Source organism: Corapipo altera, unplaced genomic scaffold (assembly GCF_003945725.1).
Source record: "Corapipo altera isolate COAL_440 unplaced genomic scaffold, ASM394572v1 78, whole genome shotgun sequence".
Lineage (NCBI taxonomy): Eukaryota > Metazoa > Chordata > Aves > Passeriformes > Pipridae > Corapipo > Corapipo altera.
The window spans coordinates 1,595,796-1,739,974 of NW_020884904.1; the positions used below are offsets into that span (position 1 = coordinate 1,595,796).

Sequence of the window (144,179 nt, forward strand, 5' to 3'; positions counted from 1 at the left end):
ACCATGTACCATTGCCATCTAGTGGAAAGGTAAGTAAGAACACAGGTTTTCTTCACTTTAATAGCTATCCATGATGATCATCTAAGATTATTTTAGCTAATTTGGACAACCTCTAGAAATCATACTGTTAGAGTCCACACATCTCTCAGTGCCTGCCCTGCTCTCAGGGAAATCAATAGCTTCCTGTTTAACTCATCTTTTGGTATGATAAAGAGAGGTGTTTTGACTGCTGTTAGCAATCTACTGAAAAGAGGTTTTTTTCTGAAACAGAGGAAATTTAGCTTGTTCTCTTACCTTTGATTAAATGTAACATTAAATAACTTAACATAAATACAGCATGTTAGTGGATACCCGTGGTCAATAAGGACGTATTTCAGAGACAACTGCTGTGAAAGGGGAGGTGGTGATACAACAGAAATAGAAATAACACTGCAGCAATGCAGCTTCCCCTTGGCTTGTCTAAAAGAATGAAATTACCACAGCTCTTTGCAATTAAAAGCCTACGGAAGTTTTGGGAAGGCTGGCGGATTAAGCATTAAATTGAGGAGCTTCTATACAAAAACTCTAGTCAGGCTAAAAGACTTATTTTTTGTAGCCGTTTGTTTAATGAGTTTACATCTGCTGTAACATTCAAAGAAGTCAGCAGAGCTCAAGTGTTTGACAGCTGCTCTTGAAAAACCCAAGGAGGGTGCACTTTGCTCTTCTTCCTCACAGGCTTTAGATAAGGATGAGAAATGTTACAGAGATCCACTGGAAAGCCTCAAAGGCAAAATACATGATATCTAGTTTTACTAGATTCTTATCATTTACAGTTCACCCTAAAACTCCCACACATTTGGTTCTTAATGTCCCTCATGCTCCGTTAAACCTCACTACAGCAATGTTCCCATAGGAATGTGGCCACTTGCCAGACTCTCTCATGAACATTTCATTAATCTTCTTGGCTCTCATACAAACTACAAAACATTATTTGTTAGCAATTTAACTGTTTTGCTCCCAAATGTGCCAGAAATGTGATCTTTGCTATGCTTTCATTCAAGAATACACAAGGATAATTATATAGTAAATTAAAAGAGTTTTTTTTACATTTAGCAAGATACAGTGCCAAGAAAGGTAAACTGATTATATCTTGTCTCTGGAATTAATTCTCATGCTATCCTAAATGCCAAATCACTCTCAAATGTTAAGATCTAACCAAAACTTAGCAAAGTACATCTTTAGATACAGTTTTATTTCATTACACTACACAAATATCTCTGAGTTTTTTAATAATTCAGACCATACCATATAATCTACTTCCTTCACAGGATAACTCAACAGAAAATATTATTTCTATTTTCAGGAAGCTTGGCCTGACCCGTGTCCAGTGATGCTGAGAAAGGACAATCACTGGCTTTGCAATAAGGATGAAGAGTCTGTTACCCTGCAAGGCTTTCAAAGCACACGACTTGCTAGTGAGAGGGAAAATGATTTAGAGAAAAGCAGATTCATCTTCTGCTTCCGCAGAGCAGGGGAAATTAATTCCACATATACAAATACACAACTTTTATTTCATAAAATGGGAAGCTTCGGAGTGGTATCAGTGGATAAAGCTGTCCTCGAGTGCACAGAACACTAATAGTAAAGAAGCAAGTTTTATAACTCAGTTTCACCTCGGCTTAAAACCCAACAGTATCACACAGAAAGATATGCAGATGCAACTTACCTTCATGTGAGAAGCGTAATATCTTCATTTCCTAACTTGCAAACCCTCATATGTGTCAACTCCATGCATTTTGGGTTTGTTTGTTTCTTTCTTTTTTTTAAGCTAATATATATGAAATTCCTCAAATCCCATGTTCCCTTTGCAATGTGGCTGTTTTCAACAATTTGCTTCCACGGCACTGTATGCAAAGTAGTGCAACATCAGCAATGGAGGGGTGAAGGGTAAAGAGTGAATAAAGACTGCAGCCACTTAAAAGGACGGGGTCAGAGAATTAAAGGGAAGGGAATGAACAATAGCACATTTATAGGTCTTTCTGTTTTCTCTTCTGACTTCTGTAAGTGCATGCAAGAAACCAAAACATTTGGGTTGTATCCAAACTCAGGCACTTTTGAGGTTTTCCCGGCACATTTCTGGCTTAATATTCCTCTGCAAGGTAATGGGCAGAGACATGGAGCCATTCTCTTCATATTGTGCAGTCACTAAACTGCAGTCTATATGAGCAGACACCTATTTGACCAGCCATGAAAGAAGCAATGACCACAGGCTGTTTGCTGTGTCAGAATTTGGATTTTTTTTTTTCTTAGAATAATCCTTAGGAGAAAAGAAGAAGGTATTGCAAATTATGTTGCAGAATGTGCTGGGTTATGGCAGGAAGTGATTGGTACAGTTCTTTCAATCCTACCTTTTAAAATTATAGCAGGAGGATGAGTGAGAGATTGTTTCGAGTGTACCCATAGAACATGAGAGATTAATAATAGAAAGAAGAAGCTCCATCAGTTGTTACACAGAGTCAGATAAAGAAACCATTCAAAGCCTTTAATGTGGCTTGGAGAAAAGAAACAGGAATTACATAGTTTTTAAAAACAGTTTGGAAATAATGGGGTTTTGGTAAAACAATGGCATGGACAGCTGCATGATTTTGATGGCTTAAACAGCTGCCTTAACCAGGGAGAAGGGACAGCTTGAAGATGAGGTAGGTCATAAGGTACAATCAGATGAAGGGGGATTTGGGAGCTGAGAATTTTTGAAGGGCTACAGTAGTTAAGAAAAATTTGGTACAAAGGCTACAAGACTTCAGGAGAGTCAGTCAAGGAGGAAATAACCAACGGAGGGGACAAGGCACTCAGTAAAGTATCTGTTGTTCTTAAATGGTGATGGGAGAGCTGATGCAGCTCTTTTAGCACTGGACCGAGAGCACTCCCCTGCAGTGCTGCAGGGATTAAAACCAGAGGCAAGTCCATATGACTTATGTCCACATGTGCCAGTCCAGAGACAAGCACAAATTTAATTTGCCATTTGGAATGAGCACTCCCAGTTTAACTTTCAAGTGGTGGCAAAGCCTACTCATGGCACTGAGATGCCAAATATAAACTGAGGCAAAACTATGCTGCTATATACTCTTGAAAGCTGTATGACTAGAAATCAATAGAGTATAACTGACCTAATTTCTTATTTTTATTTCATAACTAAAAACAACTCAAGGGAGTCCTGAACACAGAGTCTTGCTCAACCCACAATAATTGGACTGGCTGATTGAACTGGCTGGTTGGCTAAAATTGTATTCTGATTAAATTGTAAGACCTTTTCTCCAAATGGCAAAGCTCTCCTCCCTGTAAATCCTGAGAGACCCATCCGAGAATTACAATGTAAAGAAGAGAGTGCACAGTGTCAGGCAGCCTCTGTTGTTCCCCTCAACAAGTTATAAATAAATATAGAATATTTACAGCGCTCTGTAATAGAGAAAGCCAAGATCAAGGCCAAGTGTCACAGTCCTCCCTGAAAATAATTGCAGCATGCAATATAATCCTGCATACTCTAGCAATATGTGGTCTAAATAGAAACCAACAGGATAGAACTGGATTGCGGGTGGTGGAATTGTACCAGACCCTGGGAATTTTATGTTAATTAAGAAATGCTGATTAATAGAGAATGGTAAGTTTTAATAAGCCAGTAATAAAGGAGAAATTGTGTTTAAATAATAGGCGTGTCTTGATTCCTTGGAACAAATCTTGTGATTTTTAATTGGGGGAATTCACCTAGTGGAAAATTTTGTCTGACTTAAGACAGCAGTTTTCTGTTGGTGTTACTCACTGCGGTTTCATTCCCTACCCCAGAGGTCTCCCTGGGTAGCTGAGCAATTGGGAAAGAAGCCTTAGAAGCAGCAAAAGTTAACGGTCTTGACACCAAAATTACTGGGTGAGGTTGTGTCATACTAGAGGAGAGGACAGAAGCATCACGAGACTTCTGGGGTTCAAGTGTTGAGGTGCATACAAAAGTCCCAGCAGCACAAGATGGTTCAGCTGATTTCCTGAAAGTGCTCAGAATGCAAGTTACAGGTTTGTTAGGAAAGATTTTAATAAAGGTGCTCGAGCTGTACTGCCCAGCAAGATCCATTCTCTGTCTCATATCAAATGCTTCTTTTCCCTTCTAGTAGTGTAACTACACGTAACTTCCTTAACCACAAAGCAAAGGAGAGCCCTGGATCTTTTCCTTTTCTGAGCACACATGGTGACAGGTACATCCTGAGGTTTGATGCAGGTTTCCTTGTACGTATATATTCCCAAAGGAGAATAGCTGACTCAGAGAAACTTGCCCATTAGTATCCTACCTTCACATCATCCTCTGAACCTCTACAATGCTTGCAGATGATTATACAAAGGAGCTCTGTCCAATGGAGGGACATTACTGTAAGCATAAAACAGGAATCCAGACAGATTTGGTAGTCCAACCTCAACCAATGAAGACATAAAAAAATCCACTGTGGCAAAGGAAAAATAAAAAGCAAGGTCTAGTTATCAGCAATGGAATTTCAGAAGTTAACGCTCAAAACTTCCAAGTGAGGAGTACACACGTTCCTGAAAAGCAGAGTAACTGTTCAAAATATCAGCAGATAAACCTGTGCCCTAAATTGGCTTCCTACCAACTGGATAAGTTTCTACAGTGATTGGGAAGCGTGTATTGTAAATTTATTGTCACGCTACCTTTCTCGCATGTGAGGACAGTGTCCCTCTAAGACAGAAATATCTCTGAATCTGGACACGGAGCTCTGGTTAAATGAAGCTGAGTCTGCTACGTGCCTTTAATTTCTTTGCCCTGATGAAAGTCCTAATGTCACCACTTAGGCAATGAGGAGGTGAGTTAGGGCTTTATCAGGACTAACTGGCAGCAGGCAGAGCTGAAGGCAGATCTCGATTAAGTGCTTTGAGCCACTGGAATTAAACTGTGGGACTGCAGAGTCTAGGAAGTAGTGGTCCATATGCAAGTTTTCATTTCAGAGCCCCTCGAACTAAGCCTCTTTTAAACCTGACCTTTATCCTCCAGCTCTCCTCTCCATGCTGCAAGTAACCTGGAACCTGCCAAAGGAGCAAACTAACTTATTAGTCATCGGACAGTTGGTGGCACACAGAATGTACTCCTCATTAATTTATCAGTCTGGCCCACCCTCCTTGTGTTATATGAGCATGCTGCAAAGTGTTCACAGAAAGACACATTTCTCTTTCTTCCCCTCACCCTCTCTGCTTTTATTCTGTGCTTGTTTCTTTAGAGATCCTGGTGTTGTGGGAAGGCTCCGTGGAGTGTCTGAATGCCTGCTTCTCATTTGCATCAAGAGCCCCTAAGGTGCCATGAAGAAAGTTTAGTTTTAAGTAAGATTCAGGCTTTGATTTCTGTGAGGGTCAGAGAGGGGTGTTTTTGTTTTCTTGTTTTTCTTTTGATTCTTTTAAAATTGTGTAAATACAATTAGTATTGCTTCTGTTTTGACAGGCTACCCTGAGTAGTGGCTCAGATTACCCCCTCTGTAGTTTGTATTTGTGGAGGTTTTTTTTAATTTTAGTATTGCTTTATTAAGAGAAGGCACAATTACTACTACTACAACTACTACAACTACTACTACTACTACTAGAAATACTGATCGGGGTCCTTATAAATTCATTCTTTACATTTTCCAGAAAGAGAAGAGAGAAAAGAGAAAACAGAAGAGAGAAAAGAGAAAAGAGAAAAGAGAAAAAAGAGAAAAGAGAAAAGAGAAAAGAGAAAAGAGAAAAGAGAAAAGAGAAAAGAGAAAAGAGAAAAGAGAAAAGAGAAGAGAGAAGAGAAGAGAAGAGAAGAGAAGAGAAGAGAAGAGAAGAGAAGAGAAGAGAAGAGAAGAGAAGAGAAGAGAAGAGAAGAGAAGAGAAGAGAGAAAAGAAGAAAAAAGGAGTTCCCAGATAGCAAAATTATGAGAATTGCAATGGGAAGTGCCACCTTAAGACTGTACTTCTATTGAAATTCTAACCCCATAAACTTGTTTTCCATTTATCTGAATCAAGACTGGGACTATTTTCCCAATGTATTAGAATTGGGCATTTCTTTTTTTTTTTCCCCTTTTATAATTTGCAAGTCAAACAAACCAACCAGATTAATTACGATACTTTAACAGCCTGTCAAATAAGGCAATCCAGTTGCTTACCTTTTAAACTAGTGCATTTATAGAAATCTTTTTTTTTTGGTAGCATTATCTTATAAAAATACACATGTAAGTATAGTGCAAACCATAAAAATACGTTGTAGACTTTAGCTAATCTAGTATCTTTCATTTCTAAGGAGGATTTGGGTGGAGGCCAAGTTAATTAAAACCAGAATAGAGAAATGTGCTCTATTCATATGAGTCATATACCTCTGACTCACAATAGAGTCTGTGCAGCTAATGGGTTAATTTGTCCTGATAACACAGAAAAAATGGAGCTGGAGGTTATGACACTGTTTGAACTGAGTGCTGGTTTTAGACAGTGGATGTACAAGGTTTTTATGCAATTAAGAATAGAGATCTGCTCTAATGATGTCCTTTCTGTCTATTCAAGTGCCGTTACAAACAGTTCAGAAAGATCTGGAGGTACAGAAGGCTTAGAAATCCAGGACTGACACCTTCAATACTCTATCATTGTAACAATATGCACATAAAAGCGTTTAAGCTACTGTCACAAAGAGGAAAGTCTAAATCACATGCACGTAACTTGTAATGCTGGTAATTTCCCCCAAGCTGGTGGCCCTGCAGTACTTCAACGGGAAGAATTCCTCCCTCAGCCACCTAACAAAAGCCCATACCTACTTGCCTTAGTGGCCTGATGCTGAGCACCTACATCTTTACCACAGGAAGTGTGGAAATATTTAAAGCCAACGGCCTTTGTAACTCCCCTGGTCCCTTTGCCCCGGGGGATTGGCACCCACACCAGGCTCATTGGTAACTATTTAGCTCCTTGTTTTACACCACAACTTAAAGGCACAGATAGGGTACAGAAAGGGGAACTTGGTTCCTAGTCCATACTATTGTTCCCAATCCATAACTATCATGAAGTTCCATGCAAAGGAACTGAAGGACCATGAGGAAGACAAGGACTGTATCACAGCATGGATTCATGGAAGCACTAGTGCAACAAAACCTGTAGGCATGGGTATAAACCAAACAGCAATAATAAGCACCCCTCAGCTACATCTGCCTAAAACTTAGTGCAAGGTTGAAAGCAGACACCAGAATTCTGCTGCTCTGCAGTTGATTTAGCTGTCTGATCTCCAAGAGCCTCACAAGAGAAGATATAAACCATCCCTGTTTTGCAATGCTTCAGCCAGGTGAAACTCTTACTGAATGCCACAGAGGACAAGAACTGCAGGGATTTTGTGAGCTATTTTGCAAAGGGAGCTATTTTGTAAGGGATCCTTTGAGGAAAGCAGGCCTTAAAAGTAATGATTTCGTGGGTGTAATTATATAGGATTGTGCTGGGATGTGAAGGCAATGCAACACAGGCCTCAGTGTAAATGTGACTGAGGCTTCCCACGGTGATAGGAATATTTATCCGTGTCTAGGTAAAACAGATTTAAAGAAACCACAAGGACTTTTCTGACATATTTAAAGCTAAATCAGTGTTTTGCTGGATTGAGGCTACAGTCCTCAGCATTTTGCTACTTTCAGACTGCCCGGGGGGGTTGCCCCCTCACGTAAGTACTGCCACCCAACAACAACAAAAAAACCCCAACCAAATAAAATATGAAATTCTGGTCACGACAATGTCCCTTCAGCCCCTCTGCATGTAATTTAATAGCCCTCATCTGTTCATCTAATATAACAGTTATAAATTTGGCATGTGATCCAATGGACTAATCACTCAGAGACATGACTGCAGTCAGCACCATTCATTCCTCCCAGCATCAAAAGCCCTGAGAAGTGGAAGGTGCTGATTAGTCACAGCCGAAGACTGGAGAGCCTCAACATGCTAGTTTAGTATTAATTTTCACCTAACTGGAACAGTGCAAACATCCAGGAGAAGGAGGAACAGTTAAAACATGTTTTCAGGCTAATTCCCAATAAAATTAAACTGAGCCAAGTAGAAAACAGCCTGTGCAGCCTGCCACATCACGGAGATGTCAGAAGAAGAAGATGCTCTTCCTGTCTTCCCTTCCCAGCCCATGTGAGGAATACGGCCCCAGGCAGATTTTCTGCTCTTTGCACAGAAAGCAGGCACCAAGGATGCACCACCTCCCCCTGAAGCAATCAAAATTTCACCCTTGATTTTCAGTTGTAAAGTCCCTCGCATGTTATGCCTGCACATGTTCGAGGCTGACCCAGTCTCAACGGGACTGAGTAGTTCTAGCTGTAATCTGGCTGGAATCCAAAAGTGAGATGTGGCACTCAATCCAGTACTTGTGCTCAGAGAGGTCCCAACAAACCTCAGCCGGCTTTACAAACAAAATGCAGTGGTGTCTGTAATTTTCCTAAAACACAGCTTGTAGATCATATGGTGCTCACCTTCCCATGGGAGCTCACCTAATGGCTGGAGAACAGGTAGGAAGCAGGGGAGGAAACTATTATCTGCTCTGCCTGAGGAAATGTAAACCTAACTCAGGCTGCAGGCTGTGTGGGGTAGGAATACCTTCTCTTGGGGCAGTTTTGAGTCCTTGGAGAGAGGAGTGAAAGTGACCCAAGTTCAGCAGGAACTTCACATTGAAACAGAGGTGATGTTACTCCATTTCCTCTTCAAAATGTGTTTTGGAATTTTGATTGACTAAAATATAGAAGCTGTCCTTACAGGAGGCCCAGAAGACAGGTTCTTCCCCCAAATCCCCTTCTACCTTTTCAACAGCTCAATCACCAGCTATGCTCCCTCTTCTGCTCTATTTTTCTCTCAGTTAATGTGGAACTACTTTATACACAGAGTTACAACTTCAGTATAGGTGGCAACGGTGCCCCTAAAAATACACTAAAATACACTAAAAAAAGCATATCACCTTAAATTCATACTGCAGGTTTCTAAAAAGGCAGAGCAGTCACTCCCACAGGTGCAGAAGGGCATTAAACCCAAATCTTTTACTTTCTGTGTGAATAGCGATGAAAAAATCGAGGAAGCCAGACCGTGACCTTTTTGTTGTACTGCAATGTTTGAAGAAGAGCAAGTCTACTTGCTCTTCAGGACAAAATCCATTAAATTCAGGACAAAAGCTGTAAGGGCATATGGTGGGGGTTATGAACGTGGATCCTAAGCAGACAGAGGTACTTCTTTCCAGCCCTGAGTAATAGACTGGGATTGAAGACTGTCATTAAAACTCACCCTGTCTTTAGTGTTCCCTGTTGATTAGGCAGCTCTGCTTGGTGGTTTCAGCTTTACAAGTAGACCTAAAGATCAAACACCTGCTTCTGGATTCATTCCAGTAATTCAGGGGCTAAAAATGTTGATCTGTAGCACTTCAGATGCCTAAATTTTGGACTGGTTCCAAGTTCTGCATTGAAGCTCCTGCATTAAAGGGTCAAAACAAAAATAAGTTTATAAAGAAACAGATCTCAAAATCTTCCTAAATGCAGTTATTTTCTGAAATGGGCGGTTTAATTTCAATCATTTTAACGTTTCACTAACGTTTTGTTAGATTTCAAATTAACAACATTACTCTGCAGAAAATTGCATTATGCCCAGCTGCAGTATCACCACAGAAGTTTTCGGCACAGTAATGTTAAAACAAAGGTATACTTTGCTATTTTGAGTCAAAGACATCATTTTCCTGACCTGCTGCTGTTAATCATTTCAAGTGTATGTTTACATGACTGTTTTTGCCAACCCACTTCCAGCTGTCACCAGCCCCCACAGAACATAATAATAAACACCTTGTACACCCATAAAGAGCTAACTGGAAATGGGTTAGATACACAGAGAGGTCTGGAAGCTCTGAGAACATAAACCATACAACTTCCCTAATTTTTTGTTGAACATCTCATTCTTTGACCCAAGGACAACATGCAGTGTTGATTTTCAGGTGCAAATTTTATTGTGGATCATAACAAAGGTTTCAGAAAAAGTACAGGGAAAAAGTCATCAAAAGAGTGTGTCTTTTACTTAGAGAGTATATATATTCCGTGAAAGCCACTAACTCTGCAGCTGAAAGCAAGGCAGCTTCATTTAAACTAATAATTATTTTTCAGATACGTGTTAAGCAAATTTCGCAAATATTCTTTTTTCTCAATTAGTTTGATATTGAAGTTGAGAACCAAATATTTCAAGGACTTGTTGCAGGGCACATAGTATTAAATTGTTAGACAAAAAAGAAAATCTCACTATTGAAGAAAAAAAGTCACACAAAATATTGTCAAAATACACAAAATTAGCCCTTGTAAATGTTAAATGACTCAAAACCTCTTTGGAAAATCTGTGGATGCTGAGGTATGCCTAATTTTAGAATTTTGATGATGCAATCTCAATTTTTCATGTGATAAATCAAAATAAAATATCTAAATTCAAACTAATAATAACTTTTAACAAAGGATTTCTTCAGTCTGTCATTGTACTTTGACTATAAAGACGAAACTCATACTAATTCTTAAAGTAAAAGGGCAAAAATCTATTAGGTAACAGTGTAAATAATCTTGCAAGAGGTCTTCAAGGCACTGTTTCCTGTTTGAGTGCTTGGCCATTTATGAAGGTTGTTTCGATAGGAAGACAAGAATAACAAAAACTAGACCTGAAGCTGGTACCTACTATATTAAATATCATATATATCTTTCTCTAATGAAATAAAACCCATTACTTCTAAAAGCCATTCTGCTTTACAACACTGCTGCTTGCAGTAAGGTGTCTGCTAAATTGATCTGAAACATGAATTTAAAAACACACTGGCAGAAAAGAATTAAGAACAAAAGTCATCCAAGTAGCGTTTACCTCAATCAACACAGTCTGCCCGAATGTAAACCATTTCCAAGTACTGTTACCCTCTGTAAATCAGAGGCTCTGTTGGTTTAATGCCACTGGTTTACACAGGATACACCAGTCAGCAACTTGGTCCACAGTTAATTGAAGCAGATAAGGACCTTACCCAGCTCTTGCTGGTCCACTTGAATTCCTGAGCTATGTAGCTGCAAGGGCTGCTACCCCCTGTAACAGGAAGATACCTACTGATTAAGAAATGCAAAGGACTAGATATTCTGCAGTCAGCTCATTTAATGAGAAACTCAGCGTGTCTGTATTCCATCAGAAATACAGAGCAATCCAATTCTGGACTTTATGAGTGTGTCTTCGGTAAAATTATGCAAAAGTTCCTTCAATACCTTTTTTATAGGGCCTGTTCTTTACGGCAACTCAATGTCAGTCAGCTGGGAGAGAAATCTGAAAGGAGCTGACTTCAACATATTAGGATTTTAGGTAATTGTCTTGACAACATCTTATGGACACACTATGAAAAACCTGTAGCTCCTCTTCAAAAGAAAAGGAAGTTTTGTGTCGTTGGAAGAGCATGTCAGGATCCATCAATGGGAAAAGATGCTATCTCTAACCACAAAACAAAACTGGATACCATATTGCTGGATGCAGTGGACGAATTAGAAGTCGGAGGAGCACAGAAAGCTGTTCTTATGGCAGTTTCGTGCTGCCCCAGCAGCAGAAATGTTTACTGTTTGTTACTCAAGGCAGGCTTATAGTCTGCCAGGTTTTGGTGGACTCAGCTTCTGTGGGCCTTCGTGTGATAGAGCACAACAGACAAGCACATTGGTCTGGTGGATGAGATCCAAATACCACCACGAGATCTTCAGGCAGTGGCTTAGATTCACACTGCCTGGCTTTAGAAATCCAGCTGAAGTGCTGAGATGGCAGCCCTGAGAACAGGGGCCCTCTCTGGGACCAGCAGAGAAACTGGCCTCTCCAGGTGGCTGCTCATGTCTTACACGAGCTAAATCAATTGACTTGGGTCCATTTAATCATTTAAAGTAATTATAAATAAACCCGGGATCGACCTAAAATTTAAACAACTTCTATCTTAATATAAACAGTGAGGAAAATTCTGCATCCAGCAGTATATCAGTACACACTGCTGTGTATCAAGAATAAAAGCAATGAAGGCATTGGCAGAATTCGGCCCAGCTAACTTAACACTTCCCTTTCCTGAAGGAAGGGGCTGACCCACACCAATGGCTGAAGAGCAAACTGTCTACAGTAGTATTCTATATTTCTGTAATATTCTGTATCAAAGCAATAAATATTAGATATAATCTGTATATTAGATTTCATATTTATCTGATAGCTATTTAAATCTACACTGTCAAAAATATAAGCAGTGACCCACTCCTACATGGCAGCATACACTATTTGTGTGAATGTGTTAAAACTATCACATGGATCTATATTTACATAGGACACTCTCGAATATATAGTGGATTTTAATTTACATAAATTGTTACCATAGGATAGGTAATTGTGTAAAGGTTGGATGTTGTTTAAATGTTTCTCTGGTTCTGCGTAATTGCATTTCAGCATGAGGATTTCATCACTCTGTCTCAGTATTATGTTTTTAAGGATGAAAAATGAAGTCTGATAAGCTTCAAAATCTCAAAAATGTTATAGCAATATAGCACAAGAAATACTTATTTTCAAGTCCAGGCAAAAAACCAGTTTCACTGTTCACCTTACATATATAAATCCCTTCTTTAAAGAAAGTGCACTCCCGAAATCAAAGGCAATCAAAATGGTTTGTCACTGTTGATATGTAAAAGTGTTTTAGCTGAGCATGATCTGCAGAAAAACATATGTTTTTTAATTAACTATTACAATTACTAAAATCTAGGTGTGCAAATAAAAAACTTACATGTTAAACATTAAAATAAACTGAAATGGCTGTTGGTATGTACATGAGAAGTTCTGTCTCAGTTTGCTCAGAAAATATTTGGTTAATTCTTATTTTTTAGCTTCTCAGATATTAAAGCTGTGATGAAAACATGTTCATTTTCACTGAGGTCAAAATGTCCAGTCATTTCTCTCTGTAAAAGGTAAATAATTGTTATTTTCTGTACCTCTAGTTTCAGAAACTCAGTTAAAAATACAGAGGCAAGAAAATATTCTAACAAAGATATTTAGAATGGTTATAACAATCAGACAACAATTTCTGAATTCATAGAACATCCAGGCATTGTCCTTTAAACTGAACACTGACTTTCCCTTGAAAAAGTTGATATTTACTTCTCAGAAGAATAATTTTGTAGCCCCGCAGCAGAAGCCCATATCACCTTATTACGAAACATCAGTCGGTGTTCATCAAAGACAGAAAGCAATTGCTTGAGTTCCCTTTTTGCTAATGTTCTACTGGAAAGCTCTACATAAAAAAAAAAAAAAAAAAAAGAAGCCCTGGAAAATTGAAAAATATGTCATGCTTTACATAATAAGTAACATATAACTGTTAATGACTGCTCTTGCCAGCACTGCCTTTCTTCCGAGGAACTGACTCAGGAGTCAACAGATCACTTTTCCTTTTACCGAAACAAGTTCTACCAGACCTGGATGACTATTAACAAGTCTCCTTCCTGCACTAAGCAGCCCAAAGATTTCTGAACAGTTGTCTAGGAATTTCAGCTTAAGGATTTTTTTTTTCCTTACTGTGTAACCCAGGATTCCAAGAACCTGTGGTTGCAATGGAACACTTTGTTTAGAAAGTGATTCAGGCAGCCTCTATCGGCTTCTTTACGGAAAAATAACTGGTGCTTGGTATCAGTCAAAGGGAAAAATCAACTCCCATTACTCCTTTGTGTCTTTGTTAAAGCTAAAAACAAACAGAAAACAGCTTATACTTGGTGATTATTAGATAAAAGAAACATTTATAGGCATGTAAAATCACCAAAGAATTTTACAGTGTAACAGAATCTTTGCAGGTGGCAGTAATTTTGACCAAAAAGTAGTGCTTTTCTATCTGAAACACTATGGGAATATTTCTAGAAAATTAATCTTTTTTTGTGTGTGTGTGTGTGCTGGACATTATGCAGCAAAATACATTCATCATAAAATCAACCAAAGGACAATTCTAAATCCTATTTAGCAATAAATCTAAACCTGATAATCCTGTGATTAAACTACCAAAACAAAAACAAGACATTCTTCTACTTTCTAATATTACGTAATAATACAAATATTATAGGAAAAACTGTATTATACAGGTGTGTCTTCCTGAAATGTGTTCTTTGCAAAAAAGATCTCTGCCTTGAACAAAACCAAGTGACAAGCTGCAAAGTGTGCTGCTGTGGAATGCTCAATAACACAGATTTAAAGCAGAGTATCACATTATAATAAGTCTGAATGAATGACTACCCACTTCAGTTTGTACCCATAAAATTAAAACCTTAGAATAGCACTGGAAATACATATTAATCAGGTAAAGTCTCTTCTTTTTAGCTGTCATGTGAACGAGTGTATTTAACTGTTTCCCTCCATTCCATTCTAATTTCTCACAATTAGAATGGAACTGTCTTATCATGGATAGAAAATATTCTTCCCCTTCCCAGATTCAAAAAAGATATATGTAAAAGATATTAAAGTAGTCAGTACAGAATCTTCCTATGATTGGCTTCAAAGGCTGATTTGAATCAAATTTACCAAATTGGTTTGTTTCATTGTTGTTTGACCTACTAAAAACAGCACAAAGACAATTATTATTGAGATATGAATACTCCCAGAATATACTCAAATATTTTCATCCAACCCTTTTTTCTTTTTAAGTTATATAGTTTTAAATCTACTATGAAAATAGTAGTGCAACAATAATCAATTAAAAGTTCTTCAGATAAATGGTTTAGTTCCTTTCAGGATAAAGATGCAGAGGAATATGGATGAAAGATACACTAATTACAATGCTTTCTTTGTTAACACTCCTTTACAATCCAAAACAGTTCTTCACTCCACGTTCCTGTATTTGGTAAACAAATTGTACAGTACTCTCAGTGTAGACTTCAAGTCACAATTTACAATATCTAGAAAAAAGACAAGGAAAAACAAAAATTAGTAACTTCATTAGCTCAAAATATTTTTCAGAAAAAAAAGCACCTATTCTCTACTCCCATCCCTCGTTTGGATCAATATCCATGAACACTGGATCACAACGATAGTAAGAAAGGGCAGAAATATCAATAAAGCACAATTTTCAAACTGGCAACTCAAAAATTGGTGTTTTAACCACTTTTAGTTAGGGATACAAATAGCTAATGCTACTGATGTTGAAATGCAACCAAGGTTTAGATACCCCTGAGACAAAGTGTGTCCAGGATTACATATATTTATATGACTTAATCTTCAGTCAGCTGTGGCTGAAAAGAAACAATTTTGAAAAAACCATCAGGCAGGAAACAATGGAACTCTCTTCTTATGTAAGAACTGTAGGAGTTAGCACATTCTGGGCTGCAGCATCCTTTATTAGGCCTAATTTCAGCAAGATAGCTAGAGGCAAGTTTAAATTTTCCAAAGGATCTAAGGAAGCTAGGTATACAAGTGCTCCTTGAAGACAATTCTGAAAATTCTTTGAGCCAGCTGACATACACGGCTGAATCAGTCCTCAGAAACTCAACATCTAAAGTAAGGGATTTATATGAAACAAAAAGCTAATGAATACCTTCTGTTTCAAAGAGAAGTTCTTCAGAAAGTCAATATTATTTCACAAGAAATCTATAAAACAAACTGACAAGTACTACTGCAGCAGTCTACGCTAGTGCTGCAAGGAACATTTAGTCTCAAACAGGGATTTAGAACTGCCCTCAGAAAGAACTGAGTAGAATTAGAATTGTCCTATCTCTTTCTGTTGACCACATAGGAACTAAAATTCCTGACTTTGGTCTTGGAATTGGCCACGAAGGTGTATAGCAGATGGTGTGGATACTCCCCATTACCTTCAAAACTTCCACGTAAGCCTGGTAAATGGTGTAGGTAATCATTAGAGAGTTTTGCTGTTGTATGTATCTACAGTCCTGTTTCTCATGGAATGTAAAGGGCTCATCCTTTGAAGAATTAATCCAATCAAACTTACACATGGTGTCCCAAAGTATGCAAACTTTGAAGGGCCAAAGATATCGGCTACGTGGCAAACTGACATCCATGGACAAAGGGTGAAAACACTCAAGCCTAGATTGATGCATGGCCATGAAACCACATCCATGATGGTTTTGTGGCTCTCAAAAAAATCAGATCAGAAATGCTTGGTTATAACAGGAAGAGGAAATGCCAAAAGCTACAGGAAAGGTACATTGCTCCCACAACATCTTGTTATAATCTGCAATACCATTTGCATGTAACATGGAAGTTTCCTCTTTCAGGCCAGGAGCAAGGTGCATAACACCTTTTTTTCCTAATACACCTCCAAATTAATAAAGAGATAACTTTGTTAGGTCTTTGCAAAGATACCAGGAGACTCCACCACCATGACAGAATCGCACGGGAAGGCCCAAACTGAAAGAAGCACGCTCCCAAAGAAAGATGAGTTATTTCCATTGCTTCGTGTGTTTGACTGGCATGTACAACATTTTACTGGTTGCAAGTTTCAAAAAGAGAAACTCAAGTTTGGCTTTGATGTACACATTTCAAGAACTAATCTGAAAAAGCTCAGACTGCAAATGAATTCATTATAGACTCAGTAGATTAATGTTCCAGCCATTTTTAAAGTAAAAGGTCACAGAAAGCTTTTTAATACCTTTTCAATTATATTGCAAATAACCCAAATAAACTGTTGACCCCATAAAAAATCGTTGGGTTTTATACTAATTTATTTAACTGCATTCTTTTTTCCACTAAATATGTTTTTCATATTCTAAAGCACTTTTCAGCATATTTTTTCCTCAAGAACCTCAAAGAAACAGTGTAGGAATTTAAAGAGAATTTAGTGTACACATTTAGGGTAAGATCCTTTTCAATACTCTTTTGCTCACTGGAAATTTTAAGTACAGGCATTGTGCCCAATGTAACAACACATAAAACAGATGTGTTTTTCCATTCACATTGGGCAGGAAGTTTCATATTAAGCATTTCAATAATTGCACAAGAAATGTCTTATATATGCTGAAATATCCTTATGGCTTGATTTATACTGGAAAAATTAGCTGTCCCCTAGAGCAATAAATACCTGAAAAATTAAATGCCATAAGAATTTTAAACCTCCATGGGGAGTAAGGGGTCACAGATACTCTCTGTTTTACTTGGATCCCTAGATTTCACTGTTTCCCCCTTCTCTCTTTTGACTATTTCAAACATAAAGGTTTGTGATATACTCACCAGTCATTCAGTTAAGCGTGATTGTGGATAACAGTCCAGACAACCAAAAGAAGTAAAAAAACAGGCTGGGTAGGTCCAGATTTAATGCACAGGTAGCATAGGCTTGACACTGAGATGTATCATTTTGTGTGTGTGCATATGCCTGCTGCTCCCAGAAGTTGGGAGGGATAGAAAATAAGTAGAATGGAGCAGAACCTGATTCGGCAACGTTTGCCTGAATCTCCAGGGAGTTCTTACTATTAGAAGCAACCAATCATATCAGCTCCTTGGGGAATGACAATCCAGTATTACAGCAGGAAAAGACTGTGAGCACCATATAATGTGAATCTGCAACTGGTCTTGAAAACACATGTTTATGTATTGATTATTATGGTGGGCAACCAGCAGAAACCCAGCTATCATCCCTGTTAGGAAGAGTGGAACAGAAGCTGCACGTCCAGCTCCTTGTATGCTAAGAAGTGGTAACTGCTTATGGGAGTAGCCACAAGAACATGGTGAATCAACACCATGGTGAATCAAGGGCCCTATATCCAGACCAAAAAGCTGGATTTAAATACTGTAACTATATGAGCAAAGAAGAGTGGAACGCTGGTACTGCTAAAGCCAGTAGCAAAACCTTTATCCTCCCTGAAGATGTTTTACTTTCAGTCTCCAACTCTGTACCTAATTTAAATATGCATGATTAGGTTCTGCATTCAAAGGCAGTTATGTGAACATCTTCTTCCACATCTCCCTCTCTTGTGAAAATCTTGTAAATTACATTGGAATACTTGAGGTTCAGTATGAAGATATGGTATGGGGGGAAATGAAGCAATTGTAGCAATTCATATCTGACAGTGACACCATTCACACCTTTTCCTTTTAGTGAATATCTGAATATTACTGCATATATGTGGTCATACAAATTTTACCCAGGCCACCAAAGAAAGGAACTGCTGCAAAATTTGAAAAAGTGTATCTATCAGCCATTTAAAATACAGAGTTACTTGAGCAGCTCAAAACGTATCTTGCCTTTTGCTCTTTGATTAATCTTTTAACCTTTACTTAGCCATCCCATAACCCTATAGGTTCTGGACCCAATGCAAATTTTTAAGGACATACAAAAAAGGTAGAATAGATACCTTCTGGTCTTGGCTTTGGTTTTTCCAATCCACCATCTTGCATTAGCTCAAATGCAAAGGATACGTTGATTACCTAGTAATATAATGAAGGTAGTCACTATTGTGAACTTTATATTTTATAGTACAAATGTTCAAAACAAGAGCTATTTAAAGGTGCAAAGGGAAAAAAACAGTCAGGGCTTCATTTATGAACAGAAGATTTGGTTCATGGAATCCAGACAATCCATTGTTTTGCTGTTTTAGGCTGATGGTGATTTCAGAAATATAAAATTAATTGAAAGATAACATACAAACTAACATTACCCATAGAAAAATTACTTACAAGTAAGAATAGCCCACCTCCCTCAAGTATAAAAATTGGAACATGATGGCCCATGAAGTGCTCTTGTCTTGAACAGACAGCTGAACTGCCTGGATAGCAACAGACACTGAGGTAATGGTTGGTCTCAAATTGACACATTGTACATATATGCCTTTATGCTTCCAAAACCCATTAAACTTTTCAAATGTTAAATGTGTCTTGGATTTTGGACGTAAAAAAAAAAAAAAATCAGTTCTGTCATCAATTCTTTATGTAACCCTATATGCACTTAATGAACAGTAAGTCTCGTTCAATGACAGCATCACACAGTGGCTGCCAAAATCTGTTAGTACTTGCTAACCACACCATCATTAATATAATTTTCTGTTTTATTCCAGATAAGTATTTATACCGAAATTTTTTAAACGCTTGGAAATGGTTACGAGTACAGTCCTTTCTTTCAACTATTAACATCAAACTTATATGGAAAAATTTATGTCATCCTTGTAAAGCTAGACATGTTTATATGTTTGTTTGTTTTTAACAGAAAAATACAATCTAATTACCTTTTGTTCAAAACTATCAGGAGTCAAGAAAAAGCTGTGCAGGGGAACAAAATAGCCTTCTAGGAGACCCATTAGGAGGACTAAGTACACACCATCTGCAAACTGTAAAAGAGACATTTCTCAGTACATTTCCTGGAAAAACATCTCATTGCTCTTCTTAATGAACAAGATATATATTGTCTAATGCAGAACCGTCAACAAACTACTAAAACAAATATTTTAAATTGCATCTAAAAGATGTCATCTCACTTCTTTGATTCTATTTAATTAGTTAGTTCTGTTATGTCTAATTTTAAGTGTCTGTAATTACAGTGGAAGATATCTAATTGCTATGATATATGTTCACTTCTATCTAAAAAAATAGCAACATCCATAAGAAGGACATGGACCTGTTGGAGCGAGTCCAGAGGAGGCCACGAAGATGATCAGAGGGCTGGAGCACCTCTCCTGTGAAGACAGGCTGAGAGACCTGGGATTGTTCAGCCTGGAGAAGAGAAAGCTCCAGGGAGGCCTTTGTAGCACCTTCCAGTGCCTAAAGGGACTACAAGAGAGTTGGAGAGGGACTTTTCACAAGGGCATGTAGTGACAGGACAAGGGGGGAATGGCTTTAAGCTGAGGGAGAGCAGGTTTAGATTAGATATTAGGAAGAAATTCTTTACTGTGAGAGCAGTGAGGCATTGGAACAGGTTGCCCTAAGAAGTCATGGATGCCCCATCCCTGGAACTGATCAAGGCTGGATGGAGCCTGGAGAAACCTGGTCTCGTGGAATGTGTTCCTTCCAACCTAAAACATTTTATGTCTCATGGTTTTGTCAAAGGCCTCTCAATTCTACCCCTGTGACATCAGATCTATTACTGCACTGAGGTATCTCCACATTCAGAGTTATCTGAAGCAACCCATCACTTTCCCAAGGTAAGTAAATTTTCTTCCAACTGATAGAAATACAGTCTCTCATCTTAGGGAATACTGTACTGCATAAATGCCTAAGGAGTTTCTAGGTACATTTGAATAATACATTTTTCCCCAAAGTAAACGATAATAATAAGCAGGTATAGGGAATGCCCTTTTGAAAGCCTTTACACATTATTTCCATCTCAATCTTGATTTTACCTTTGAAAAAATCTCTATCAGATTGATAGCTATTTAAATAAAGCGGAGATTGTTAATAACATGAATCAAGACATAAAATAAAGCCTGACCAGAAGACGCCTGGGCTTTTTTGATAGTGCAGATACCACCCCTTCCTGCCTGACCCCCTAATTTTCTTATGATAACTGCTGCAATTGGGGAGGTATTAATACAGCAGGATTAAGCTTTTCTTTTAGCTCCTTTTCAGCCAATTTAGCAGCTGAGGACAAGAAAGAAGAGCACGCACCACATTATTTCTGTGGTGCAATCAAGCCTGCAGCCCAGCTGTACAGCTGCCTGTACACTTGAGTAGCTTTGCTCTGGAGAATGTATCTCACTGAATAGAGCCATTGTAATCCCATGTGACCACGTGTTTGTGGAAAGGTAGGCAGGAAACAACTGCTCAGCCTGACGTTGGATCAAACCAAGCGGACAGAGTTCTCTCCTGACCAAAACAAGCAGGTTCTCCTTACAGCACTTGGCAGCACCCAGAGGGTAGCATTTGTTAATTAATTTTTAAGCTAGTGAAAGTACAAAATTGGTTTAGGTGCTTAATTGGTGAGGGTCTTCCTCATATAAGCGTATTTAGAAATGAAGGGTTTTGTGCTGAAATAACAACTTAGAGCTCAATCAATAACAATTCAATGAAATTTCTGGATGAAGTTGGGGGCATAGAGCAACTATCATAGTGCAACTATTTCTTCCCTTTAAGAAAGGCTATAAAATTCTACCTGCGTGTCCAGTTCAGTAACCTCCAAATTCAACTTATTCAGATGCTTGTTCACAAAGGTGATGAGAGTCTGAAATATGAAAACAGTGTAGTGAAGGCCTATTCAGTAAGGCAGCAGTCCAATGCAAGCAGTATGAACTCCACTCAGAAGAGAGTGCACGAGTGAGGAGACTGCAACACAGCCTCTAAGATTTAAAACTGAAATGTGACACTAAAAAAAAATAAAATTCTTTTTCCAAGAATGAAGAACAGAAATAAAACAAGTGTGATAATGTAAAAAAAATATACTGTTAAAACATAGAAAACAAACACTTGCAGCAGACTACAGAGAAGTAGGTAATTGGACTCCACTCAAATCTGACAGCAGCCAAAATACTCTAGGTCTGGCCTCTAGTAGTTGTAAACTGGGTATCTCTTTGGCATCAGTACAGTCAATGTACCAGTTGGGTTCTACTCAACATACACTTTGTGAGAACTTTTTTGAAGGAACCTTTGATAAGTATATGCTGTTGTGTGTTCCAAAGTTAAGTTCATGCTGCTAAACATTAAATAAAAAGTAATATCATAATCATGAATTTGTATATTTAAGTATAAAACTTAATTCTATTTAATGTATGCAAACTATGCCACTTACACATTCTATCCACAGACACTCACTACAGACATACAGAGACACACAAGAATGCACATGCACACATTATGTATTTCAAAAATAAAAACCTTCCAACCTTTTTCACTACATTGAGCTTGTCTGGAGCATGGTCAAATAAAGTGTCGAATGCATCTCTTTCTGAAAAACATTCAGTGATATTAATATACTGAGCAGCACTTGTTCCAGTGCAGAATAAACACTTACTGAGACACAAACTCATTTGAGACAATACAGCCAGCAAAATGTTTCAATATAGTCTCTGTATTGCAAGTACCATGTATTTTTCATACTGCTCTCTTGCTATAAGCTGCTAGTAACTTATTCTCTATTATTTAAAAATATATAATTTTCAAGTAGGATTTGGATTACCTAATGACCCTGTTTCTCAAAAATGAACAAAGAATAGTATCTTTATGCATAAAACCTTTAACAGCCAGATACAGGTAGTTAAGCAACCAAATCATTTTGTGCAGAACAACATGAGTTTACATTAGAGCCACTACATCTACAGATGAAGATTTTTCCCCATGGGCCACTGACTGCATTGTGGTATTAAGCAACTCAAGCAGGCCTGTGATTACTCATCTGCAGTACAATCCTTTGTATAGATGTTTTGGGCCGTTCAGATATGCAATTTAGGACATTATCAGCAGTACAGGTAACCCAAGGTAGCATGACAGGTACATGCTACTGTAGTGACCTTCTGAAGACAACAGAAAAAATAATTAAAAAAAAAAAAGCCACCAGAGCCTTTTCTGAGTATTTTTCATTTTGACAATCACCTGAATGATAGCAAATGACTCCATAAACAGTTACATTCATATTCCTCAATTTAAAAAAAAGCTAAAGTAGATCCAAAGGCATTTATAGAAGGCAGGCTTTATACAAAGTAAGACTGCTCAGGGATATCATTGGGAAAAGAAGTAATTCATGAAGCCTTTTAAATCAGCTCCAAGGCAGCCATTGAAATAATACAAGAAGCAAAAGCTAAATCCTTGGTGGCAAAAAATAAAGAAGGAAAAGTTAAATTCTCCACCTAAGCTGCTCAGGTGAGTGTTTTCTGCTGGCCAGGCATCTGGCCAGTCTTGGTCCTGGCAGTAAGACCTGCCAGGAACAGGACCATGCATGGTGTGTAGGGCTGCTGAATGATGACTCCAAGTCTTTAAAGTGTAAGTAGGTAATGGATGCAAGAATATCATTATGTTCAGCAGCTGGTTCATGATAAGCCACCATTTTACATTATGCTGGGAACTTATAACAATCAGTACTATTACAGTAACGTTCTGGAGGTTAAACCACAAAGCACCTGCAAATTAACATGTGCTGAAATGCAGTAAAATGTGTTTTAAAGATGGTCAGACCGATTTTGATGCTTTTTTTCCCCTTTTGCTAACTGCCACAATAGCCTGTGGTGCATATTTTTGCCAGGGCAACTTGAAATCCTCTACTTCCTTGCAGGTTGATCAAAGTGACCACCCACTGCAGAACTAATGTATACTTTGGCTGCCTCAAGGAAAAGATAATAATCAAATGAACTTACCATGCCTTCCTGATAAAGCCCTATAGGAAAAAAAAAAAAAAAGAAAAAGAACAAAACACTGTTATATATAATTCACTTGCAGATATTGTGCTGCAAAAGAAAACAGTATAGATGGTCAGATCTTCAACTTAGTGGATACTGGAGTGGATCCATGGAACTAAGAAAACCTTCATTAAGTTACTCCAACTGAGAATCTGGATTAATCTGGAGTCTATCAGCTATCTCTTGGCTTTGCTAAAGTCTCACAGGAGGCCAGATTTCACATTTTCTACTTTGAACCAAATCAACACACCTTGCCAGAGTGAAGAAGGTTTTTTCATGTCGATTTTGTGAAAACTTGCCCCTCTCCTTAAAAGCTGAATTTAACACACCAACTATAATACAATTGCAGCCAAAGCAAGGCTTGGGTTGGGTTCTTAAGGACTGAAGCATTTTTCTTCAGTTAATCCCTCATATAAATATCACACATAAACAAATCCATACAGATAATAATAAATCAATAGTACAGCTTCTCTCCATTCAGTTAGAAACCAGAATATTCTACTATTGTTCTCTGTTGGTTTGGAATAACTTTTGTGTTATAAATTGTTCAGTGAGATGACACATACAGGGCTTACTACTGTCATTTCACATTCCCAAAGTCAAAACCACGTAAAAATAGTCATATTTTTGAACAAATCTCATTCTTTATCAAGTAAAAACCAACAGAAAAGAACGAGGCATGTCTTTCTTGTTTGTTTGAAGGACTATTTAATAAAATAAAAATAAATAGAATAAAAATATAAATAAATTAATAGTAGATAAAGACACAGTAGAGATTTTGTATATCTTCACTCTGTCTTCTCTTCTACCCTGATCTTCTGTTTTCAGTTCCCCTCCTCTCTATTTCCTCCCCCTTTTGTATTTTTAGATGCATGTTTGCAGCTCTTGAAAAGGCTAAAATGCAGTCACTGGCTGATGCATCATCTTCCCTGGAACCCCAATACTGAAATCTAAATATCAGCAAATGTTCAAGTTTCTGAGACGCATCTGTGTTCAATTACTGAACTGCTGGCAAAAGTGGTGTTGACATACTCAGTGTTACCAGTTATTTCCTCTTGGATTTGTCGAGACTGGAGGATTCCTTCTCGTTTCTGGAAAAAATAAAAAAGTGACATTTTTCTCAGTAAAGTTTAATGCTTAGGGTACGGTAAAAATTTATTTGTGATCCACAAAAGTAATTAGATAAAAAGCCTGCAAAATAAGAACTTTTTTTAAACAAGCTTACAGTAATATATTATTTTACCTTGCAAGTATTTCAGAAAACTCTTTTGTACATTAACGAGAAACTTGAAACTCCACCTGCAGAAGGAAGTATTTCTTTTCCTTTCTCCATTGTTCCTAATTCACTTTTCTTTTAAAGGCCCCAATTCAGCAAGACATTCGAAACACCTAAACCCATATGTAAGTATTTTAGTAGAGGTATGCCTAGGTGAGCTGAATTAAACCTTGTATTTCAATGAACAGCTTTGGCAGATGGTGCCCGTGCTTCTCTTTCGCAAGAATCTTGCTCCCAGGCTATTTGTTCTTTCTGCCCTGCTCACGCTCTTTCCTTTTTTCACCTCAGTGTTTCCCTTTCCTGACTCCTCTCCAGACAAAGAGCTCTATTTGCCTCTGACGGAAAACCAAAACGGAGCTTCCAATCACACTCACAGCCTGTTCCAGACCCCAGTTGCCTTTGTGTTAATACAAGCATTGACTCCAACGTTGAGATGTGAGAAGCCCTTCGTACGTGGTGCTGAGTGGGCTTTGTCCAGAGGCTGCACACAACAAACATGGCAGAACCCAACTCAAATGGTTGCTGTTTGAGTCAGTCGGAAAACGAAGAAGCTGAAAAGTTTTGACGTTGTTTCCAGCGTGCTGATGATCGCAGTCATCTGGCGGCGGCGTAAATACCGCACATATGTTCTGCCTCTCTTTTTGTTCTCTCTGTTAATTCTGTTCACTGGTTATTACTAAAATTTTGCAATAAAGCAAAAAAAAAAAAAAAGTCAGGCGGATGCTGACGGCTGCATGTAAAGTCTAGACGTTAGGCAATTAGTCACGATTCTTCGCTCCCTGTCATAAAAGGAAATGAGAAAAATAAATTTATGCTGGTCCTAGACTTGCCTTCTACATAGAAAAGGAGAATAATGTTTTGGAAAAGTCCTTCCCGGCATGTGAACTGGGGCTGCTGTTCTTCCTTGCCTTGGAGAAGATAGCACATCCCTACCTGAGGCAGTCCTCAGTGTATGACGTGCTGAGGATTTAGCCAGCCTTGAGTCTGTTATTTCTATAAAGCATTACTAAAATATATGAAGAAATATCTTTCTTTCTGCAAGAAAGCTGAACACAGCACCCTCTGGATCACTCCAGACTGGGACCTGGGGTAACATAACTGTCCTTTTAGCTAGATGATAGTTTCAGGGGGTTTCCACAATATTTTTTAAAGTTCTGTTACTAAGTATCTTGAACACAGTAAAAAATGCATTCAAGAAGGACCTTGGAATATTAAAAAGACAGAGTGGAGTCCAGCATGTTATATACTGAAAGAGGGGGCACAGAACAGCTGCTGAGATATCTTCTGTCACATATCTTGAAAATCTGAAGAAAAATGATATAATTTAGGGCTATCTTCACTTCCAGCTTGTGCAGACAGCAGTAAGTGCTTGTACTTCAAGTTACAATCCAGTTCATGCTAATTCCAGTTAGAATTCCTCTCTGAGATTTTTGTTTATTTTTCCCTTTGCTGCAGGGTGAAAGGAAACTTTTATTTCCTCCTCATGATGACTCTGACATGCCAATGATGCCTTCTGCAGCAAAAGTTCTATTGCTCTCATCTCGTAGAAGAGCTGAGCATCACAGCAATGGTATCTGTACTTTTCAGTGACCAGGCTGGTACTATGAGAGCAGAAAAAGGTCCTTTGGAGGACTGAAAGACTGTCCAGCATGTTCCTTAAAGGCAACAGTGGCTACAACTGAAATAGCAAACTATAAAAATCAACATTAGTATTTGAAAGTCACTGAGAAATGAAGCATGAATCAAGACTCCCCATTAAAAAAAAAAAGCTGGGTGCACTTTCCAGTGACAACAGGAGACTTTAGTGGACAAGCTTGGCATTTTCTTCCTTCACACCTGAAAGACTCCACAAAAAGCCATGAAGATCTTCTTAACCACTTACCATTTTAAATTGTTAACTACCAGTAGAACTAAAAAACACATGTGAAATCTGCGTAGGACGTCTGGAGATGGAAAAGGTCTTTTCTTCATCTCCCTTTGTGTCAGCAGTTCCCAGAAAAAAATCACACTTTGAAAACCTTCCCACTACTTAGATGGCTTTTTGCCTATGTATTGTTGCTATCCATTCATCTGGAGGATCATGTTTTATAATTGCCCCAAATGAAATGCAGAATTATTCTGGAGCTTGAAAGAAGAAACACATTCGTCACAGGTTCAGAAAAAGACTTCTTGGGAACATGGAGCCAATGCTGGTCTCAAACATTTCAGACCTTCCCAGCTAGTGGGACCAATGATGTCCAATTAAGCTTGTGATGTACACCTTCATCTAATCTCACTAATTTCCTAGCTTTGCCTGAGAGTAGTTTATGCACCCAAGAATTGCTGTCCCAGAATATACTGCAGCCATTCTGGCTGCTCTGCCAGTGCATTCTTATGCTCTCTGACTTACATCTCTTGCACACAAACAATCTGTCATCTAATCATTCATGGACGGCATAAATAAATAATTTTTAAAAAGAGGCAACTTGATGACAAGATCCAGCTCTCCAAAAAAGCTCTCCCTTGTTTCAGTAGATACAATCAGACAAAGCCTGGGTTTTGTTCAAAGTTATTCATTCCGTTAGTATGGAAGGAAAAGAAAATAATATAACAGAATAGCTACAGAAGGTCCAACTATCACATTTTTTCCCAAATCAGCTCATAACACAGATTTCATATTACTCTCATTGCTAACAGCTTTTGTACAAAACAGCCAAAGGAAACAAGCTTTCATAAGAACCTGTTGGGCACAAGCACATTTTTTTTGTTTCACAAATATCTTTGTTTCTATTTCAATGAACTACACCCAGCCAACATGGCAACCCTCAGATTTTATGTGTTCCTACACCTAGAAAAATCATGAAATGAATTAAGTTAGTCCTTCTTGAAGACTTCATAAAAGTACTTTGTTCTTTTAATTTCCCTCTCTCTACTGTTCTCTTCATCGAACCATATACAGCAGAATTTAAAACCAGTTATCACATAGTTTGTTAAGCTTCCCTAGGCTTGATCTTACTTTACAGAATGTATGAGAGTTTAGAACTTGAGGTGTGCAAGTCTGACCACTAAATTAGGCTTTAGGATCTGCTGATTGTTGATTAAAACCTCCATTGAGTTCGAATGGTACATGATGCATTACACAGAATCAGTCCCACAGGACATGAAAGACAGATTTAAAAAATAAGCATAAAAAACTCACTCACCATAAAATAAAAATGATAAATGTCTCAAACAATTCGTAAGTATACTGGCCCCCACCCTCTGTTAATAGGAATCAGCACAGCTTTGGAGTTCCAGTGAGTGGCTTTCACCCAGCTCGGGGTCTGCAGGACAAAATCTTCTTCAACATTACTTGGACTTTATTCTGCTGCAAATGCTTTCTCCACAATTCACTGGCGCCTGAGCTACAGCTGTGCAACTAAGAGGCAAAGCAGTGAGCCAGATCCTCTCACTACTTATTGTTTTTAAATTGGTTTATCTGTACTGACTTCAGTGGATTTGCTGTTGAACAACATTAGCCTATTAAACAAGAGGACAATTATATCCACTGATTTCAATGGGAATTTTGTTTGGATGTGTGGAGCAACAGCAGAAGATCTGCTTCTCTACTGTAAGACTGTGTTCTTTTTCTTGTTTAGTTTCTCAGCATAAAGATGCCCTGCTCACTGTACTCCCAATTTCTTAAGTTGGTTTTGGTGGAACTTGGACATAAAGCAGTGTAAATAATACCTCCACAATACCCAAAGGAAAGTGCTTGAAAACTATGTTCCTCTGAAGCCTAAATGCAGATTTCTGGGGTTCCCCTGTCTCTAGAGAAATCCATGAAGCAGAATCTGAGAGTCAATGAGTCATTACTAGGCACCAGTGAGACATTTACCAGACTCTCCTTCAGATTTCTCCCCAAATTACAAATCTTGTCCTGTTTGAATGCTGGAAAAAAAGCAGTTACTTTCTCAGATCTGTCTCACAGATTTTTCCTTCTCAAAAAACTTAAGCAATAGCTCTTTCCAGCAGTTACTTCAGGGTAACATCAGCTAAAAGGCATAAATAAAGACAGTTACAGTGTGAAAAATAAAGGCAAAGTTAATTGGAGAGAAAGAAAAGCAGATTAAATGGGAAGAGGCCAAATAAGATAGGGCAAGCACAAGCCCAACTGAAAGAAAAATGATGAACAGAATAACATAGAGTTTGAATGGATGAGGCTCTAATAAGGAGACCGACTGACAAAAAAGATTTAGTTGATGGGGAGTTTTTTGCGTGCTTATGAGAAAACCAACACTGTAATCAGACTGAATTAGTATGCACAAGGCTGAAAAAGAATATTTAGTCACCTAACATGCATCTGAATGTAATAAACAGCGACAATTCATCATTCAGTGCCAAGAGTGATTTGAATCTCTACACGAGTGAGAAGACCGTCAAAAAATGGGAAAAATAATAACTCTAGAGATCACACTGAGTGATAAACACATTCCAACAATAATAATGCTTCATATATTTTTAATGTCACAGTCTGGCCACTTCACAATCAAAATAAGGTATTCTGAGACCCAGCTCAACCTGGGAAAGCACTTCTGCCTTTTTCTGGTTGAAGCACTGTCAGCAGGGAAGATGCACACGTGATTCTCGCCAGCCAAAGAGACACACACATGCCCATCCAAACAGAAACTCCAGATGCATTTCTCAAGAAACCCCTCAGCCATTTTCACAACACTACCAAGAGCTGTTTAACACCCCTCTTACCTGCACAACAACCACCTGAATGGACACATGATCAGGGAGTCTGATTGGCGCTCGAAAATACTGAGATAATGCAACCAGAAGATGAAGTATTGCTACGAGACTTTTAGCATGAACAGCTGAAATAGATATCAAAAGCACAAGTTACAAACTGCAAAGTAACTGGGGCACGTATTTTTTTTACTTCTTAGGATGTAGGGATTATGGGACTCTTTTCCTCTCGCCACCTGGAGCCGGGGGCACTTTTAAGGCACCTTGTCTCTACTGACTTCCTCCTGCTCGACAGGCTGTGAGAATGAGACCCAGTCAGCAACCTGTGTCAGCACTGAAGGGCTACTCTTTGCAACACGTCTGGATGCCATAGGCTTATGTAGATGGAAATCTAAAGCTAATCCAAAAGCCAGATTTCACGTACGGCAGTTTAAGTGCCGTCTCTGCATTCTCCTTGCCTCTCCTTTATTCCTTTTATTTCAATAAGGATTTATGGACTATCAGAAAGATATTTTTGTACTCATAACATGCACTTATTCATTTTTAAGTGTCACAATGTCTGCAGGATGATAAATGAGCCTATTTTGGCAGAAACCTTAAGCAATAACTTACTAAACTCAATGACTCAAACATTCCTCATGAAGTTGTTATAGTTCTGTTATTGAAGCTTTTCACAGCAGGTTTCATAGGGGTAGTTAACACTAACACAACTTACAAGATATCAAAAGCCATGCTGTAGGAAATCCTTAATCAAGTATCAAGCCATTGGCATGAAAGTGAATAATTTCTGATTCTTATTAGTACCTTTCTTCTTCTTCTATTTTGTTTTTTGCATTCCTCAGAGCAGTATTCCTAAACGATCTTTCATAGCTACAGTACAGTGCACTTACAGTTTCTTGTCTTGAACTAACCAATAACTCCTACCTTACTTCACTGGTAAAGCACTAAAATATGTTTCTTCATTATCTTCCAATGCAAGTCTCAGCTATACCATGGAGATACCAATTCATATAAAATGTGGCATTGCTGTCAAATTTTGGTGGTGTGCCAGTGGTCATGCATGAGGTGCTTTAAGAGAGCACTACAAAGATGTCTGTCTGCCTGGCACTGGTGTGTGCCACAGCTGGGTCCAGCTGCTGCTGTCTATCTCTACTTCAGCTCTAAAACACATGTAAAACATTAAATTAAAACTAGAAGTTAAATTGTTGGGCCACTCCACACACCCTGCCTCCAGCTGCAAAACAGAGAATGGAAAAAACCTGGGGGGAGACTGAAAAGAGAAGGGGACAGAAAATTCAGCGGGACCACACAAAGGGGCAAGTCAGAATGCCTAATGTTCACTCTTCATCCCTTGAGATATTTCTCTCCCTCTCACTAATTTGTTGTGAATAGAACAGGACACAAAACCACTCAGCTCAAAACAGGTACAGGAGACCAGAAAACTGCTGTGTACTGGTCAAGGTATTCACCAGCACAAAATGATTCCGAAACCCAATCTTAAAACAGATTAAGAGGCCTAATTTTCTGAAGCTGGTAACCTGCTTTCTGCAACATGTGTGCACCAAAATGTCTCGTGTTGGGCCACTGAAGGCATCTCTGTTAGATATTACTATGTTCATTTTTAATACATAAAAAAGGAAGGACTCAGAACTAACCTTGATGAGAGTTTTGTAGTCAAAACTAGTGGTTCAGATTCAGTCTTAAATGATCAGGAAATATTATTCCCATCTATGTTGCAAATTTTACACAAACAAAGAATTCTAGGACCCAACCCTCCTTCTGCCTATTTACTGTATTTATGCAGGTACTTGCCTGTTTCAACAAACCTATTTGGTAACAGAAAACTTAAGCTGGTATGCACATGGTCTTCAGAGCAAAACCACCATACTTTGACAGACTCTGAGAGGACAGGTCATTTAAACTGAAGGTTGAGCACCAGTAAAGGGTGTACCATATCTGGAAATGCCCTTCAGAGCAGTTCCTGCCGTAAATAACAGATTTCAGCCTTCCCTTATCATTGGATATTTCAGAATTCCAGGTAGCACCTATAAACTCCCAGCTGCCAACAAATGAGAGCAGCACAGCAAACACAACTTACAGTCAACGTTCCATTTAATGCTTCTTGGGGGGAGTTTAAGGGTTTCATTGATCTTTTCAAGCACTGTCTGTAGCTTCTGTTTCTGAGCAATTTCAGACTGAGTAACTTCCGCAACATTCAGCTTCTCACTTTCAAGCTTCTCTGAAGTGATAGAAGAAAAAACAGGAAAATCAGTTGTCAGCTCCATGAAGAACACAAAGACATTCCATACACCCAGAGGTACATTTAAGAGGTACCAGATTTCCTAGTTTTAAAATTATCTTAAGTTTTCTTCCAGGGCCACTTTCCCCCACCCTACTGAGCACCTAAAGATAAGATCATATTTCCCCTTTAGTTAAACATTGCCAAGGGGAAGGCCAAGTATTATCCTATGCCACACTACTGGCTAACAAATATTTGCTGAAACTCCCTTCAGGGAGCACCAGATTCGGAGGTATGGCCCATTACTTCTACTGCTACTGGATGAGAGAGTATCACTCTGCAGGAGAGTGGCTTTAACAACAGATCATCAAACCTAGGAAATCAACTTTCAGATTCGTTCCATCAGCCTCAGCCTCCCAGCTTCTACCTCAGATGCAGGAGATTAAAAATTTTACTTGGCCCATTTGTGATAAAAGTGAAGTGATTCCATATTCATAGTGGTGGAGGATGCACCAAAGAAATGCAAACAAGTTTTTCTGGAGGCATGAAAACAACTAAAATCTCAGGCAATTTCTTTCTATGAAACCACAGCCCTTTTCTGCACTCAAAATTTGCAGTAGAATTTAAAATACTTTATGAATTGGTGTGTTACTGATTAGTACAGACTGCTATGTATATCATACACAGTTTAGTGTTTACACTTAAACAGTAAGCAAAGAAAATTTAGCAGTAAGATGACAACATCAGAAACGAAACGCTTGGTCATCTATCAATTTACTTCTATGAAAGAATATCTCATTAAGAGATATCTTATTTGGTAAGAGCTGATCTTGTTCTCATCAAAAGGAACTGAGTATCTTCCCAAAGGGAGTGAGCCTGAGCTACCAGTTTAAGAGACTGCTGTCTCCTAATCCTGCTATATACCCTAATCCTGCCTGAGAGTCTGGGTTTCTTGTGCCTCCTCAGGATCAGTCTCACAACAAGACCAAAATCTTCAGTTAGCATAGACCTGATCCACAAGGAATTGAGGGTAACGGAAAAGATTCCACTGAAATCTATAAATGCTGGATCATTATACGGACATTTAAGAGTCAGGCTGCATCTGATATGCATTTTTTGGATTTTGGGTGAGGTCACTGGAGGTCTGCCCATGAGAATCAAATTGCTCAGTCTGGGGCATATCCAGTCCATCACAGTATATTCAATAGATCAACCATTCATAGAAGGGAATAGTCTGTGTAGTCTTTATTGTAAGTGCTCACATGATGTTTCAAGATTCATTTAAGATACTGAAAAGAAATTTACTGGAGACTTTATGAGCTGTAATAACTATGAAAATGGCTTCCAAGCCAGTACTGTAAAAAGCACATGCCAGCTCTGCATTAGCAGTTTCTTTTCTCTATCTGTTTCTCAGCTGAAGCTCAGTTTGTAGTCCACTGGGCACCATTACCTCAGCAACGTTAAAAGCCAGACATCAAATCAGAGAGAAATTCCAACTTTCCAGAGGAACTTCACAATGTGAATAAACTACAGTACGGAATGAGCAGAGATTAAAAACATCCACCGTTGTACTGAAAATACCCTTTCCTTCAAACTTACTTTCCACTTGTAACACGGTTAAGTTTGTGCAGCACATATGCAGATAATAAATTTAATTGGACTGAACACTGTTGCCAAGACAAGAACCTTCCCTCTCTAGCACCCCAGGTAGGCTTTATGCTGTTCTCATCAACTGCAGAGCACCACACATGGCACTGCAGCTCTGAGGACTGTGCGTGCAGCCTATTGCTCAAGGGCCTCATAATACAATGCTATTTTTATATCACTTAGTGGCATAAATGTAAGATGATACCAAGGCTCCTAAGTAGGAATAAGAGATCCACTTATTGACAAAAGTGCCTTAACAGCGTGCACGTATATTTTTTCTTACCAAATAATTTCTGCAAAACTTGTCCATCATACAGGTCTTCAGCCAAGTCTTTCACAATAATCCTCTCTCCTACCAACACATCATTAATCCAGTCAATTAATACCTATATGGGAAACACAAATTTGGCAGTATTATAGACTATTCATTTGCAATTTAAAACACATGTCATTTTGTACGATGATGAAAATAGAAAATAGAAAGAATACCAAATTGCAATGGCTCAAAATACAGCCTGAAATACCATGAGAAGCAAACAGGAAAGGCTCGGGGAAGACTCTTCTAAGGTGGCTGTGTCAACGCACCACGAGGTCTAGACAAATACCAATTGATTCAGTGCCTCCTGGAGTGAAATGTTTCCCTTGCTTTCAGTCGCATTTTAACATTTTATTGTGAAGCGAAAGGTTCTGAAGTTGATTCTGATGAAGCAGCCTGCTAAAGTTCTAACCTCAAGAATCAAAAAGATGAGGGAAGGTCCATGTGATCTTATGTTGGTGGTGGGATGGCACTGAGAATCTAGACTCAGGATTTTAATTGAAATTCTTAAGTCTCTCTGTGCCACATGTAGAGAAAGATGCTGCAGCAAATGACCTGCCCATTTCACTGGGATGTGCACACCAGATGGTTTCATTTAATTAATATCTAACCAGTGCTTTGAAGTGTTCAAATGAAACAGGCAGCGGTAGCATTAAAAAATAGTTTCACTTTCCTGAGAGTGTTTACATGCTTTTCATTACCTTCATTAGTTCTTGTAATTTTGGGTCATTTCTTGAATTTGGATCAACCATTGTTCGGACTTCATTTTCCTCTGGAAGGTTTAAAAGAAAGATATTAGTAGCTATTACAGCATGACACTTTATTTTACATCAAGCTTTTATGTTGAGATGTAAAATTGTCATGAATTACCTAGCATAGTGTCCTCAGGGTCTAGTTCGAATGGAATTGGACTGAGAGGCAAGTTAATGGCATTCATTCCTTCTTCCTGTAATTCAGATACTAGGAAATAAAAAAGAAGAGCTTGGTCAAATTTCAGTTTGATTTTACTTACTATTTCACTCTTGCTAAAAGTAGCATTAGTTGTCTTAATTTCCTTATAAGAACATGACTCTATTAGATAAGCCACTAGGTGTAATTACAGCAATAAAGGATAGCTAACAAAAATTGGAGGTCCAGCCAATAAACCTTTACTTGTATGAGTAGATTTTTCGTGGGTAATGGTTCTGGAATTCATGCAATTGCCTCAAATCTTTTCCAGGATAAGGCCCATTGTCCTCAAATTTTAAAAGGCTCACTTGCATTTTAATGGTCCTGATATTTTAACACTAATGAATCATTTTAGCTGAGGGAAATGATTATTGCTCTCAGCTATGTCACCCTTGCTCTGGAAATGCTTCAAGTTCAGCTGCTTGAGCAGAGCTGGGCCTGGCTATATATCCATGGAGGAGCTGCCACATCGAGAAACTACTCAGGACTGAAGGTGCAGCTGCAGCTCACAGCTACCTCCTTTGCTCAGGTCAGAGGCAGCCCAGCTAGAGCAAGCTATGGGATGCTTCTAGCCTGTGTCCTTGGCCTTTCCTTAGCAGAAATCACGGCAGCAAGACACAGGTGTAAGATGATGAACCCTCAAAAGTACTGCCTGAGTGTGGAGTCCAGCAACAGGTTGAGAAAGAGCTCGAACGCAGGAGAAGGGGGAGTAATTCAAGATCCCATAGTTGGAAGATACCTGAAGCTATCAGGAAATACAGATGAGTTCTTACTCAGCCAAAGCCCCTAAATACTACAAAAATTAATCTTCTTGTAATACATGCTCTGAGAACATAAGAACAGAAAGATCCAGAGAAGTGGTGTAAAAGGAGGGCTGCCACTAGTTCTGCACCTGGTACAGTTCAGAGCAACTTCATTCATTCCTCTGGGTGACCCAAAACTTCAGTAGGTTGCAAAGACAAAACCTCTACTTTCCTGCCCAAACATGCCTCCTTAACAGACAAGAATAAACACAAAGAAGCCAATACACTAATCCTGCTGCTATGGAAGAACTCACAGCACTGCACAGGGAGGGAACCCACAAGTTTGTATCTTGCTTTGTAACCAAGAAATCAGTGCAAACCTGGCTTATCAAACCAGGAAGGAGGCTTGCTGTCTGCTGTCTTATGAATGGCAAGTAAAAAATGTTGTTTTGATCACTCAGTTTCCAGAGTACAGACCTTTAAAAGGTGTTGTTAGCACATCTGTTCCAGTCATAGTTTAAACTTAAACAACTTAATTCAATGATCCAACATATGTCCTGTAGATTCAAATAGTTGTCTGCACCTTCTGATGTGAACTAAAGCATCTGATTTATGTGCAGATCCAGATTCACCATCCAATATTTCAGATTTACTGGCTGATGCTTTCCTCAGTTTATTCTGAAAATTACAGAAACAATTTAGGTTGGGAGAAAACAGAAAAGTACTTTAGAGATCTTGTGTTTTGTGTCTGACTCATAGGTTAGCTTTTGGATGTTTTGCCTCTCTGCTTTAGCTTCCTGTGTGCAGTAAGTGTAGCTAAATTTCACATGAACACTGTGATAATCAGTCAGTTGGTGTGATAACAGGACTTAAAACTTCCCAAATATTTTCTACGCTGTGTGAAATGTTGATGAAATGCCTGTGCATGTTTCAAGAATCTGTGTAGCTGTATTCAGGCATCTATGTAAGATTCACAGCAATCACGGCTGCTGGAATCCTTATTACTTTTAACTGAACAAAAATATCTTTGAAAAATCCACTGCCTTCAATACTGAACCCGTAACTTCACTCCACGCACTCACTCTGCTTGTGTATCTGTAAAATACAAATATTGAGCAGCTCTAAAGAGTCATAAAATAATGTTGACAATAATAGTTCCCTCGGTTGTTGTGTATTCTCTAAAACTGGTGGCTGAGAGTAACAGACCAAATTAATCTCTTATGTAACTCCACTGAGTTCTGAGGAGTTACAGCAAAGATGAATTTGGTCTAGCATGTACAATCCCAGGAACTGTTTACACTTAATGGCAGTTGTTGGAATGGTTAGCACTCCTTGGAGAAAATAACTGTTGGTTTTATTAACCTCTTTGATATTTTTTTAAAATTATTTTTATTTTGGTTCAAAATGGTTATGGACATAAAAATGACAGTGGGTAGACCATGTGGAGGTCTTTCTGGTTTGACACCTTCAGTTCTTGGAGGACTTCTGCACAAAGGTTCCTAGGCAGAAAACATGGGGGGTTTTCACATCAATCCCAAGAGGGAGCATAGTAACTAAAATCTGTTCAAGCCAACTGTCTCCACTGAGCTCCCCTCTCCCATAGGGCTTAAAGCTCTGCTTGGGCAAGACTCACTGGATAAAGCAGTCAGCTCATTTTCCTAGTGAAGGACAATAATGAAAGCTTTTGGTTCCTCTCTCCAGGGAGCAAATCGCTGGCAGAGCTGGCTGACATTTCTCCGAGGAGACTGAGCAGACCTTTCAAGGTTGAATGTTATGTAAGGAATTCTTTACAAGGCCCACTGAACCTCCCCACATTTGTCCTCCAGTGTGCACAACTATTACATTCTACTTTTAATAACATGACCCTCATCATATTACCAGAGTTTCTGAAAATAAGAGAAAGCAAACAAAACCCTGCCACTATCTTAGCATGGAAAGGGAACATAAAATACAAGGAAAATTATAAGAAACACACAGAGGGAACTAATACATTCTAGAATTCAAGTATTATACTTGTTGTACAGCAGGGGCTAAGCCCTGTTTTCTGCAGGCTGCTGTAAGCAGCTCACCCAAACTGCAAATACACTGTGCACACCTGCCAGAGCCATATGCAGAACCTACCCAACACACCATCAGATGATCCACAGATCCCAGATGGATCCAGTTTGCAGAGAGGACAGTTCCTCCTCAGCCACTGCATTCTGCAGGGCACAACCCCTGCCCCAGGCTGGTATTAATCCCATAATAAAGACTCTTCCTGCTCTCCTGTTCCCTACAAGCAGAAAACATGATGGAGAAACCCTGAGCCTTATAGCATCTTTTCAATTCTTTCCCAATACTGAAGAGCAAAGATTTTACTACAGATTAGTAATACTACTAAATGGAGCAGATAAGCACATGCATTACATCAAGCTCTATGTAAAGTGAGTGAAAATGTACTATGTAGTACAGACTCACTTTCTAAGAATTGTCATAAAAAAACCCAAACGTGACAAATCACTGCTATACACTTAGGTGTTTATAGAGGAACCACAAATATGTGATTGAGGTTGAGTTTGCATACCACAGTTTCAGCAGAGGAATCAATTTTTCAGCTGCCTTTCACTAATTTGTTTTAATTAATTTTCATGAAAATCACTTCAGCAACTTAGTGTTTTAATAAAAACAAAGAACACAGTAGTAGGGCAATTTTTGCAGCAGCTGAAATTAAAATAAAATACTCTAATTTTTTTAAATACTTTGAGGAATTACTTTGGAGCATCAGTAAAACCTCCACTCCAAGTCTTAATAGTGTAAAGCCCCAAGAAGGGAGGAGGGGATGCACCTGCAGCAGTTCATCGATACCACACCAGTTGCCAGACCAGGGCACTGGGACCTGTGGCAGTTCCTCTGAAGGAGAGTATCCACAGAGTTGTCTGTTTGACTTGGGGCATGCTTGGCCACTGGATAACCCCAGTAATTAGAGTTAAGACCACCTTTCTGTTCTCACCCTCTGCTGTGACCCAGACACAGCCCAGTTCATCAGCTACCATGGGACTTATGCTCGTCACGCTTATATTGGTAGGATTAGAGACTTTATCCTTTTGGACACGAGAGTAAAATCCAGTCCTTCATGGCTTTTTTTTTTCAGTCACCATGCTGAGTGGAACTGGGGGCTGAATGTACTTTTAGAGCAAGACCCTTAAAAGCAACAGTTACACACGGGCCACACAAATCTCTGTGGATTGGCAATGTGCAAGTCCCAGTTTTAACGCTGGACAAAGAATGGACATTTCTGCTCAGACTCCTGATTCAGCTCCACGTGCCAAATTTCTTGTGATGTAATCAAGTTTAACTCCACTGCTATCAGCTGTCAACAGACTTCCTCCCACCATGCCAGCACCAAATTTGGCCCCAGAGCCGGGGAGCCCGCAGGCCTGTATCAACAGCAGCTACAGCAGCTATTTTAAGCTGGATGGAATTCTTACTGGTTTAGATGCTCTAGGATTACAAGGTCATAAACCTATGCTATCAAATCCACGCTGGTGCTCTGAGCCAGGCTCTGCCCTTTGATGCGTGCATCCAACTGCCATTGGAACTGCTGGAGGCTGAGCACATCTGAAAGTGGAGCACTGCCCATACGGTTTAAATTGGCTTAATTCCTCTAGTGCATGCAGCCTGTTGCTCCACATTGTATTTATTAGACAGTTTCATTTGGGTTTTTTACTTGTTTATTTTGTGTGCTGAAGGCTTTTTGCTGCCCTATTTAGTATTCAGGGCTTAACATTATTCTGATTTGAATGAAACACATCTCATTATTTAACCGAGCTCAGAAATGCCACATCACCCAATGCACTCTCTGTGGTTTAGACATATTTTAGTATATCTATCCAAAGAATCATAAAATAAATACAGCAAGATGCAGTGTTAAATAGTCTCTCCTCTGAGTGCTACAGCCGTATCTTCCCATGTAATTGATCCCATACTTACAAAACTAAAATTACTCAAGTGCTACAGAAGTAACGGATCGATTCTGGAAGTGTGTGACTAACTAGAACTGAGCCCTAATGCTGGAGGAGCACAATGCCACAATGCCTCTGACCTCAATTTTTCAAAACCAGGAGATTTAAATATATGCACATACACCTACATAAATGTATATAACATTTCTGAAGTTCTTTAACTGCTTTCTTTCTCCAGTCTAAGAGTTTTCCATTCAAGGTCTTCTCTTTTGAAGGTTGCATGTGCTTTGGTTGGGTTTGTTGGTTTTTAGGGTTTTTTTGTTTGTTTTTTTTTTTTTTTTTTAGAAGCTGAGTTATTCACATGACTCCAAGAGTTCAAGCTTTCTATAAAAAGTCAAAAAATATCTGATATTTTAAACTGCTTTGGTAGGCAGTAGCTTTACATGTCATGCCTCTATCTTAAGCTTATTCTTTGGACCATTTGGAAGGCTAGCTGCATTCATATTGCCAGAATAACACTGGGTATTTGTATATATGCCCACATTCAAACATGCATGCCTATGCTCCATACATTTATATATGTAGCCAGAAGCCATAGCCAGTTCAGAAGAATGCTGATTTTCTTCAAGAACTGTCTTTACTGCTCTTGTGTAAGACATACACTCAATTGCAATTGAGCCAAATTTAGAAGAATTGCTTTTTGGTTTCATATTCTCTTTACTGAGTGCAAATTTCTGGTAAATGACCATGACCTTGATGGTTTGCTTTTGTAACCACTCCTGCACAAGAGCAGCTTTACTTCTTCTACCAACTTGATGGCCTGCAATGCAGGCTTGAGTGTAAATGAGTGTATCTGCACAGACTTCAGTGGATTTAATGCTGATTTATACCAGATCACTAACTCAGTATGATTCCTGTTCCCTCTCACATACTCCAGTTCTATAAGCTGATATAATTCCAGTGGAGTAATTCTGGATTTGTACTGGTAAATATGAAAACTGATCACAATTACCTAAGATAGTAGAGAATGAGAAAAAAAAACCCAGCAAAAACATTTTCGAAAAGTCCTAGTTTAAGCTTTTACAGAATGATACTATTTAGTCAAGCAAACTTATGCAATTGCTTTCTGGGCAATCCATCCAAAATGTTAATTTCAAATACTTGTGTGTGTGCATCTCGCAAGTCCACAAAGAGAAAAGAAAATATTAATCTAAAATGGTACTGCCTAATTTTCTGGAATACATAATTCATCCAGCATGGATTCTGGCAGCTCAGCTTTAACTCCGAAACAAAAGAAATCCACACAAAAGACAATAAATCTGCATTACACATGGTACTAAAATGATCCAATGGATTTATAGATGTTTACAAGTTTGCAGAGTGTGACACAGCGTCCACCAGAAATTTGATATTCACAGCACAAAACATCATAAACATATGTCTGCAACTACAAAAGGGCCTTTTTATGTGGGGATCATTGTTAAAATTGTCTTCAGAACATAAACCTTGAGTTGTAAATGCTACTCCCCATTTATTCTCCAAGACATAACAAATGAGGGAAGAAAAGCAGAGATATGTTTGTAATTGAAAATGTTTCTCAGGAAATGATCTGTACAGGAACATCATTCTCATTCCATTAACTGCTGACTCCAAGCCAACCATTTGTAAAAGTAAATAAATATGCAAACTGGCTGACAACAATGTGCCTGTCTGTAATGTTTCTACATTAGTACTCAGTCTCCAAAAAAGAATCTATTTTCTTTTCTCATTTCTCCATTAAACCAAACATGGCAAGCACACAAAAAGAACAGGGGTAATGCTGTTCACAAAAAAGATGGGAGAAACGCTATGATTTGATTTTCATGTATCCAGTAGAAATTAAATCCTTATTGCCTTGAGCTTTCTTTAAAGTCCGAAGCCACTCTGAAGTACCTCAGTGACTAGTTTGCTGTTCCTTTCTTTTTTGCAATTAACAGGGGAAAAAAAAAACCTCCATAGACTGACAAACGTCTGGTCTGGGTCTGAGTAGGTAAAAAACAACAAATCAGGGAGCAAACTCAGTCCTTCTTTCTCAGAATTTTCCTATAGTTTCTAAGAGGTAATAAGTGGTGCAGTGTCAAGCTAACACAGATGCCAGTCATTCCATTCATTCCTTCAACACATCCTCTTAACACATCTTTTAAAATACATAAGCAGTGCCTGCAGATGTTTTGAGAAGCTTGTCACCCTCCAGGAGTGTTTAAAACCCTACTGAAAAAAAAAAATCAAACAAACAAAACCCAAAAGGCGGTTTTGAGAACAAATACAGACAAGAGTTCAATTGACACTGATTTTTACTCCCACTGAAGAATAAATCACGCATATGAGAAATGCTGTGACCATTCCAAGTTGTTATCAAAATGTGCTGTGCTGAATCTGATCCCAGCCTGCAAGCTCCAAACAGCCTCAGATGTTTACACAGGGTCTTTGTGCAACAGACACACGCAGGTTGTTTGCTGGTGTGCACATGGTATCTCTATATTCAAAGTGTTTTATTGAAACAAATCCTTCGACAGCTGAGATTTCCAACTTATTGAGGTAAGTATTGAGAGATCTCTAAAGCCATTTATCGAGGCACATCACAATTACACAGAGCACTCGGGGCTACACGGAGACAGAAAGAGGAAGCATTTTTATCCTTCTCACTGATATTTTGATGTTTCTCGAGTTACAACAAATCTGCAGAGGAGAGGCAGACAGACCTCTTGCTGCAGTCCTAACCCAAAGCAAGTGGAGGCAATTGTTCATCCTATATGCACAACAGCTTACTGCTACAGTTTTTTTCCAAACGTTGTGGAGTGGAGAAGCTTATTTTGTAGGGCTGACTTGCCTCATTTTGTGAATCACCAACCAGCTAATAGTAGCTATTCCAACATCAACATGAGGCACTCATGCAGAGAAGACAAAACCAAGGATCTGTTCCAAGAAGTCTTTCCCAGCTCAACAAGTTCTAGCTATTCCTAAGAGAAAACCCAAAAATAGTTCTTAGGAATGTGAGGGCACACCAGTAGCAAGCTGAGGATTTCCTGAATTTCTTGCTCTTTTCTTCTTGTGTATATAAGCCTTGCTTTTGAAGGAGAAAAAGTTAAGTGTCAGACCTACTGCATCTCAGTCATCTAGATGATTGCTTTTTCTTGAAAGAAATAGAAAAATTACTACATTTACTGGAAAGTTGAAGTTCCTTCTCAGAGACTGCAAATTAGTTTATGTATCACACTCTTTTCAAACTGTAGTTCCTAGAGCTATTTGTGTTTTAAGATAAGCATCTTGTCATCTTCAAGGAATGACTTTGTGACAAAGGATCAAAAGATTTGTAGTAAATGGCCAAGCATTTCTACATCCCAGAAGGAAAAAAAACCAAAGCCCAAACCACCTTAATATCTTACAGAAGTTCCTTACTCTTCCAGAATTTACTTTGGTGTCGAAGTCAACCAAGATGAAGTTTGGGGGTGACACAGAGGCTGGACAATTAGCAAACACATGAAAGATGGGATAAGAGTCACCCAAAGAAATTAAAATAATAATGAATACAAATATGTAGATATATTACTAATTTACATAAATGGTAGTTTGCAGCCCATTTTTTGCTACCTTCTGCATCAATCCTGGGCATCCAATCATGGTTCTCAGATTCAGTACAACAAAGGAGAATTAACTTGCAACATCTAATTCTGTTTTTCCCCTCCACTTTAAAGATTTTCAGTTTCTTGCTATGTTTATTATTTGTGCCTACCACACAGATGGTTTCTAAAAATCTCTGCAACATGTCCTAGGGAATTGAAGTTTTTTGTCAAGGACAGAATCAGGATCTAATTTGGGAATTGGGATCTAAAGACAGGCCTTCAACATGGGAAAACTAGGCTGTGGCTTTGGCTGGATCAACAGAAACCCAGCTACATTCTTAACAAAAATGGTCCAGATTTGGTGAAAGGCAAAAAAATGAAACCTTAAAATGGCAGAAATATATTTTCTAGCATACTGAAGAGTAAGCTGCCCTTTGGGGTTCTCTAACCAACGTGGAGGTTAACAGGTATTTGACAGCAGAAAAGCTTCAGGCTTTGACTGTGACAGCAAGGACTACAGAAGAGGTAAACTTGCTTCCCCATCCTTATCTCACAGGAGTGTGCACCAGCAGGATGCACATCTGATGTATGGAAGTCCTTCTGCTTTTTCCCAGCCATACAGCTTGAAAGGCCATTTCAGGGACAGAAATATTAGGGCTGTGGCAATCCCTGGCTAGAGGGAGGACTTCGGTCAGCTGGCATAAATCACAGTGTGGTGTGATCAGTAGTATGGCTGTGCTATTCTCCTAAAACATATTTACACAAAAGTGTAAGATGATGATGCAAGACAGGACTTTGGTAGCACAAATTGGAAACTATGTGGCCTAGGAAAGCAGAGTTAGTTCTCAATTCGCACAGGAAATAAATGAACATTTTCCAGTCTAGGTTCTCAAATTCCTTAATCAGAATTAATTCATTTAACATCCCACCAACAGGAAAAAATAGCATTATCCCCATTCTGCAGCATAGAAAGAGATGCAATTTCAGATGAAGGAATACATCTACATGTTTCCTTTCTGGAGACATAAATTGCACTTGTAAAATGGAACCTTGGCACTTGATAATACAGCCTTACCTGTCTGCAATGTTACACTTAGCCTGACACAGAGTGGACAAGAATACTCTTGCTTTCCAAACCCATATCATAGTAAAGAGAACACCCTTCTTTCCGTATAACCACTAGTGATGATTTTCATCCAGCCCTGTGCCTTGCCCTTCACAGGCCCTGACTGGTACCCTCCTGTGCATTCCTAATCTTCCTTATTTCCTTGTAAAACTCAAACAGCTGCTCCAATTTCCAAATGCCCTAAAATAAAGTACTTTATTGAACAGTTCATCTGATTATGGTGTTCACATGTTATTGTGAGGACCAGCTCTGAGCTGCACATGCATTAAAACTGTCTTTTCCAAGAAATCCCAAACAAGCTGTAAGTTCGGAGCAGCACTTGCTACCACCTGTCAAGAGCTGCCAGACAAGGGAAACACCACTGGGTAAACTCCTACCTGTTAAATGCATTTCATGGGTTGCTGTCATTACTAATGTATCTATTTCAGCAAGAAGAGCAATCATATCAATAGTAGCTGCGGCTGTATTTCCTACCTTGCAGGTGAATGTACCAAAACCTGCAACTCAATAATCTAAGTAGGTAACCTTAAATGGGTTTTACTTCATAGCACTGACACATTTGTTGTTTCTCAGAAATAATCTGCAGCTTTCTGTTGCTGATGTCATAAATGAGTTTATGCTGTTCTTCTTATTAGAAAGTATATAGTATCACAAAATTTTCCTTTTAATAAGTATGAGTATTAAAACTCACCTACTGCATAACACATAGCTCATCTGAAAACTTCTATCCCAAGAATGCTTTCAACTACAGCTTGCTCTGAGGGGAAATTCAGCTGATAAAAATCACTGTTTTCACACTGGAGCCAGTGTTACTTAAGGACTGAATTTGTACCAAACTGAAGCTAACAGAAACACATATTCTTATGAAATACCACTAGGATGAAATAGCTAATTCTATCTCACTAATATTGCAGAAATATTTTCATGGAATAGCATTCAAAATTAACTGCTATATTTTTCTCCTTTTTTACCCAAGAAAAGCGAAGTCTGACAAGGGTAAGAAGAAAATATACTCCCCTTCTTATCTCCAAAATATTACAAACCAAAAATAACTGCCATTGAAATACACAAGGTCAGGAAACAATGCTCCTAAAGCATGACAGACACCGAGTCAGTCTAGTCTCCTACCTTTAGGGCAAAACGCTCCACAGCCCATCGTGGGGTCCCTGGGCCACCCTCATAGTGCATCACAGGGGGGACTGCAGTCCTTAAGGTGTTTGAAGCCCCTCGCAGGCCCCTTTGCTGCTGCTCTTCAGAGAAGCTGTATTAGCCTTAGAGCCTGTTTTCCAACAGAATGGTCCAAGCACATCACAACTCTCGGCTCGGAGCATCGCTTCAGAACAAGCGACTGACTGCCTTTATAATTTAATATGATGCCACATGAGACTCATAGACCATCTGCAAAAGAAACCAAATCTGCTTTTTGCAGCTTGGTGAGTTGTGTTCTGAAGGCTGTGATGCAGTTTTGATTGTGTGCCTTTGTTATCAGTCATATAACTAAACAAAGTGCTCAAAGGGCAAGTGTAAAACACACGTTTTTAGTAATCGCAGTCTGTTTCTGCTCTAGGTAATTTGTACCTTTTCCCCTTATAACTGAATAAAGTCACAATTCCCCTCAAAGTGTAAGAAAGGTCTGTGCACAGACATGGCAATATTTTTGTTTGGTTTTTTGTTTGTGAAACAGAATCTGATCAACAGGAGTTACAGAATCCTTGAAGCTTGTTTCCAGAATTGAGGTGCACGTGTGATATTACCAAATTCAGGTCCTGGTCACAGTACTCTTTTCTCTAAAAATACTTCCCAACTGAAATAATTAGCAAAACTCACATGGAATGAGGATAAAGCTCTGAAACAGTAAAAGGTATATAAAAAGCTAAACAGCAAAGGAAAGGAGAGGTATGAGCCATCAAAAGAATAATAAACTACTGGTAAGAAATAAACTAGTTTTATGGTCTATAGGTCCTTCCAAAGAGGGACAGTAATGAAAATATAATCTAAAGCAATTACTTGCTTGGACTAAAAATCAAATTCCTATGAAGTTTTCTACAGACTAAAACTTTTCAGAAGCTGTAAAATGTTTAAGTGTCTGTTTCAACTTGGAGCTGGATGAGGGAAGTGACACATCCCTGGCTCATTTCTAAGTAGTGGAAAGTAGTTACCTATCTAGTTTCCAATTGAACTTCATTTAAAGTACCAGTGCCAAAAGACAAGTATGGAGAACTAAGCAGTATTTATTCTTTAGTGTCATTCAGCTGTGCTACACAACATTCATTCCGCAGGTTTCATGTCAGATGCGATTCCTTGCAGAAAAAGACATGGAGCCCTCATCACAGTTCTGAAACCACATTCTTCTCCAGTTCTAAAGAGTCGCTGATACACATTGGTCTGTGGCTACTGGGTCACTCCTAAAAGCAGCTTTCTCCTGCCAACATTTCCATTTCATGCTGTACTCACAAGTAGTAATGGGGCTCCCCATTCTGACTCCTGGAGTCCCATTGCCTTCTGGCACTGGAAAACTGGATTGCTGAACTGCTGAATAACAGCATTCAGTTACAGGACAATACTGAGCTGGCAGTTCTTTACCAAGCTTTCCTTTTCTTAAATTCTGAATAGGACTGTAAGTGTCCCAGATACTTTACTGGGGCAATCCCATTTGGGAGATAAGTACAGCTAAAGGGAAACCATGCTTCACTTGAAACATCACGGAGGATGCTGAACATGATTATATATAATGAAAATTCCCAAAGTCTGAAGCCACAGCAACCTGCATCATCAATTCAAGCTGTTTTGCAAGTGATTATTTATACTTGTGTACAAAGCAGCACTTTTTTGCATGCACAACAAGAGCTATTTTACAAAAATAGTAAATGAAATTTTTTTCATTTATATACCTACAGTACTAAACAAAAGATCATGTCCAGGTAATAGGTGAGGTTACAGCAGAATAAGAAAGCTGTAAATTGGCTAAAGCAGAGCTGCTTTCTCTGAGGTTATAACATGGTAAGAAGTTGACAACAGTAGATCTGAAGTGCATAGTTTGGGGACCCTACTCATTCTCTCTGCAATTCATTTTCCCTTGCCACAAACATAAATTCAAGCAGGGCTTGGTTTCTAATTCCTGCGATATAACAACAACATCATCACTCAAAAAGCCTGTGTACTTCCCCCTTCCCTTAGCAGAGATCACTGCAGAGGAAAAAAAGCACTTTGGTAAGATGCTTTGGGCCTAGAGTTTCCCAAACTGCTCCTAAGGGCTCATTTTCAACCCTGCAATTTTCAGCTTTGTAAAAACAGAAGTATAGCCAGGGAGGACTAAAGTCTTTTTCAAGCCGTTTTGGCCATCAATACAGGAAACAATTCAAAGGCAACATGACACTGATAGCTTAATTTGTGAAAATGGATAAATACTGGATCTGCCACATAGCACATTAACCCATGTAACAAATAAATACAGAAATAGCACTGCAATACTTGGTTAAAAGGTTTTGGTTCACAGAGGAGGAAATTCAATTAAAGCATGTAATGTCAATTACTGTCATTTGTAATTTTATTTTGCTTCCCTAGAAACAATACAGATGCAAGATTCTAAAGTTACCTGCATGTTTGATGCAAATGGGATAAAATTATCTAGGTTCTGAGAAAATCCAGATAGTAGTGGGGAAAAAACCCACAGTTTTACCTAACCTCACTCATGGATCTTCTTCCAAGTGCTGATTACATGAGGACTGACAACCCTCCAATTTAAACATATAAGCCAACAATCCAGATCTGAAACAAGACTTTTATGCTTAAAAAATTATGTTAAGTCGTCAGAAAGGTTGGGATGGGAGCAACAGCTTAATTCTCAGCTACTGCAAATGGGCACAGCCTTACTAAAGCCAACAGAAGAACATTGATTGATATTAGAAGAGAACTTGGCTTACTGTTTATACTTACTGATTTCAATTGGAAAATTACAGGGTTAGGTCCTTAATGCTTCTGTCTCTTTTGCTCTGCTCTGTGCAGAAGTGACAGAGACTAGAAGCTAAGCCTCTCACCACCCCAGTAAGAAACACTGCCAAATCTCATCATTCCTTTTCCTCCTCTGCCACATGTCATGCACTGCAGTATCAGCACCCATTTCTGCTTTCACACAGTTTTTCAGCCGTAGAGCTCAGTGCTGCTCAGAAGCATTCTACCCATATCATACCCTGTTGAAGTCAGGAAATAGTACCAAAAATGAAGCAGTTAAGCTTACTGTCGGTGAAATAAATGTCAGACATATTTCTACCTTGCAAACTGTAATCTTGAGCTACCACTAGAATTAGTAAGAGAAAGTCTTCTGTGAAGACCTCTTTAAGTAACACCACCTTTAAATATGGAAGGCATCCTGCCTTTGAAAAAACATACTTTCCTCAATAGTGTAATGGTAAAGTAAAATGATGATTAGATTTATAGGAAAGAGCTAAAAAAAGAAAGACTAAATCAATCAGATGCTTTCTTATGCCTCTAAATGACACACATAAATCGCGCCTATCATGTTCCCCCAGGCTATTTCAGGAGTATGCAGAACACAAAATGATGCAGATTCATTACAAAAAGTCTAAATCTAATCTACCTGAATTTAAAATGCCAGGAATGGCATGGAAGAAGAGAAGACAGACCTTGTACGCTATACATAAGCAGAAACAAGAGTCATGCAAACTGGGAATCACATAAAATGCTCAGTTACAAAGAAATTATAGGTCAGATCCCTGGCAGTGCCGACATCTATTGGTGTGTAAGTGCAGGGAGGAAAGAGGTATCACCAAACTACCTTTGTGCCTTCCCAAGTTCTCATAAGGATGATATGAGGCTGGCATCTGGGACTTCAGGGGTGGCACTTAACCTCCCCTCACCATTCACTAAAATCCAAATTATGAAACACCTTCCCAAATAACACAGGTGAATGTTGACAAAAGACATTCAAAAGGGGCATTTCCAACTAGATCTAGGTGGCAAACACAAAAAAATTAGGACTGTTGACAAAAATAAAATACCACTGACATGACACAGTTCACCTATAATATAACTGACAAATAGTTAAAAATATGTTGACAAGAACTTGAGGAATTACAGCTCCCCCAGAATGTTGCTATTATTTGTAGTGCACCTTGCAAGGCCCAAGGGTCACTAAACACAGGCAGGTCCATTACCCTTTTCTCTAAAAACACTGAAGAGAACGGTGTTATATCTATAAATACACACACCTTTTTATGCCTTATATCATAAACAAAATCTTTACAACCATACATGCACACAAAATCAGTTCATTTGGAACACTCAATAATATAGCCTCTCTCTCTTAACAAGCAAGTCTCACTCCCTGACAATAAATAAAGACACACTCAGGTCTAAAACCTTCACCTGGAGCCAGACTTGTTGGCTTGTTATGTGCTGACATTTTAAACTGAATGTAGGAATAACTCTCTTCTCATTTTCTAAGAAAACTATGCTGGATCAAAATCTAAACATCAACAATGCTACCGAAAATACAGAAACAACCTCAAAGTCAGCAGAATCTCAGCAGCATAAAACTGGTATGCAGGTCAGACCTAAATCACAACCCCTGTCGACTTCTCTTGTGGCACAAAAATATTACTCAGCAAGAGTAAAGGCAGCACAACTGATTACCAAACAGCTTACTAGTGCCATGATGCTACTTCTCAAGAGAAGAACTACAGAACTTACAAAGATGTCCAAAACTGGCTCAAAGTCTGTGGTAGAGTAAGAGGAAAAACCCCTTGATTTATAGACCTGTACATTAACAAGCCCCTCTTTCTCGTTACTCTCTCACTGCCTTCCATTTAGTCTTCATGTTACTCGAGTTGAATTTCCTTTATGCCCAGGCCCTATTCACTGACTGCATTACTACTCCAATTCCACTTGAGATCTCCGTTTCTAGAATCCTGCCAAGCTGCCAATATGGTTCCTGAGAGACTACTTTCCCTGACATGCAGTAAGCTATTTATTGACACACCACTGTTCCCATTCAGTTCTGCACCTAAGCAGTGAACTGGATAGCAGTTCCATATGTTGGAGCTGTAACACTTCTCTGGAAAATTATATTACTTTGGGTAAATAAAAAGCTAAGAGCAGCAGGAAAAATATCATAAAAATGCAGCCGAATTTGTTTCATCCTGCCTCCATCAGCAAATTTGGTCTATGACCTCTGCATATGACTCATGCAAGTGCTTTAAAACTTGCAGTGATTTATATTTTCAGGATAGGAAGTTCAAGGCTTAAATTTCTGTTCTCCAACCGTACATTATTTCTCTCCATACACAATTTCTCGGTAATTATCTATGAACTAAAACATATAGGCATCTTTTTTTCTACTTTGTGGTGCATATTAACCAAAACCATTCATCTCAATAACCAGTCTCTGTGTTCTTGGCAGAGTAGAGCTGACGTGTAGGTTATTCCTGGAACCATACTAGGTTGATGCTCTCACCATAGTTTTAGTCATGGAAACTGGCTTCTAGCGAGACAGGCATTGTTTGTGAGAAAGGAAATTCCCAGCATGTCTGTCAGAAACAAGAAGTAGCAGGGTACATCCCTTAAAAATGTAATATTTGCATAGTGCTGTTCATCAGAAGACCTTAGTCTGTTCTACAAATCAAGTAATGCTCTTTGGAGCTTTGGGCTCATGTCCTGATGAGAGAGCACTCTCTGTACTCACAGTCCCTCTGCAGCACAGTTTCACTCCTTAGTCTTACCTTCATAAAAGAGCAACAAGTCAAAACACCACACAGACACCACAAAAAGAGAGATCTTTATCACATGCACACAGACTATTTCTGATCCCACATTCAGTAACCTAACTTTCCATTAGTTTTTCAGACGATTCCATAAAATCATTAGTCTACACGCCACCGTTCTGCTGCCATCCCGCTGATCAGAACCAGTCACTTAGCTCCCATGGAGGCAACTCTAAACCAAACAGAATTATTTCTGGATTTCTGCAGGCTGCTACGGAATGGCATGAAAGCTTCAATGAACTGGACAGCCTATCTCCAAGAGTTTACAGCAGCTCTGTTATGCGGACACACTGTGGAATGGTGAGACAAAAGGTGACTCTACAACCCACTGTGTGCATCTGGTACTTATTCCATATATTTCAGCTCTGGATTTTAATCCCAGAAATGGTAGTGCCAGGGTTCAAGGCACATGGTCCACTCAAGGAGCAATCTGATGGCCAGTGCCTGGGTGACCTAACATTTCCCTGTGTGTCTTACAGGGCTCTATTTGAATTCATAGTCTGCTTCGAAGAGAACCAGCAGAAGAGGCTGCTTTTCAGTTTCTCTACACATTATTAGTTGGGCTTTTGGATCCACAGACCTTTGTTTTCTATGGTCTATTTGATGTGTATCACAACACTTGAAAGGTTACAAGTAAGGTCTCACTAACTTGAAATAGATAATTTATTTCCTTTGCGATGCAGGCCTGTAAGAACCACAGTGCAACTTTAACCATAGGTATGTTGACTTTACCCTCTAGGGACCAAGTTGGGAATTACTGTACTGGTTAGCTGCAACTCATTAAGCACTCTTTGCCTTACTCCTGTAAAATTTAACAAGTAGTCCATTCAGTAAAAGAGTAAAAATCTGCCTCCACGGATAAATTCTATGGGGTTCTGTGCCTTCAGCACTTGCCTCTGCAGGATATTCTATGACAGCAAAAGCAAAGTGTCTCACACATCAGAGTCTGGAGAGTTTTTGTGGCATTGATGTTCTTCCTGCGTGCTCTCTTGAACTGGTCATGCCCAGACAGTGAAAACTTTTTCATCTCCTTTTTCTACAGTACTAGCAGAGATCAACAGTTCTGCTTTATCAAATGGGAAATCTCTGGGGTCTTATGAATCATGTGTTGGCAGCTTAATCTAGATGGAAATCTGTGTTCATCACTGGAAAGCCTTGCTTTAAAACAATTTTCTGTAACATTCAGACTTTAGTGGATCTTAACATTTATTTCTAGTCTGAATGAGTTAAAACACAGGTGACGTTTCCCTGTTGAATGATCAGCTCAAGCACAAAACCTGATCTGACAGATCTGGATCAGTTTTAGAAGTTGGCTGCAAAATGTTACATCAGTGAACAAGTTAATCCTAACCAAGGACCTGAAAGCTTCTGTTTTTCTTCAAATGTTTCCATTTTCATTAGTACTACAGGGCATGTCAGGCGAATCCTGCCCTTTGTTATTTGTGCAGCCCAATTGCAATTAAGCTAACAAGTCTGCTGTAGTACAGGATGGTGTCCAAACCCTTTTCATAGCTGTGGTTGCTCAGGAAGAAGAAAGCAAACCCTTAATTTGTCACTGAGGTAAGCATTTATCAACTGCAGGCACAAAGGAAGGTCAACACATCTCTGCCGTTTCAGAACTACAATGGCACTTTAAGCCTCCTGACACCACTTGGATGCAGACAATGGTCATTATCACAATTTCATGAATATGACAGAAAAGAAAGAGAATTTGCATGCAGCCTCAGAACAGACCCAGGATTAGTGCTCAAGGCTGTTGGCTCCCAGGCACAGGCTTAGTCCACTTCAGAAGCACTCCCTCCCCCACACCACTGTCCTCTCATCCACTTTCCTGATTCAAGCTGGTCACCTTCTAAACACTACTTTCACCTTGTCCATCTCCCCCTCCAAGCCCCAGGTTTATTGTCACCTTTCCACTCTCCCACTCTGGTGCTGCTGCTGCCACTTCCTCGCAAAGGCTTCCCCCTTCTCGACCCTACAACTGCAGGCACAGAGCCAGAGCCACCATGTCCAAATGATCTTGTTTTCCAGATCCTGCAGGGAGCAGAACCAGAAGATAAATGATGAAAAACAGCGCCCTGTGTTGCCAATCCAATTTATCATATTTTGAATGCAGGTATTAAAAATATGAAAATTATTATTAACTCTCTCTTGTCCCACTCAGAGGCACTTTAAATTGACTGTTTGAACTTTGCCTTACTAATCTGTTCCCAGTGTTAACTGCTGATTTTACATTACATCCTAGATTGCGTAGTTGTCACCAATCTCCAGCCTTCTCTGACCCCTGTAAAACATTTTTCCTGACAATTTTTTGGAAAGTCTTTAAATAATATTAGGAAGAGAACCTGATAGTATATACTTCCAGAAACTTGTGTTGGCAGAATTAAGTTTAAAAGCACTGCATAAGCGAAAGAAAATATTTCCTGGATCAATCAAGGCTTAGTGTAATAAAGGGAAGATGTTGCCTTTAACAGTCAAAGGAATCTACCACCTTGTCAAAGAGCACCAGCCAGCCAACCCATGCTGATGAACAAACAGGAGATTTTCAGTTTCTGGCCCCTCACACAGTGAACCTGTTGGTTTATAATTACAGCTCTCTTTGCCTTGCCAGGGCAGGGGGAAAGGGCAATTGAGAGGCTGTGCTCCACCACAGTAGCACCTGCATGCAAATGCAGCGATATCAGCTTAGGGGCTCCGAAGGGAACCACTTGCCATAAGTAAATGCACTTTGACAGCAGCTCCTAATAAGAGGAAGGAAATGAGAGAGAGAAAGAAAAGTGATAGGAGACAAAAGGACTTTATAAAACAGGGCTTTATTGCTTTCATTTGTAGCATTTTCTCTTTGTTCTCTTGAGCCTTCCAATTCCAGATGCTGCACAAAAGAGATACCTGTCTAAAAAAGTTTATTTCAATCTGTAACTGACTTGCAAGACGCTTCACAAACTCAACAGCCCATTATTAGGAGTAACAATGAGCTACCTCTAATTAATTTGGTGCAGCCTTTGCTTCTGATACCAATCAAATCAATATTAATGGGGAGTTTGTGCTCTCTCATTACAGCACAAAATGGGTACCAATCTTCTCATGAAGATTTTTGGATCATAAATTGTGTTTGAGGTCAGCGTAGTTGGCTTCTTCCCACACCCCTTTTTTCAACCAGGATGGAAAAAATATATAATGATGTGCTATTTAGTACCTGGATAAAAATCTACATTCAGGCTGCCTACACCGAGAGACTGAAACCAGTTCAATATGAAGAAATCTCAGTCTAAGAAAATAAAGAATTTGGTAGCTCACAGAACTCAAATTAAACACTTAAATAGGTAACACTAGATATTTCTCATGCTGCCTCACATTTCTCTATTTATTTTTATCTGCAGGATCAGGCGTGTTAGAGAGGGAGGCCTGGTAAGAATTGCCTCAGCCATCATTCTTGGTTACTTACATCTGTGGTCAATTTTCCACACTTTCTTCCATAAAAGGTAAACGAGGCACTGTACTTGCAACAGGATAATCTAAACAATATGAACAATGTTACTGTTAAAGACCATCTGGCTCATCAAGCACGGCTCCAGACTTTTAACTCCTTGAATAAAGTGTGGAACCCTGCAGTGTATTTTTTTAATTCAAAATTCATTTTTTAAATGGTAAAAGTATTGCTCCTGGAGACATGAGGGACTCAGACTAGGAGGAAATTCAGTTTCTGTTTTTATCCGTCCTGTATCTCACAGATGTCGCAATCCGGGCTGGAGACAAACACTCAGACGTCACATTTTTCTACAAAAAAAAAAGCCCTATGTGCGTAACTGGTATGTGTGGGGTTGGCATTCAGAGGGGAGACAAGAGGGTTAAGTATTTCATAACTCACTTCAACTTAATGGCCTGATTCTGCCACTTCTTGAAAGGTAATAAAAGTCAAAGAAGGGTCACTGGGAATTAGAAGAAAATAAGGGAGGAGAGGCGGTAAAGGTGAATGAGACCAAAGAAGGTTTTTGCTAATTGTACACACAATTTCTTATCTGTAGATAAATTAACAAGTGGCTGGTCTCTGGGAGAAAAATGTTAAAGCAAAGTAGAAAGAAAATATCCTGGAAGAGAGCAAGCTGGTAGGGAGAAAACAGAGTGATCCCTGAAGTCCAAAGAGCAAAGGAAGCCCTGGAGCTGGCTGTGCTCTGTACACCAGAAGGCAGACTGTGGCTCTGTGCCTCAGTTTCCCCACCCACCCACTCCCAGGGCAATTGCAGCCCACGGGGAGTAGTGCCAGGATTCACTTGAGGTCTGTGAAGTGCTCAGAAACACAGAGTGGCAGCAAGCTCATGCCTCGAAGAAAAACAGTTCCACAGACACACAGGAGTTAAATATTCCCACACTTTCAAAAGGCTATGCACCTCAAAACACACTTGTTTTTGAACTGAGTGACAGAAAGAATTACATCTTGTCATGGGTCTTTGTTTAGTTTTTGCTCAGCTCTGTGATTTCTCAACTCTGTGATTTCTGTGCACAGAGCGGGTTAAAAAGCCCTGTAAGCACTGGCTGTAACAGAGGGCAGGGTTTTGGTCCTCAAGAGGGTTGTTATCCTCCAAAGAAGTTTTAATAACATTATAAAAAAACAAAACAAAACACAACAAAAAAAAATCAGAAACAAAACAAAAAAAACCCCTGCAACTAAGTGGTTGTTGAAATACTTCAATGCTTTGTATTTAATTTCTAAAAATATTTTTGGAAGGCAAAGCAAAGAAAATGAATTAGAGCATAGTTAGATTTTTTCTTTTTGTGTAAACACAAAAATTAATTTTCACATTCAGCGGTTCCTTGCTTTAAATTCTGCATCTTGTTTTAACCAGAAACATCACCCTATCTGGTTTCTAGGTAGAGCACATACAGGGCTGAACCTTCCCCTACAGTAAGTTCTTCCAGACACTCCCAGAAACATGTGCCCACAACCCTTTTTTCAAAGTGTACTCTAGTTTAGACCTAATTTTCATTGAAGCTATTATAACATAAGCCCACTGCAATATGTACTGACATACAGAACGCTGAATTCTTAGCTTACAAAATCATTTGAACATGCAAGCGGGGCTTTTTTTAATTTTGAAAGAAATTGTGTTTAATATATGCTCATGACTCATCAACTTGGAAAAAAAAGGCAGTTTTACAGTAAGCAAGATAGGTCAGGCAGTTTTATGATTAATAGGGTCAAAAAGTTAGAATTCATACTTAAAACTTTGGTTGCTCACACTAAAACAGTTAACCCTATCTACTGAGCAACAACTATACACCAGGCCCCCAAAAAACAATGTAAAAATTCAAAAAGAAGCAACACGATGTTACAAAACACTTATTTTGATGTTTGTTCATTCCATTCAAAACCAGAGCAACAGATTTCGAGATTTTCTGGGTGTAACTCTTCCAAAACAAATCAAGCTTTGAAGTATGAGATGTCAGAGTACAATGTGTAAACCAGGCATGCCCTAATGGCTACTTTGCTGCAAAAGCATCCCGTTTTCTGATGTTCCAACTGAAAGTCCCTTTCCTCCTATTTAAGCTAATATTAGGATTTGAAAAAACGAAAACAGAAACCATTTGATCAACAAATGAGTCTCTTGCCAAAATATCCTGTATGTTAATGACAACATCAGTTACAAAAGCATCTGCCAGTTACATCGTAGCTCCGAGAAAAATCACTCCTTTAAATTTATTTTGCTGCTAACTTGACTGAGTGCTCGTGATAGTGAGCATCAAATGCACTGTAAGCTACTACTGGATTTTAATTAGGAGCATTCCACAGGAATAATGCTAACACGTGCTGAGTGATAAGCGTGTATGCGCTAATACTGTTCCGTAGAGCCTTAAATTACACGCTTCAGTGCGCTGGATTTAAATCCTAGAAGACACTGGCACCAATTGCTGGGATTACAACTTTCAATTAAACCTAGAACTAAATTACTGGATTTCAAACCATTTCTTTAAGCCACACCTGTCTGCTAAGCTTTTCACCACATTCACACTTAATAACCCTTAACATTTTTCGTCTAGAAAGCTCGAAGGTTCTTCCAGATTTAATCCCCGTCACTGCACTCCACTTCACATGTATGGAAACTGAGGTACACAATAATTAAATATCCAAACTAATGCAGGAACCTGTGCCATGGACTCTGCTTTTAAAAGGGGCGATTGCACCTTGTTCCCAAACTTGTTGAACATTCTTTGTCCCACGTGATCATCATCTCTTGCACAAGTATTCACATGGCCTTATGATAAATTATGTCAGGAAAGAGCTTTGGATTAAACTGACCAACCAGCCAACAAAAAAAGGTTAGTTCTAACCTATGTCAGTTCCTGATCCCATACATTCCACAGCCACAGAGACACTTGAATTGGCTCAAGGGAGGCAACACCCCAGGGTTTATGATAAGAGTGACATCTATCTTTCAGTCAGACTAACGAAACAACAGCATTAGTGCTGGGACTTTTCAAAATCCTGATCACACTCAGGACCACATGATCATTCAGCAGAGAAGGTGAAGAGGGAATGTGCACTTAAAAAACAATACTCTAGACAGTACAACCAGCATTAGGGAGTGGGTCTTCAGAAAGCTCATGGTAAAACTGAGAAACTCCTTATATAACATACTACACGTGTCAAAACCTTCACATGGTCAGAGGCCAAATGGGAAAATTCACCCCAAAAAAAACTGTTTGGGGAGAGGTTTAGTGAAGGCACACAAAAAGAGTTGTCAAACTGGTGGAGGTCGGCAGAGCATTCTGAAAAGTCATCATATGTGTCTCATACTCCTCTACAAACGTACATCTCTGGCCATTATGTGCTGAGCTGGTTGGGCCTTCACTTGTCTGTTTTCCTACTAACTAGCAAATATAAGAGAGAGAGCTGTTATTTATAAAAAAAATGCTTATTAAGTGAAATATTAAATTAACAAAAGAAATCAAGACTCCAACATTCCTACTTAGATCATAAACATTAGAAAACTATCAGATAATTATACCCACGGGTGTGATTCAGCTTTTATTTCAAGACCTGAAATGGTAAGATTTCTCTGGGGCCTTTCAATGGTCTTCTGCAATGAAACCTCCAGAGGAAATAATTACCTTTTGTGGTAAAAGGAAAAGAAATTGCACCCTGATCTATGCATGTAAATTACCACAGCTGAGTCTGTAGCCATTATTTAGGAGGCATGCTCTAGGTGGGCAGCTTTCTAGGCTTGGCAACAGAATGTTATGTTGAGTCAGCACAGCAAAGTTCTAAATAATTGACTGATGGCCTGGAGCATCTCTCATGGGGAGAGGATGAGACAGCAGGGACTGTTTAGCCTACAGAAGAGAAGGCTCAGGGGGATCACCTCAATGTGCACAAATATCTGAAGGGAGATTGTAAAAAAGGCAGAGATAGACTCTTCTCAGTGGTGCCCAGTGACAGGACCAGAGGTAATGAGCACAAACCAAAACACAAGAGATTCCATTTGAACATCAGGAAAAACATTTTTACCATGAGGGTGACCAAGCACGGGCAGAAGTTGCCCAGAGAGGTTGCAGAATCTCCACCTCTGGACATATTTAAAAGCCACCTGGACATGCTGGCTCTAGTGGTCCTGCTTAACAGGGTGGTTGGACCAGATGACCTCCAGAGGTCCCTTTCAACATCAGCCACTCTGATTCTGTGACTCCAGGCACTTTGTGGCCCAGCATTTGCACTGTCTCGAGCAACTGCAGATGCATGGAGATACATCACCTACCTCCTTTCACACTGCCTGTATGAGCCCAAAATCCCAAGGCTCTGGTGCACACAGTGACTCTCCAACTCAGAAATGCTTAGAAAGTTCAGCTACTGAGGCAAATTGGAGAACAGGACCCCCACTGCAGGAGCACAGAATTGAGCAAAGAATCGAGTGGGCCATGCCTGCCCCCAACCATTCTTTATATGCACAGACATCAAATAACCAACTCATATTAAGGAAATGTAAGCCATGTGCATATACAGGAACACCTCATTCTTTTCTTGCATTCCTACAAAGAGTCAGATTGATTTAGTACCCTGGTAAAAAGTGGTACTGCACAAATACACTCTGGGCATAAGATCTGTCACAAATCAAAACTATTAAGAATTATTTTGCCTTGTATCTAGTGTTTGATATATTTCATAAATCCTTGCACACACACTGGCAAGGAAATGACTTGAGTACTTTGTGAAGCTAACACGTATCACTTCTGAGTAAAGAAATGATCCTGTCCTTTTCTGGAGACTGACATTACAAAAGTAGGTAGTTGTTTTCTGCAGATGAAATCCCTGAAACTGCACATTCTAGCCCATACTCTGTAATAACTTTGAAGCAAAAAGAAGAATGCTTGGGTTGCTGCTCCTTCTGCAAAGGTTTCTGTGTCAGAAAGAGCAATGTATGCTAGCACTTTTAAAGCCTGAGGAACTAAAAGACAAGGAGGACTCTGCTAAACATAGAATCCTTTACAGTGCCTGGACAAAACAACAGAAGAAAACTGCTGCAGCTGATTGTACTGTCTCTAGGTCTTGGCATTCATTATTTAAGTTCAGTGGAAACTGTTCAGCCTTGAAGTAGACTGACTCATGCACTTTAACTTCCAATTTCCTGCAAACAATCCATTAGTTTTTGGCAAGTTTCATACTGCACAGTACTTCCCTGAAAAGGGCAGTTCCCAAACTCTTCCAATTTCAACAGTGTTTTTTGTAAGAGAGCTTAATGAAAGTAGAATTTGTACTTGTGTCAAAACTGAGTGTGATCCCCACCTGAAGATGTCTGACACACTCATCAAAGGTATATGAACAAATTTGCTCCTAAAGATTCTCTCCAAACGTACTTGTTGGGACAAATCCTACTGGGCTGTACTATACTCTCCATGTGAGGCAGTGGGCATTTATCAGAGAACAGGAGCTGAGTCTAGATGTCCACTGTTGAGTTTTATCTGACAAGGAAACTAAACCCAGTATTTTCATACTACCTACACTTCTCCCAAAAGTGCACTACCTACTCCTACACTTCTCTGGATTTATAATGGCTGAAACGAGCTTCATAAGTAAACGCTAATTCCATCATTTGCAACTAAAATGGCTCTTAAATTTACCATTCCCTTCAAATATTTTGTCACTAAGTGGTATCTGAAATATGTCAGTAACTCAAAATGGAAAATAACTGTGGTATCTCCAACGCCACCAGTTGGTAACTGTAGATAAATGTGGTCTAGTAAACAGTGACTAGTAAACCAATTCTTCTTCCATCCCCAGGACATAATTATTTAAAAATGAGAAAAGAGATGAAAGCATCGACACAAATACATGTGAATACAGCTTTCAAAGTACTCAGTGAGATTCCAAATCCATATGTGCTACAGTTCAGCTGACACAGTATAAAAGCTTTGCACACTAAAATTAATTTTTTTAATCTGGGGACTTTGTAGAGTGTGGTGCTGGGATCTTGTGTTTATCCACACTCTAAAAATGCTACAGTAAACAGCAGCACAGATTTCCTCACCTCAGCATATCAAATCTCCATCTACACAACCCAATCATAAACAGGTTGCAGAGTTTTCAGGTTTATTCAGGTCCCCAACCCTCTCTCCTGGGACTGTCAGCAAGCACAGATTATTAACTGGGATTTGCAAAAAATACTCTGCTCTTTGTAAGAACTGACCCAATCTCATCCAAATGATTTTACTTATGTGACAAAACCATCGAACAAATAGTGGCCACTATGGGAAAGTTCACATGCAACAAACTAGGCAAGATGGTCTGGTAGCAAAAACGTTTATAAAACCTAGAAGCAAGCTCCAGAATGTTTTGAAAGGTTTGTTTTTAAGTGTCTAAAAATGCACTGTGACTATGAGGAGACTATACATTGTGGCAACTTAAGTAGCTATTTAGGCACCTATATTCACTGTGTGTTTCTGTGTTCAGAAGACACCTACCAGCTCTACAGGTGCCTGCATCCCAGCTGGGAAAGTCCAACACGTATCTAATTCCCTACTGCTGTACACGAACACAGGCATAAACCTGATTCAGCTAGCTGCCTTTCCCAAGATAGACTTTGCACAAGTATTTCCACTCTAAATAGGATATTGAAAGATGGCAGAACAAAGTTATAACAATTATTACCTACTGCAGAGGGTTACCTTATTTTCTGCCCAAGCAATGTGTCATTTGATGTTTCATGGCAACGCTGAGTTTGTCTTAATTTCTTGGTACGTAGGTTACTATTCTCCACTTCAGAAAGAACTCTCCTCTTACCTTGCAGAAAAAAACTAGAAAGTAACCCTGAGGACTGGCTAAATGCCTGAACAATTAGCATAAACCAAGCCCTTTTCTTTCTTTCTCATTTTTTTAATGGACTTTAATTTCCTTGTTTTTAAAAATGTGCAATTTCTTGCAGCCTTGCTTAAGGTTCAGTCTGACAGATCCGTTCACTCTTTCTACTACATTTTCAAGCCTTAACAGAGTATGTGCCTGATTTAGTCCTTAAGCTCTGAGCCCCTGACTTGATCCATGTATGCACCTCTTTGAGCACATGAATGGTTTCTTGACTTGTCTACTTGACTTGTCTACTTGCGTGTTTATTGTTAAGCAAGGAATTAAGTGGTTTGTCAGACTGATCCCAAGTGCTTAGCATCTGAACAGCATGAATTTTTACTCCACTGGGTAAGAAAACCTTTCCCAGAACTTCATCTCTCTACCCATGATAACTGCCTACATATGACTCTTACTTTCCCAACAAAAGAATAAAATTTACAGACATTCTGATCTGTCTGGGACTTATTACTGAAACTGGAGACCGATGGTTTGAACTGGGGAATCAAATGAAGCAGAGCCAGTATAGTAGTGATCGAGGGGTTAAGCTAATTTGTTAGTGCCCTTGCTGTTTCTTGCTGTCAGCCACTATGCATCCACTCTTTAAATTCTGAAAAGAACACCGACCTTTAATCTGTGGTATTAGTTCCTTTGACAAAATGGAAGATTATGTCTTTTTCCCACAAGCCTTCATGCAAAGCTTAGCCAGCTTCCATCTGGTCTGGCTAATTAAATGTAAGTTAACATTAAGTTAAGAGCCAGCTCCAGCCCACAGACCTTCTATTCTGCAACAGCAGATTTATTAATTGGCCAAACTATTTGCGTATTTAATACCAATTTTTGATTACTTCTATTTTCTTCACTCGCTCATGAAAACAGGGAAATGTTTTTGAAGACATATTTGCATAATTTCAGTTCAGAAACACAAAACATTAAGACGTGCTAGTAAGACTCTGAGCAGCCATAAAACTGTCAGGTTTTTTTTCTTCTGTATTTGACATGTTAATAAAGTACCATCATAACAGTGTGAAGGATCTGCCTATTATGCACAAGATCTGGAATCACTGGAGCTGTACACTGGAGCTGGCCGTGTCCCACAATCTGGCCCTATATGTACTAAAACTAGAGCCAGTTGTTGTATTCCTTATTCAGGCAAAACTTTCCTTGACTCTAATGAGGGTTCTGTCTGAATGAAGAACAAAGGGATTAGATCTAATACGGGGAGTTACTAATTAGAATCATGCCCACAGTTAACTTTTGATAAGATGTTTTTGTAAAACTGAAAATACAGAAAATCTACTAAGCCAAAATGGTGCTTTGCACTATTTTAACATTAGCTCTGTGTAGGTCTGGTACCTAATTTATTCGCTGTATTTAACATTAGTTGTTAGAGAAGAAAATTATAGCCTTCAAGACTTTTAAAATAAGTAATGCAGCAAAGTTAGATTTACAAATTTGTTTTAACACCTGACATTACTTTGAGAAAGACTGTTACCAAGCAAAACAGTTTAAATCTCTTAAGGAAACCTCCTTCTTTGGTACAGAGGCAAAGATCACATTGAGAACTGCTATTTATTAACATACTTATTTAACATAATGCCTGCTGCCACTGTATATAAAGTAAATTTAAAAATTCAAACCCCAGGAAACTTCTACCTAGTTTACACAAACAAAAAAAATGCAACACCAGATGAGTTCCTGTTAAATAATAAAAAAAAAAACCAAACCAAACCCAACCAATTAAAAGTTCAGTTTCATCCAAAAGTCTAAACTATATCAAGGCATGCATCAGACAGTTAAAAAAACCAAAACAACAAAAAACTTGAATGGCACAAAGGTATCTAATGGAGTAAGACTAAACACTGAAATGAGGAGACCACTGCTCTCTTCCACTTCTTACTCTGCAGATGATCACATGAGTAAATCAATTCATTTTTTTCTGCCTCAGTTGCCCCAATCAGGTGGTGTGGAGAGAACAAACATTTCTCCTTTTCTGATCTCACTTTAAAATTCTCAGGTGTTTAAAAACCTTCAGATGAAGATGTTCTGTGTAAGGACAGACTATTAGCAGTTAGTATTATGCTGGAAATAGAACTGGACAAGCAATTCACTTCTAAGTGACTCTAAAAACAAAAATGCTGTTGTTACATAGTGCAAGACCAACAACAGACAAAAAGTATTTTTTATTGTTGGTTATAATGAGCAATTTTCTTATCAACTTATTCTGTTATCTTCTCTGCCCAATAAATTTTAACAACCCCCTTAATAAAAAAAAAACCCCAAGCCTTTCTCATGAACCTTTATCTCTGTTTTACCCTCTGCCCAGTTTACTCTACATTTGTGTTCTTACTGTACACACCAACTCTGTTTATCTCCATAGCTTACCCTTGGAATGCTGTTCTGAACAGAGTTGTTATTTACTTGGACAAGACCAACTTCACTCAGAATGTCTGATAAAATCCACTGGGGAAACTCCCTTTAAAACGAAATATGAGATACAAAATGCAACCTGAATTTACTAGTCCGACTCTAAGGCTAGACCCGGTTTTCTTCTACAGGCCATTAAGATCCAGCCCATATTTAAAATACCAGACCTGCAATACAGCAAACCGCTGAGCTCCATTCTGACACACTACTGGCCGATTCCTCTGAACTAGTTCCTGGCATTTACTCGGCTGACGCCAGCTTTCCTCGTGAGCTGGAGCCACCTTGTGCCCTAGAGAGCACCTGCACCCTGAGGTCCCGTCAGGAAAAACCGTATTTGCACGCTGGCTTTCTGTGCATGAGACAACAACTCCTGAAAAATATTTACTAGGATTCTACATAAATCGTTTCATTTGTTAGTAACTGTTTCAAGCCAGTTAAAAATTAACAAAATAATAAAAGTGCAAATCGACTGGACGCTGATTATTTTTCTCTAATCCAACCAGCACTGCAATGAGGTTTTAGGAGTTACGCAAGACACTAAATCACTTAGAACACTCATGGGATAACTATTTTCCAGTTTATTATCTCTTCTTACCTATGATTGAGAATCATAACAAAGCAGTGACAAGAATCTGAGACCACAAGCTGCTTTGCCGGGTTTTGCTTTGCAGTAAAATAGTAAAGTCTCTTTTACGTAAGCATATGGCCTTAAAAATGTTTACAAGTGCTGCAGTTCAGATTTGGTCTCCAGCCATAAAATTCAAATCCAGCTTGGAAACATGCCCAAAACTCAGAGGTGAAATTTTTTTTGGTCATTATAAGATAGGGATCACATGCATTAAATAGATCTGGACACATCTTCAGAAGCTACTGGGGCAAATTCTGACTTGGGGCCAAATCTACCATATTTATGTTCTTTTATTCTAATGGGATCAATATCAAATGTGTTGAGGGTATGAGGCTATTGAACCAATAGGTATTTCCTTTCCTTCTTAAAGCAAGAGTGATTTTCTTTATTCCAAGTGGGGAGGACAGATGTGATCATACCTTCTAATAAAATCAATATGCATCATTCAAACACATGAGACCTGACATTTCTTCTTAAGCCTGAAAGCGTAGGCCACAAAAAAAACCCCCCAAAACCACCAAAAACCACAAACCCCAAAACCCTGAACTGCATAGTTACAACAAAAAGCGTTCTGACCTTTTACCATTCCTCTTCTTCATGCACTCTGACGACAAGTTAGGCATATCATCTTTTGAATTCAGCACTGCAATACATTATACTGCATTTACTCTGAGCACTCTGACATTATCATTATCTTCTTTTGTGCCCGACAGCAACTGCAGCTCCTATAATGCCATTATTGTAATTAAGAACAATCTGAACCATTGACAGCATTGCCTCGCTTGCTCTAGAATCCCCTGTGCATTAGTGTTCTTCTAAACCAATATTTCACTATTAATACTTTGCTACTTTAGAACCGCCTACGGTTAAAAGAAAAAAAAAAATTACTAGGCCTCAGCCTGACTCAATGGCCAAAGAAAAAACTTGTTGAGAAAAAAATAAATGAAGGGCAGTATACTGGCAAACTGTTATGCTTTTCTTTACACGTGTTGAAAATGGATTCACACCCTGCCAACCTATTCAGGCTGTTACCCAGGTGAGGAAGCTTACTTTGGCTTTCTTCAAAAGGACCACCTGTACAGATACAAAAGAAAACATCTCTTCTCTCACTAAACGTACCCAAAGTACTTCTCTGTCTAAACTCTCCCTTTCATTAATCCAGCTCACAGTTGGATAAGTAGGGCACAGCAACTTAGACATTCTTGCTTGGGAAATTCTTACCTTAGCACCCACCCTCATGGCACACGTGCTCTCTGGGCTGCCTGCACCCCATCCATCTGTTTGCTGAGTATGACACCTGCCTGTTTTCTGAGCCAGGAACGTGGTCAGCCATAGCCCTGTGATCACCTAACACCCAAGTCTTTCACTGTCTGTAATTCCGGGGAAACAATTAACTGTGAGTTAAAGAAGTGCAGGCACAACCGGCAGGACAGTGCTGACACATTAATGTGCACATCCCAGAAGCCAGGCCAGAAGGCCCATGGACAGACCTGGGAAGGAAGTTAACTTTTTCCCCTGCAGTAAATGAGAAGCTGGAGTGCTAAATCCTAGTAGAAAATAAGACAGCAATCATTACCTGCTGAGGTAAGAAAAGGGCTATGTTGAAGTCCACCTACTGAACATGGCTGGTAACATGGAGCTTTAGGTATTTTTAGTAGACATGAACACAGAAAGCACTGTACGAAAATGATCAAAGAAACGTGGCCAGTTGGAAAAGCTGGTATCTCCAAAGGATAAGGCAGAAAAGCACAGATGAAAAATGTTATTTCATAACTCCCCTTCTCAGTCCTGTTTCTAGCATAGTTACCTTAACTTCACCTGAATTATCTGCTTGTGCACTGCTGCAGCAACCAAAGCCAAGAGGCCAGAACTAATTAGTGCACTTAAAAGTTGACTTACTGCATGCAAAGGCAGGTGAAGAGATTCAAGTACCACATGAGACTTCAGTACTAATACCACTGATGTGGTGATGAACTTTTTCTTCTTGTAAACATACATTCCAATAAAAAATTATGAACCCTATGCTAAAGAAACATTGAGGAAATTATAATGTTTAGGACTCCATCTAGGATTTTTGATTCTTTCAATGCTTTTGCAGTATGAGATTGCGTTTTCATGCCTGGGAAATTACCACTGGTCTGGAGATGAGCAGCTGCTCCTCACTCTACCACACCCTTCAGTCTCTGCTCAGAGCTTTTGAGGGGGACCAGTGGCCGCTGACAATTGTTGCACCCCCTCTCCTACTACCCTGACTGAAGTCCCTTTTTCCAAACAGGATTTCACAGGTTTCACTATGAATAAAGGCTGATCTTTCCTATCACTGGGTCAGTGCCACAGACACTCTATGGAAAAGGCAAAGAAAAGGACCAGCTCTATGCTAAGCAGAAATCAGAGAAGCCAGAAGGACTTAAACATGACTACAACTACTGAGAATGACTCACAAAAATATACATAGCACATGTTTTCTTTTGCAAAAATAATTATCTAGGGAAAAGTAACATATTGTTAAATATGGTACACTATGTGCTGCTTAATGCAAATATCAATAAGACGTCAGAAAGCGCAAAGATTAAAATAAAAGCAGTGTTGCCATCTCATGACCAATGTGCTCTCTTTCATTTTGTATGAAATCCACATATATAATAAGAACATTTCACAGTACCACATGCAATTATTTTACAGAGACTACTACAAAACTAAGAGGAAAGCAGAACGTTTGGGACACTGTAGAGCCTTGTTATTTAACCCTGCAATTCTTTAATATTTTGAGTAAGATCATTGCTTAGTTGAACAGTCTAGAGCCAGGTGCAGGATTTGGGTGAACAGATGGTGGCTAATCTTCCTAACAGAGCTCTGCCAATACAACACACTCTTGACCAGCCACATCCCTATTTTTTTCTGGCCCTTGGTTTTCTCTGGCCTGAGCACAGCTTGCCAAGGGGTAGTTGCAAAGTAGGCTAAGGATTCACATAAGGTTGTTGATCTGATTTGGCTTCTACTCCAAGAAATCTTTTGTTTGTATTTCAGCCTGGTCACCGAAGTGAATTAACTCACTGGTACATCAATACACACCCAATTCCAGGTGAGAAGAGGGTATCTAAGCCAAGTAATGTTATCTATTAATAAGTATTAGCACACCAAGCAAAAAATGTAAAATGAAACACGTGAAGAGCAAGGCTTCGAGTGCCTTTGCTACTCGGTGCTCCGACCACACACTCAAAAGCATCACAGGAACTTCTACAAGCTGGGGAAGGCACACAGAATACACAGAGAGCAAGCTAAGCCTTCAGCCCCACCCCAGCATCTGGAAGAGCTACAAGTGAAAATGTGAAGTGCTGCAAAATATCCTCCCTTCCAGCTCATCCTCTCTCATGCAAAATGGCATCATCACGCGAAGGGCTTCCAGCACAGCACTGACTGCACCAAGTGCAGTGTTAACTGTCCTTTCAAGGGTCATCTCCTTTTTGGTCTTGGCTGCAGTTTGGCTAATAAAACAGCTTAGCATTAGAGATACAAGTCAACAACAACTGGTGTGGGGAGGAAAACGAAGAGGACAGAAGCAGCAGATGGAAAAGCAACAAAATTTTACGTACAACTTAACCACTGCTTTCCCCAAATTTCACCTCACAAAGTTAAGTTGTGCTCCTACAACTTCCGATTTCACCTTCAGCAACATTAGCATTTTGCTGAAAAAGACTGCAGAATTCTGTGGATTAAGTTATTAGGAAGCACTTGATCTCAGATACAGTGAAGTGACAAAATAACTGGACTGTCCTTATCTTAATCTCCGTGAGAAAGGCAGAGAGCACAGTATTAAACTATTTGGTCTGCAGGGAGGGCATTGTTTAATGGTTGTGGAAAGCATTAAAAAAAAGGAAATTAAAACTAGTATACATCCCAGAGACTTTGTCCAAGGAAGATTCCCAGAAGCACAAATCTGTACTTTCAGGAAGCTGCCTTTATGATAAAGGGTTTCAGAAGATGTAGAATCCCACAAACAGTAATCAAACCCAGTGAGAACTTTTCTCTTGGTCAGAGTCTTGGTCTCTAGGTCTTCTCATATCTTCAGGGCAGATTCCTTTAAATGCTACAGGAAACACTAGAGTTCTAAAACTACAGATTCTGTTGACAGCACACTCACTTCACTGAGGATGAAAATGAGAACTTTGTATTTACTCTCTTCTACAGCTTCATTTAGCTATATCCACCTTTGTGTTGCAAACTGGATACATGCTTTCATGAGTCTAAGGAAAAGCATATTTTAAATCTGGAGATGTAAAGAAAAAATTAACACTGAAATAAAGGTACATCAGTCTGAGCTGGTCTCTAGCTGTTTTGTTTTGTTTTTTTTTCTTTTCCATGTCTCTGTCCTGTAATCTGGAGGCACTGGAACCTCTCCAACCATTTGTTCAATGCTGATTTTATTCCACCACTTTCATCTTTTTTATCTTTCATCTAGATAATTGCTATGCATCCAGCCAACTACAGCAGATACTGAAAAGAACTGACAGAGTACACTGTTACCATTGCCTTCATCACACCTGGCCAGTCAGAGGTACGAGCTTGGTGGGCCAGACCAATCCACCTTCCCTCAGTTCAGATCCTGAACCATCAGCCACCTGAATCTCCAGACAATCTCCAGGGGTCCCTTCCAACCGTAACTATTCAGCAATTCTGCAACCCAAGCTGTCTCTAGGACAGCACAGTCCAGCTGGCAGCTTGTGGCCATCACCCCTTCCCCACAGATGGGGAACAGCTGCGGTGGCAACGAGCTCTGCCAAACCACCAAGCCCCCTCGCCCAGGTCTGCTCACAGCACCCCAAAGAGCTCAGCAGTGACTGCTGCGACCAGGGCAGCACAAGGAGAGGGGGGAAGCAGCTGCTGCTGGAGAGAGGAGAGGAAGGGATGGACACAGCCACACATCCTCCTTCCCTCCCCCTGCCCTCCAGCCCTGTTCCTCCTCCCAGCACAGCAGCACCTCAGAGAGCAGCTGTTTTCCCAAAGCCAGACCCCTTGCTCTGCTTCTCTACTCCCATTCACCACCTCCCTTCCTTTAACCCATTCCGTGCATGTTTAGTTTTAGCCTGTACGAGATGTGTGGGCTCAGATGGTGGAGAAACTGCTCAAATGGGAAAAACACAGGAAATAAAAGGCATACTTGCATAGCAGCTGACTTGTCCACATAATTTAGGCTGCTTTTGGCAGTCAAATGCCAAGACAGAGTTCAGTGGCTCTATGCCCTCCTGCAGGTAGAATTCAGAACAACAGAATTCATAGCTTTATTGGGTCAGAACAGGACATCAAAGCCCAGAGTCCTGGTCCCTGGCAGAAATGCCTTCTTTACAAAACAAACAGGAAAAAGCAAACCAATAAAATTTGCATAAGCTTCCTAACAGCCATGGATTTCAATTTCATAACAGGTATTTCATGATTTCGGAACACGAAATGTCTGTGATGGCCTACATGATTCCCAAGTGGGTCTCTGCAGACACTGGAGTATCTTTCCATCTAAAATCCAGCCAGACTCACTTCTAGGTCCCCCCTACCCACTTTTAAAAAATATTTCTGGCATCCAAAACATCCCATAGCAATAAGTTTCAAAAATTAACCATGCATAGAGTAAAAAAAAATTAAAAAAAAATTTAAATTCTGTGTCACTTGAGTTAGTTCAAAAGCAACTGGATATACTTAATGATCAAGGGTGCTCTTGTGGGAAGAGTCAGGAGAGTCTGGCTCTGTGTCCTCTTCGTACACATCCCCTTACTGCATGCATGGGTCCTCCTGCCCCCAGTGAGACACCACCACTCCCCTTTGCCCCCCCTCTGGCACAGAAGAGGTTGGCAGTGCTGTGCTTTGTGTTAACCTCAACACTATCAGTGCGTTTTCCGTATCCTGTTTTACAGTCCCAGAGGATCTCACCCCTTTGCACATGCTAGGGGACATTCAATATAAAGCAGGCACTGATATGCTCAGCTATACCATGATGGGATAACTCTGGATCCAGACTCAAGGCTGGCATCTGGGACTCACATGTTTGTTGTACAGGAAACACATGGACCAAGCATAATTGGACTGGGCCCTACATGAATATTTGGTTGAAACAATGAATTGTTTAGAGTAATTTTAGGGTTCTCTGTGACTTTTGAGGTTCAGAAATGCATTGACAATATTCTCATATCTTTCTCTGAACTAACCAGAACCAGAGGCTATTAAAAAGGGGGTGGGGGGAAGCTACTGAAACAAAAAACAAAGAGAAAATGCGCTAGATAAAAATTCTGAATGAGATCATGAGTACTAGCAAAACTGAAATGCCAGGTATAATGTTAAAATGCAAATTACAGGAAGAAAAAGCCAGAAAAATATGCAAGATAAAAAGATAAAGAGCTCTAAGTTGCAAATTGTTGCATGCAGGGGCTCTTGGCACTGTGAAGGTATAGTGCCTAGCACAATAAGACCTGGCCCTTAATTTAGCCACATATAAACAGTAATAGATGCTTAACAGTGTCTTACAGATAACAACTAACAGTGCTGACTGGTTCCTGTTTGTTGCAGAGAGCAGCACTCGTGGGAAGAAGAGGCAGAGGTGGGAAGGCAAGAGTGGGACAGACCCCAAAACTATCAAAGGCTGCAGCAGTTACTCCTCCACCCGCACAAACCCGACAGATGACAAACAGCTTCAAGCACGTCAGAGCTGTCATTTACAAACGTGCCCTAGAGCTGCATCTGGAGGGCGATTGCCAGCACAGCCCGAGCAACAGTTGGGTGTCCGTGCTGTTCGTCTCCGCTGACAGAAGCGTTTCAAGACAATTATCTTCCTTTCTGCCGAGCGATCCCTTCAACAGCCAGGGCAGGGAGGCCTCCCCAGATATCCCCTGACAATTTGGATTCAAAGGATGGAAACAAAAACCCAGTGCTGTCCTCTGCAGTAGTTTCTCTTACTCTCGTGCTCACAAGGCTCTTAGCAATGAAATGACAAACAAAGCGAGTGGATCTTCCCTCTCTTTTTCCATTTTGCTTTCCACCTTCCTTCCACCTACTTAACAGAACTTGCTTCAAGGCAATAATTATTTCAATGGTGATGCTAACAGGTTTTGCCCAGCATCAGCTATGCAGCTGTCCACAAGGTGCCTGTGGCAGTACACCAGGGACATGGAAATATGCAACATGGTATACAGGGAAAAGATTATAAGCACATTTCAGTTGCTACACAGTAAGGTTGGCAGTAAAGATCATTATGTCAGACAGCAAAAACAGCTGTTCAGCTCCTCGGATGGCACAAAAAGGCCTAGGGTTGGTGTACTGATATGCTGCAGCAAAAGGCAGCAATTCAAAAGTAAGGATACAAGACTGACAATAAAGCCTTCCTTGTGCCATTTCCTTTTCACAGAAGACACTAGATGCCACCTTCAAAGCACCAGTAAGAAATCAGCATTCAGTGGTTCGTTTTCACCATTCATGGTACACACAAGCAAATACGATGGTAGGGCATGGATCAGTTCTTCTTCCAGCTTTGTCTGCATTTTAAATTCAGCACCGAGTGAGAGCAGAAGATGAGAGAAAGCCTGCGAAGCATTTTGAGTGGCCTAGAATCTCTCATGAGAAACAGAGAGGCACGAAAATCTACTGACAAAAAACCTAGGCATTTGCACTAGGAGTGTGCATTACTCAAAAGTAAGTTGCAGAAATAGGTCCAAAGAAAATTATTCAAATATGTCATCTAAAATTCAGCAGAACACTTCTTGTATACCAAGAAATACACTTCTGTCACAGTAAAATGCCCACAGCAAGACCAAGGCATAATCTCTCTGTCAGTGAGTCACACAGCAAGGCATTTTACTCACAGACTCCAGAAAGACAAACATTTTACTTAAAATACCTGAAAAGCTTTCATTAGCCTACACTTACTCTTAATTTGTATTCTTAGATTGTCCTAGTTTCATATTATTCTGTAAAATGCAGGATGGAAACAAGGTAAAGATTAAGAAATTTAAGGTTATTATCAAAACACACCAGAATCTACAATATTTTACACTGTTAACATGCTCTTCCCTTAGGCATACAGAGAATACTGCCTACTGTGACCTCACATACCAAAATTAAATCAAAACAAGACGTGCAACACAAAAAGATGAGATCTCGTAAGTGGAAGGTAGCAGAAAATTCATTCCTTCTCCTGCCCATCAACACCAAATAAACTGGGCAGAAGAGCAGTCAAATTGCTGAAATTGATGTCATATCAATTGGAAAACTGATTGAGCCCGTACAATTGCTCTCTACCAAATGCAGGAGTCCAAGCTGTGTGTTTCCCATCTGCTCCTGTGCAATTTAAGCAATTCCGAACTTCACTCTCCGTTCCCAAATGTGTCACAGATTTATTAGCATGTCAGGGGCCAATTCTTTTAGATTCTCCACTAAGGTAAGCTATTAGGGGGAGTGAATTTTTCTGTGTCTATAATTGCCAGGCCAAGAAAATTCAAGGAGGGCAATCACACGTGACCTTACTGAAACCCGCCATGAAAAATTCATAAGGTAACACCACTCCCCCCACACATCTAAAAAAAACCCCAAAAACATTCTGTTCTCTCCTTGCACTTGTTTAAAGATATATATTTAGTCCACTATTCAAACTTCTACAAGGAGCTTACAAAAAAATTAATTTGTGGTTTGCTTTTGCTAATATGATGAGCTCCACCATGCATCTGAACTCCTGATAGATAAGGACTGGGATCCTTCAGTAGCATATATGGGGTGGCTCAGCTTTTGAATGCCTTTCAGGAATGAAAGGGATGGAACCTTGCTAAAAACTACAAATAATTTTTGCATATTGCAGTTCAGTTTGCAAACAGGTCATCAAATATTTTAGTATTATTTCATCATTCTCTCATTGGATAAAAAGCTAATTTAATTAACTCCAAATATATTTAATAATTTGTAATTTTTGTTACTTGAAGAGAACATATACACCGTTTAAAGATGCAGCTGCACATGCTCTCACAGGAAAGATGAAAGTACAATGTTCTCATCCTTGAATTACATCAATGGTGATGAGATATTGTAAATGAAAACCAGATAAAAGCCAACATGATAGATGACAACATAAGCAAATTTGAGCTCCAAATCCTAGATTTTATCAAATATTCTCTAATATTTAATATTAACATATGTCTTAGGGTATGACTAAGCCCTGCTTACATCACATGTGATATCTCAAGTTACAGTATCTTGGATTACTCTCTTTGTTTTGGTCAACAATTTGTGCTGTCATATTAGAAAATTCATTTCACTTGTCTAGACTACCCCCATCTCTACCTCTAGTGGACTACTTACCATTACCAAGAACTTTGAAGTTCATAACGAAAGGCTTGCTATATATTTTTGTATATATTTATACATATAAATTAATGTTATTACAGAAAACCCACTTTATATTATAAAATACTTTAGGTGTAGCAAAAACTACATAGACTTGACTCTCTTCATAAATAATCTGCATTTTTCTTTAATGTCACTTCAGATCCCAAAGGATTTTCATTTGGTGGACCATTTTGGCACTTGCTGTATTGTTGCAATAAATAAAAACATCACTTTGACAGTGATCAAACTGACTGTTGATGACAAAGTCAAAACTCACGTGTAATAATGTATCATCTACAACTCATGTGTAATAATGTATCAACTACATACACAGCACAGATACTACTAAAATGTAATTAGCATATTCCCTACAAGAGAGAAAACATTCTTGCATTATTCAAAAACACCAATTCTTAGCCCTTGCAGCAAAACACTGGAGCAAATCAGTAACTTTCTGTCCTCTGTGTAAAAGTAGAATTTACACTGACTGAAACAGAAGGAAATTTTCAGTTGTTCCTCATTTATCATAAGCACACCAGGGCCCACTGATTTTCTTGACCTATCACTAAGCTGTGAGACCCAGGTCTGATCCCAAGTTTTTGATTTCAGGTGTGCACCCCGATCATGGTCTGGCTTAATAAACAGAGTTGGGGGGGGGGGATGCAGCAGCTCCTTGGTAGCCCCTAAGGGTGTGCAGGTTGGAAAAAATGCCACAGTAGCTCTAGCCAGGCCTTTAACCCAGTTGATCAGGAGACTGGGATGACAGAGGTATCTTCTGCATAGTCTACATTCATCCAAAAGAGCACTTGTTCTACTGGCCATAGATTAAACACAACAACAAACTGGAATAGTCAGAACTGCTGCCTCATGAAGAAATAACAATATAGGTAAGATCCAGAATCTACTGGATTTATTCTACTGGAATATTACAATGACAAATCACAAGACTAAGTAGGTGAAAAGGGGAAATGAATACCCTATGCAGAAAAAAAAACAACAGAGCATTATTTCTGAAGAGCTACTAACAGTTCATTTTTTTGAGAGACCTTACAAGATTAGGGATCAACATTCACATTAAAACAGGGTAGAGATATTGGACTAACAAACTGCATTACAGAATCCAGAACATCCAGGCCCTGACGTTCCACTAAAAAATGTGAGAAAAGAGTAAAGATGCCGTCTAAAAGTACTTCATTCTACTTTACTAAACTTGAAGGTCTAAACATGGCCAGTAGAAAAAAAAATATTTTCTTTCCTCAAATACCTATGACTTATACTTGAACATTTTCTAATATGTGTGTAAACAGTGAGTAACCACGTGCACTCCTATGTCTGAGACCCATCTCTATAGGAAACCTACCAAGCAGGAAAACCCCCAAAGAACAGAGCCTAGATGAATAAGCAAACTACCCTCCTATATAAAGTTCCCAGCTAGGTGGCAAGTACATCTAGAGCTCTACAAACTGGCAGCAACGTGAGATGAAACCCCTGTGTGTGCAAGAAACAAAGTGACTCATTAACAGTTTCCAAACCCACATTTATTTCTAGTGGAGGAAAGATTAAGAAGCATGACAAGGACAGGCTTCACTGTAAGGTTTGAATCTGTTAAACCCAAAAAATAAACAAAATAAAATAGCATACTATGAACCTCACCTCTATATACACTTCCACGAGAGAAATGTCACAAATACATGCAGAAGTAAGAAGGAGATTAAGATGAATTTAATACAATACTTTTTTGTCCATCAGCAGGTAACAAACTCCTCACAAAGTTAGAAAAAAACCACTATTCTCCAAGCCACTGTTATTTTTAAATAGACTTTATAAAATTGGGAAACACAGAAGACAAAACTAATGCAGGTTCAAAATTTCAAAAGGGTAAACACTGATGAGGTAATGAAGTGGCAGGTGCAGATTTTAGTCAGTAAATTCAATACAGATGTAAAAGTAATGAGAAGAAATACGATCTCACAGAATACATCTTTTTGTAAGATTACAAGTTGTAGATAAAAGTAGCTTCTACCTCTAACAGTTTGCTGGAGACTCGTGACTTCAAACATCTGTCACTAAGGAAAACAGCATTTAGTAATAAAAAATAATAATAAAAACAAAACTGACATACCAAGTCTACTATGAATAGGTCAGCTTAAAGATCTGTACATATACCTACAACACGGACTCATTAAGGAAGATTGATGCTAGTTCAGTGCTGCCAGTGGTCACAAATACTCTAACAGAATAATGTAAAAAAGTGCATAACTAATAAAGTTTGTCGTTCTTTACTATTTCATCAACTTCTGGGCCATCTACAATGACCAAAGAAAGCCAAATAATGCGAGCACAATCGTGCAACATGGGTTTTAACTGAAAAGCAAGCCCATGCAACACAGAAAGATGATGTGATAGCTACAGAATGAAGGACTGTACTCGCTAAAGTTTGTATCATCCTTGTCTAGCACTGATGCTACTTTGTGCCTCCTTTCGTTGTCCCTGTGCACACGAGGAGCAAGGGTCTGCTGAGTGTAGCACCTTCCTTTGCACTTGCAAGCGACGAATGTTGCCTGAAAAACTGTTTTGAAGTGGCTGTTACTTCGTCTCTACTTGCATCATATTTAAATTAACTTCAGCTGTGAAAACGATGGGCGAGCGAGGTTAAATTCCAATTCTCTGTCTCATGGGATTTCAAACAGGCAGATTCAGTCGGGGGTGGGCATTAACTCACATGTATGGACAAAGAACCAGACTGTTCTACATACTCGGCGTTCTGCAAAGGTCCGCTGTCGTGAGGCGAAGGTTTTTTTTTTGCTTAGCCCAAGGACAATTACATTGCAAGCCTCTGAGCAATGATTATGAACATTAAATCAGTCGCTGGCTCCTCAGAGCGACGTGTGCCGGCCACACCGCACACCAACACTGCATGTTTATGAATCACGGAGGATCCGAGCAATAAGTTTTTGGGTGCCTGCAGCACAACTGCGGAGGTAAATCCTGCTGAGGGACAAGCCCCGGGCCCTGCCCGGGGAGCGCTCCTTCCCCGGCCGAGCTCCGCGGCTGCCCCGCACACAGACCTTGGGATCGGCTCCCACAAAGACCCCGGGAGCAGCCCCCGCACACAGATCCCGGGATCGACACCAGGAGCGGCGGGGACGGGGCGGCTCCTCCCTCGCCGCCTGCCCACCCCACCCCACCCCGCGCGTCCTGCCCCGCCAGCCCCTTCCTCCCGCTCCCCAGAGCCTTTTCCTCTCCCCCTGTCTCCTCCCCCCCGTCCTCCGTGTCCCCCCCCCATATTAAGGTAACTCCCAGGAAACGTGGAAACCTGTTAATTAATTTTTTTTTTTACCTTCTTTGGCTTTTTTTCTCCTGGCCAGCGTGCCGCCGAGCTTGCCCAGGAAGGAGTCATCCTTCTTTCTGGACGGAGGGGATTTAGGGGTGGGGGATTTGGGGGAAGAAGGGGACTTCTGCGGGGAGGTTGCCATGCTGGCCCGGCCGCCGCGGGCGCTCGGGGACGGAGCAGACGGGTCCGAGGCCCCGGTGCCGTGGGAGGCTGTTCCCGGCTCTGGAACGGAAGCGGAATTATTTCAAGCATTTGAGGCAGCTCCTGCTCCGCTCTCCCGGCTCTCCCGCTCCTTCCCTCCCTCCCTCCCGCCCGCCCTCCCGCCGGGGAGGGCCCGCTCCCCTCGCACGGATCCCTGCGGGCCCCGGCTGGTGCGGGGACCGCGCTCCGCTCCTGAGGGGGCACCCACTGATTTTTGGGGGGCCCGGCTGTGCCCTGGGGCACAGGACAGCGCCTCGCCCCGTGGTCCATCCTCCGCTCTTGCGCTGCCTGGCAGCGGAGCCAGGCACTGACTGGGTGTGGATGGTCAAATGCCCCGGTGTAGTGGGGTGCCAAAAGTTAAAGGCAGGTACGGACAGAGTGCTAAGGCTCAGACAACTCAGCTCACCCACAGCTACTCGTAGGTGAAGGCTCTGAAGGATGGGAGGGTCACAGCTACACCCTGCACCAGCAGAATCATAGAATAGTGGTCTGGGTTGGAAGGGACCTTAAAGATCATCTAGTTCCAACACCCTGCCATGGGCAGGGACACCTTCCACAAGGCCAGATTGTTCAAAGCCCCATCCAACCCGGTCTTGAACACTTCAGGGATGGAGCATCCAGAACTACCCTGGACAACCTGTTCCAGTGCCTCACCGTCACCACAGGAAATAATTTCTTCCTAATATCCAATTAAATCTACACTCTTTCAGCTTAAGACCATTCACCCTTGCCCTATCACTGCCGGCCCTTGCAAAAACTCTTTCTCCAGTTCTCCTGTAACCTCTATTTAGGTACCGGAAGGCTGCTAGAAGGTCTTTCCAGAGCCTTCTCTTGTCCAGGCTGAAAGGCCCCAACTCTCTCAGCCTGTCTTCACAGGAGAGGTGCTCTGGCCCTCTGAGCATCTCGATGGCCTCCTCTGGACATGCTCCAAACAGGTTCACACCATTCTTTCATTGAGGGCCCCAGATCAGGACACAGAAAAGAACACATGAAGTAATAAATTGTCACTAAATAGTTTAGTGCAAGTTAGAGTTCAATCTTACTAAATACATTTCAGTCTTCAGCCTATTTTGCAAAGCAGCTCCTCTGCCTGCAGGTTTGGTCTATATCTGTGGTGAGAGACAGTGGGCATCATCACATCCACTTCTGCAAAAGAAAACAAGTGCTGTAGTCAGACCAGTACAAAAAGCCAGTGGGAAGGAAAGGTGACTTAACACAATGGATTGTCTATACCAACCCTGCTTTGATTTGCAGATGAGTAGCTTAAGAGAGAAGTATGTTTAAAACAGATAATTTGCTGTACCTGGTTCAGGAGGCACCCAGGACTGCAACAGCATTAATGTCATCTGGATGCACTACTTTCACTTACCACTTAATCACTTGATTAACAATTCAGGCAAAAAGCCACACACACTTCATGCAAATATCTAGCTATCCATTAGGCATCATAAGTGAAATGAAATTACCATGAGGATATTTCTAAATCGGCTAATAATTGTTGTGTTTTTACAAGCCAGTAACATTGGTTAGCTGATGAGGGGTAGACATCAATGCCTATTTACTGCATGCAGTTAGTATGTGCCCTGGAGAAAAACTTTATTCATCCATACTGCCATCAGTTACAAGCAGGAGTGAGCCCAAGCCATTACCACAATCCTTTTCTTACATTTTCTGTCTGGTTCACAGCACCTATTGTGTCTCAGAACTGCTGTCTATAGAATTCAAGTCTGAATTTCACACATTACTCTCTTTTTACAGAAGTGCTGCTCACACAGTGTATGGATTAGGAGATAAACAGTTTTGAATAATTTTTAAGAACATAATAAAAGGTGATTTCAAAAGAAGGAGAAATAAACACATCAAATCCTTTTTTATATGCCTGTGAATCTGTGGCATTTGCAAACAGAGCAATGACCCAACTAAATCTCCATTTGGAGCCCAACTATACATAGATGTCAATATTTTGTAGGCACAGCAGAAGAGAGAGCATTTTGGCAAGCACAAGTGTGCTTGCCTTTGTACCTCTAAAGACAGAAAGAACAAGCCAGATACCTCATGAACAGTAATGGGTGCTGGGTTGTGCAGCACAGGGTAGTCAGAATTCAACATGTGTTTGCCAAGTCTCTCAGAAAATAGCTGAAAAGACCCAGCATCTTTCCTATTTCACTACACTCAGCTTATGAAAATACAATATTACTTACTTAATAGCTTCATGTACTATGGGAGTTTCACATCACAAGGGGGAAAAAATTAAATGAAATTTACTGTGTTTAAAATCAACTTTGTCAGATTTAGAAAAAGAAATACAGTGGGCTTTATATAATAATGTGAAAGCAACAGGCAGATTTAATTTTACTGTTTTGTTTTGGTTGGTTGGTTGTTTTTTTAATGGGTTCCTTTCAGGATTTATTTGTAGTTCTTTGTGTATAACACTATTGCAGTGTTTTTCCGACTGTGATGTTTCTCTTTGAGGATAGTTACAGCATTTTTTTTCCCCCCCTGTATCTTAAGTTTAGAACTGCATATGCTACCTTTTTTTTCTTTTTATCTGGGAATATATATGGACATATGGCCTTAAATTAATATTGCATTGAACACAAAGGCCTTACAGATATGCACAGTGTCTAAGTTATGGCAGATACAGGAATGAGTTTTTCTCTGCTTTATGTTTGACAATTGAATACCTTCATGATCACGCTCCATGATCCCAGCACAGGACACAGCAGTCAGCAGGCTGCTGTTCAGGCTGGCCCTGCTGCACCTGGCATATAAAATCCAGAGCAGACCACGAGAGCTCTCTCCATGCTCCCTGTCAGCACCTTGTTCGTACAGATGAGCCAAACATTAGATCAAATTAATTGTATCCTCATCACATATGTACTTTTGCCAGGCAATAAAAAAAGACTAAATCCCCTTCCTCCTCATACTTCAAATAATTCTTATTCACCTTCATATCTGTCCATGCACAGCTGTTTTTTATTTCTTTTATTACAAAACTCAGAACAATCAGGAGCAGAGGTTTACTTTCTGAATGGGATGGAAGAGGCAGGGCGGATAATATCCCAACCACAGCCTAGGCTGGTAAGACAGAGCAACCCAGCTGGTTAAGGCTGTGCAATATCATTCACTTGTCTTACAGCGTTCTCCTAACACTTTTCTCCTAGATGTACCTCTGCTCTACCCTTTTGGCCATTCGATCATGTAAAGTTAATGGAAGTAGAATATTTAAAAGCGCTTTATCAACTTACTGCCACTGCTGTGATTGCCTACAGTAACACCCTTTGCTGACTTCAGGAAGAGGAGAACTAGATCAACGTCTACCCTTTTTTATTTTCCTAAAAATTTGCAGTCAGCCTTCTGCTGACCTGCCAGCTCTGTGTGGTGAACTGCTGAACGTGCCCACCCCACCCTGATAGTTAATGGCACGGTAAAGGAACCTGCTTAGAAAATAAGGTGTTTCCATACCAGTTACTTTGCAGATGTTTGATATCTGTTTCTTGACTGGGATTTTCCCGAGAGTGCCCCAAAATACCTGGAGACAAGAGCTCCTGCATGCATCCACGAAGAAGATATGCCAGGCACCCACTCCCTCTGGTGTGGTGAGGCAACGCTGTGGGCAACGCTGTGGGCAACGCTGGCGCCCCAGGAGGCTGGGAAGCAGGAGCTGCCTCCAGCCCTGCCCTGGAGGAACGTGTTTTTGATTTCACCAGGCAGTCCCACACTTCTTCACGTGGCTGTGGGCAGTGGCCATCTCTGCACAGTGCTGAGAGAGGCAGCACAGGGAGCAGGCTGAGGCACAGCCACACCTGGACAGCAATTGTACTTCCACATCTGTATTCCATACCCACACACAAAAGTTTACCCATCCCAAAGGACTTTGCTGCATGTGACATCACACTCTGCAAGACAGGCCCAGGGTTGACTGATCATCTCGATGTGACTACATTGTAAAAGCAGAAAGCATTAGTGTCAGGGTAGAAGAGCTCCAAATTTTCATTGCCACCATCATCTAAAACTCACACTGGAGGATAAATTTGTTTCCAGCTCACAGACTGAATTTAAAATTGAGCACGTGCTCATGCTTAAAGGAGAGCTATGTTTTCTACTCAACTTCTAACTTCTTTGAGATAAGAATCTTCTCTTTAAGTAATATAACAAATAATATAATATTACATAGTTTCATAAAAGTAACAGAGTATTTCCGACCAGATTCTTAAAAAGTACAATGTATTTTTTGCTCTAAATCAAGGAGCAAAAAAGACAGACTAAGATGTGATGAGGAAAAAAGTACATGAAAGACAAAAGATAACATGTTGCATACAGTCACAGAGATTAATAATTTGAAAGTTTCAATGGAAAGAAAGTGGGTTTTAAGCTTTTTTGGTAAAATGAGAACATCATCCTCATATTTAATTCTTCTGGTAACATGTTGTTTGATCAGTTATTTATAAAAACTTGGGTAAGTTTACTTGCACTTACAACTGGCCTTCTTGAGATAGCTTTAGGAAAAAAAATTACAACCTTTTTCATAATAAGCTTTACTTGTGCCCTTCACTTGAGCCTGTAATTTTGTACAGCTGTGTTATATGAATACTCCAGCAAACACATTGCTGGTGTGCAGGCTCATCAGGTTACTTTTTGTAGTTCTTTAGAAGCAACAAGAAGAAACCACAATTTGTTGATAAATATCAGGCAAAGAGATTTAGGTGAAATCCAGCAAATACCTTGCTCATCATGAAATATTTGCCATTATCTAGGTTCGTGAGATGTGGCTGCCATGAAAACTGTAGGGATAGTATTTGCATGGTAACATGGCAAACTCATTGTGCTAAATGATACCAAAATGTATGGTCCATGCAAAACCCAGCAGGGACAGCTTTAAAACTTAACAGTAGCAAAGTCTTAAAACATGTGTACAATCTCCAGTCTTCTAAGCCACATCCTGTTACTTGCTCAAGCAAGAAAGAAAACAGAATATATCTTTCTGGAAAAAAAAAAAGACTGTTAAACTAATGTGAAAATCTTAGTTGGAATCAGATATGCATTGGGCTAAAAAGTAGAAGTTTCAAAGCACAAAACCTCTAGATTTGTTTCCTGTGCCCAGAGAAACCCAGTCAAATACACTAAAAATCAGTGAAGTGTCCCTTCTCCTTGGGGCAAATGGATTGGTCTTGATTCAAATAGTGGTTTACAAAATCCTTTTCTCAAACTTCGTATAGAATCACAGAATTGTTTAGGTTCAAAAAGACCTTTAAGATCAGAGTCCAACCATTAACCCAGCACTGCCAAGTTCACCACTAAACCATGTCCCTAAGCACCAACTGTGATTCTTTAGACCTCTGATCTTTTGAAGAAAGGACAAGGAGAGGGTGTGTGCTGTGATAAGGAGAAGCTCAGTAATTCCTATGAGAGAATTTCTATCCTGCTCCTGGGCCAGAAAAATCCTCCAGCTATTGACCAGCTGGCTGAGGAGCCAATGTGTCTGCAAGGCTTTCAACATGGATAAGTGTTTGATGTATTACTTCCAGTAAAACCAGCAGGCAGGTTAATTCCTATATGCAGTCCTGAGAACTTATAGGTGGTATTACGAGAGAAGTCACCATCTCTGAGGCACACAAGATAGAAGGGAAATGATAGGAGATTGAAAACTTCAGTTCAAAGATGTTAGAAATTACCTTGACCTGTGAAGAGAAGCAGCTGTCCATCTGTCCTCTGAAGAGGAGAGAACTATCAATCAGTTCAGTTATTAAGCAGAGGACAGTGGTTCTGGCACTAACATAAGCCCAAGTCTTGCTTATCCACTTCTCTCCTTTGAGCAGCACATTGTCTTGCTCTGTGAGGCTCTCCCACTGGTAGAAAATAACAAAATGAGATGACCTGATAGAGGTAAAATTAGTGGAATTTGAAAAATTACAGTTAAGGTTTTCATCACCATTTGAACCATTCAGAGACACTTTCCTGTCGAGTCTGCAAGGAGCTGTTATAATTTTTATATAATTATATAATTTATATAATTGCCTAAGGAAATTAGCTTGTGAATTCCTATGTAACATGTGTGGAAGTTGTTAATCTCATGGGGTTTGTAAACTCTTGTGTTAAAGATAGAGTTGAATGCCCACTAACTTGTGTCAGACTGTCATTATTTATAAACTACAAAATGAATCTGTGCCTTGCAAGAAAGTGTGATTTACTTACCAGTAGATGAATTAAGAAACTGATACACTTTTTATCTATAGATCTTTTCCCATCACACATTATTACTCTGCAGGTATCAGTGGAGAGAAATTGCGACGGAAATGATTTTGAGACTTCAAAGAGTGAGATAGAATTTTATTTTTTCAAATAGAAAATTGCTCACATTCAGTCCGTTTAGACACACTCAATGCATTCCAGCACATCACATCATACCCCAAAATGACAGTGCCGAGAACTTAAAAATGAACAAATCTATTATAAATTAGTGAGCCAATTCACAGAAAAGATGGAGCAGCAAGAAGACTCATAACCAAACCAGTGTTTAAATACATTTCTAATACAAGCCAACCATATCAAATTGACCTGTGAACAGTGCACATAGTTTCCCTTTTTTTTTTACCTCCTTCTCTACTCTCACAATTCACAAAGGCCTACTTCAAATGACTTAATTAAAAGTTTATGATTTTCTAAATCACTTGCACAGTTTATTTTTGGTTCTAATCTTGTGAGGTACTTAATATCAGGCAGGGTTACAGTAGCCCAACAGGTTTTTCCACCCAAGAGCAGACACGTAGTTTTGGGTGGAGCATGTATTACAACCACATGACATCCAGAAAATGTATTTTTTTAGCAAAGAATATTTTTGAAGTCCCTAAAGTGCTGATGGTCCCCAGCTTCTGTTGTCTCTAACACTCTCAGGAGCACAAAACTTTGGAGCTAAAGGGAAAGCACCCTCTCGTATTTGGTTTTATAGCGGGACAGGTATTTCCTGTAAACTGAAATCTCACTTTTTAAAAATACCTTGAAAATATTACAGCTCTCTGTTTTTCTTTAGAAAACCACGATAGATGTTCTAGACCATCTTGTTCTACAGGATTACATGAGGCTTCTAGCAACAGTGATAAAACTCAGAAATTTTCACCACGTAACTGGAAATATCAGAAGATTTCAACAGAGAAACCCAAAATATTTATTGCTGCTCTGCCTCTCCTACTTTGTATCAATCTTGAGTAATAGACTTAGTTGAAAAAAAATCAATCACTGCAACTCATCTCAATAAAAATGTCATCTGAAGAACAGGCATGTTTGACAGGACAAAAAAAGATGGTAATTTTGGAACACATTTAAGGATTCTCCTCTGTCTTTCCACTGTGATGGAAGACAAATGATACTCTTAAAGCCTGCCTGCTATGTTTTGAGGGTATCCCTTCAAGTTGTGGTAACTGAGAACCTTGTTTAAAATCTTAATTCATATTTTATTGCTAATTATTTACCAAATTGATAAGGCTGTCTACTCTACAATGCACAGCTTTTCCTACACACAGCTGTTAGAAATACACATTTTTCAACAAAAATCAGAGGCAACATTCAAACTGTAAAATGTAACCAGGCACTTATCCTTTTTAAACAGTCTAAAAATTAAATATGAATACATAAATAGTGCAGAACAACAGCATAGTCCTTGCACCAACAGAGGTATATTATTTATCTGTAGCCAATAGTAAAAACTTGCTTTTATATTTAGAATGAGTATTTCGAATTTCTTTAATACAAAAAAAACCCCACAACCCTGAAGATAATTCATAAGTTATTGTGACAGGATCCAGTGTGTCTGTTACCCTACAAGTACTTACCAAGAGGTTTTTCAGTTTAAAGCTTTTGTAACAGGAATGCTTCTAGCTTTGGCTGTACCGTAGGCAAATGCTGCACGTTAGCACCATTCATAAAATAATGAGAACATCGAATCTTCTCAGAGCATGAGGTAAAACCATATTCAAAAATAAACAGTCTTTTAGTTTCTCTTTTTTTGTTTGTTTGGGTTTTTTCCAGTTTGAAAAATCTAGTGCATCATACATACAGTTGGGAATATTACCAATCCTAAATTGCAGAATTACCTCAGATTTAAGAAAGTACCTAAATCAGGAGGATTTCTGCGCAACTGTTTTGCCAATATCTTCAAATGCATGTAAAAAAGGTTGGAGATAGTTCCTTTAAGCTAAAAATATGCATATATTCTTAAGTAGGAAGATAAATGCAGTTTAAATATAGCCACAACATTTTCTATCAAATGTTGACATTACAAATTCAACATTTTTTGCAGTCCTTTTCAGGAATTATTCTCAGGGAGATCTTTAACTGCTACACGAGCCATCGCTCCCTACAGTGCAACTTGTGATGTGTTTTATCAAGCAATTGTAAAGTCTACCATACTAAAGGCTACCCTATAAATATCAACTGGGTCTGGACTACTATTTTTAAATGATCTTTTATTGTATTTTAAAGACCTTAATCTCTGACATACAGAAACTTTTTTGAGCATGTAACAGCTTGAAGGGTAGTCACCCCTTTGATAATCCCTTACCATTTTATAAAATGTAAGGATTTAATATCACTTTAACTCCTTGTTCAAAAGCACACAGTGCAATAAAACTTACAAATACCTGAAAAATTAATTTCTGACATTGCATTTACAGTAGTTTTAGTGAGTGCTTACATGTAGTCATTAGTCAAATGACTCTTCCTCCACCAGAAATAAAAACTAATCCTATTTTTATATGAGATGCTTGTTTCCTGACTTTTGCATAGTTGACCATGGCTTGGCTGTGCCAAAATATTAACAAAACCACACACAGATTGAGACAAACAGATGGACAGTAATGCCGTCTCAAAAATACGAAGTGATGTCATCATGTTCCTCAGAAACTGTACTTTCAGCATTAAAATAAAATTCCAAGAGAATAATAGAGCTCTGATTTCCCTTTCACAGACCCTGATGCCCATCAGACAGGCAAATTCAGTCCAAATCTGTATTCCAGTGATCCTTTAAGCTACCAGTGAAATGACTCACTCCAGTACGAGCAAAAGAACTGCTTAAAAGCTTTTGATAACAGAATGACATGTTTCCCAAATAAGCTGATTTTAAATTTGAATTCCTTCATTTTTCAGAAGACTGTATCTCTATGATTGCGAATATCGCCAAAATGATGTTTATTTGCATGTGGCTGTTTAAATCCTGCTCAGCTGGTAGCCTCTGGATAATATAAGGCTTTCAAAGTGCTGGTCTTCTGCTTTTTCTTTCACTCTCTGCTCCTCTAAGGTACACACAAGCTTGTCTCTTTCTTCAACCACTTTCATCATCTCAGTAAAAATTTCATCCTCCTCATTCAGATCCACCTCATCTTTAAGGCTGTCTGAAAGATCACAAAAGAAGTGATTAAAATCCAGATTGCTGTTTGCATTTTAACTGTTAGAGCACAGCTTGAATGAACATTATAGTCAATGACAAATGAAGGCATTAGCAGTTAATACTTTTCAAGTTATAGTTCAGGGAAATTTTCTCCTGCATTTAGGCCATTTGAAGTTGACCATTAAGGCTCCTAATGTCTAGAGTAGACCTTTTAACAAAATTTGGACTGGAAGGGATAGGAAAAGCACTGCTGGTTTATGAAAACAATTAAGATGGAGTTTAAATTTAGTTTATAAGGTAAAAAGCCCAAAATGAAATGTAGTACCTGTAAGAAAATAGGAAGTATTTTTAAGAAAATGTGTTGAAAACTGCCTTCACTTACCGTCCACATGCCTAAACACAACAGCACATTTTGGAGTATTCAGTGCTCTGGAACCCCTCTTGCCCCTTGATTCCTCCTCCCCATGCTTCTTTTTCAAAGACCAAATGAAAGGACAAACCCAAACTGTAATCCCAAGTACCTAAAAGCTGTTCCAAAATGCTGTGGCAGCCAGCAATGCTACACAAAAGCAGATAACTTCTTTTTATTTAAGTGGTTGAAGAAGTTACTTTCCATTGCTGCCCATCATTGCATGTTAGCTGGACATTAATGCCTGGAGAGCACAATTACCATAATTACACATGCAGTGCTTCTGATCCAGTTCAGTGCAGAGCTGGGCAGGTCAGCCCAGCTGTCTTCACTAGGAGTCATATAAGAAGATCTCACAAGTCACAGTTTGCTGGCTGAGCTGCACTGGCAGAGAGCACAGGAGCCTCAGCCATCCTGGTCCTTTCTGGAGCAAAGAGGGATGCACACAGACACAGTCTGTCACCGTGGACTGGAGAACACCGTCCCCTTTGACTTACCATCAATGGCCATTTTCTCCCTCAGCTTTTGTTCCAACCTGCTTTGGTGGTCCTCCAGTTCTAGCTCTTGGGCTCTAGGTACAGCAAAAAGTATGTTAAAGAATAAGCTTTTTTTCAATAAAGACACATGTTATTTCAACCACGAGATTTTGCGTTCTGTTATCCTGTATTTTCTCCTCATGGGCAGTTAGAGCTAAAAGGGTTGCCTATGCCAACATCTCCACAGCAGAAGTACCACTACCACCTTTTGCATCATGTACCAGATTCAGCTCTCTCATACAGCACAACACTCAAGGCTTTTAACCATCTGTGCTTTGTTGGTGGCACCCACGGTGTAATTCTGGATAGGGTTGAACACTCCCACACATGAAGGGCTCTGCCAGGCCCTCTGCACACGAACAGGTCCTGAGGCAAAGGAATTAACACACGGAAGCACATCCAGACAACAACTTTTTGTGTCCTGTGGGGATGAAAGCTGCCTGCTTCTGCTTTTTTAACTCCACTTTGCAGGCAGTGTGAGCAGGAAGCCTTGCTACCGAAACAGCCAATGGCAATTGAAGGGGCAATGAAATGTTTGGCCCCTGGCAGCATCAGCACAGATGGGGAGAAACTGATAAATAGCAACAAGCAGCCCACGCTGGTGTGAAATCCAGGGCTGAGCAATGACTGCTGCAGCTCTCATTGCCTTCCCACACTGCCCACAAATAGCAGGGAAAATAGCTGAGAGTCACCTCCGCCTGTCTCTTGGGTGTGTTTCCAAGAAGGCGAGGTGAGGGAGTTACAGCAAATATTGTTTCCATCAACCACAACAGTGGCATCTGAGGCGGGATTTATCTGCTTGTTTCACTGCTGTAGTGAATTCCTAGATCTTTTTTCCTACGTCCAGTAAAAACTGAGATTAACTTGTCAGACTACTTTTCTTCCACAAGAGAAAGTGCCCCAGTGTTAAACTCACATGATGTAAAGGCATCTACATGCTGTGTTGGTTCAGAGCATCATATAGGATTGAAATAATTGAACCACTGCAAGAGGGAAGGATGAGGAGGGCTCAACTACAAATCTGTGTTCAAAACAGACTGTAGCTACTCTGGGTATGTTTATTCCAGAACTGTCTGAAACTGCAGCACACAGCAAGGTGTTCAGGTGTATTGTGAGTACACTTTTACCCCTCTCCCCTCCCCATCTTTAATACTAATGCTTGTCTTTACTTACATAATCAGGAGCTCAGACTCATAACGCATTAACTTATTCTTCTCCAGGACCAGCTCAAACCACTCATGTAGCATCTGAGTTTCATCCTTTGTGCCTGAATCTGTAAAAAACAGGAGACTTTAGTGTGCATTACCAGCTTTCTGTCCAACGCTTTTGCCAGTTAAGTTCCCTTTCAGTAGTCCTGTGTAAGCCAATGTGAGCTCAAATGGAAATGGTTTTGCTGTATGCAACTTACATCGATAATGACTGGGTACAAGTTTTGTCTACCTTTGTTTGAATCTTGTGGCTTATTAAAGATGCACTAGATTTGAAAACACTTTTGGTTTAAAGTTTTTCCTTTCAAATAATCATATAGACATTCTTTTTAGTGGGCACTTTGTCTTTCTCTTAGTTCTGCTTTTGATAAGACAGTTTCTCTGCTGAAATTTGACTTCAGAGCTGAACTATATGTCTAAGTGGATATTCCATATCCCATTAACACAATCAGACTTCAGGTTGCACATGCTGGCAAGTATCAACTTAGTCCCTGCTTCCAGTGGACATCAGGAAATTTCCATTAATTTGTCAACTAGCCTCTAAATCTGTATCTGCTTTGAATGAGAAATCTATGATTATTGGGTGGTTTTATAACACTTTGGGCCAGGGCATCACTGGTAGACAGTATAAAGACACAAAACATGAGATGGTCTTTCCCCCAAAGAGTTCAGAGCTTGACTCTGCATTGTAAAGGAGGATGGAGGATGGATCTCTCTCACCAGGTGAGAGCCTTTACTACTCCTAAAATACCATCTGTACAAAACTCTTTGGCAATGAAAAACCCTGGGAGTTTTCAAATGGCAAATCAGAGCATGTATGTATTTCTTTTTCTCATTGCCCTTTTTAACATCCTCATCACATTTTCCATTCATTTTCTCCACAAAGCAAAACCACCCCATCACCCTTAGATGCAGAATTTCAGCAACAGTGATGGCACTGTCAACACACCTCCCACATCTGCTTTGTGCATCCACTACCTGATGCCACAAAATAGCGATCACTTGTAGGAAGAAAATGCCTTACGCCAGTCCAGGTTGAGGCAACAATTTAGGTGACACACTGGCACCTTCAGAGGCATAAAACCAAGAGCCAGCCTGTGCTCCTGCCCCAGCATGTGGTATTTACAGACTTCACTATGCATTTTAGAGGCAGGGACAGTCAGACCCTGCAACAAAGCAAAAGGAGGTGCCACCAGCAGGCAGGAGAACACAGGTCTCTGCTTTTCAGTCCTTACATCACACTGCTAGATAATCAAGCATAAAATCCCCATAATCCAGCTTGTCTGTTTTCTGGTGGTGGTAAACTTATATGATTTCTCCTTTAAGAGGACTGCACCTTTATTTCAGATTATGGAGAGCACTGGAATTTAAACCCAAAGGTGTCAGGTTCAAGCTCCAGAGACACCAATTACAAGAGCACCGTTAAACTAGGCTACCAAGGGGAGAGACACCAGAGCCCTGGACAGTTCAGCAGTGTTTCTGATGCCCTTCTGTCATAGTTTTGAAATGTGCTTCATTCTTGGCCCCAGGAATTACCCTCTTGTCTCTACAGCTTCAGCTGTCCCTCACTTCACGTCGAAGCCAGAGAACAGCAGTTTGAAGCCCAGCTCCTTTGGGTAGTAATGATCTGCACCCAGTGCAGCCCTTTAGCAATCTTCCTGAGGATGAGGGAGATTGTTGGGTGTTTGAGATCACCAGCCCATTTGTGTGCTTTCACCAGCCACCATTATCCCAGGAAATGCAGGTCACTTCCTGCCAGTGTCAGAGGAATTACATGGGCCCCCATGCCAAGGACCAGAGTCATGGTGGCTTGGGTGCAGTTTCCCATCAGGACTTGACCCCAATTGGAAATCACCATGGAACAGGAAGATAAAACAGCAGGAGAGAGCAGAGCAAACTTGCTTCAATTTCTGCCTGATTCCATTAAAACTTGGAAGTAATAGATGTTTTCCTGTGGGATCTTCCAGGTCAGCAAGCGGTGATAAGTGTCTTCCCAGTGGCTGCTGGAGCAGTCCTTGCTGGAACGTGCCAGTTTCTCACAAATCCAATGCAAGATGCAGCATCAGCTAAAAGAGCCCTAGGTCTTTGTATGCCACCATAAGAAGTTATCATCAAAATTTGGTCTATCTTACTGTCAGTAAAAACATTGCAATTGCAGGTATGCATAACTCCTGCACAGATACAGAGGGTTACTATATCCTTTTTGTTTTCTTATTTAGGCAAAAATATTCCTTCTTTTAACTTTTCCACGTTACACTTTAAAATGTCTGTATCTCTAATAAAGGACTGTGTATTGTGGGTTGATTGAGGTAAGTAAAGATAATGCACTTTGGAAAAAAAAACACTTATTTTAACAAAATCCTCAGTGCAAGCTGAAATAAAAATAGTCCTATTTTTTTTCCACCTCCTCCATCCCACAGAATGCCCCCTAAGTGTTCCCAATGGCATTTTTCCCCTGAGCTTTTCAAATGTTTGTTACTAACAATGTTAATAGTTTTTTAAGTGTGATGGAGTGCTTGATGCTTTCTAAGGGCAGAACAAGCCCATGAAGTATTTCGTGTAATGCAGTGCAACAGATCTTAAAGGTTAGAGGGAAAACAATTTGTGAGTGTATTTTTCGAGCCACATTGTCTTTTCTTTACAGCATTGCTAAAGCAAACCTTTCCTCCTGGTTTACCCAAGTCTCCTGTAACTGAGATCCATTTGAAAGTCAAACATTCTTCTAATGACATCATAAGTATTTCTATTTCCATCCCTTTTGAGGGAATGACAGGCTGCAGAGGAGTGTTTCCTGAATGCTGTTCTCAAAACCTGAACCTTCTGTTCTCCAGATTGATGTCCCTCCACATCGTCATGACACAGTAAAGGGGGCTTGGCCAGTTTGCACCATTTTAGGAACAGTTAAACCTCATATTCCCTATTCCTACAGGTCTTCCCTAGATTTCTTTTGACTCCATTGAAAATTCCAAGAAACCTTGGATATGTTCCTTATGAAATCAAAAACTAGCTACAACATGTGCAAATATTTGTTCACCTTCTAAAACATGGAGAGATTTCTTAACATTCTCTCAATGTAGATTTTCTTTACCATCATTCTTCACGATTTATTTAGTCAACTGATCCATTATGCTAATTTCAGTGGAAAACATGCTTCGAGCTTTTTATTTCTGTGTTTTCTTGTAGGCAGAAGATCTCCATAAGCCTCCACAAATGTCAGTGGAAAACAAAGAAACGGTACATCAGTGATTTATTATTTGGTATTTCAAACCAGAATAAAGGGAATAATGAGCATGAAAAATTATTCGTAGGACTGATATTATTTCTTTTTTTTTTTTCTTTTTTTAATGCATGAATTGTTGTCACCACAATCAGAAGAGATCATCAAAACCTCATTTTGCTCATCAGTCTTCATGGCAGTTGTTTCGCACCCACGCATGTTCTCTTCTAATTCAGTTGAGGAGCTAATGAATAACTCCCCCTAACAAAGGGGCCATTCATCCCAGGCTTACAGAATTATTAGAGGAGAGTTGCGTAAATGTCACTGAAGACTAGTGTTTGCAGGCCTGCCTCTAAATTTGGTTATTCACAACCTTTGCAGCTCAATATTATTGCTGAATGTGATCGTTTTCTAATTGCCTTAATAATACCTATTAAAGCACTTCAATTGCATAAGCGCAGACCTGCTTAAATACAACTTAACCTAATAAACACTGGTCATTCGTTAAACAATAATGCTCATTATTTTTAAGAAGGTTGAACAGAATATTAAACTCACCAATTTCTGCATCATTACACATATGCTATTACAAGTAGCAAAGCACTCACATTTTGTTTGGGAAACTTATGGCTTCGTGCTTTTGCACCAGGAGAGTTATTCAGAAACAGTAACATCCTATGTCTCAGTATCTGCCCTATTTGTAACCGGCCAGCTACACAGAAACAATCACCAGGGAGGAAAAAAAAAATAGTACTTTCACCTTAATGAGGGCAATCCAATTACTAAGGATGGTAAGAGAATGAGAAGCATCGATCTCTTGGCAGACAGCCTTCTTTAGGAAATGTGATTGTCAAAACAGCAAAAACAAGAGGTGGTCTTAGGCCATTTATCCTGGTATTCAGTGTATATCCCAAGAGCTAGAACATTCTTGTCCTTCTATATTTTTGAGGTTTCCAAAAAACAACCACCTTTATACAACTCAGCAGAAAAAAGCTAATGCTGTACCAAATCCTCAAAGCCTTTTTGGCAGACTTTCTCACGGCCAGTAAGGTGGGTAGAGTTTGATAAAAGGTTATGCTTTAAGAAAAAAGATGCTAACCTTTTAAATAACATTTGAAATAGGCTGACACTATCAATTCTAGAAAATTAGTAAATAAATATAAAAGGCTGGGTAAATGCTGTCTTGCTGAACTGATTAGTTCAGTGTCAGACTAGGGGCAATAGCTGCTATGAAATAAGGCATTAAAAAGGCCAGCATGTAGGAATTGGGCTGGGTTGCCTAGCTAAGACAACAACAAGATTAGGTGCCAAAACGTATCTAGGTTTTTCGTGTTGTGCAACTGCCTGTCATGAAAACACAAGGTTCAGTTTTCTGACACAGAGGTAAATAAAGACACGTTTGCACTCAGGTTGTGAGCTCACCAGAGTCCCTTCAGCATGGAACCACACACCTCTCTGAAGTTCCTTACAGGCATGTGTAGTCCCATCCTCATTTTGAGCCTGGTAGGAGCCCCCAGATGTCCCTTCCCTCTCCGAAAGGTCTCCCCAGCTTCACCCCATATGTGTGCTGGGGAGCAGTGGCAAGGCTGGGCCAGTGGCAGGACGCTGCAGCCCTGGGTGCTTGGGACTGTCAGCTCATCAGAGGGAAAATTTTGCTTCTGGCTGAGGCCAGGATGACATCCCTGTTATCTTCTGCCCATTGAGGGAAAAGTTGCACTGTTAAGGTCTCTGCGCCTGCGTGCTGCTGTTGCTATAGCATGGCCACTGGCTCTAATCATATTAATGGCATTTCACACTCCAGGAGAAGTCATTAAGGACTCTGTTACTAGGCACAGGCTGCTGCTGGCTTGGTAACTGAGATACAGCTCCTGGAAACCTCACTGGTTCCCTATAAAAGATGAAATTAAGTTCAGGATGGGACTCAAAAAAAAAAAAAAAAAAAGGCACGTTGGGGAGTGGGGCAAAATATAGCTTCAGGTTCAACAGCAAGGTAAATAATTCCAAATCTGTGATACCCAACAAAAAATTCATAGCATTCAATGTAAAGATGTGTGAGCTAACAGAGCTCAAAGAAAAAGGTTAAACAATTATTTTTGTCCTTCCAGTTATTGTTCCTTTTCAGATTTCACACCAAATCATTTCATGATAATCATTAAATCCCTTGCTTTGAAACAGGTTAAAAAAACCACTACCAAACAAAAAACAACTGCTCTGTGTACCTGCTTCTCCTCTTAGTTCTCTCTCCAGTTCGACACCAGAAATCTCCAGAGCTCTTTGTCTTTCCTCCAACTCTTCTAGTTGGCGTTGGACTGCCTGCAAAATTGTAATGATATAAAAGCTACAGACATAACTTCAAAATTCGGAGACAAAAGATGGTCTCAGTGGTTAGAGAAACAGCTTGAAAAGGTCTCAGAGGAGTCCTGGCTCTTGCCAACTCACTGAGTGTACCAGGCGCCTAAGCAATTTAATAATTCCACTAGGTATCTATGGCATTTTTATGTGGGTAAGTATGATAGGTACCAGAAGAACCTCAGTTTTTCTGAGCTTTAGCTCTCCCATTGTAAATCAGAGATCATAGAGGTCATCTGGGTCTCACAGGGTGTAAAAAGTCAATACCTTGCATATTCAGAGACACATATTCTGTGATGTTACATGAATAGAGCTCATATAAATATTGAAGGTTTACAGCTAGAAAGCTCTGCTAGCTATTTTGCTGTCCATGGGTTTTTGTTGTTTGTTTTGCTTTCATATTTCACAAGCTTTCAACCTAGAAAGAAAAGGGTCTAATAGCTAAGAAGTGATAATTCAGTGACACTTCAGGAAGGACTTCTACATTCATTGTCCATCCCTTTTTAAATAAGATTTTTCAGAGGTGTTGTGGGGCTAATAGGCATGAAACACCTTAAAAGGTTGAAATGTCAAAGATCTATGTTCAGCAGTTCCCATTTCAGGCTGTGTTAGGTCATTCCAAGCCAAACCCTCAACAACAGCCTAGCAAACACGTGAGATGATCCAAAAAGTTTGGACTTGATTGTTTCCCCAAAGCAGTAAAGTAAGAGAAGGCACGTATGCATCTAATTTTACCTTGAGATAATTTACAATTCTCAGATAAAAACTACAACATAGTTGCTCCCACTTTGTATTAAAATACATCTGAGATCAAACTGCGCAGAAGTGCATTCACAAATTTAAACTGTAATTGGAAATAACAACACTTCAGCAGAGTCCAGAGCTTTCCCAGCATTTTCTGAGCAAGGCCTGTACAAAATGAAGTGACTTTCCATCATTAAAAAAGAATTCAGTTCACTTCCATTGTTATGGCAGAGGGGGAACAAAAGCCATTGCTGTATTTTTGTATCCTCCTGCTGTACATAGAGGTAGCTGAGTTTCTTGCATTCTATGGGGTTGATGTTATTTCCCCTTCTCTTTCTCTTTTCAGTTCATTCTCTTCTTATAGCCAGTCAGTGTTCCCTATTGTTCTTCATACACAACTACAAAATTAGGATGATCTCCTGGGGCTCACGTGGATTTGTCATAGAGAGAGAGAGAGATGCAGGGCCCTGCCACATACACCTTCCTGCTCCTGATAGTTGGGGGAACTTCAGCACAGAAGGCAGTGAGGAGGAGTGAGGGGAGATGCAGAGCCCACTGTGGGTACCCCCATGCTCACTAGTCACTCTTGGGAGACAAAGGGGGCATCTGCAAGCTACATTTTCACCTGTGCTTTGTGAAGCCTCTTCAGCTCCTCTTGTTTAATCAACTGCTTTGTCTCCTTCTCCAGCTTCCTTCTCCTTCTGAGAGCTCTTTTTGCCTACAAAAGAGAGAGAAAAGAAAAGGTAATCAAAGCATAAGTACACTAATTACAGGTTTCCTGAAACCTTCTCCAGAATTACAGAGCCACTGAGGTTGTGACAAACCTCTGGAGAACATCTAACCTGATCCCCAGCCCAAAGTGAGGTGAGCTACTGCAGGGTACTTGGGCCAACCTAAGCAAAATGAAACAAATATTTACATGCATTTGCTTACACTGACTTTAAATCATTACAAGCTCTTAATGCAACCCTAAGTGAGTGTGAACTGTGTCTATCAATAAAAAAAATGTTTGAATCACAAAGCTGACTCTATACAATATCCCACCATACATGGCCAGACACCGGGTCAGGGAAGCACCAGTTTAAGGAAACTCAAACCCATTTCTACTGCTACAGCTGCTAAGTAGAAAAATTCACTTTGGATCTCTTGTAACACAGGAAGAGGGACACAGCTGAAACAGCCAGCCATCACTGGACACCACCTGAAACCCCATGAAACCTTCCCCAGTGTCATTTCTCTACTGCATGACAGAGGTTTTTGCCTTTCCCCAGGCACCTGTTGCTGCTGCCAGGAGACCCGGGCAGCAAATGCTGCAGGGCTGGTTAGGGAATTGCCTGCCATTGCTCTGTCTTGCCTTTGACCCAAGCTAACCTGAAGTGCTTCAAGGCTGTGGTGTTCCTATTTTGGAGGAGACAGAATATATGAGCACCGTAGACAAGATAATTAAATAATTAACCAGTCAGGAAGCCACTAAAATTTTTCCCACCGAGTTTTGCCAGGTACCAGTGGTGGCACTGACAAAATATCAGCCAGAACTGGTAGGAGGCAGCTGAAAGAAACATGCTGAGTGGGGCACGTGCATCAAAACTGAATCGCTGCTAACGTTCGTGTGCGACAGCTGCTTGTTCACTCCATTTCTGGCAGCTGCCTGGAGAGCTGCCTTCTCCCTGCCTGGACTGTCAGGGGTTGCTTCAATCCAGGTGGCTCCCATGTCTCCCTTCTTTTCTCTGTTTTGTTTAAACCTTATTGAATTCACCATAACGTTATCCTGCTATAGATTGTCCTTCCTGTAACAGGAAAAATGAGAGAAGATTTCTGACATCTCAGCACATCCTGACACAGAGCCACTGGTGACAAGTGCTGTCACACATTGCTGTGCTTCTTCCTATGGCATTTCGGTTCCTCTGGAGCTGCACAACTAGGTTTCCATTCAAAGTCTCACTTCAGCTTGGCTGACTTTTCCGTGTACTGTACTTTGTTTTCCTTCCTCTTCGCAACACCCCCCCGCCAAAAGGCAACAAATCGAAAGGCCACCTCGTACTATTAGTTCCACTCACAGATATCCTTCACAGTAAAGAGGTAAACACATTTCCCACGAGCTGTTCAGTCAACAAAAGCTCTGTTCCCTCACACCAGAGCTGGGTACTCAGAGTTCACTGTGCTTTAACCCCACAGCTCTTGCTCACCATGGGAGGGCTCAGGACCCAGGTGGGCAGTCGGCCCTTTTGGTGTAAAGGGTCTGGGTGCGGCTTCGTGGCTCACACACTTGTGCTGATTAGGATAAACAGAGTGTTTTCCAGGCAACCTGCCTGTAGCACTTCTCAAACGAAGCTTTATTTCCCCAAAGGAAATCTGCATCTGTTTGGTTTAATTTTTTCAACAGTTTGCTTGTTGGGCTACATATTAAGGCCACTTAAGAATGCAGCTTCAAAGTGGTTTCAGTGAAACATGTCTGCTTGTCAAATTAAGACCTCCTCTGTCAACACTGGTATAACCTGGGGGAATTAAAGACCCAAAGAGAAAAAAGAAATGTTGGTGTTCATCTGTCTTAAAGACTTTTAATGTATTTTCACTCCATGACACGTAACCTCCAACGTCCCAATCCCCACTTTGAGAAATTGCTGTGTGGTTTAGATCAAAATCACATGATGAATCTTAAATACAGTCCAACTAAGGAAATACCCTTTTGTTCCCAAGCAAAGATTACCTTGTGTGTTAATGAAGGCTTGAATTCAAATTCATCATCAGAGGACGAAGTCGAATACTCACTGGCTTGTTTTCTGACAGGTAGGTGTTCACATCCTAAAATGCAGGAACAAAATAGTCAGTGAAGCAAAAAATACTGTTCTTTAACTTAAACAGACACTTTGCACCTGCCCTGAATTCTAATCAGCATCACCTAGAGCAATTTGGAAATTCAGCTGACAGCATTAATTAAATTTTTGATCCCTGTCAAAAACTGCCTGTGTGTATATATATATATATATTTAGGTACTACATACAAATAAATTAATTCTTTGAGCACCCTGCATGTAGCACACTGTTCTGAATGCACTCAACATTCATTAAAATGTATATCTGAAGTTAGCCATATTACCCAAATGATTGTATAAGGCTCACTATACAGTGTAATTGAATGCACAAAGTCTGAGCCAGCTCTTAAACAAATTACCCTTATGTGGCTTGTAGCATCTGGCACCCATTTTTACTACATGACATCTGCTCAGTGTAAAATAGTTGGCGTCAGAATGTCTGGTCATATAAAAAAATCACAAATGTAATCAGAAGCAAATGGACTAAGAGAACAAGGCTTTATCACACAGCCTCATGCAACATAAATATTTCATTAATTATGTCTAAACAAACGTCACTTATTTTTCTGCTTTAGGAATATTATCACATCATTGGACTGTTGATTAAAATGCCATAAGAAGTCAGGAAAATCCATACATCACAACAATACGTACACTCCATAAGGAAAACTCAAAGCCTGCCCTTGGAAAAAGCATGCTTTCAGAATTATAAATTAAATTACATTTAATTGCAGCAATTTTATCATGCCTGTTTTTCCAGCATCTTGTTTCAACTGGGTGCAAATATTTGAATTTCTTCTTAATTTGTCTAATGCATAGCTTCATTCTCTTTATTTCAGAAAATAAAACCGCTTTTGGAACATCTGTCTCTATGCTTCAACCTGCTACAGTGTTAATGATTAACAGCTGGGCATCTTGGAAATGTACATTATTTAAAGCTAACAGTGTTAGTTTTTCTTTGTATCTGCTAGGTAACAGTTGGCTTTCTAGGTGCAAGCTGTATTCAGATTAAAATTACTTCCCATTCTCCCAGTGTAAATGTTTCTTCTTTGCCTTGTTCTGGAGCAGAGTCCTGAAGTTGGACTTTTGTTTCTAGCCCTAATTTAAAATCAGGATCCATGAAACTTATTCACCCTAGACAGTAAAGAATAAAAACAAATCCAAGTAATTTGAGGCAGAAATTCTGATTTTTCTCAGCAATCTCAGTCTTAGAAGCACCCAGTCCTTGTGCTCGATGAAGCTGCAAGCTCATGCTTGGCTCAGTGGAGCAGACTTGGGTCTCACCATCCTTTTTGTGATTCAGGTCCTTGGGCAGCAGACACCTGCAAGTGAAGGCAGGGAGCTGCAATAGCCCTCCAGGTAGTTCTCCAGCCTCCCAAGTGACTCTCTGCTCCAGAACTGCCCAAGTTGCCACCCCACATCTTGGAGGAGGGACACAGCTCCTGCTTGCTGACCTGCCAGGGACTCTGACAGCTCACAATTGCTGGGGTGAGGCCAGTGCCACACATTGCCCCATGCTCTGTGGACAGGAGTGCATTCCCAGCTGCACTCCATCTCTATCCCCAGCAGGGACAGTCAGACATACAGCCCTTCCCAGGTGTGGGAGGCATCTGTCCTTTTAGTGAGTAAACTCTCCCATCTTGCTTATCCCTGAGCAACAAAAAGTTTGAAGCAACTACCCTGTGGTCACGCCACTGGAGAAATCAAATTCCACAGTATGCAAAGGGCAAACCTTACAGCCCAGCAGGGCTGGAAACACAAGCAATTACACGCTCCCTTTCTTCTCTCAGCTGTGCTGGGAATAAGCGACTGCTTCCCCCTGTCCTCCCCTCTGAGCGATATCAATAATTTAAAAAGTGTTACAAGGTCTGGAGGAAAAGCAGCCTGCTCTAATACAAGGGCACCTGCTTCCTCCTTGGGGGTGTGACTCGGGAACTCTCCATCTTTCTGGGACAGAGAGAGGGTCAGCAACCTCCCCAAGGTCTTCCAAGGCCTATCTCATAAGCACAAGGAATCTGATGCTTGTGCATGGAATAGATTCATAACCTCCTCCACAGTCCTCCCAATGCCTCTCTGCTGTGGAGAGGCAGGTATTTGCACCTTGCTCTGCAGAGAAAAGCCATTTAGATTACTCCAAACAGCTCAGCCTCTCAAGGGACTCAGTACCCAAAACCCTGGGAGGCAACAGTCACCCAGCTGTGATCAGCACCCTTCATGGTCTCCACCTGGGAATGCTGTAGAATGAAGGAACACATGACCTACTCAGTGATGAGGCACCTGATGGTTCTACCTGTGCTGATTATCTCATTATTGCAAACACATTTCACAGCACTGATGTTCTCTGCCAATATAACAGGGATAACTGAAGCATGAGGTGTCTGGAAACACAGAGCAAAGAGTGACAGAACCGGGATAAGAGGTCAGGTTTTTGGCTCCCAGATGTGTGGCCCTGCCACTTTTCATGGATATAGAAACAATGGGAGACAGTGCATTTCTTTCAACATTAAAAGGGCAGCCACCCAGTGCTCTGCTCAGCTAATTTTCTTTGGCTATTTCTTCGTGAGAGAGACCAGAACTATGCTTCAAAGTGTACCCCAGATGCAAATTTCAACTTCAAGACAACTATAGCAACCATAGCAAGAAATTACCTCACAGAATGAACTTGCTTCATGCAGCGCTAGAGAAAAATACTACACTTTTTTTGAAAAAAAAAAACAAAAACAAAAAACAAACCAAATCAAACAAACAAAAAACAACCAACCAACAACAACAACAAAACAAAACAAACAAGCAAAAAAAACCCCCAAACCCCAAAACCCCCCTCAAACAGAAAGGGATGGGATAGGCAGAATTTAGCCATCAGCTGTGAGGATTTGGACAAGGAATTCACACATAAAAATATTCAACTTAGGGACTTTCACACTTACTGGATCACTAAAAGCTAAAACTTTGAATTGCCACGAAAATAATTTGTCTACTTTAAATATGCTGAGCCTTAAAGCTCAATAGGCTACAGAACAGATCTCTAAAACGTATGGATTTTTTTCAAATATTAACTCTTCTAGACTTGGGCTTTATCTTTACAGCCATCTCATTCCTTCAGATTGGGTGTTATTTATTACATATTTCTTATTTCTTAAGTACTTTAGCATCCCACTAACTTCCAAATTAACATATAGAGCTTTTCCTCCCCATCCAACAAGACTTTGGATCACTAGGAGTGGTCAGTCACAGTATTAGTTTGTTCCTTTGCCCTTCAACTATAAAGGGCAAAGGAAAAATATTTCTGAAATGTATATTAGTCTATTCTTGGTCTCCACCTCACAGTAGCTACTAGGAGTTTGATCAAGAGACTTTTCCAGCATACCTGATTTACAGATGTCAAATAACAGAAAAAAGTATTAATTATTATTGTTATTAATTGTTAGTGAACCTGACAGAGTCACTGAATGCACTTTGAAGTACATTGGTGGAGGAAACCTCCAATTCTTGATATTGGGACTTGGTGTCCTCATATATGTGTGTCATAAGAGATAGGAAAAGTTATACCCATAAAACTAAAATTCCTTCCTATGGCCAGTTTGTTACAGCTCGACAATCCAAGGCTGAGTGTCAAAGACACTTTGACCTAAGCCTGCTGCCATTGAAGGCCATCACTGAATGCCTCACTGTACTCTGGGGGATTAACTGGACCAAAGTGCAGTGCTTTGAGAACCTCTCCCTTAAGATACACATCCAAGGTACTCATATTCCCAGGAAACTTGAAGGCCTCTGAACAATGAGTGAGATGTCACATGAAGAGGTTAAGAAGGCGCTACCTTCTGTTACATGTGGGAGCACCGCTGATTGTCCTGGAGATTTATAGGGAAAACCATCACTGCCGCCAGTCTGCCTGTCCCAGCTCAACCTCCCTTTCCTGGGGTGTGTTTGTGTCATGGTAATGACTGCAGCCTAAATACACAGAACTGTCTTGGAGCAGGAACTGTTTTTATAACATAATGTTACACTAATCTGTTGGCTTCCTCTGTAAGTGTCCAAGATTGCATATTTTTAGAAGTCATGGGAGTTAATCATGACCACTGTAAGTACTTCAGCATTTTACAACAGAGAGGCAAAGTTACACATATCACTTGGGGCACTGATGTTCAAAACCAGATGGAAATTGGCACGAGGAAGGAGATGAAAAGAATGGTCAGTAGAAATCAAGAGAGGGCTTGGTTATTTCACTTCACATCTCTGCTTCCCCACAGATTTCTCATGTGGTTTTAGACATGAAATTTCATCTTCTACTGCCTCAGTTTCCATGCTAAAATATAAAATCACTGTGAAAGCAGTGTCCTTGCTGACCAGAGCACTGCAAACACACAGACTTTCTGTGGTACAAAGATGCAATAACAGGAACCTGAAATATTTGCAAGCAATCCCTTTTCAATCTAAAATCTCTTTTTCAATCACAAAATCAGCAAAGTGAGTTCATGCTAAATTTTCTCATCAGGTGAATTGGTTGTCCTGCTTAATGATATGTGCCATGTAAACAACACATACACACTGAGTTATAACAACTCTCATCTCATGTAAGGGACAATTCTAGGAATGTTTTCACATGATCCCTACTTTGTCAGGGACAGAAATACTCCTCCCATGTCTCCATCTCTACCAAGAAGCAAACCCGGAGTCACACTCATCTGCTGACAAACAACCACCCTCAGGGACTGGTCTTCAGAAGGCCTGTCTGTACATCAAAAGTAATCCCTGGATCCACCACTTCGTCTCCCTACAAACACTGCTGACTGCTACGCTCACACAACCTGGTTTAAATCTCTTTTTACTGTTGTTCTCCTGCTGTACTAATGATTTTTAGTATCAGTAATTAATATGGCACTTTGGCATTTTTGAATTTCAAAAGGGGCACTAGGCTTAGGAGAGAACAGTTAACCATCTGATTGAACACTTTTATTGATTTTTTTTTTTTTGGGAGGTGTTCACTGCAGTTTGAAACACAAAGGCAGAATCAAAAGACAAAAGCCTCAAAGATATCAAAAATCTGGAATTGCACTTAGGAACTCCAGTGAGGTTATTTGCACAGTTGTCTATTTTAGGGCAAACTTTGGATTTTTATTTTTTTTTAAGCCAGTCTTTCACTGGAAAGTGTGCACAAACCCCCATTGCTTCAGTAAGCTTTGTCTAGATCTCACACAAGCAGTCTGTCCACCTGGATCTTTGCATGGCCCAAAATTTCCAAGGAGCTGTAAGGACTAGTTCTTATGAAACAGAGGGATAGTGTTAGGCAGAAAGCCTTCAAAGCAGGTCTGGATATGAGAAACTGGAATGATCCATATGGAAGGTGCAACTGCAGGTGCAAGTTTGAATGACAGGCAATCTGCTGCTAAGATCTCATGATTCTTCAGGCTGAGCTTCAGCTGGGGGCTGAACACTTGGCAGAAGAGGACAGAAGGACAGAACATGGTTTTAGTTTGGACAGACACCTGGGTCATCAGCATAGGAAAGACATCTGGATGTGTGTTTGCAGCTGAAGTAAGACAATAAGGAAAGATGAGCAACACAGCACAGGAGTAGATGAGTAGGGTGAGACTGGAAGGTCCTTCCAATCTGTTTCCAGCACTGTATGTCTAAAGGAATGCTACAGGCATGTGATTCCTCCCCTCAACACTCACCCAGCCTCCAAAGATTTTTCAGTTCAGGAGTGTTCAATATTGGAATATTGGTTTCTAAGTATTTGGTTACTCCTCAGGGGATTTCTCTGCAGTGAGCTTGCCCAGTTTCATCTCAAGCCCAAGGACTTTTATCATCCAGCTCATTCTTTGGCTCCACAAGCCACTGAGGGAGAAAACACCAGTGTAATGTAATACCAACCATACTTGCACAGAAACAGTTTGGCCTCAAACAGGATAGAAAAGTCCGCTATAAAGAGCCAAGAGAAGTATGAGAAAGAGTCTCATTAAATTGCTCTCCGCAAGGTGCTGGGAATACTTTCTTTTCATTAAAGAAGTTTTCTGTGATTTGTGGTAAATTTCAAGAGAGAAAAATAATGACATGAAATGTAGGCTAAAGCTCGTCATCAGAATGAAGTTTGGCAAGTCTGGGCCTCAGACAAGTGCCAATATGAGACAGAAATGTCATTTTAGAAAGCCAAACAGGACTTGGCTCTTCACCAGTTTGATTTACTCAAATATGAATTTTGAAAAAATTCAGGGAGCTGCAATGTTGAAATGTTGAAAACGACAGATTACTGGGCAATGGCTAGATCAGAGCTTAACTTTTTTTTTTTTTTAATCTAAACAGACTTTTCAATGGCTATAGTCAATAACTGTAACAATTTAAGAATCCTCATTTGGCTTGCATAGCAGAGGAATGCAACACATATCAAACCAGCGTGTTTTCCCCAAATATTTAAAACATAAATAAAGTAAAGCATTATTCATACCTAACAAGAACTTTTCCCATTTTAGCAGGACCACAGCATACCAATTATTGTAACACATTTTGTTAAGAGCAAGTCAACTTGGCTCAGTTGATGGGTGATGACCAGGTATAGACTCAAAAAAAAAAAAAAAGCTTCCAATTAAGGGCCACAGCTTTACAAGTGTGAATAGCAACTCTCTGTGGCTTCAGTGCAGTCCTCAGCAACTTCTGGCTCAATGGGGATGCCTGATTTTGTTAGACAAAGGATGCTCCAGAGTACAACCCAAAAATTCAGGAATGAGAGCAGGAGTTATTCTATCGATTTTAATGAGCTTCAGATCAAGTCTCTCACATGCTGTCTCTCTTCCTCACAGTTATGCAGCAGTTCTGAAGCAGAAGGGTTGCAAAAGGGTCTGGCAGCTCAGTGGGTACATTTCAGTGACTTCACATTTTACATACAGATTTTAATGCTGCAGTTTGGGGTTATATTTGGGGTTGCAATTTAATAAAGTAAGAAACAAACAGGTATACCAATAAAATTCAATAGGTTATTCAGTTAAATAACTGGGTCTTTCTGCAGTGGGCTAGTGGAAAGGTGGATCACAGAGAAAGACAGGTGGGTGCAGCTCTCATGCCTCATATCTCATCCCTGAAACTGCACTGCAGCTAATTCTTTTTGAGCCTATGCTCACATTACTCAGACTGCTCTTTGTCTGACATCAACATTTTTTGGACTTGCCTGCAATTTTAATACTAACCTTGTTCTTGCAAACAAACATGAAAATTGATGCCTTTTAATCACTGCCCAGATAGACTCTCAAATAGGTCATGGTGGGTCAATAAGGTGCTTATTACACTATATTTATTAAGTCTTCTTATGTAGAAAGTAACTACAAATTAAACATACAACAGATATGTGTTTGCATGATCACGCACAGGTCTTTTAAAGGTTAAGTGCTATTACACAATAATAATAACAACAATAATAACGATAATAATAGCAGCAACAAAATAATTCCACTCAGGTCCTCACCTGTGGAAGGGTAGCACAACCTGTCATCTGGAGAATGGTCCTTCGGGAAAAGCAGAGATGACATCAAGGAATTCCCTTCTCTTTCATGAGCTTTACTTCTCAGTCTACTGAAGAGCAATCCAAGACTACCTTTTTGTGCAGAGTCATCCAGATTGTCCTTGGAGGTGTTCTTGGGCTTTGGAGATGAAAGAAGAGTGGATTTTTCCTTACGGATACACATGTCATCCATGGGAGTCCCTGGAGGAGTGTCTTTAAAGGTAAACTTTTCTAGGAGTCCTGGGACATCCTCCATCCTAGTGCAAGATGATTTCTGAGGTATACTGGTTGTATTGGGAAGCCTGATGTGAGGACTGGAGGATGTGAGGGATACCTGTTCACTGTAATCCCTTAGAGATATTTCTTTGGAGCTGACAGAAAAATTAGATGGATTTGAGAAAGAGCTTCCATCTCCTAAATATTCTCCTGCCCACTCCCCTACTTTAGGATCCTGCATCTGAGTGTTATTGTTGTTAGTGTTCCTTTGGCTTAGGGAATAACCAGGAGCACTGGGGAAGCTGAAGAAAGCTTGTTCTGAAGAGGCTTTGATTTTGCTCTCTGAGTCCTGCTTCAGTCCTCCTGGAGTCGAGGTTAGAGGCTCCAAAATGGACCTTTTGATAGCATTGGCTATGATCCGCAGTGGTGATTTTGGCTGGCTGGCTGTGTGCTGCCTGGAAACTGCATCCAGACTCCTCAGAGCTTCTTTTGTGTCAACTGGCAAAGCTGGCAGAGCATCATCTGCAATTACAAGAGGCACAGGACAACCAGATCGTTTGAACACATTTTTTCTGCAGTCATCATCCTTCTTCTCTGCAGTCCACAGGGCTCCATTGTTTTGATACCCTGCCCTGGTTCCACCTAAGTCTGTCCTGTTTGAGTCAAACAAGGGTTGCTGACGAGTACAAAGCCCCAGCCTCTTTTTTGCCTCCTTTAACTCTTGCTCAAGCTTTTCTTCTGGGTGCCTGGTATTTTTGCCATCTTTTCCTTTCAAATCCAGAGATGCCACCTCTTTTGTCTTCTTATTAAAATCTTCTGGTTCAGAGATATGTTTCCATGTTTTTTCCTTCCAGTCCTGGGCTGAGTATGTCCCAGAGTCACTATCTGTATCTTCAGGCTCATAAAAATCAACAACCAGTTTCCCATTTCCAGGAGAGGTCCTTGGAGAACCCGTGGTGCTGCTCTGAAAAGAACGATGAGGGACATAGCAATATGTGTCTTCAGGCATTTCTCTGGCTTTTTCTTTTCTTTGAAATATTGGGCTGTAGGGTTTCAAATGTCCTCTTGTAGTTTCTGGTGGTCTATTGTAAGAAGCCGACTGTGAAGTGCATGAAAAAAAGATTATTTTAGTGATAGAAAAATACTGCCTTGCGTATCTTTTATTTCATATAATATTTTAATCCATTTTAATCCTAACATCATAATAATAAACATAATATTTAATTTATACACACAAACATATGTAGATGACAATAAATTAAGAAAAGCATTTCTTCCTAAAGGGCTAATATTTCTCTAGGAGTGGAGATCTAATATTACTGGAGATTTTAATAGTCTAAAAATAATGTCATTCATGCTAAGAATCTGCCATATCTTTATGAATTGCCTTTAATATTTTCCTTAAAAAGAAACAATCCTATCTCCAGGAAAATAGACAGGAGCAAATCTGCTCTATTCTCCTGTGTGTGTTCCAGTTGCATCACCTTAGATTTTTGAGCAAGCACAAGAGACCATCATCCATCCTCTCCAAATGGTTTTATAATACTGCATGCTTACATAGCAGAGGTAGAAATTAAAGAAGTGACCCAAAAAAGACTATAAAATGCAAGATGGTAGTTTTAAACAATTCAGTTAGTTCTCTCTCATGACATTTTTCCTTTGGTAAAGGTTTAAATTCATTACTTCAGCCACCAAAATCTGCTGAAGCTCGTAACAAGGATAAATACCCACATTATCTAGCAAGCAGACTAAAACTTGAGTTTTTTCTTCCTTTTAAAAGGGAGGCATTTTATCATCAGTGCTACATGATAATGGATGGCATGAAGATTCAATTCCTGTTTCCATTTACGTACCAGATACCCAAATTCACATGGGTGAAGCCATTAATCTGTCTGACTTTTCATTTCCCATAAGCACCAGAACCAAAGCAGTAATGATTCCTCTCCATTTCACAGTTGTATTTGAAGACTAAAGTTATTACTGGACAGGATCTCAGATAGAAAAACGTAAGAAACAAACGAACACCCTCTTAATCCTTACTCTTTAAGAAAAAGGCCACTAAGCACTGCTTGTAGAACAGGACCTGCACAGAGTCACCTCTCCCTGTGCACAGAGTGGCCAGGCAGCATTGTGCAGCTCTGCTCCCCTGGGACATTCCCTTCCTGGCCCCATTGTCCTGCACCGGATTTCAACTACCACCATGGATGTGGAAGAGTTGATTTTTTTCTAACACAGGCCCTGAGGTCAAGCAATATTAATCATGTTTAACCCAAGGGTGAGGACAACTGGCTAGGGCACAGAGGATGTGGGCTGGCCCCCGCTCCACCTGGCTACGAGTCCAGGGACGTGCTGCCCTTTGCTCAGGATGGTCGGTCATGAATCCTGCTGCAGTGCTGCATTTAGGGCAGGTCCACCCTTCCTCATCCTTAAAAATAAAATAGATTAAAACCCCCTAAAACACAATGGAAATCCTAGGTCCTGAAGGAAGCAGAAGATACTCCTGAGCAGTGGGAGGTGTGGAGCCCAGGGCCTGCTGCAAGTTTAGAAATCTTCTGCCCACTGGAGGCAAGGGCAAGACATTAGACATGGGACACCTACGTCTAAAGGCTTTAACAGCAGAAGTCCCTCATCTCCTATGCCAGGTTTTCCACGGCTGGCACCATGCAAACCCTTACCTCAGCTCCCACATTTGCTCTCCAAGGTTACAGCTGGGACTTGGCCTTTGCCCAGTGATCAAGGGGCATTTCAGCCACTCAGATGTGATACCCTCCCACCCCATCCATTGCTGCTGGCACATGGCCCTGCCCAATGTGCCACACGTTTCCATCCAGCCCCATGAGCACATGGAGAGATCAACAGCCAGTCTGGGAGGAGCATGGGACAGGGCTTTCAAGGGATTTCTTCTCCTTTGGGTAGAAGCACAAAGGAAATCCCGGTGGCAGCTAAGCCCTACGTTGTGAAGGAAGGGCAGGGTGGCAGTGTCTACCTACTGTGTTCAGTTTTGGGCAAGTCATTACAAGGAAGATATTTTGGTGTTGAAGTATGTCCAGAGAAGAGCAACAGAGCTGGTGAAGGTTCTGGAGTGTAAGACTAACAAGGAACAGTTGAAGGAGCTGGGGGTGTATAGCAAAGAAGACGTGGTGGAGACTTCAGTGTTCTCCACAACTACCCAAAAGGAGGTTGTAGTGAGGTGAGGAATGGTCTCTACTCCCATGTAATCCCTGTTTCCTCCAGGATGAGAGGAAACAGTCTCTAGTTGTGCCAGGAGAGGTTTAGACTGTATATTTGGAAAAATTTCTTCACTGACACAGTCATGAAGCACTGGAACAGGCTGCCCAGGGAAGCAGTGTAGTCATCATTTTTGGAGGTATTTAAAAGACACGTAGATGTGGCACTTGGGGACATGGTTTAGTGTTGGACCTGGCAGGGCTGGGTTAATGGTTGGACTCGATGATCTTAGAGGTCTTTTCCAACCTAAACCACTCTATGATTTCATGACTGATGCCACAGACTAGTGCCTAACTCTTCATGTAGTCAAGGTCTGAATCCCATAGCAAACATGACTTAGAGATGCTTAATTTGGGAATGATCATATCAAACCAGAGCAAGTTCTCCTCCCTATGTGCAGCATAAGCATAACTCCAACTTCAGTGGTTACTGTGAGGACTAAAACTATTTGAAAGAGCAGAGGATGCCCAGATAGTCTGCCAAGAACAGACATGCCCCAACAGTAGTTACACTCACTCTGCTCTGCACAATTCTCCTTCGTACCTGTGTTTGGGAATGACCCTCTCCGGGACTGCTCTGACAGCTGCCTGAGCTGTCCTTCCAGTGTAGCCCAGGTTTCTTGCTGGACAGCAGAGGAAAGCCTGTCAAAGACACAAATTTCACTGTCACATTGCTATTGATTTTGTCTTAAATAAAGTTCGCAATTAAAGAACAAGACTAGAAAATTAAACAGTCACCTGGATACAGCTGTACCCGAAGAAGTGACCTACAATATTGAATTTTATGGCCTCACTCTGTGTGTGCATGCTGTGCCAAACACATGCTGATATTTCCAGAGGTGGACTTGAAATGCTTCCACTTTTTGGCTGGATGTAGTGAAGCAGCTTTTGAGTTCCAGGAAACTTACTGGAAAACCAGCCCCCTTTAGAGGGCTTTCAGGCCTCAGAAGCAGAGGCAGTCAAAACAACCTGTGACTTTTGAACTTTGGGTAGTTCTGAGAAATGAAGAAAATGGGTGATCTCTGAGAGGGCTGTTCATCAGAATAGGAAAAAGAAAAATGGGAAATACATCCATCTGCAGGCAATAAGTACAGAAATAATCCCAAACAGTCTCCCAAGCAGGAAAACAGGCAGCATGTAGGGGGCTCTCCTAGGATCAGGCAAGGTAACTAATTACTAAAGGCCTTGAACCAAAACTACTACAAACATATGTTGAACTGTTGAAAGGGAAAGTAGGGAGGCAACTTGCACCTGAAGGGAGTCAGGAGAACTTTCCAATATTTGTGCCTGTGGGAATTTGACACAATAAATAATCTTTGGACAAATGGAAGTATACCTGAGCCAAGATATTACCATGTCAAGTTATAACATGACAAGCATATTTATAGTTGAATTATTAACTGCCAAACCCAACTATTAGTTCTAAAATCCACGCAGGTTCCCAAAGCAAACTTTGGTTCTTCTACATAGGGATTAACAACTGAATAAGGACACCAATGAGACTCCAGGGAGAGAGGACAGTTCCTGCATGTGAACTTCAGCAAAGTCAAGCCAGGGAGAGAGGCCAAGTCTCCTTTCCTCTCAGTGTCTCACCTATTTGTACCCAATCTTGATGCAACTGGTTATGTTCAATCAAGATTGGAGGGAAACAATGTGCTGGAGTTCGTCAAGGAACTCCTGCAGGGACAGCAGCCAGGGGCTGACCTTTATAGAGTGAATTGAGCCACGGGAAAACATGAGAATCCAGAATTAGGATTAAAAAAAAAATACCACCACCTGCATAAGTGAGCCAGGGGGGTTTAGCCTGATCCGCTAAAGCCCTGAGCCTCCTGACATGAGCAAATATCATGGTTCAGCACACAGAGGGGAAACACAACCGCTGCAGCAGCGACAGCCACAGTTCCCACAGGGACATAAACCCCCAGCCCAGGGGTCTGCAGGGTAAGGGCACACGCCCACAGGGAGAATTGTTTCCCACTCCAGCTTTTGTGGGTGTGCATCAGCTCACAAGGACAGGGCCTGCACACGTGAGATCATTGCTCCACACGCAGCCACAGCTTGCTGCCTGTCACAGGGATAATGGTTTTATTCCCTCCAACACGCTGAACCTATATTTTCAGCTTCACTTTCAAAACGGGATTTAAAAAAAAAAAAAGTTCCCTAGGGCACTATCATGATCTGCTTGGCCCAAAATCCCAAGATAAATTAAGAGCACAGTGTTCCCTGTGGCCAGGCGATGGGGATTAAAGGTTTTGAAAGGTAATATCCTGCTCTGAGCCTTTCAGCCAATATAGCTGTGACACTGATTTCCTTTTCTTGGCCGTGTACCCTGCGCTGTTTATGAAACATATGTGTTTCGGGAAATATGTCTGAAAAGGAGACAGATTTTTTTCCCTGTGACTGATGATCATATAAAATTCCTGTAATCAAATTGGATTAAATATAGAAACTATGACTTAGTGTTCCTCCAGAGACTAAAAAATGCCTTTATTCTGTTCCCACTGTATGCTGACTGTGCTTTACACCTCATTTTAACAGCATACTTGAGGTTCAGGCAGATTCATGCAGCACAACCCTCTCAAAGGCTTCTAGCTCCCTCTAGAGCCCTTGAGGCACGCAGAAGATTTTTAACAAAATGATGGGAAAATTAATTGGCAAACCGTTAAGTAATGTTCTTGCTGAGAACAAGCTGAAAATTAGTTAAGAGGGATGCCTCCCTTCACCCCCAATATTCTCTTCTTTCTTCTCTGTCTTTCTTACCCCCACCTCAAATCTGAAATAAGCATAATTTTTGATTGAACTTTCAACAACTGAGATCAATTAAGGCAAGATTTTAAATCCAGTCCTTTGGTGGAGCCAAACTCTGCTGTATATGCCAATCCCCAAATGCTCAGAGGCAGAGCCAAGGCTGACACAGATGCCATGGGACTTGCAGGACAACCTGCTCCACCTTCCCATCCTAGTCATGGAAGAGCCTTCCCCTGGGTGGTACATCCCATGCAGCCTCTCAGAGCACAGCAAGGCCTCATGCCTTGGAAGTGCAGTGAATTCCAGGGAACACAGCCCCATCATACCTGTCTGCTTGTCCATCTGCCACAACTGCTTCTCTGGGGGCAGACCAGAGGGAGGGGAGGGTTTGCTGAAGCTGAGCTTGGTGGGAGCCTTCCCTCAGGACCATGAAATAGCCCTGTAGATACTCTACTGAGATTTACTGAGTTATCCCAGACTTGTGGCATCAGGGCCTCCAAGGGGCTGAGGGAGGATAGTGACAGTGATCAGTGCTTTTGGGATCTAAAAATTCATCCCGCAGTGGGCACCTGCAAATGATTTCAAAGCTTTCTTGGGCACTCAAAGCAAGCAAGTCAAAATGCCTCTGCTTGAGCACTGGTACTATAATGGGCACAGGAGTCCTAGTTGTTTCAGAAGCAGAAACATAACTTCTCTGAAGGTAATTGGGACTCCAAGTGGCAGCAGAAATCCCCCTTGTTGCAGAGGGAAGCTTAGGGCAGGGCAAAGAGCAGCTGTCACCACCATTCCCCAAAACCCACTGTTTCCATATCCAGAAATTGTGGCACCTGGTCACGTGCACAAAGCCCTACTTTCTGCTGCTGTACATTCACGTTTCACACTTAGGATTGTCAACACCCCAGTCTACCACTGCATTTCTAACAAAGCTTTGAGAGGGTTTGGGATGCTGGTAAGCTCACCCAACCCCAATACTGGTGAGGTCAATCCTGGCAGGTACCTGCCAGTCCTCAGTAGGATCCTGGGAGGAAAGTGTGTGCACTTGCCAAGGGGCTGTGCTGAAGGGGGATGGGCAACACAGTTCCAAGCAGCAAGGATGTGACTAAGGGTGGCTGGCTTGTCTGGGGAGGACTCCAGCCCAAGAGAAAGGTTACCCAGACGTAGCCTCAGCTGTGAGGGGTGACCACACTGTTTCAGAAGTGAGTAGAGAACAGAGTAAGTCTCTGTCAAAGTCACTACATTCCTGTGTGATTCCCATGGGCAAAGACAGGTCAGCCCAAACGAAGGGAAACTGCTGGAGGACAAGAACCAATAACACCTGTTTTCACCAGCTCACCTCTTGGGACAGCTGTTGGCTTTCTCCCTCTCAGCAACCCAGAAATATTACCTGGTTGGTTTTTTTCCCAGCAGAAAAGAGGTGACAGAGCACCTGTGGAAGGATGCAAATAGGCATCTCCAGCAGCATTTCTAATAAGTGACATGATGGTAGACCCAGTGTTGCACCTGATCAAAAGCAATTGGTGTGGGCAGGGCTAGACACAAAATATGCAGCTCTGGGATAGGAGTGCATGCTCTCATCTGGAGAATTAAAGAGGACACCATTCACTGATGGATGTAATTACACAGAGGACAGTCATACGGAAGGAGAATTTGATCTTTCAAGGATGAGAAAAAGGAAAAGAAATATTTGATGTGGTTTAGATCTGTTTTCTCATCTAGAGACTCAAAAATACAAAACTTGTAAAGGAAAGAGGGAGAAGCAGCTAATTAAGAGACAGAAAAATCAAAACCAGCATGAATAAAAAATACAATCACTTCTCGGGCTTTACTCACTTGTCTGGAGTTTTCTTCTCCAATTCTGACACTTATTTAAGGCTGTGGAGTGAAAGCTGTTGGCTCTCTGGAGTGCTGAACAGAAACAGAAAGGACACAGGTTCAGCTAATGCAGCAAAAGTCGAAGGCCGAAAATGGAGATGTTAAAAAATAAAAGTAGAGGAAAAAAACCCCTAAACCTCTGGCACCGGGGGCTCAGTTTTCCAAGTAGCCTCCAGCGGCCCCGGCCCCTCGGCGCGGCCGGGAGAGGGCAGCGCGCACACGCCGCGGGATGCCGGGAGCAGCTCCTGGTGGGAGAGCTTCGGAACCTTCTCATCCCCAAATCGACACCGGCTCTTTTCTCCAAGCAGCCGACACGAGCAGAAGGACAGACAGACAGACGGGCGAGGGGGCAGACTGAACGCGGGGGGGAGGAAATGCGCTAATGCAGCTGGGTGAGGATGCAGAGCCAAAACAGGCTGCTCAGGAAGATCTGGATAACCCGGCTGGCATGGTGGGGAGGAAAGTGATGGTGGTAGGAAGATGACTTTAGCAGCCAGGGGTGGGGGACAGCATGAAACTGGGGAAGAAAAAGGATAAAACCCTTTAGTGATATGGGTCACATGCTGCTGGGAACTCTTTGGGGTCTGCAGCTGTCCTTTTGCCCTAAACAAGGGCCTCATTATCCAAGAGTCACTTCAAATTGCTATATGAAACCCCCTCTTTTCTGTTTGTATTAAAAATGCATATATGGATGTGGGGGTGGGTGGGGGGAGATGGGAAGAAATGAATGCTGATGGCCTTATATTTTCTGCAAAACAATTTCTTTGGCTCTTTCTAGCACATCTTTTAGTTCTGACTAGCTTCAGAAATGAGTTTCCATTTGGAGGCAGATTGTTCCTAAACCTTTCCTTACCTCCCTAACTGGCTAATATCATTTCCTCCTTGTGTTTTCACTGGATAAAAAGATTTTAAGCAGATACTGGTAGAAACACAAATTGCATGAAGCAGAGCTCTCTAGTGCTTCCCAACATCACCCTTGCCCAGGCAACGCTGCAGATATTTCACTGACTACTAAGAACATTCAAACTTTTTACCTGTGGGAAAACATTCATCCCATCCCTGCAAGCTAAATATGAGGCACAACTAATCCAGCTTACCCTGCCTCACAGAAATGGTGTTTCAGTTACAGCACCAGAAAGGCAGAAATACTCAACAGGTACAAGCTGTTAGTGGGAACTAACACTACAGGAAACATCCTCTGCTTTGAAACCTCTCCCCCAACCCTGCTTGAAGCCCTCAGAATACATCAGGAGCATCAGGTCAGGATACTGCTTACCATCAGCAACTTTGGATGTTTTGGAGCTTTCCTCTGGCACCACAGGGCTCCTGATGAGCGATGCCCACCTCTGGATGGGGCTCGAGCAGGTGGGGGGCTCCAGCAGCGTGGTCTGTCCTTCACTCACTTCAGAGTTGGATGAATCACCATTGAAATCAGACTCCAGCTCAGAGCTACCGAGAAAAAGAGCAAGATAGAAAGAAAGTGGGACATTTCAGGAGTCATATGGCACAGAGTTATTCCCCTTCAGTGCAACAAGCACTGGCATCAGCACTGACAGTACTGGGTATCTCAGAGAAATAGGTGTTTGGCATGTCCTCATTTTCCCTTTTTCATCGTCCTCGTTACAGGACTGTAATTTGCTGTAGGTGCTATACAGCTGAGCTATCCCTAGTCCCATCAAACTTGGCATTTGCACCCCCAACCAGCATCTGGAGTCAAAGTACCACTGAGAGAGACTTGGGGTGAAACACCCCACTACTTGCTTAGCAGGGACAGGCCCTTCTGCCTGGAAGGCTGTACAAGAAGATGAAGTAAGGGAAACAGCAATGCCACAACTGGCCTGGAAACAAGGCATGAGGGTCAAAACTCTACACTTATCACATTTTTTGCACAGATTTTTGGAAGTAAGAGGTATCCATAAGGAATTCAAGAGGAGGAAGGAGCCAGGAGAAGAGGCGTGAGGACAGCTGTGGGCCCAGCAAACAAGGCTTAGTCAAGAAGTTGGAGAAAGTTGTAAGCATTAGCCTAGAGAGAGAGAGAGGACTGAGTGAAGCTGCATGAACAGCCTTCAAACACACAAGAGGTGTCCACAGGAAATAAAAAAATAAACTCTCCTCGTTCCTAGAAGCCACTGGGACAGCCCATGTAACAACAAGCTCAGGGAGGCACCTGAGCAGATCACAGAGACAGATTATGGTATCCCTTGCTTTAAATGTAATTAAAAATATGCCACACAAACACATGTGAATGGTACACACATCATGACCTTGCCTCATGGCAGAATGACAGTTTGAGGTGATTATTAGCCCTTTTTCCAATAATCATGCAATTTCTTTCATCTCTGCAGTCCAGACAGTAGGGAACAGATACTGTCAGCCCTTCTGATGTGACCACATTCCCACCACCAGCACGATCCCTCTCAGCCTATTTTTAATGCAAACAATACTGCTAACCTAATTCATAGATTTACTGTAATGATTAATAGCTCTGCCTTAAAAAAAAAAAAATAAAAAAAGAGGAGCTCACACCATGAGCAATCCTGTTGGCATGGCAGGAGAATGCTGCTTTGTGTTTATACAGCACTGCTTGCAGAGCCCAGAGGAAGAGGAGGTAAAGGACAGGCTGCAGACCATGTAAAGCCAGGCTAAAAGCCATACATCCAGGTAGCACTCACCATCCCTGCACCCTGATCAAACCAACAGTACTGGGAGGCCAGGGTGGGCAAGACAGCAGGGATGGGAACATTGCTCCAGGTGTGCAGCTCTTGGCAGGCTGAATCAGAGTGGCCTGATATTTCACCACTGAAACATACTTTTTAAGGTGACTTTCAAGTAGTGTCAAATATATATACATATATAAAAATCTAAATATATGAAGGCTTTGATAGCCAAGTCCCTGTGTGGATGGGGAGATACCACACTGAGATCAGGCAGAGTGCCATACCAAAGAAAAAGCCCTGCCATCAACATTGATTGATATCTTTCTGTTTTAAAGAGCAAAAGGTTTATTTTCCTTGGCCAGTAAGGAGGTAAATGCTCCAGCACGAAGCTTCTCCTCTGATCTCTGCTTGGTAGGTAGTTATTATTCACAGTACCTAAAGCCCTGAACTGCAAAGCTGTGTCACCGAGCTGGTCGTTTCCCCAGTCCCACTGAGCTCCCCGCGGACCCAGCCCAGCAGTGCCATTTGTCACTTTCTATTTCTCTTGTCCCCTGTTTTTAGGCAGGGGCTGGTTTGCCGGAGCAGCACGAGAGGAAGGGCTCAGCAGGAGCCTGACCTCGCAGCCACTGGCGCTCGCCGCGCTGGTGACAGATGCGACGTCGCTCCTCGTGCCATGTCCCGCTGGCAGAGAACCAGGGGCCCTGTCGTCCAGCCGCGGGGGCTGCCGCAGGGAAAGGAGCTGATCCCTCAGATCAGAGGGATTAGCCGGCTCTCATCACTGCCCGGGCGCCACCACGAGCAGGAGGGTATTAGCGAGGGATACGAGCACATGCTCTGGAGGGGGAAAGGGCGGGGTGGGGGGGGGGGGGGGGGACTGTCAAAGAGGTAGTAAACCCTTCCCTGTGTTCTCCATTTGCTCATGGGAGAGGAGCCCTTGATAGGTTCATCCTTCCCTGTAAGAGCACCCAGACCCATGTGCAGAGCACAAACCACTGTAGAGAACAGCAGAAAGTTGCATTTCTCAGAGCATTGCTCTCCACAAGCTACACAGCACCACAAACAGGTGTTTAAAGGATGTCAGGAATCTGAATGAGCTTCCCTACAGAGCAATAGTGTTTGCAACAGTTGGCTTCGGTTTTTTTTCTTTTTGTTTTTCCTTCCCCCCCTTATTTTTTTAGTTCTCAGTAAGGAAAGCTTCTTTACTCAGGAGATATCCATCTAATCTTTAGGCAGAATGAAATCCCACAGAATCCTGCCCAGAGAGCAAATATATTCTAATGTGCATGCAGAAGTTGTGCTTCCTCTGGCAGCTCCTCAAGGATCATCCAATTTCTTAGGGGTGGGCAGGCTCTCAAATGTCCCAGAAGAGGCCCAGGGTGTGGAGCTGCAGGATGGTGCCCAAGGTGGGAGGTGGTCACGTCACAGGATGCACCTTTTGCCACAACACACCCACTCTCTTAATCCCTGTGTCCCAAAAAATGTCTGTTCCAAGAGCTGAACCCAGGTTGATCAGGGCAATGCTTTTCCCTCTGATTCAGGTCCCTGTGTGGGATGTGAATGTTTGAAGATTTCCTGCAAAGTGAGTCATGTGCCTGGGAGGATTTATGGCTGTGGTTAAGAACAATTGTTATTCTGAGCAGTTTGTCTTTTTCTTTTTTTCTCTCCCTCCACAGTTGTACACACACAGAGTACTGTATTTTGTCATACTTTTCTTTACCAATCCAGAGAAAAATCAAACTGGGTTTTCTGTAGGCTTACTCCTATTTTAAAGTACCTGCTTGCATCACTGGTGACCATGACTCGGATGGCAAGAAAGTTATGTTCAGTCATCTCCTCCTCAGGGATGATCCTTACGGCAGAACACCTGGTGGAAGGGGGTGAGAACCAGCTCTCCGAGCCGCAGTGCCCAGGGATACTCTTCGCCTTCTTGGGGGAAGTGGGCTCATCAGCCAAGGGCAGGCAGCAGCCTGGAAAAGCACAAAGGTGATAGCAGAGTGTTAGGGGAGGAGGGAACCACAGGGGGACTTCACTCCTTCAATCCAGTAGTCCTTGGCCATCGCAGGTAGTTTCTGGTGGTGCCCTGTGCTACCCCCAGAGGTGTGTGCATGGACAGCCTGGCACAGCAAAAACATCCCTTCAACCCAGCACAGCCCTGTCAGGTTTCCTCAGCTTGGATTCAGAGAGAAGGAAACTTCGGGGGTAGCCTCATCTTGTGCAGCTACAGGTCCTCATGCTTCTCAGTGGGATGGCCATCAGGCTGGGTGCCTGGTGGCAGCACTAAGACACATGCCTGCCTCACAAGTAGGGATTTACGAGCTCTTTTCTGGCCCCCTTTTTACCTGTGCTTGTGGCAGAAGGCAGGTGAACCAACCTTGCTTGGGTGGCTAAACCTTCAGCCTCATACAACAAGTGTAGGTCAATTTAGGACAGTGGGAGTGAGCAAAATAAACACAGACTCTCCAGGTTATTTTTGATTGTGTAAAGCAAATACAGACACTGATTTGGGAAAAGCAGCAGCATCCCAGCAGTTAAACAGCACCATCCCTGAACTGTGCATTCAAGCAGGATGAATACAGAATAAAGTCAAGTTTCCCTTGCAATTCCCTAAGCAACCTCATCCATCCACAATCTCCTGCCCAAGTAAATACAAACATATCAGCTGCACAAGTTCCCCTGGGGCTCAGTGCAGAAGGAACAAATGACAAGTTCTGGGAGAGTGGTTCTGCTTTGTTCACCTCACCTATGTGGTGCTTTCACCACATCTAATTCAACACTGGTGCCTCTAATTTACACCTGTATAAGTGGAAAAACATCAGACGTCGGACATGGCTCATTTTCTTATCTATTAGAGCAAACTATCCAGTAAACATCAGTTAAACTCCTATGTAATTTGCTGCTCCTCCATTTATTTCAGGAGTGCACCCACCTCATCCTTGCAAGGGTTTTTACCTTGAACACCAAGTGCTTGCAGGGGCTCAACACGGAAAAGAAACCCACTGGGAGCAAGAGTGCTACAAGTGAATCCCAGACACATCTGGAGGACTGTGTACACCGCAGAGCCCGAGTGCTGACCCATGGACCTTCTGGAGAAACAATTCCCTGCCTGCAGTCCCTGGGCTGTCACACACAGCTGTTCACCTGCAACCCAGAGACAGCAGCCACTGGGCACTGCTGCTATGCTATGCCTTTATTTTGTGTGATTCAGGCTTGCTGCTTCTCCAGAGCAAGATGTGTCTGTATGAAAACACATGTTCAGGGCTGTGCATCCAGCTCAATAGCAGCCATGTGTTCCTTGACTGCCGAGATTCCATTTTGTTTGGGAGATAGAAGAAATTCATACCTCTCTGATTTTCATGTCTGACTTCTACTTTGGTCCACCAAGGCCACCCACCCAAAGGTGATGTGGGCAGTGCACAGCAAGCCTGGCAGTGTTTGGGCAACTCATGGAAGTCCACGAGGTGGCAGGGCATGGCTGCCCTTCCTCACAGGAAGGCATGAAACATGCCCTGGGCTGGACCATGATGTGCCATTTCTACTCTCCAGAAGCCAAGTAGAAACTGGTTTTGTGAGCCAATTTGTAAAACCCAAATCCTTCAACTTTCTCCTGAAAAGATAGTGCATTTTATACGACAATCAGAGCAAACAAAACCAAATAACAGTTTTCCAGCTCTGTCTATAAACTTTGTACCCATGCTGGTACTAAGCACTGCCCAAGGCCACTGCAAGCAGCTGTCAAAGAAAGTCAGTTTTGCCATTTGCTTGCACACTCAGTATGTGTTCCCTTCCCACTCCATGCATTAATGCTCTCCCTGCCACGCTAACAGGAAAGAGGAGAAAACATGTTTATGACTAACAGACACACAGCTGGAGACCATCAAAACCCACAGACAGACAGACTACCTACAATTATTCCCAGCATGGTTCCTGAACATGAACAAATTTCCAGTCAACAAGTCCCTCTTCAACAGCTTACTACACATCTGGTTTTCAATTATAAGGGACCTGTAACAGAGCTGGTGAAGGACCTCAGTATGTCACCCAGGACACCAGAGAACAATGATGGATGTAACTCTAAAGAGTTACATTTCTGTGCTTGCTTTTTTCCCATTGATTCATTTTTTTTTTTTTTTTTGCTTTCTTTTTGGCATCACCACCTCTCTCCTTGAATTCTGCACCCAGAAGCTGACCCTCTCAGGAATCTGTTAGACAGCAGAGTCCTTTCTGAGCAAGATAAGTTTACATTCACAGTGATACTAACCACATTTAAGATCAGCATCCTGCATTAGCATCCCTGCCCACACCAGGGGGTTTGGAATAGTTGGAATAGTCCTCTATAGGTCACTTCCAACCCAAACCACTCTAGGATTAGAAAACAAATTTGTACTGTGACATATAAATTTGAATAAGTTATGTTGCACTCAACTCCACAAAAGCAGAGACTGGACCATTTTGGTGTTTCAGTGCAAAGGACGCCCACATGTGCACTAACTCCAACACTGGGTCACACATTCTGCAGGACGTTTGGAAAGATTAAGTTAGTACTGCTCTCCCTCATCACAGGGCTGCACCTTGGGTGACAGGCACAAACAGAAGGCAAAGATGTCCCAGAGGCTCAAGGGTCAGGGTTTTTTTGTAGGCTCTGATGACATTAGGTCTCTCCCAAAAAGCAGCCCCTTTTGCAGCACTGAACTGACCCAGAGTCCTGTAGGCAGGTGCTGGTGGTTACACCCAGCCTGGAGGAGAGTTTTCAATCCCAAAGGGGACAAAAGGGGTATGGACTGAGTACAGGCAGCAGGGACTTGCTGTTGCTGAACTCGTGTAAACACCACAGGAGAAGAGTGTGGCCAATTCAAACAAAAGCCTGGAGCTCTGCAGGCCTGGGTCCCACCTGGCAATCATTACCTGCCCCTCCACAGCAATGTAAACACACCCAGCTGGCCACCACTGAGACTCCGCCGCAGGCCAGTGCTGCCACTAATGTTTAATGAGTATCAAAAAGGAGAAATATATCCTGATACAAACAAGGAGTTCAAAAAGAAAGCCACGACTTCTTTAAAGCTCTCATTTTGCACAGCTAGATAAGAAGGGGTACCTGAACTAATTTCTCCCGAATCAGCCCAAAGGCTGAGTATTTACACAAAAGTGAGGCGCACATTTGTGCTCCTGAACAGAGGCTAGGCTAAATTAGAAGCAGGCTATGTACCTCTGCATTCCAGCCTCACAGCTATGCCTGAATCCTGAACAGCCACCCATTCTTGCAGCACTAGCACGGTCCTCAGTGAGATACCACAGCAAGGCTGAGCGGGAGGATGCTGATTTTCTGGAAATCTGACTCTAGGGTGGAAACCAGGCTCAAAACATCAGTGCCCTCATTCCTATCACACTGCAGGTAGAGAGTTAAGGACCTCAGACTACTAGTGTTTGAGTCCTTTCACAAGTCTGTGCCTGGCTGTACTTTCCACATCAACCCACTTCTTTACCAGAAGACACAAAATGGCATTACTGCTATTCCCAAAGGGCAAGGGGCATATGGGTGGACAAAGCCACTCATCTGGGATTATCCAGGCAACCCATGATGCTACAGGCACCCCCCCCCCCATGGCAAGTCAGAACTCTCATCCACATCAGGTTTCAGAGAATCACAGAATGGGTAAGGTTGGAAAGGACCACGGGGGGGTCCAGTGGTCTAACCTCCGTGCTCAAACAGGTTCATCCCAGAGCACATGGCACAGGATTGAGCCCAGATGGTTTGTGAATATCTTCAGTGAGGGAGACTCCAAAACCTCTCAGGGTAACCTGTTCCTGTGAACAGTCACCCACACAGGAAAAAAGTTCCTCCTCATGTTCAGATGGAACTTCCTGTGCATCAGTTTCTGTCTGTTGCCTCTTATCCTATTGCTTGGCACCACCGAGAGGAGCCTGGCTCCATCCTGTGACACCCTCCCTTCAGCTGCTGGTAGACATTGATGAGTTCCCCTCTCAGTCATCTCTTCTCAAGGCTGAACAGGCCCAACTCTCTCAGCCTGTCCTTGCAAGAGAGATGCTCCAGTGCCTTACTCACTTCCTACCCGGGACAGGAGATTTTCTATTAGAAGCTAAGAGACTGAGTCAGAGGAACTGGACTTTATAAGTGTAAAACCTAAAAAGGCATCCCATCTACAGGACGGAAAAGGGCACAGCCCTGTTTCCTGCCCATGCAAACTGGTGCCGTGCCACTGACCTCTGCGTGCAGCACCAGACGTTATCAGAGGAAACCCCAGTCCTCAGGAAACAGTCACTCAAAATAGCATTTGTGTAAGATCTTCCTTCATTTCCACCTTGCTCACTTCAGATTTCCTATTCTCTATGCCTCAGCATGCTAAAGACCTCCAGCAGGAAATTGCCTGCTCAGTTTGGACTGGAGTCTCTACTAATCCTTTACCAAAACATTCAAATAATTTACCCTGGGAAGGGGGTGGCAGTGGGGAGAGAGTGTGGACAAGCCACACATGGGAAGGCATTAACCTTGTGTCACAGCCAGACCAGGTCTGGCCAGGTCATACTGCTGTTCAGCTGCAGGAAGGCAGCACACACCACCGGCCAGTTAAAGTGGAAGTGTCCTGACAACAACTGACTCACATTTTCTAGGTGCTGAAGTTTCCTAAGGCAGTCAGTCTGAGCAAGTCGAGGAGTTAACGTGCTCACTTCCAAACCCTCCATGCCCCTTGGCATTGTCCTGTGCAGGGGTGAGGGAAGGGAGCAGGCAGGGCAACCCTCTGGCACTGCTTGACGAGGAGCTGCAAGGGCTTCTGTAGCTGGTGCAGCCCAGGGTGTTTGTGCTGTTTTATGGTCTACACTACTGCAACTTGCTGTCTGAAGGGCTGGTGGGATTAAGGGAATTTAAGTTTTCCATTCCTTAAACTGCTGTTAACTTCCTCCTTACTCTGCTGTCATCCAGATATGATGATCCTTCTCATCCATAACGCTGCCCTTGTTTTGGCCACACCATTGCCTGTTTCATTAATTTCACAATTCTCCTCTCTCATCCCAAGCACACTGCACCTTGTTGAACTGATCCCCCACCTCCTGGTTGCCCTTTCCCCAGCAGCCCATCTCAGGGTGATGTCCCTACTACCACCTGCCAGCTAGAAGACTCCTGGGTGCTCCCTTCCCTCTTCTTCCAGCTCCAAACTTCGACAGTCCTCACCCAGCTACAGCCTGGCTCTGGTACCGAGCTGGGCAGTTTTCAGGGCTGGGGATATCTTGCTTCAGGTGGACCTGGCCCAAGACAAGGTCTTGGAGGGGCTCTGCTTTCCAAAGCAACGAGAACAGCTCTGCGGTACCAAAAAACCAGCCTCATGCTTCCTCTTTCTAACACACAAGACAGAATCACAGATCCCAAAGTGAGAGCAGAGTCAGGCTGGGTGGAAGCACACTGGCCAGGGGCTGCCCTTCACTGGGGGAACAGTGTGGGCAGGAGGAGGGGGGGGCTGCTCTCACCCTCACTAGCCCAAGGGCACTGCCAAAGGGCACGCTGGGCCCTGGTGTAGTGTGGGTGACCAGGCTTCAGAGAACATGCTGCCCACCCAGCTCACCCTGCAGTGAGCTGATTTACTTTAGTACCAGACCTGCAGCAGCACTTCCACACACAGGCCCTACAGCCCATCTCCTCCCTGTAAGTGTCTCTCCTCAGTCAGAGCTCTCCTGATTAGAGTCCTTGACTGACTTGCATTGAGAGAAAAAAACGTGGCTTTAGTTTGTTTTGTTTTGGTTGTTTTACTTGTAATGCAAGTGGCAGAGCTTAGCTGCCTTCATCTACTTAAACAGCAGCAATACAGCCAGTGATTTCAACCGAACAATCATGTATTCATCTGGCCCTCCCACTCAAATGCTATGAAAAATGTGGATAAAAACAATTTCTCCTTTGTCTGCATTTCAAAACTCACCTCATCCTCCTCACATGGGCAGAGGAACAACTGTTTTTCTTACAGGGCAAGGATTTAGCTAGACCCTTTGGTAACTGAGAAGTATTCCTAAAGCTTCAGCTGCAGGGCTTGTATGCAGGTCGGCTCTCACCCAGAGGTCAGGGCTGTTCAAAACTCACTCCAGTCTATGGGCTTGGCCTAACAGCCTCTGTAGATCCCAATGGCAGATAAAAAACCCTTTCCAGTAACACAGTTTTTCTCTCCATTAAGTGTCATACAAAGTGTTCTCAATATTGTGCCAGCTCATCCTTATGTTTGAGACAGTACTGTCTGCACCAAGCCTCAAATGAGTCAGAGATGCAGCCTGTGAGGGACAGAGGTTATGAGATCTCTGTAACTCTAGAGAGGTTTACAAGAATTGGAGCTGGGTCTTATTGCAGCTGCACAGATGTGGTCAAGGAACACTAACCCTCAGTTTTCCCCCACAGTACCAATAATCCAAACACCACAATAATTTCCTCACTAAATTAGTGAGGACACCTGGACAGCAAGACCATCTTCAGCCAGGTTGTGGCTTTTGGGTGGACTTCCAGGAACTCACAGTCAGATCCAGCTGCATCTGCGTCCGAGTGGACTGGATCACTCAGGGAAGTTTGTACCAAGGAGCAGAGAAGGCAACAAAGCAACCCAAGCCCTTGGGATGACACGGCAAGGCTGTGCACTGCACTGTCAGCCTGCACACAGAGTACCCCCTCCTTCAAAATTCTTCACCCCCTTTAGGGGAGGACAGGCTGCAGGAAGATGTTCCCATAGCACAGCTGCAGAGCAGGAGTCAGGCAGCACTGGTACCTTGGCAGGGGCCTGTTTCAAGCTGATTATCAATCTGAGAAACAAAGGGTAGCTTGTTTACAGCTTGGCAAAGCAGCAGCTTCTAATCAGGAATATAGTGGTGGTATCTGGAGGTCCCCAGCAGCACCCCTCCTGCAGGTGTTTTTAAAAGAGTTTTCCCTTAATCTCCCTGGCTGAGCCCCTCAGGAAGCTCACAGCTTCGAGGCAGCATCATACTAACTAAAATTCAGTACAGCTCTTCCGCTCACAGAAAGATCATTGCAACCTGATTCTCTCAGTGACAGGCTTGTAAAATTCACATGCTTACACTGGATCACCCAGTGATGATCCACCTTAACCTAAAAAGCATTTTTGCCTTTTTAATCTTTTTTAAAATAACTTTTCATATACCAGCAATCCTCAGTGGTCTGGATGCATTTCAGCATCTAACAGGGCCTTCATGCAGCACCACTCTTCTGCAAAGGCTCTGTACCAAGGAATATGGCAGTGAGACCTTGTGTCCCCACAGTGGGGAGAGCCAAAATCATCCCAAAGCCCAGAAACAAGAATGGAGAAGTCTCTGGGCATGTGGGATCAGGGACTTAGAGATCTCAAGATGTTTTGCTAATACCTTAGTTCACTTTCCTCGTGTACAAGGGCAAAGCTGACAGTCCAGCACAGCAGTGGAGTGGTCTTTCCTGTCTGTAACGTGCTGCATATTAAAGCATGAGCTATGTGAATATTCTTACAGCCCTGAAAGCTTGCAATTACTTTTGCAAGCAATTACTCACTCCTGGAGTGAGCTTAAGACAGTTTATATCCATGGAATATGGGGCAGGTCTCCTCCACAGCTCCCAGGCACCTGTGCTGTTTTGGCTCAAGCCAAGCAGGACCAGCGCAGTTGGAGAAACCTCTTGCTGTGTCATGAACCCTTCATACATTGCAGGGTGTCACTGCCAGTCCCTGTCTCGACTGAGTGAGGGTTTTTCAGGGGGCACTGAGCTGCACAGACCCAAATCCAGGACTGATGTCTCATGGTCTTGGCACCACCGTGCACTGCCCAGCATGGTTGGGCATGCCAGCTCTGCTAGACTGCTCTGCCAAAAATCTCCAGCGCAGGTTTTTGAAAGCTCAAACCTCAGAGCTGCTTAATGCCCCTCCACGACTAACAAACTGCTAAATGCCATCTACCAGCAGGCAAGCTCCCTCTGCTAATGCAAAACAGACAAATGCATCATTGCATCCCTCCTCCTGGTCCCAGAGACTCTGCCAACACACCAGACCAATTTAATGAGGGAAAGGTGTTGAGTTACACGCTGGTGTCTCACACACACCATGCTAATTCAGCATGGCAGAAAGAAGCACTGACACCCATCTCTCTGTTATGCCACGCTTGCAGGTGCAACAACAATGAGTTTTGCTTAGCTGGTGAAAACACCATGGTCCCACGAGAGTCCCTGGCACGGGCCCCCTTCCCTGCCCAGAGCAGTGCGCCGTGCTGCTGCACACGTGGCAAAGGAGAGGCCCTTTCCAAAGGGGCTCAGTGTCCACCCACCTGGGGCTTCAGAGACAACTCTCGACACCTTCTATGATTACCATTTGTAAGGCATTCATTGCCCCAGTATCTGAGAGCCCCCACCAGGGCCAACACACAGACGTGAGCAGGAGATGTTATTCATCCTGGCGAGTCCTGCTTGTCAAGGCAGTCTGACTCTCTCTATGGGCTGCTGCTGCTCCTGAGTCATCTGCCAAACCTGCATCAGGCAAATCACACTACTGTGACCTGGCAAGGAGATGACAAGGGCTTGGGAACCAGCCAAATTTGGGCAGAGCCAAACACCCGCTGGGGCAGCTGGACCAGGTCAGTCATTTCCCCCCCACCTCAGGCAAAGCACGTGCTGCCCACAATGGCACAAAGCCCGAACTCTGCCGAAAAACATCCTCCTCCCCACGGGGAGCGCTGGGCCAAGCAGCTCGGACACCAGCTGACTCAGGGCAGCTGTGTTTGATCAGCTTTGCTCAGCGGTGGTTTCTCTCCACGTGCCTCTGGCTTGCATGGACAAAAATGGTCAAAGATACTCCACTGCAAAATCTCCAACCAAACCTGCTGCAGCTGCTTCCCCATCAAATCAATGCTGCGGGGCCACAAGCAGCCAGAAGCATCCATGTTTCTCCTCCCTCCTTCCCTTTAGCTGGTTTTAAGTCATCTGAAGGGAATTAATTTTTAAGCAAGGTACAGTGAGACCTCCTGTGGGATTTCTTGGCTAAAGAGAGTCAGACCAAATGGGAGCACCACACAAGAAGAAAGGGAGACTGAACCACGCTGAGTTAACCAGAGTTTAAAAACTAATACAAACCCAGAGAACATCCCTGAAGGCAGATGAAAAACAGAAACAGCCAGGAAACAACAAATTTTAAAATTGTATCAACCTTTCTGCTTTGGGCCACAACACACTCGGCGTACTAGTGGTCAGGAACAAAGTATTTGCGGAGAGGCTGGTCCAGAAAACACCTCCAAGAGCATCCTGATCTGCCCACACCATACACAAGGTCTGGTGGCTGACCAGGTGGAGACCCTCCCAGCTGGGTCCTCAGAGGAGATAAGAAACTATTCATATTTGCTTCTGGCAGTGACAGGGGACCCTGCCACAACTGCCCTGCCCCAAGCTCTGCACCTGTTCTGCAACTATGGAAAGGCAGAGAAGAAATGATCCTATGTGGGCCTTGTTTAGGGAGTGGGCAGAAGAACAAAACCTACTAGAATTAGGTGTTCGAAACTCCAGTCAGGATGTGATATTTTGGCACCTCTGGCACACCCCTATTCTTGTGATTCCCTGACAGCTGTGAAAGCAGGAACAGTACTTACCCAAAACTGCCCCAATCATTCAGGACTGGCAAAGGGCTTTTTGGTTCTTAGATGAAAAGCACCACTGACATCCAGAGTGCTGCTCTGGTTAGCGGGAGGTGGGTGCCAGGCTGGCACGGGGTTCACTTTCCCTGCTGTGCAGCTGGTCCAATACAACACAGTGCCCCCTGTAAAGACTCCAGCCTAACTCACATCCTGCTTTCCCGGTTGGCAATTCCAAGGCTCTTGGCCTGCCATTAAACTCTGTCACCTCATAACTCATTCACAGGATAAGTGGACTCTGCCTGGCCTTGTATGGAGCTGCTGACTAAGACAACGACAGGAGTGAGCAGTCCTAAAGTGGAATTACTCACCAACGTGGGCAGCTCTGATGGTGAAAGCAAACACCAGTTGGCATCAAAAACTGACATCAAGACATTCAGTCAGCACACCACAAATTGATTTGTAGCACACCCAGCACGCTTCACTGCCTGACTTCTTACTGTGCCATAAACCAAAAAAAATAATCTGAGTCTAGCTTACAATACAGCAGTGCTTTAAGAAAGCTGTGGGGTCAGAAGGAAGATGTCTTAACACCACTGCTGTGCAAGCACAGTTGAAACAAATCCAGTGAGCTCAGGGGTGAGATCCAGGGCAGAAAGAACTCACCAGGGAAGCACAGCCCACATGGGACTGGGACAGGGAATGGGGAAACACCCTCAGCTTGGTTAGACCTTGGTGTTGCTGCAATACAGTGATCACCAGCCCACACTGAAGTGAAACCCAAGCTCAAACCTGTTGAAGCTTCAGCTGTGTCCTGTAACCTGAGCTCAAAATATATAAGGTAGCATTGCAGCACTGCCTGTGTCAGAGTTTGAAACCAAAGCCATCCCATTGAGGTATTTCACAGATCTGCCTTAGGAAGCTATAAAGCTTCCAGCAGCATTCCCAAACTGATGTCCTGTCCAAACTTGGACTTTCATCACACCTGAGATACCACCAGGCAGGTTTTTGAAAAAAGTCCTTAAAAAAGGATTCCTGTAAAAGGTACAATGGCTGACATTTCACAGATTTCAGTTCTTGCCACATTTCTCCTGCTTTTTCCTCATGCTTGTTTCATATTTATAACAGAAGTAATTTTCACTTTATCGTGGCTGACAAGTGGCAAAGAATAAAGGTGACTGACACTCCCATTATCCATGGGGTGCCACACAGCTCCCCATGGCAGCAGGACCAGACCACCTGCCTGGTTTCCAACTCCAGTGCCTACAAATGCATTCCTGCTGCCCTTTCTCCATCCATGGCCCTGTGATGGGCCCCTCCACAGACTATTCCTCCTATCCCCATGATAAACAGACATTTCTGAATTCAGGCATGAAAAATAACCAGGGAATTTGAAGTTGTCAAAGCAAGACCAAGCTCCCCCCCCCCGCCCCAACTTCTGAATGCATCCATGGGGACGGTGCACATTAACATGCTAATACAAACTAAGCAAAAATTAAGAGAGATAGGAAAAAAAACCTCAGTGGAATCCTACTAGCTATACTTGAATATATATCTCCAGGAAAAATTGATTCTCAAACAAAACCTGCTATAAACTATAAAGACTATAAAGAGTAAACACGTATTTTATCAGAGCAATCTGTGTTAGTCTGGTATATTAATGCATGTATTAATTGTCAATTTGGAGTGCAGCAACAACAGTTTCAGCTTCCAGAGTGATCAGTGTCTGTCAAAATAGTATTTCTGGACACAAACTCAAAGGACCAAAAACGTTAAAACAAAAATGTGAATAAATGAATGAATACCTGCAGAATAAATGCTTAAAGAGCAAATTCAATACTATAGCAACATGCAAACTTCTTCATAATTTCACATTTAAAAAAAACATTTCAGAAATTCCATCCATTTCAAACAAGTTTGGAGCCCACCACCTGATGAGACAAGGTCAAAGCCTCCCTTCTTTTTATGTGAACACAGTTCATGGAAAAAAGGAAAGAGACTTGGGGAAATATTTACATGATTAATATGTATACTTGGATCAAGCATTAATACATAATGTCTTCTGATCTCCAGCAACGTGATCTTTCATGCAAAAAAATCAAGTCATCTGCAAACATGTCATGTCTTCGAAAACATAAGTATTAATGCAGAATTCAGTGCATTTCAAAACTGCTTGTTTTAATTGGAACGTGAGGAATGAGTGAGCCAGAAGTGAATTAAAGCTCATTATAGTAACTAATTGCCATAATGTTGCGGAAAAATGCAGACCATAGTCCTTGCTTGAGGTTGGAAGACAAACAGAAGCAACTTTCACTGGCATTTTACAGCTGTAGTAATTTAGAAGAAACTAAGAGGAACAGAACTCTTCGTGGTAGAGTTAATGAAAGGCTGGTGTTTGAATTTGAGCAATTTTAAGAAGTTGTGTCTGTACTCTTCTTTTCAAATCAAGCACATTTAAAACCTACAAGATCTTTTTCATTACAAAGCATTAGCATAATTATAGTAAAGGCAGGTTACCTTTACTGAATCCTGACATGTTTGATTTTCATTAACAGGCATCTAGGCAGCTGATGCTGCCTGGCTTTGAGAATGAAAGGTTAGGTTGGCTTTTCAAAAAAAAAAAAAAAAAAAAAAGAAAGAAATGTAATAAAGAAAATACACACATCTCTGTACATATTTCCAATCCAAATGGCCCTCGTGGCAACAGACCAGTTCAGACCCCATTTGAACCAGTATAAAGAGGAGGAAAGACAGAGCAGCTCCTGAGCCTGCCTGACACAGTAAATGCCACCTTTATCCTTCTCATGCTACAATGGCATCTATAACATCAGGTCTTAGAAAGCATTAACTATGTAAAGAGGCATTAGTATCATCTGCTCTAAAATCAGAGTTTTTGGAAGACACCCAATTCTAAGGCAGCTCAAGACTGGAGTAGCAGCTTGTCTGCCTTTCAAATAATTCCAGCTATGCCAAGGGACAAAGCATTATGACTTTGGGTTGAACTTTTAACAGTACATGCTTGCTGGACACAGAGTAGCCCAGTTTTTGGAGAGAGCTCCAGAGAAAAGCAGCAGGAAGACTGAAGTCTCCTGCTCACAGGGAGCTCTGCTCACACAGCCAAACAAGGACAGCAGTCCCAAACCACACTTGTTAAATTCATACAGAACTTAACCCACTAGTTTTTCCTTTCAGAATCATTACTGGTATTAAAACAGGGGATATTTTTTTTTTGTGTGTGTAATAATTTTGACTGAGAGTGAGAGAACTAACACAAATTTGCTTCCCTCATGTTGCTCATTTCGTTTGTTTTCTTTCTTTTCCATACACTGTGTCTTGTCCATGAGTGTTCCAGGGCATGGACTGTTTACTGCAAGGTATATGCCTCTACCAATAGGATTTTATCTAGTGATTTGAATTTTTTGGCCTTCTGCATCACCATAAGAAACAAATCTAGACTCTAACATTACCCAATTCCAAGCTATTGTACTGATATTTTAGCAGGAATAAGTGAAACTTTATGAAAACAGCATGAACATCTGAAGCCTCTCAAAGCTTCAGTGCCGAACAAATCATCACCTTCTGCAGACAAAACCCTCTTCTGATGTTCCTCTGCCACTGCCTCTGAGCCTGCTCTGAAACTGTCAATTGTGCAAAGAGCAAAACTGAGTTTTACCCGAATTGCTTTGCCCATGGCAATTAAGGAAGCGCCAAGTATTGTCTTCAATGGTATTTGTTGCCCTATGTTTTCATTATGCAAACTTTCTACTGTGCATGGTGGCTTTTCCTTTAGCAGGGAAGATGGAATAGCTAATTGAGAATAACATTTGTTGTTCTTTGGCAATGTTGTCTTTAGCAACAATTTAAAAAAAATCATTTCTGTCATTCAAACAACCCCAGTGAGGCTCAGTTTGAATGCATTAAAAAAAAAAATTAAAAAATCACACAATTCTTCCATTAAATTATTGGGACTATTCTCTCTGGCATTTGTTTTTTTCCTTGAAATACAAAGGAAGAGATGATAGCTTAAGAATTGCAGAGTAAGCAACAGAAAGAAAACCAAGGAGAGGAAGACTTAGGAAAGCTATTTTGGAGAACCCGCTGTTTAAAAACAATCACATCACCAGCTTTAAATACAAAAATTAAAACAGAGAAAATCCATGGCAGAATAAAGGAAGGATAAATAAATAAATAAATAAATAAAACAAAGTCACTGTTAACAGGCAACAGGTCACCAGGAGCTGCAGCTTCCAGGGGGTCCAGGAGATATCATGAACTTGCAAATAGCACTCCAGAGTGAGCAGCAAAGATAAAGTTTTATCCACAGTTATAACCTGCTTTTCCTGAACACAATATGAAATCCCAAACACATTAACTTACTGCCTTTATGACATATGTTAATATGTAACATAATAACATGAGAAAAGGTAACAGAAGTCAAAGAGAAGAGGACACAAGTGCCATCTGCGTATGCAATACAAGCAACCCCCATGCTCACCAGCACCAGCTTATCATTGCCAGGAAGGATAAATCCCAACACCAGGCACCTTGGATGTGCAGCGATGGGATAACTTGTCAAGGACCTTGACGTATATCCCTTTCAAAAGGGACACAAATGCAATTACACCACCACAGTGAAACTCTCTGGCCTGTGGCTCAGGCCACAAGAAGGGTAACACCACAGCATCCACCAGAAGAGGAGTTTGCAAAACCAGTGTGAAGTCACTGTTAAGTCTGTACCCAGGAAATTTTTATATAAGGAAGAGATGAAACAAGGAGACTTATAAAGAACTACATTTATTTTTTGTTTACAGCAGATATCATAAATAAAGCTAAAACAATTTTCACCGTGTGCAAAATACAGAGTTTCCATGTGAAAATTTAAATACAGATTTAAAAACTATTTAATAAAAATATTCAGTTAAGATTATAAAGTAAAATAAAGACAGAAGGTTTAGGAGGAGAAGGACAGAATCCTCACTGGGCAGGAACAGCGAGGAAGACTCTGCAACAGAGAGTAAAAAACACAGCAATAGGAAGTGGTTTGAAATGGCAGACCTTTATGTCACAACCTTCATAGTAAAGCATGCTGAGCTTTGTAACACACTGTAGCCCTGAAATACATAGGAAGTCACATCCCAGCCACCTGTGCAGGAAGTGACTCTTAAAATACAGAGAGGTTTCTGCGTGGGCACAGCATGGGGACTGTCAGAGCCATCAAGTCATTTTAGGATACCCACACAAATAAACACTATCAGGTGAGTCACACAAATATACAGGTCAGTAGGATAAGGAGCACTGGGCTCCGACCCTGTGGCCCTTCCACACTGCTGGCTAAAGCATGTGAAATGGGGAGAATGGCAGAGGATGTTCAGCCCCTCCTGAAAATTACTCCTAAGATCAGTTCTTGAAGGCCCTTCCCTTTGAAAGGGATCCTCAGCAGGAACAGCTGAGTTACGACCACATCAGCCAGACCCTGTGCACTTGCTGCTCAGACTGAGCCCTTGGTCCTTGTTTGGATTAATTTCCCCTTCAAGATTGTCAACTTGTGATTACACAAACTGAAACTTACGTATTTCATTACATAAAAATAATGGCATAAGTCTGTCATGGGGAGTAGTGGCAATGTCTCATGCAGCAAGATAAATCCATTCATCAGAGTGCCAAAATGGGGCCCAGTTAATCAGTTAATAAAACAACTCAAACCAAAACACTTTGGTTATATAAACTTGGCATGGTAATATTTCAGCCTGAAAACTACATGCACATTTACTGCTATTACACCTGTCTACAATGTCACTTGGGGTGGAAGACTGGAATTTGCATTGCTTTGGCTCCTTTTTCTTACAGAATCTTTTTATACCATACTTTTCCAGTATGAAAGCAGAGAAGTGCTCAGACAGCACCACAGTGCTCAGATGCTGCTTGCTCATTGCACGTCTGAGCTCATGCCAACCAGGAGAATCAGCTGGGCAATCCCATCCTGACCTTGTTTTAAATCTTTCCTTCAATTCTTTGAAAAAAATAAGGCTTTAACTAGTTCTTTCAAGAAGCTATTTACTTGCCTAACTTACCTTAAAGGCATAGGGAAGCATACATGCACAGACACAGAGAGAAAAACATTCCCTACAAAGAGTGCAGACACTGCCTTTTCTAGAACCATGAATTCAGCAACAGGTTAAATGATCATGCCAAAGCTCCATTAATATACCAGACACACACAGTTTGCTCCAAAAGTTTTTTTTTTAAAAAAAAACAAACACAAAATGCTGTCAAACGACAGTGTTAGTCACACAATTTTGGAACTGGCAAGCAGGAAAAAAAAAAAAATCACCTGGGAGCAGAAAGGCTTCAGCCAGTGAGCGGGTGCAGCACCGGAATGTTGAATCGGACTAAAAGCAATGAGGGACATTGACAGAGAAGAGAGCAGGGAAGAAAACACAGAACTTAACTTGGTTATAGAGGAAAGCATCAGGAAGATGACACAGGTGCAAAGAAGAATTGGCCAAAATGAAACTGCCCTTTTTTCATTGAATTATGAATGAGGACAAATAGGTATGAATATTACTAGCAGAATATTAAGATGAAGAAGTGAAAAAGATCTACCAATTAGACTGATAACAATAAAATAACCCTTCCAATAGAATCACCTGCAAAATCCCAGTGGAATATGCAGTGTAATTAAGATTCCTCAGGGAAACATTTGCACTATGCAAGTTCCTGAATTCTATTGTGGAAATGTAGGGATTTTATTTCCCATTATATAAATCTATACAAAACCAACAGAATATTTTAATTTTTTTTTTTTAAATCTGATTTTTAAACTGTCTGCTAGTAAGATTCATTTGCTTTAATTGTATTGGCCAGAGATTTCCGAGTTTCTTAGTACATCACCATTTTCTGTAAGTTTACCATTATGCTCACTCAGCTGAAAAAGCAAAAAACTTCCTGTGGTAAACAGCAGGAGAAAACTTCAGGAAAAAGTGTTCCTGCTGTTGGCAAACTGAAATCAAAATTGATGGCAACCCAAATTTTCAAACTTTACCATTTAGCAGTTTGCTGTGTCGTAGGAGTAACATGACAAATTTCACTGCAGATTTTCTCCTTTTTAGGGTGAAACAATTACTACCATTAGCCAACAATTAAAAATAATACAGTGTTTCAAAGGAGGGGTTTTTAAAATGCAATAAAAAAAGATACAGATAGATTTCTTTACATATATACAGATGCCCACATGTTGCTATAATTATTGCTGTGTCCAGTCAATGTTCTAGCAAAGTCTGGCTGAATACATGTTTGAGCATTCATGGCAATTTATTTCAAAGGAATGCTACCATATATCTAAACAATTTTCTTCAAGCACTTTTTCAAGTTCTCTGCATATACTTAAATTTTTTTTCCAATAATATACAATCACTCTAAAATGTGAAAGTCTTTATCCTCATAGTTTAAAGAAAGTCAAACTACCTAGAAGAAAAATCCAGTTTGTAATTTATTTGAAACAAGACACATTTCCTTTTAATACCTAAGAGGCAAAACAATTCAAACCATCTTTGCCCACTCATTATATTAAAAAAAAAAAAAAAAAATCAAAACTGCCAGCCCATGAGAAACACAGTCATTTGAGACCACTGGAAGGTCATCCTCAACTTGAGTACTAACTGAATGTGACAGTATTTCTTATTGTTTATGCCACATTCTTTTGGCTACAAATAAATACTACAGATGCTTTTAATTTTAGGCTACACATATTGCCATGTTTATGTGTTTACCTATTTCTTGGTCAACTCCTGAATTTAAACATTTTTTGAGAGGCAGGGAATATGCTTACCTCACTGGCTAACTAGGCTGAAAATAATCAGAATTGGTATGCCAGTGTGTCCTTGCTGTCAAATAGATTATTTAACCTGTCCAGACACCTTCTGTCTAAGGTAGACCTCATTCAGAGACATCTGAAAGAAATTTACTTAGTGGCTGCCATTGGTTGTACACGTTGAAATGAATTAAACACCCAGCTAAGATGTAATCTTAGAATACATTTATAGGCTTTTGTTGTTTGTTCTAAACTTGTGTTTTTAAGAAATTCCAACAGACACTGGGAGCAGTGCCTACCCAGAGGTGCAACAGTAGATATTTCAGTTACAGATGAGGGCTCCATGAATTCATTCATATTCCTCATATCGGCCACCTAATGAGGAAGCCGCGGTCTGAGGAATAAATCAGGTCTAATTACACTACCAGCTCCTCCAACTTAAAAATTCCAATCAAGCCTTCACTCACCCAACATTTGCTCTTCAAATTTATTTAAAAATTTTAAATAAATTAGTAGAACAGATAATACCCACTATCAACAAAGGGTATCTATCCATGTAAGCAACATAAAAGGCATGACTAGGAGCAATGTGAATTATGTACATGATTTTTTTCAAAACATATTCATGCAAGTTATAAACCTGATAACCCAGAGCAAAGGTGAAAGCAAGAAAAAAAAAGCTACGCGCCATACTCAGGTTTCAAAACCCAGTCACTTGTCAGAAATATTCCCCAAACATCTGAAAGAACACACGTGTTCTTTCTTGGTCTAACTTAAAAAAAAAAAAAAAAGAAAAAAGGAAGCAGGGGGGTTGGTAGGCAGGGAGAAAAATGGTTTCAAAATGTACCATCTTCCCCAATGGTCTGATCACAGAATAAAACAGGGGGAAAAAAATTAATCTACAAAATATCCTTCATCTGTCTCCATTTTCTGGAAATGTGTCTGGACACTGTCCTTCATGCTCTAACATACAGTACATTTTACATTGAAAATTTTGATTGTGTACCTCGTTTATATCAGAAGGAATCCACCGTTCACTGAAGTCATGCGTTAAATTGCATGAAAAGTAAAAAAAAAAAAAAAACAACAAACCAAAACAAAACTCCAATACCAAAACCCCCCAACCTCAAGAAAACAGTCAGGCTGTTAATTTTGAAAATCTGAAAGGCACAACTGAGCAAGACACGTAGAAGAATTCAAACCCTACAGAATCTTTTCACCCATTCAAGCACGTTTTCAAGTGAGAGCTCTGCTTCCCGGTACATGTGAGTAAGTACCTCTAGAAGAGCACAGAGGAGTGGCACACCAAGGCTCAAGAGTTCGTACAAGTAGGTATAGTTATATGCATTGTCCCTGAAATGAAGATTGGTAGCGTGCAGAAAACCATGCATCCAGTTAGACAGGCGTCTGGGAATGTCAAGCAGATCCCTTGTCACCCGCAGGGGCCAGCTTAGCGCGCCCCTAAAGAAGGAAGTCAGGATACCTGGGGACCTGTCCTCTGGACTGCTAGCAGCAGACAAAGTGCTTTCTGTGGTGGTCTCTGGGGGTTTGGGTTCCATTTTCTTCCATGCTTCTGCTGCCTCCTTACATAAAGCATTAAAAAAAAAAAAAAAAAAAGTTAAATCTGCTTCTAAAGTAAGTTGAGCTTCTGCTAATGTCTTCAAGTCTTTATGTATATTTCCACGTCCAGTTGATCTTAACTTTGCCTTGCATAGGAAAAGCTAAATTCCATTAAGAAGCAGACTATAAATATGCCAAACTCACAGAACCAGGAGGTTTATATTTTAGCACTGATTTTACTACTTCTGCACATTAGGTAGAAAACATCACCCACGCACACAGATAAAACTGCCTCAACATTTCCTGCATGACCAATAGAATCAATACCCACCTTTCCTGGGATTGGTAATGTTGCTCTTCTCTTTCTGTGTTTTGTACTGATTTTGCAGTGTGTAAAATGAGGTTTACAGTAAAATTTACCTATAAGAGGGAAAAATAAATTTTATGATGTTACCTATATGTATATAGACTGAAAACTCACTGTTGCATCTATAAAAAAATAATGAATGGTTGGGCAGCAAAAGGAATGGGAAACTTGAACACAGATGTGCACATTAGTTCAATAACACAAGGTCATTTATCTACCACTCGGGTATAAGATTAATAAATCACAAAAAAAACAAGATCCCATAAATACAAAGTCACAAACCAACACAAGATATTGAGCAAAAGCAGAAATCAAATAATCAGCTAAAAAAAGTCTTTGCAGATACTCTGGATAGAAAAAGAACCACCTTTGACCTTGAGTCTTTAACCCTTTTGCAGAAGGAGATCAGGTTAATACTGAGATCTACTCAAATCATTTGGAAGTGCCAAGTTTGATAATTCCTCTCTAAACTGAAAAGAAAATAAAAACTCCTTATCTCTGAACCCCAGGATCGAGGTGGGACTGAGTGCCCAAGAACTGAACCTCCTGTTCTATAGCAGCCTGGAATAAATTACACTGTGCTTGGCCAGTGTAACTGGCCTGAGCCAACTCCTGAGCCATAACATCTTAAAAGAAGTAACCTATAGTCCCTCCATCCATGTAAATCTGCCACTATTATGGTTTATCCTTATATACCACATTATTTAATGGCCAATTATAAATGAGAGATAAGAATAACTCTGTATTGTTGGAGAAAAATCACCCTTTCCCCCCCCACCCCGACCTGTTATTGGGCAAAGTGCATTTTGGTCACTCAACTCATTTTCCACTGAGGATTTCTTCATTTAAAGCTCAGGTCCATCATAACTCAATTCTTTTGAAAGACTAGGACTGCAAGTACAAGGATCCAAACTCGAAGATCAGTATGCACACAAACTGAACATACTTGGCAGACCTCCTCCTGACCGACTTACTGGGCCAGATCTTTTTCCCCGAGTTCCATTAAAAGCATCAATACTCAGACATTTCAAAATATCCTCAAAGAGCTCCTATATTACCTTCTTCAACATCAAAGGCATAAATTCCTAAACGGAGTGTTGTGGAACATATTTCACACTTGAAGCACTCCCTGTGAAAGAAGTGGCCTTCTGCACTCAGCCGCTCCATAACATAGACCCGTTTTTTGCAGAAATAACAAATGTCACTCCCCCCAATAGACTGAGGAAATTCTTTTCGCAGAGAACCCTGTCAAAAGATAAAAACAGAAAAGCACATAAAGCCATGGCACTACACCCAGATATAAATTCTTAAGGGGGCAGCTGAGTTTGCTGCTTGAAGTGTTACACAACGCCCTCCACACACAATTACAACAAGCATCAGTCAGTTTTTTTTACTACTCATTTGCTGCAATTCTGTAGGTTTATGCAGTAACTAATAAATCAGGCATCAGAAGGACTTTAAGGGGTGATTCTTGTGCTGGACTTGCATCCAGTTTCCCTCTGGGACTTCACCAACATTTTGTGATTACTCAGGTGCAAAAGCAGCATCATCCCCAGATGCTCACTTATCACCCTGCACCACCCTGGCTCAGTGCAGGCTTCTCAGAAGAAGGGGAAGGCAGACCTGGCCATCCTGAAACAACTGACACACAGGTGGAGTCAAGAAAACAGATGCCCTGAAGACTAGTTCACACACACTGTAGAGGAGAATGTAGTTTTGTTCTTTAAGGTCCAGGAAGAAAAGCTGACAGTCTTTGATCCTGGTCTCCAAACTAGCACATCTCTGCAGACATCTCCTCTCAGCCATGTTCCTCCTGAGACTACAGCCCTAGTTGGGGCTTGGTTAGTTTTAAAAAACTAATTGGTTTCCTACCACAGAACATTTTTTAACACATTGGACTTTAAAACATGATCCATATTAACAGCTTGAAACTACTTTGAAAGTTTTTGTTGAAATTTGGTTGGTTATGAAAGTTCTTTAACTGTCACAAATCTCATCCTCTCTTGGATATGCATGCAAAAGGTACAGAAAAAAAAATTATAAATGGATTAGATGCTACCAAGTGCTTCCCTTTACTTAATAGAGGCAGGTATGAGGATGTTACCTTGCATTATTGTATTATAGTTGGTTACAGGTCAGTGCAGATGAGCATGCTGCATCTACCACATTCCATCACCATCTCCCTCCCCTTCCACCATCCCTGCTGCCACAGGAGAGATACCACATGTGGGATGGATGAAGGAGGCGCAGGTTTGGCACAGACCAGGCACATTCAGACAGCAGCACACAGTCCACACAACTCATCTTTTATTTACCAGCAAAAAGCAGCCCTGGAACAACCTTTTAATGTGAAGGGCAAGTCGCAATTGTCATTGTCACACTATCTTGTGTTTAAAAGTTGAGGATCTTACTCCAAAATCTGCCATTAGCAATCCATTTTGCTGTGATGGATCATTTCAGAGAATGGCACTTTCCAAACAAGCAACCATGCAAAGGGAAAAATACATTCTTAAATGTGTTTTTAAAACCACGGTGTTAATAGATAGTCACTATGAAGCAGAGGCAATTGAGTTTAGTGCTGACTGGTAAGTAAGTGTCATCACCACAACACAACACGTCACTTTGCTTCCCAATACCTTACAGCTCTGAGCAGTGGAGGCAGCAGATGGAGAGTGAGGAGTGGGGCAAGAACCTGTAGCTCTGTCCACAGATCGCTTCTGAATTCAACACAGAACAGTGTCAGCGTTGAAAAACAGCCCTCTTCAAAATGAGGCATGGTGATTCAGCATGTGTGTGTTAAAAATAACTGCATAAACACGTACTGCACAAAACTTTCTTTAGAAGCCACCCTGATTAGTAATTGTCTTCTGTTACTAATTCTACAGTAATTACATTTAATAAAAGCCTCCCGAAGTTTTAATTCATACAGTCAAGTACTAAAAATATAAACAGAAGACATGGTGAGTAACATTTCCAACACATTCGCACATCAGCATGTTTTACCAATATGCACTTGATTCCTTAGTAGGTGTTAGACTAAGACCTTTCAGAACACTTAAGGTGCTTCAGAGCCTATGGACGACATTGTGGAAACACTCCTCTTCAGTCAAGTTATAGTTTCTTTGTGGGTTTAGTCTTACCAGTTCAAGCTGTGGCTTGGGTCTGTGATCATTCACATACAGATTTACAAGAACTTCAGCCACAGCTCCAATTGCACGTGAGACCTTTCCTACAGTCATCTAACCAGAAAAGGGGAGAAGATGAAGAATAGAAGGAAGAGCTTTAGTTATCTTTGAAAAAGAACTTAAAGAAAAAAAGGACAAGAATGATTTGAAAACATGCAAACATCAATAAAGGGAGGTAGGAAAAAGAGCAGAGGAAAAGTCCAGCAGAGCACAAGCATGTTCATGCATGACCAGTGTGGTCCAGCTGGTGCCACAGAAGGCTGCTGTGCAGCCCATGGACTTCTCCCAGTCTCCAGGTGATGGAGAAATAGCTGATGGGAGCAAATGCTGCTCCTGCAGCACAAGGCCTCCTGCTGTGTCCATGGAAGGCTGAGTTGGGAGCTACTGCCTGGATATCTGGGCTGGACATTCTGACAGATTAAAAAAGAAACCCTATTGTTCCCTTCAGCTTCTTGGGACATTGTTGTTATATTTCAGAATAGGGGTGGAATTAAACTTCACAGTAACAGTACACAAACCATGGCATTTTAGGGAACATTCTATGAGAACATATGTGCCAATTTCCCACACAGAAATGTTTTGTTGATGCTCACAGAGCAACCATTCACCCTCTCCCCAGTGACTCAATGCCAGGGAAAACTGGAGAAACTATGCTCATGAAAGGAAGACATCTCCTTTAATCTGCTTCATCACACTATTACATGAATGTTAGCCTGTTTAACCAAATTTATCAGTTAGGCCTGCAAGGAGATTGCACTTCCTTAGGTTGGGGCTCCAAACACATTGTAGAGAGACAACTGACTGCATGGTCCAGGCTGCCCTGCCAAAACACATGCCCAGGGACTAGAAAAGAAGAAAGATGTGTGTGCAATGAGTGGCAACAGGTAGGCAGGTCCTCTGCTTCTGGAAAAAAAGACTGTGAAGACTTCATAGATTTACAGAAATATTTTCTATCCTAAACTGAATTTTCTGTAGCGATTCAGATTTTAGCTTTATAGCCAATGTAAGATCCCACAGACTCTCTGGTACCAAATGCAGCAAGGGCCATCCTGGTAGGGCCAGGGATTTGGTGCTCTGCTTCTGAAGTCAGGCCATCGTTTCTCCCTTGAGAATCCATGATCTCATCTCTTAACGCTCCATTTGTCTCCCACAGAGCCCAAATTTTAAGTAAGTTCCACTCTTCTCAGTGAAATGATTCGTCTACTGCCACCACCCTAAGTCCTACTAATGGGAAGGTTTTAAAATACCAGAAAGTTACCCTGAAGAAAGGAGAAAAATATAAATGCAATGGTATCTGCAATACTTTAAAAGAATTTTAAAGTATTTTCTATCAAGTTTAAAAGGGTATTGTGGGTGTATTTTCTGAAATTAGGATGGAAAAAAATATTCTCACTAAAAAAATGTTTTAGGGAACATTTCCAACCCCTTACAGCTCCCCTTATCTTTTGAGAGGGCTCTCATAATTAACTTCATATCCAGGAAGATAAAAAAATACGTATGTTAAGATGACAAGGGCCACTTAAGGGACAAAATTCTGTACTGTTCGGTTTTGTATAACATAAAAAGACTTTTAAATATTATTCAGTATCTGCACAACTTATGGGTAACAACTGCAAAGTAAACTGCTAATTACATACCATAATGCTGTCCCTAAGTGGTACATCAAATTATAAACCAATATAGGAAATGCTACCTCCTACTACAGGAAAACTATGTTCCTTTGTATTGTTTAAGATCATGGAAGAAAAAATTTTCCTCCCCAAATTCTGCACCTCTGAATATGCTGAGCAACTTCTAGGCCATGTACAATTTCTTACCTACATGGTCTAATGTAAAAAAGTGTTCAAAGGCAGTCAAAGCAGAAAGTTTACCTTGAACTAGTTAAAGGCTGGACCAATCAGTTAAATAACAAGCCTGTGCTTAAAGTGCAAGTAGTTGAATTTTAAGAAAGGTATCCTTGAGCTTGAACTACATCTTGAAATTCATCAGGTTGGTTGATTTCTGTTCTCCACCCATTGAAAAAAAAACATGTCAACATTAAAGTAGTCAAACCAAGAAAATTGCACATTTATACACACTTTAAAAATGTTATTAAAAAGAAACGTCCTTGTAACGAATGTGAATTCACATTCCAAGTAAAAGCAAATGAGATTTCAATTTAATTTAGTGACAATGCCCTTAAGACCATGCTTTAACTTTTGGTCAGCCCTGACTTGGTCGGGCAGGAGATGTTTGTTGTATGTCCCTTCCAACTGAACTATTCTGTTCCATTCAAATGCCACTCAGTCACAAAACAGACACATCAGGGCAGAATGACAATCCGCCAGGGCAGCCCCACGAGCATCTGCCACCATCAGAAACATGAGAATGGGAGGGACAGGACCTACAAGAGCAGTGCTGCCCTGCAAGGCTCGTGTTTCCTGCCCTTGTATATCAACAGCACAACCACCAAGCAACCCGTTCTGTGTGTCCTCTGAACCTCACTCTGGTTATGGACAAGAAGTTCAATAACATCCTCATCCCGTCTAATTGTGTGCATGTAATAAACCTCAGCTGCAGGAGAGGCTCTGACCCCAAATCTACACACATTCCTTTAGAGAACCTGTCAGCTCTCACACGGCTTAGCTTTGGTCAACAGCACACAGATCTCTGCCTGCCTGATGCTGCTCAGGTACCCTAGAAACAGGATTCACATAATGAGGTTTGTATTTTGCTCATGCCCTTATTGCCCCTGAGGCTACTGGTGTACGTGAAGTCACACACACACACGATTTTGTAATGCTGGGGCCCACTATCTGCATGTAACAGGCTACTGCTCACAATCCAGGCAGGTTTATACCAGCAACTTTAAATCCTTTGCTGTAAAGTAATCTTAAAGAGTGAATTCACTCTTAAATTCACAGTGAATTTCAGTCCACAACCAGAGAACACTCAAAAATCCCAAGTGTTTATGATTTACTAAAACTTTTGACCTGTCAATGACACATTGCCAAAGCTTTTCAGCAGGTTGATCAGGGTGGTCACTAACACAGAAAGAGAAAGCTGCCTTCTGTACTTCTCTGTGCTATAATGCCACAGCCAACCAAGGAGTAAGCCTCAGTAGTATTTTCATAAAACAAAGGAAATATGCTCTCTGCCTCCAAAAGAATGCAATGCTTTCCCTTTGTTCTTTCATATCCTTAATGATTTTCCGGGTCTTATTTAGCTTTGAGGATGATTTATTTACTTTTTGTATAACCTGCTACATACATTTTCCTTCTGAGATAAACAACATTTGAGTAATAAGTTACTGTGTGTAGGAAACACCTAAGCCCTGCTTACTGCTCATAATTAGAGTCACATCACTGAAAGGAAGTAGTTGGTACAAACTCTGCAGGGAGCAAAGGCTATTGATTGCAAAAACTTCATAGTTCTTACATCATACTGTGTGGATTCAATCATGCAAAGCTCAGATGATGAACAGTTTTCTGAAGGTCAATCCAACTTTAAACAGAGAACAGGAATGACCAAAGCCCAGCCTGTAATATAACACATGCTAATTCATAATTCTAGCTATGTGAATTTTGACAGGTGATTAAAGCTAGAAGGTAGTTTTGATTATTACTGGCATCTTGCACACGGAAGTTAATTCTTAATAAGTTGTAATGACTGTATGTCTTCAAAGAAGCAATATGGTCCCACAGCCCCCTTTTCAAGTGTTCCTTTCAGGCCTTAGACTTAATAATAGGTTTCTGTAATGAGACAGTATGATTTCGTAGCCACCGTTTTCAATAACTATGCCACCAAAACTAATAGTGTTCCAATGAAAATTCAGCAGGTGCAATGACTGGTAACAACCTCAGTACTCCCTTGAAATTAAAATGATGGTACTAACTATTTAAAGGATGGGAGGGTGCTGATATT

The 144,179-nt window shown here is 41.0% G+C and overlaps 2 protein-coding genes across 4 annotated transcripts in view; both read right to left on the minus strand.

The window, feature by feature from the left end:
- Window positions 1-9,968: 9,968 nt before the first annotated feature.
- Window positions 9,969-76,939, minus strand: PARVA (parvin alpha). 2 transcript variants are annotated; one of them, XM_027651262.1, is made up of 13 exons: window positions 76,710-76,939; window positions 34,365-34,454; window positions 34,196-34,266; window positions 33,462-33,564; window positions 31,391-31,531; window positions 29,305-29,420; window positions 24,339-24,397; window positions 23,265-23,284; window positions 21,801-21,862; window positions 21,074-21,142; window positions 19,215-19,316; window positions 18,348-18,420; window positions 9,969-14,942 (listed from the first exon to the last, which is right to left on the minus strand). In XM_027651262.1, exons 1-13 carry the CDS (start codon window positions 76,843-76,845, stop codon window positions 14,866-14,868), a joined length of 1,119 nt encoding a protein of 372 aa, XP_027507063.1. In that variant the 5' UTR covers window positions 76,846-76,939; the 3' UTR covers window positions 9,969-14,865. The 2 variants fall into 2 exon arrangements, with proteins under 2 accessions (XP_027507063.1, XP_027507064.1); XM_027651263.1 differs by lacking the exon at window positions 76,710-76,939 and adding an exon at window positions 44,983-45,339.
- Window positions 76,940-83,213: 6,274 nt separating this feature from the next.
- The window catches only part of MICAL2 (microtubule associated monooxygenase, calponin and LIM domain containing 2), a 151,323-nt gene continuing 90,357 nt past the window's right edge, over window positions 83,214-144,179 (minus strand). The window contains exons 24-39 of one of the 2 annotated variants that reach the window (XM_027651110.1): window positions 140,232-140,330; window positions 139,728-139,808; window positions 138,150-138,336; window positions 137,056-137,144; window positions 136,648-136,747; window positions 117,549-117,741; window positions 114,394-114,566; window positions 113,076-113,150; window positions 109,042-109,139; window positions 105,019-106,369; window positions 97,457-97,551; window positions 95,375-95,467; window positions 93,876-93,969; window positions 88,405-88,504; window positions 87,193-87,266; window positions 83,214-86,290 (exon numbers count right to left, since the gene is read on the minus strand). In XM_027651110.1, coding sequence (XP_027506911.1) covers window positions 86,106-86,290; window positions 87,193-87,266; window positions 88,405-88,504; window positions 93,876-93,969; window positions 95,375-95,467; window positions 97,457-97,551; window positions 105,019-106,369; window positions 109,042-109,139; window positions 113,076-113,150; window positions 114,394-114,566; window positions 117,549-117,741; window positions 136,648-136,747; window positions 137,056-137,144; window positions 138,150-138,336; window positions 139,728-139,808; window positions 140,232-140,330 — 3,087 coding nt within the window. In that variant the 3' untranslated portion in view covers window positions 83,214-86,105. Of the gene's footprint in view, window positions 86,291-87,192; window positions 87,267-88,404; window positions 88,505-93,875; window positions 93,970-95,374; window positions 95,468-97,456; window positions 97,552-105,018; window positions 106,370-109,041; window positions 109,140-113,075; window positions 113,151-114,393; window positions 114,567-117,548; window positions 117,742-132,132; window positions 132,357-133,685; window positions 133,744-136,647; window positions 136,748-137,055; window positions 137,145-138,149; window positions 138,337-139,727; window positions 139,809-140,231; window positions 140,331-144,179 lie in introns of those variants that run through there. The other variant, XM_027651111.1, reaches the window with a different exon arrangement.

Bases quoted from the DNA above. Each gene is read 5' to 3' on its own strand.
- PARVA (XM_027651262.1), bottom strand. From the start codon at position 76,845: ATGGCAACCTCCCCGCAGAAGTCCCCTTCTTCCCCCAAATCCCCCACC. The intron at 34,455-76,709 runs GTAAAAAAAAAA...TTTATTTCCTAG, and splicing joins GAGAAAAAAAGCCAAAGAAG to TATCTGAATTACAGGAAGAA. The intron at 34,267-34,364 runs GTAATTCATGAC...TAAACCTTCCAG, and splicing joins CCCTGAGGACACTATGCTAG to AGGAAAATGAAGTCCGAACA.